The 121,896-nt window shown below is 44.8% G+C and overlaps 4 protein-coding genes across 9 annotated transcripts in view; 2 read left to right on the top strand and 2 right to left on the bottom strand.

The window, feature by feature from the left end:
* LOC146338355 (interleukin-13 receptor subunit alpha-1-like) overlaps positions 1–10,892 on the top strand; it is a 24,175-nt gene extending 13,283 nt beyond the window's left edge. The window contains exons 6-10 of one of the 3 annotated variants that reach the window (XR_014784795.1): positions 226–365; positions 6,928–7,065; positions 9,031–9,124; positions 9,662–9,746; positions 10,075–10,892. Coding sequence is in view for 2 of the 3 variants with exons in the window: in XM_084813572.1 (XP_084669698.1) it covers positions 226–365; positions 6,928–7,075; positions 9,031–9,124; positions 9,662–9,746; positions 10,075–10,155 (548 nt within the window). In the remaining variant the exon portion in view is untranslated. Of the gene's footprint in view, positions 1–225; positions 366–6,927; positions 7,076–9,030; positions 9,125–9,661; positions 9,747–10,074 lie in introns of all 3 variants that reach the window. The other 2 variants (XM_084813572.1, XM_084813573.1) reach the window with 2 other exon arrangements.
* A 15,770-nt stretch (positions 10,893–26,662) lies between these two features.
* STK26 (serine/threonine kinase 26) lies at positions 26,663–68,576 on the top strand. The gene is made up of 12 exons (XM_084813575.1): positions 26,663–27,249; positions 27,894–28,030; positions 48,440–48,670; positions 53,487–53,543; positions 55,644–55,752; positions 55,850–56,007; positions 56,863–57,048; positions 58,123–58,271; positions 60,791–60,884; positions 62,705–62,767; positions 62,848–62,984; positions 63,300–68,576. Exons 2-12 carry the CDS (start codon positions 27,989–27,991, stop codon positions 63,322–63,324), a joined length of 1,251 nt encoding a protein of 416 aa, XP_084669701.1. The 5' UTR covers positions 26,663–27,249; positions 27,894–27,988; the 3' UTR covers positions 63,325–68,576.
* FRMD7 (FERM domain containing 7) lies at positions 66,623–113,952 on the bottom strand. Its single transcript, XM_084813269.1, has 12 exons — positions 113,878–113,952; positions 92,383–92,487; positions 89,678–89,720; positions 85,087–85,165; positions 83,368–83,465; positions 82,732–82,846; positions 81,569–81,716; positions 77,858–77,953; positions 77,383–77,546; positions 74,369–74,437; positions 71,581–71,656; positions 66,623–68,030 (listed from the first exon to the last, which is right to left on the bottom strand). Exons 1-12 carry the CDS (start codon positions 113,950–113,952, stop codon positions 66,975–66,977), a joined length of 2,124 nt encoding a protein of 707 aa, XP_084669395.1. The 3' UTR covers positions 66,623–66,974.
* Positions 113,266–121,695, bottom strand: RAP2C (RAP2C, member of RAS oncogene family). Of its 4 annotated transcripts, none has more exons than XM_084813587.1 (4): positions 121,616–121,695; positions 120,494–121,093; positions 118,393–118,710; positions 113,266–115,921 (listed from the first exon to the last, which is right to left on the bottom strand). In XM_084813587.1, the coding sequence occupies exons 2-3, from the start codon at positions 120,764–120,766 to the stop codon at positions 118,432–118,434; spliced, it is 552 nt and encodes a 183-aa protein (XP_084669713.1). In that variant the 5' UTR covers positions 120,767–121,093; positions 121,616–121,695; the 3' UTR covers positions 113,266–115,921; positions 118,393–118,431. The 4 variants fall into 4 exon arrangements, with proteins under 4 accessions (XP_084669713.1, XP_084669711.1, XP_084669712.1 ...); XM_084813585.1 differs by having other exon boundaries at positions 120,494–121,432; XM_084813586.1 differs by having other exon boundaries at positions 113,266–116,845; positions 120,494–121,432.
* Positions 121,696–121,896: the final 201 nt, after the last annotated feature.

Genomic DNA, 121,896 nt, shown 5'->3' on the forward strand with positions numbered 1-121,896 from the left:
TTCTGTCTTGCTTTGCCCATCAATCTGTTGAGAGCAGCAAGCCTTCCCTCCTCTGGCTGACAGGGTATAGTCAGCAGGATGACCCTCGAAGGGGCCGTCCTGCTGGGGTAGGGGGCGTCTGTCCCCTTGCTGCCTGGCTGGATCTGGTCATACAGATATGTCACCATCATGTTAATGTTGGATTTGTTAGAATTGTGGGGGATTTATTTATTTATTTTCCTTTAGGTTTACCACTAAAACTTGATCCTCCATCAATTAAAAACATCACAAAGAGCAGTGATGGAATATCTCTAACATGGACTCCTAGCAGATTGAAGAGCATATGCTATGAAGTAGAAATGAATAACACCAAATCATATAAAACGGTACGTTGTTCTCTTAACTTACAACAGAACTTCTGTTTTCATAAACACAGTTTCCTTTATTTATTAGGAGAGTAATCCTGTGGTCCCAGGAGAGCATCCCAGGGACCATAGGATTCTTCATAGCCCCCCCTCCAAGGCCATAGACACTGCTACGACCTCAGAAGCGGCCTCTGGCATCCAGTCCCTCTCCTCACCCCTGAAGCTGATACAGAAAGAACCACAATGGCAGCTTTCCAAGGTCACAAAAGTGGTCTCGGAGAGGTCAGAAAGGGGGTGTGCTGAGGGGAGAGGTGAGGCCCAGATTCAAAGAATCCTATGGTCTCTCCAGCCCCAGTCCCACCCCCGCCAGCACACCTTCTCTAGATGGGCTCAGAGGCCCATCTAGAGGAAAAAGGAAAACAACAGAGGGCATAGAGGCAAAAATCACCTCCTTCGTTCTTGCCTTTGTGGCAGCAGCCTGGCAGGGCATTGGCCACTCAGCTGCCTCCAGATTGGAGACGTCTTTCTTATGAGTGTGCAGTCCATAGGACACTGCCCTAAGCGTATTTCTTATCCATCTTCCAAGGCAGTTGTCTTCCCTGATATATAAAACAATATATTACAGTGTAAAACAGTAAATATTAAATGATAGAAGTACAATGTTAAAATAATCCAGTTAAATAAAATACAATTTCAAATATCTAAGAGTAGCAAGTACCATTAAATGTTTCAGTTAAAAGACAGAGAGAACAAATGTGTCTTTAAAAGCATCCACCAATGGAGGCAGATGTTTTTCTCTCAGGAGGAATTTGCTCACAGTAGGGGCAATGGCTGAGAAGGCCCTGTTACTGCCCTTCAACCTTACTGATCTTAGCGGCAGGTCAGTAAGTAAGGCCTCTGGAGGTGGTCATAAAGCAAGGGCAGGTTCATACGGGTGTAGGCTGTCCTTCAAATAACGTGAACCCATACCATTTAGTACTTTAAAGGTCAACACCAACACTTTGAATTGGGCCTGGAGATGCACTGGCAACCAGTGCTGCTTGTACAGAATTGGTGGAATATATTCTGCCCATTCAGCCCCAGCAAGGATGCAATTGGCTGCATTCTCTACCAGTTGAAATTTCCGAATTGTCTTCAAAGGCATCCCCCCCTTAGAGCGCCGTACAGTAATAAAATCTGGATTTAACTAAGGCGTGCATAACACTCTAATTCTGCTTCCTTAGATAGGGACACAGCTGACATTCCAACCAAAGCTGGTATGTCAGGTGTGAACATATCCTGGCTATTGCCTCCACCTGTGCTTCTACAGTCAGCGATGAGTCTAGAAGGACCCCTAACTTATGGACTTGTTTGTTCAGGGGGAGTGCAGCCGCATCCAAAACCAGTACAACACCTCTATCCAGGTCAGAAGATTTCTCTACCCAAATACTTGTATCTTGTTTACTCTGAGCTTCAGCTGGTTCACCCTCATCCATCCCAAAACTCTGTCCAGACACCTATTCAGGACTTCTACAGCTGCTTTAGATTAGTAGGTGGAAAACAAAGGTGGAGCTGTGTGTCATCTGCATATTGCTAAGTTTGCAGCCCAGATCTCCAAATGACTCCTCCCACTGGCTTCATGTAGATGTTAATTAGCATGGGGGGACAAGATGGAACAGGCCATGTAGGATCAGCGCCACCATAACATCATGCTGCCTAAACCGGACCCAGCCAGGCAATCTAGAAAGATACCACACTCGATGGTATTGAAAGCTACTCCGAGTTCCAGGAAAACTAATATGGTCACACGCCCCCCGTCTATTCCCAGGTAAGCCATCCATCAGGATGACCAGGGCTGTTTCCCTTCTTGAAATTCCTTTATTCTTTTCAGTGTGTCTTCCAATAATTGCTCTTAGCCCTTATTAGGGCTTTAAATAGATTTAATTGCCCAAGCAACATACCTGTTCGCCTTTGATTTCAGAGTAAAAATTCTGGGAATGGGATAATGTTGTCCAGGCACTCGCTGCTCAGAGATGTTTCCTTGGCTCCTAGGAATTTACAGACTCTGGAGCTGTTTTTAGATCTTGGCTCTCCTCTGCCAGCTCCAGTACCCTTAACAGCTTTAACCAGTGGGGGAGAATAATCCTCGGGTGGGGGAGAGCCTACAAAACAAATTGAAACCACAATAAATGGAGTCTCGATCCAGGAATTTTTTGACAGATCTTATAAACCATCTTTATAAACCTATTTGCAAAAACAGACAATGGCTGGGTTCACAAAGCATGCCAACCCACACTCAGTGGTTGAGTGTGGGTTGTTGTTGAACTGTGGGTTATTGTATTGTCTGAATGCAGCCTGTTTTCTGCAGGGTGGCTTGTTAACCATGCAGGGTGGCTTGTTAACCACCCTGAACAATCCAACAACAAACCATGGGTTCTCAAGGTGGGGTGGTTGAGAAAAATAAGCCACACTGCATGGTTCACAAGCCATCCTGTAGAAAAAACACTATGTTCAGACAACACGATAAACCATGGTACATCAACAACCCAGAGTTCAACAGCAACCCATGCTCAACCACTGAGTGTGGGTTAATGTGTTGTGTGAACCCAACCAATGCCAAACTCCTGAGATACCTGATCAAGTTTTTATTTATTTATTTATTTATTTCATTTCTATACCGCCCAATAGCCGAAGCTCTCTGGGCGGTTCACAAAAACTAAAACCAAACAACACACAATAAAACAATTTAAAATATATAGAACATTAAAACCACAATATAACATTAAAACCACAATAAATTAATAAATTAATTTATTAATTTATTAACCACAATAAATTAAAACCACAACATTAAAACCACAATATAACTTCTGAAGTTCCATTCAGAAGGCACAAAAGGGATGGATGGCCTGTCATTCCCCTTGCCCAAAGGGACTGCTTTTTGTATTGACTCCATTGCAAATAATCTCAAGGTTCTATGGGTAGTTAATACAAAAACAAATTGTGACGAGCTCCAAAAGGGTCTCTCCAAACTGGGAGAATGGGCATCTAAATGGCAAATGCGGTTCAACGTAAGCAAGTGTAAAGTGATGCACGTTGGGGCAAAAAATCCCAACTTCAAGTATAACCTGATGGGAGCTGAGCTGACAGTGACCAAGAAAGAGATCTTGGGGTTGTTGTGGACAGCTCGATGAAAATGTCAACCCAGTGTGCGGCCACTGTAAAGAAGGCAATTAGAAAAGGAATTGAGAATAAAACTGCCAATATCATACTGCTCTTATACAAATCTATGGTGTAACCACACGTGGAATACTGTGTACAGTTCTGGTCACCACACCTAAAAGAAGGTATTGTAGAGTTGGAAAAAGTGCAGAAAAGGACAACTAAAATGATCAAGGAGCTGGAGCAACTCCTCTATAAGAGAAGATTACAACAGCTGGGATTGTTTAGCTTGGGAAAAATGAGGGTAAGGGGAGACATGATAGAGGTGTACAAAATTATGCCATGCTGTGGAGAATATGGATAGGGAGACATTTTTCTCCCTCTCTCAAAGTATTAGAACCCAGGGTCATCCTATGAAGCTGATTGGTGGAGATTCAGGACAGATAAAAGGAAATACTTCTTCACACAGCACATAGTTAAACTATGGAATTCGCTACCAAAGGATGTAGTAATAGCCACCAATTTGGATGGCTTTAAACGGGGGTTAGCCATAGTCCTGGAGGAAAAGGCTATCAATGGCTATCAATAGCTACTAGTCTTGATGGCTATGTGCTTTCTCCAGTACCAGAGGCTTGCTGGGGAACATAGGTGGGAAGGTCCTGTTGCGCTCATGTCCTGCTTGTGGGTTTCCTGTTGACAGCTGGTTGGCCACTGTGTGAACAGAATTCTGGACTAGATGGACCCTTGGTCTGATCCAGCAGGGCTCTTCTTATGTTCTTATGCAAAGCTTGCCTACAGTGATCAAAAGTGATATGCGTAATACTACATTAGTCATGCAGGCCGTGATTCTCAGAGTTGATTTCCATACTGCCCCCCTGGCGACTTCCACCTTAACAAGTTTAGTTGAATCAGGGTCTGCTGTACCATCTGGATCTGGGATGGCTGACTCCGACCGCCTGAGGACTGAATGGCGTGAGCTTCTAGCTCATGGCTATCATATGGAAGTAGTGGGTACCTTGTTGGCCTCCAGACAACCTTCAACAAGTAGGAAATCTGAGGTTGCTTAGAAAGCCTTCCATCACTGGTGCAGGAGGAGGAAGGTTCACACTTCTAGTCCCAGGAACTATACTCATCATCCGTTTTATCCCAAGCCTACTTATCCCAAAGAATAGCAGGGCCATATGCTGGATATGCATAGGGCACTGTGCATCTATCTCAGGAGGATAGCACAAGTGAGGAGATCAGGCTTGCTCTTTGTGGCCTTTCAGCTATCCATCTGGGGAAAAAAGGTTTCTTTGTCTGCTCTTGGCAAGTGGATTTGATGGTGTTTATGTATAGCCTACCAGACGCAATGCTTACTTAGTTCCTAAGGGCCTAGCTATCCCGATCCATTGCGACTTCTGCCACTAAGAGGAAGTGATGGCCCACGCCAGAGGGAGCCTGCTGGGCCGAGGACTGTGGAGTCAATTGGATACTGTGGCAAGGCCAGGACTCCGGACAAGGACCAGGGTGCTGATTCAAAGTACAGTAGGTTCAGGACCATAGTTATCATTCAAACAGATGGGAGGAGCAACCTGTCAACACTGATCTGGAGTAAGTGCCACAGCTCTGTTGTCTGATTGTGCTACATCTAGCTGGTTAATGGGTAGGTGTCTTTTCATGCAGCTCTTGGCTTCTGGGCATGGGAGTTTCAGGTTGCGTGGACCTCTTTGTGAGAAGGGATGGTTGGCCTGTCATTCCCCTTGCCCAAAGGGACTGCTTTTTGTATTGACTCCATTGTAAGTAATCTCAAGGTTCTATGGGTAGTTAATACAAAAACAGATTGTGAAGAGCTCCAAAAGGGTCTCTCCAAACTGGGGGAATGGACATCTAAATGGCAAATGCGATTCAACGTAAGACCTCAGGTCTTTCTTGGTCCTCTGAGGAAACCGAGGTCTAGACATTCGAGGTGGCAGAGATGCAGCCTTGGGTTCAGGGGATGAGGTATGCCCTCCAGTGCCAGCAAATCCATTCAGGAAAGACCAGGGTGTTGATTCATCTCCTTGGAGCTACTATTGCATGAGGGCTTTGCATCCAAAGACTCCTTATTTGGAGCGATGACAACAACAACTCATTCAGGAAGAGGGGATACGACTTCAGTGGACTTAGATAGCGGACTGGGAAAAATGTGTCAGGCAGTGCAAGATCAGTCTTTTTGCATCAGCTACCACCTTTGGAAGGTGGATTTTGCAACAGGCTGTGTAATCTTGTTTGGAGGCAGGTTCCCATCCAGAATGCAGGGCAGGGAGACACTGCTTTTATACACCTTTCTGCAGAATGTTCTTCTTACTCTAACAGAGAACAGACCATTGGACTGACTTGGAGTGTTCCTTCTACATGGAGATGGGAAGGCACCCTGCTTTCACCCAATGAAAGGGCTGCCAGGGATGATACTTTGAATCTTTTTGTATGAATGTGTCTGAGATTCATTCAAGATTGCCTCTGTCCTTGTTCTCATTTCTAACTTTTCCAGTGTTACATGCTGTTTCCTGAGCCCATGTGCATTTGGGTATTTTTTACTCCGTTACTTGCCTTGTTTTTTTCAGTGGCTTTAATAGATAATATGGATCCCCTCAAACTTGGAGGGGTTTCTCCCCACTGGTGGAGACAAGAAATTTATTTTAGCCCAGTCTCCAGAGACTGATGTTTGGATTAATCCTTTGTAGGATGTCCTCCCATCTCAGAGAAGAAGGAACATTCAAGTCCAATGTTCCATTTTCAAGAACTGAAGGCCTCATTTTCAAGCAGTTTGCCTGCTCATATGCAAGTGTGTTCCGTTTACTGGGCAGGAATCCTGTCTCTCACAAGAGAGCCAGAGTGTGGATTTGCTGTAACATAAGCAGGCAAAGGTTTTTTTCTTCCTTGTTATACTGTGTATTTTTCTCTTCTCCTGTTTATTATTATTATTATTATTAAATTTATTAATTGCCCATCTGGCTGGTCACCCAGCCACTCTGGGCGATGTACAACATACAATAAAACAGTTTAAAACAATAAAATTCTACAGTAAAAACATTTTCTAAAATACCCTAACCCACCCCAAATGCCTGCCTGAACAACCACGTTTTTAATGCACGACGGAAGCTCATTAAAGAGGGGGCATGGCGGAGTTCCCTAGGGAGGGAGTTCCACAGAGTGGGGGCCACCACAGAAAAGGCCCTCTCCCTCGTCCCCACCAGTCTAGCTGTCCTGGCTGATGGGACAGAGAGAAGGCCATCCGAGGCTGATCTTGTTAAGCGGCCTGTCTGGTGCTGCTGGAGGTGCTCCTTAAGATATGTTTAAACATTTCATATGAAAAATCCTTTTCAATAAAACCAATATTTTAAATGCTCTAGTTAATATGTTTTAAACCTATAGAATGTTGGTAGATTATGAAAATGGTCTGTTTGTTTTCTCTTTTAAGCGTTACGAGGATCGTACCAGCGTAACCATTAGTCTCAGGCATAATGCGTACCACGCTTTCCGGGTGAGAGCCATTCAAGGCGATGTCAGCAGCCGCTGTACGAAGACATGGGGCCTTTGGAGTGATTGGAGCAACAAGGTGGTTTGGGGTGAGAAGCATCTTTGTAATGAATGAGCCGTTTGCCTGATTTGATCCTGCTGAGCCACATACTGAATTAATTGCCTGAATTGATCTTATATTGAAATAGTTGATTTGAGCTGATTGCATTTATTCTTTGAATTAACTCCTTGGAATCATTCTGTTTTATATTGATGATTTGTCTTATCTAATTATAGAAAATAATTAAATTCTATTTTGAAGGACTATTTGTATGATATATTTACTTGAATAATTATGATGGGCTAGGTCAGATTTACTAGGTACCTAATTTATACTGGCTTTGCTATGTGCTCTTGGTTTATGTGGTTCCTTGTAGAATATTTTATGGAGGTACAAGATCATTAGGTTAAAATTACAGCGTTTTGTCCTGTGCTGAGCATGAGTGGGAGTCCACACGACACCACAGACACCTGAGGGTGGCTTATTCAGGGTGGAGTTGCAGGACCTTGGATAGCTCTGAGCAGACAGGTTGCTCCAATGGTTAGGAACTCAGCAGAGGCCTTTCATCGCTCTTGGGCCAGAATACCTCTCCCAGGCTCTGCTCCCCTCCGGATGAATGGAGAGCCTAAAAGGGTTAGTTCTGTGGCATGGAGCCTTCATTTGATCCCCAATGTGTTAGTTCCTGCCTTGTGCGTTGCCTGTGCTGGCAAGCAGGCACTAGGGAGCATGAAGTCCCTAGTGTAAAGGGGGCTGGTTCCCCGAGCAAACCTGGCTCGGGGGTGGGTGGGTTGTGGCCCACTTTGGGGGTCTCTGGCTAGGGTTTGTGGCTGACAGGCTTGGTGTCGAAGCCTGATTCAGCACCTCTGCAGCTTGTGCTTGTGGTCTCCCTGAGCCAGCTGGTTTCTCCTCCTCTTTGACCTGACTGCTAGGCAGGGTCATGACTTATAAAGGAAAAATAGTACCAAAAAATTAAGGGCCAAGGATCTTTGGAAGAGGATGAAGGAATTAATAATATGGTACCACTTATACTCTATCAAGAGCCTTTTTCTAGAGAACAGAAACTTTTTGAGAAGTTTCAGGCACAGGAAGAAAAAGCTAAAAGGTTTGAGACATAAATAATCAATATTTTTTTGGAGGACAAATTAGTGACAAATCTGTATAAAAGTTTAGAAGAAAGGGGCCAGAAACTTGGGGCGGGGGGAACGACTTAAAAACGTTTCTGAAAACAAGAAAGTCAAGAAAGTCTGGATGAAAAAAGAAAGGTTTTGTATTTAAAACCTTCAGATCAAGATCTTAGGAAAGGTATAAGAGAAACAAAAGCCATGATCTGGAATTAATTCTGGAATTAAAGTTTAGTAAAATTTGGGAGATATTTGAAGAAATTACACATGAACTCCATAAAAACATCAACATTTAAGAGGGCTTTCAAAACATTGGAAAAAGGCAGCAGCGGGCTGTGTGTGTGTGTGTGTTTGGAAACCACCCTGGCAAATACTTACAATTGGGCAAATTGTATGGAGGAATAGAATCTGCTTGCAGAATTGGCTCAGCTCTGTCATGTAGGTCCAAGCACCCTATGAATGTATTGGTTAAATTCATTATTTTGGGGTGGAACGAGGCTGTAACTTACACATATTGGGTTAACAATTGATAATAGAAGAGCATTAAATAGAAGTAGTAACAGATTTCCACCATTCTAGCAAAACAAGGAGAGTTTAAGAAATATATAGCCTTTGGGGGAGCCTGTGTGAGGAGCCTAACTTGGATGGTCTCTTAGCAGGGATGCACATTATCTGTGCCAGAAATCTGAACTCTGTGCCTCAATAGTCCACATTTTGCACCAAGAAAAGCTGAGAACTTCAGCCATCTTCCCTCAGTTTCCAATATGCGACTTAAAGACATGATGGGGGAAAGCAGCTCTGGGCTATTCTGTCATCATTATGGTTTTTTGATTCCTAAACTGGAGTTGGGTCCCTGACTACCTGTTGTTCGTTGCTTTTTCAGATGAGACAGACAACGCATTTAACATTCTTTTATTAATTCTCATTCCTTTATGTGTGACAGTCCTGACTATCATTGTGCTAGTTTACCTGAAGAGGTAAGAGACTGATCTTCTGCCTTTTGTATACCATATGTATATTTTTCAAGAGTAGTTCCCCTTCTGTTTAATCTTCCTATAAACTGTAGAGCTGATAGGCATTTGTGGTTAAGGTGGAGAGCTTGAGAATTATTATACATGACTAGCTATCTAGCTAGCTGTCTACATATTCATACCTACAATATTCATTCATTCTAGTTTGCAAGCTTGAGAGGGGGAGTTATCCTTACCTGTTCTTGCTTCTAGAAGCTCTGTTCCGAGAAGAAATCCAAATTAGGTTAAGCTTCTGGATTGAGATGTAGCAAGAGCTCAAATGTTTGAGGAAAGCAGGATCAAACTGTGCTTTGCTTTCACTGTAATTTTACATGCTATATGGAGCATGTTGTGGAGTGTGAAATGAGGGATGTGATAATCCTGGTGTGCTGCGGTTCTATGTAAATAATCTTCAAGTACAGCCTTGAAATACTATTTAGTCAGTTAAACAATGTCTGCTATCTAGAACTCCTTAATTATTTCTTTCTTTTTTGCATTCTGAAGGATTAAGCTGCTGATTCTTCCAACAATTCCTGATCCTGGAAAGTTTCTGAGACGAGCGTTTGAAGAGCAAAGTGAAGATCTTCAAGTGAGTACCAGCCAGCTGAGCTTCCACCTGATCTCACAAAAGTCAACCTAATGAGTAGCTTAAAGAAACACAGTCTCAAAATAACCCATTGTTTTGAGACGGTGAGGAAGACCGTTTTGGTTTATCTTTGAAAGAACTTAATCAAAGTTGTCCGTAAGGGTTAATAGTACTTGAAATGTGCTGGGCAATAATGATCTTCCATGCCCCTTTGAAGTCTTCTCCCTTCTCATTCCTTCCATTTGGTGCTTTTCCTTTCCTTCCTAAGAAAGAGCAATCATATGATGCATTACATTGTTTCAAGAGACGTTTATTTCTCTTTTGTCCCTAGAAACCATCCACAGAAGAGCCAGTCAGGGATGAGCAAACCCATGTGTTGATATTCATAAAGCCTGCTAGGAACGAGAACTGAGGAACAAAGTTGCTCTCTTTACATCAGATGACTTCTGAATGTAAACTAGATGTCTCGGGGACAAGGACTGGGGCTCCCAGCTGCTGGACGATCTTCTTGGAGATGCATTATTACACACAGCATTCTTGCCCTGGCATCTGTTTGCTAAAAGTATCTTGTTGGACCAAGCAGGCCACAGAAATAATTTAAATGGCCTCCTTCACCTGATGTGTTGTCAAACACACCCACCCCAATTTGTCATCTGTGTACATCCCGCCAAAAATGTGAACATCAGGTCCTGTGTTAGCTTCTGTGAAGCAGCATTTGCTCTGGAGGACTACCAGTTTCTGTCATTTTTGCGACTTGAACTGCAGGAATGTTCACAACAGATCTGGCAAGGCTTGGCTTTCCATCTAGTCCTTCTTAAACCATGTTCCAGGGGGATTCTCCAAGATCAGCCAGAAACTGCTTAAGCCTCTTTTGAGTGCCTAAGAGAAAACTGAGTTGAATGGCTAAGCTGGTGCGTGCTTGCTGTCTTTCCCAGCTCAGGGTATGATGTCTCACTCCTGGATTCTTGGCCTAACTGTCTTGTTTGTCACAAGGACGTGACTGTAGAAACCCTGGAAGGGTTTCTGCATACCCTAATCACATACCTATGACTTTAGATGTGGGAATGGCAAGTGGGAGCACTTTATTTGCTTCGTGTGTTTTTTAACAGCTGATGTGTTATTTTGTATAAAGAATGTTTTTTAATAGAAGACTATCTCTTTTGGTTTTTTGGTGTCCTTTCCACTCTTGCATTTAAAATGGCCCAGATTCCTTTCTCCCTGCTGGTTTGTGGGCTTTTACTTTTATTGACTCTTTACTGATGTTTAGCTGGCGTTTACAAACTCTGCTTCAAAGACCAACGCTATGGGCTTCTGAATCATTAGATTCATCCTCAGAGTACTTCACCGAAGTCTTCTGGGTAACTGTGCACAGGAGGAGGCGTAGCTATGCAGATGGTGCAGAGTCTCCCCTCAAAAAAAAGGCAATGTGAGGAGACTGTTCACATTTGCCTGTAGGTCCAGGGCAGGCAAGTTGCAACCCTCCAGGTGTTTTGGACTACAACTCCCATCAGGCCTAGCCAGAAACACTAAGGGATGATGGGAGTTGTAGACCATAACATGGAGGTGGGGAAGGCACAGTTTGCCTACCCCATCAGTTGGTGGTAAAGTGTACCAGGCTACATGGCTTTCCCATGCTACAATCCCAGGCACAAAGGACAGCTTAATATCAGACTAACGACTTTAAATAGCTCTAGATCAGTTGGCCGTGGTCTCATGTCTTTCTCAGGATGGATGTGCAAGTATGTGTGCCGAGTGCCACATTGGCCACAGTCGAATCAGGCATGATTTCATCTGTCTAGCCAGTTCATCTCCCTGATTTTTCATCCTGTTTCAGTCTAGCAAATATGGTAACAGGGCAGCCAGCTGCACCCTGGCACGATTTGGGGCAGTGAGATAAACTCTCAATCCCCAGACAACAGATACATTTGAAATTTTGCCAGTATCCTGAGATCCCTCAGAGATGTTTATGCCTCGCCATATGAGTGGGAGTATTTCACAGTGCAGTTTACACTTTCAGATGTGCTGGTCTTAATTTCAAAAAAATGCAGCCACATGTAGCGTTTCAAAGAGTAAAGGACCATGGGAGCAGATAACAAAAAAACCACAGAGTCACTTAAAAAGAAATCCAACCTGCAACATGCCCTGTGAATAGTGGTTGGCCCTCATCAGTAACGTTTACTGTCCCAGTGGAAAAGAATCATTATGTTTCATGAACTGAGACACATCACTTTCCTTCCTTATCATGCTTTTCTTTCCTTATAATGTAGAGATTAGCCGCTAGGGGGCAGAAGAGGCACATCAAAATTCTTGTGGGCCTCGTCTGCCCCCAGGCTACTAATCTCTACACAAGAAGAGAAAGTAACATACTTTCTTCTATCCCGAAATACAGTAATTAAGGTTTCCTGATGTAATGTTACACTGTGCTTTTCTTGTATTTTTCCTGTGTTGCTGTGATGCCAATATTACTGGCATATATTTCCCCATAGAACAGAAAAGGCAGCATACAGACCTCAACAAAGAATTTTCATCAGAGACATCTCTGCAGACTTTTCTCTTACTTTGTCAGCTTTGGGGGCCCATAAACTGCCCTTCCAGACAGCAATACTGTGTTGCTTTTTGTTCAGGGAGGCATCAGCAGGCAGAAACATTGTAAAACCTGCCTGACTGGCAAAAGGTTAAAAGAGAGAGTAAGTTCAACTATATACTTACTTAGTAGGCATGGGCAATAAATTTGTTTGGTTCATATTTCAGTGAGAACTTACCAGATTCACACTTCCCAAAGCTGAACACAAAAAATATGTACATTTGAAAGGGTGTTAAAAATACATATATTTTGAAAAAAGGTACACAAAACGCTGTATTTAATGGAAATTTAATGGCGCTTGCAAAAATGAGTGTTTGAAAAATATGTACAAAAAAGCATGTGCATGAAAATATGTATGAATGTTCATACAAACTATTTAGAAAATCCACCATCTGATGCGGAAAGAGGATGGAATTAATTTAAAAGTGGAAAAACTTGAGTGAGCTTGAGCTTGACAGAGTCACACATCCCTAATGTCTTCTCAGAAATAAGTCCCACTGAGTTCCGTGGGGCTTACTCCCCAGGTAAGTGCATATAGGACTGCAACTTCAGTTACTAAGGGTGGAACCCTAGGCATGTTCAAACAGAAAGAAGTCCTCCAATTCCCAGGATTCCCTAGCCATAGAATGGCACCCTAAGCCAACTTAATACCAGGTTTATGGCATGTTCAGACTAAGCCTTTGGAGGATGTCCAGCATGGAACAATACCGTGCACAACTTGTACCCCACAAGTTCAGGGAGCCAATTACAGCCCATGCTGACAGTCACAGATCATGACAGATCAACCCAGTATCTCCTTGCTGGAGATAATTTGCCTTCTTTTCCGGTGTGGCGAATGTAAAGAGGACTGCAGCTTCAGCTGTGTCTGAAGGAGTTGGCACAGACCAGATTGTGAGATGCAGATGAGACTACAGAGATGTGACACGGATTGTTCTCTGGTGTATTATTATAGGCAACTTAATGCTCTCTCCATTTCACAAAACCCCATATCAAATTTGCCATTTGTGGACAAGGTGCTAGAGTGTGTAGCAGCCTTACAGCTCCAAGCAGTGTTGGATGTTACTGATTATTTAGATCCATTCCAATCAGATTTCAGACCTGGTTATGAGACGGAAACAGCCTTGGTCTCCCTGGTTGCTGACTTAACACCAGGGAATGAGTGGGCGAGTGCAACCCTTTCAGTTCTTCTGGACCTCTCAGTGGCTTTCAAGACCATCAACTATCATGTCTTTCTGGATCGTTTATTTGGATTGTGCTTGGGAGGCACGGTTTTAAAGTGGTTCTGGTCGTTCCTGGAGGGAGCCGTCTCAGAAGGTGGCACTGGGGGACTTTTGTTCCAGCCCATGGCTGTTAGCCTGTGGGGTGCTGCAAGTTTCTGTTCTGTCCCTCATGCTTTTTAATATCTACATGAAACGGCTGAGGGAAGTCATCAGGAGGTTTGGGCTGAAGTGTCAAAAGTAGGAGGATGATATCCAGCTCTACCTCTTGTTTCCGTGTACCCATGGAGGCTATCGAACTTGTGAACCAGTTTCTGGAGGCTGTTTGGGGGTTCATGAGGGTAAATGAGCTGAAACTTAATCCAGACAAGATGGAGGTACTGTGGGCGGGGAAACCAACTACTTTGGATGGAGGTTTACAACTGGTCTTGGGGTTGCACACCCCCTAAAATACCAAGTGTGTAGTCTGGACTCTGAGGTAACTGGGGAGGGCCAGGTGGCTGCAGTGTCCAGGAGTGCATTTTGCTAGCTTAGGCTGGTATGCCAGCTGCAGCCTTATCTGGAGACTACAGACCTTGCCTCAGTTATCCATGCACTAGTGACATCCAGGCTGGACTAATGTAATGTGCTGTACGTGGGGCTGCCTTTGAAGACAGTTCACACACTTCAGGATGTGCAGAATGCAGCCACCTAAGTGTTGGTGGAGGCAAGCCAATTTGATCATATAACACCTATGCTGCAGCATATACCTGTGCTGCACTGGTTACTAGTGTGTTTCCAAGCCCAATTTAAAGTGCTGATTTTGACCTTTAAGGCCTTAAATGGTTTGGGACCAAATTACTTGAAGGACTGCTTTCACCCATATCAGCCTGCCCACACTTTAAGATCAGCAAGAGAGGCCCTCCTCATTAGTCCACCTGTGAGATCACTTAGGCGGCTGACTACACGTGAGAAGGCCTTCTCTGCAGTGGCCCCACGCCTATGGAATAAGTTACCATTGTAGGCCCACCATGTTTGATCATTACAAGCTTTTAAGAAAGCCTTGAAAACATATTTTACTCTGGCTTTCTCCTGATATGACTGCTGTCATTGCTGTTTTTATAGCTGTTTTTGTTGTCGTTTTATTGCTGCTTTTATTGTGTACTTAGTGTTTTTAATTGTGTTTTTATTGTTCTTAATATTGTATTAGTTTTATGTGTTTTACTGTTGTATGCTGCCTTGGGAGGAGATAGATAGTCTCCCTTAATAGCTACACTGGATCTGATAAAAACCCCTCAGATTCTGCCCTGATCATTTTTAATGTATTCTTTATTATTATTTTCGCAAATACAAGGTATAACCAAAAAAAGAAAAAAAAAGACACTTATAACATTTCAGACATTAGGCCTTGAACCACCCATGAATTTCAAATTCCAATACATTACAAAAAGTGACCAGTTCTGAATAAATTTGTTTACATAACCTTGTTCTTTATATCTTCTTAATTAAGTCAATTTTATCATGTAAACAGTGTCCTAGACCTTCTGGAACCAATCTTTATTAGACAGAATATTGGTCTTCTTCCAAAAGCAGCTATCAGTAACTGCCCCAATCATTTTTTGACCCACAAAAAAGCATTTTATTTCTGAAAGCCATAGATGTCCATTCTGGAAGGACTGGAATCACCTGCTTTCTGGCCCAGATAGGAAACAAAGGGAAGCACACTTGACAAACATCTGGCTTCTCTCTGGGGGTTTGTGATTTTATTACATCTCATTTGTCAGTCTTCAAACCCATCCATACAGCTGGCATGCATCAAGTACTAGCATTCAACAAGCAGCTATAGACAGGGATGCTTATCTTCCAAGCCCAATATAGGTTATTGCCACGGGCAAACCTTTAAGGGCTCCTGATCCAATCACAGCTGGTTTTAGCTTTCATGCCATACACAGAGAAAGGCACGCAACCATCAGCACCTCTGATCTTCTAGCTCTTCCTGGTGGCAGAGGGAGGAGTATTCTTAACTTCCATTAGCCACATAAATTTTGGAGCTCTTATCCAGCCTGCCATCTGCCCTCCAGCTCCCTGCAAATCAGCCTATGCCACTTAAGTCACAGTTAGGGCTGTATTTCATATCGGACATATAAGCACACCTGCCAGCTTCGTCATGTTCCCAGTAAACCATGAGATTCCAGTACAAATTCAGAAAATGCTATTGGTAGATCTGATTAATTGATCTGATCTTGTTTCTGACATTGAGAATGGATCAATCACATTTACCAGTTGCATCTTCTATTACCACTGGTTAGTCCTGCAGCTCCCTACGACAGCAGTAAATCTGGCGCATGCGATATACATGAAGATGGAAGTCCAAATACATTCCCTGACAGGGAAGTACAGAACTGGGAAAACTTAAGAATGGGAATTTGTTTTTCCAAAGACCAAGTTGCAAATAAGGAGTGAGAGAAAAGCAAAAGAAAGCCAGAGCAGCCCTGTTACCTGTCAGAGCTCATGAAGCCTGAAGACTAAGGAACAGCAATTGATCTTTCTCATAGTGTGGAGAACCACCACCACCTTGAACTCGGGGAGTATAAGGGACCCAAAGCTTGTGTCAAGATTATACTTAGGAGGTGCCTCTTCCTGCTATGCTACTTAAGGAGGCCAGTGTAAAATGTTTGCTAGAGTGAGTCAGAAACGCAGCTAAAGGACAGAAGACTAGAAGAGAGTTATGCTTTTGTGAAAGGGAAGTGGGGAAAGCTGGTTTCTGAGGCAGGAAGTCCTGTGCAACTAAACCTGTGTCTTGCACATACACAGTGATATGTCAGGATCTCATTGACCTCACGCTAGGAAAAAACAGACCATTAAAGCAGGGAGTTCTTTAAATTTCTGCAGAATTTCTGCCTGTGTTGCAGCAGAAAAGCCACACAAAAGTGTGTTGAGGAGGGGCCTGCACCCTGTAAGTTTCCTCCAGAAGTACATTCCACTGAGTTGAAGAGAGCTTGCTTCCTGGTATATGTGTTTAGGATTGGAGCCCTTGTTTTCAAATACAAAGGCAGCCTAGTTAATTCCCTCTGCCTCCAATTTATGAGCATAGTTTTGAAAAGATCTCCTCTCTGAAATTATATCTAGTTGTGAGATTGGGGTAAGGGGTGGGGAAAGATGTACTAGAGGAGGATACCCACAGGAGGATGCTGTAGATTCTCTTCATTTTTAAGGCAAACTGAGTCTTTGTGCAAACAAAATAGTTCTTCTGATATGTCAGGTATTTAAAGCATGTCCACACACTGTGCTTTCTTAAGTACATTTTACATGGTTATTTGCAGAATGCTGACTTGCTTGTGGGCCTTGATGCCCAATTCTCCCACCCTTATGGGGGGAAACGCTGCTCTAGCCAACCTATTTGCTTCCCTGTTTCTTTTGTTGCATCCTCCTCTTGGGTTCCAGTCGCCATCTTTGTATCTAGGTTCCTGTGAGCGTCCTTTTGATAATGCAGGAGCATGCTTTTTACTGTGGTCTGTTGCGGCAAAGTTTAAAAGGGTGTATTTCTTAACAGCTTTGCAATTAGTACCTTTACTTCTATTCCTTGGCCAAAGTTTTTTCCTCTTGGCTGTCCTGTTAAAAACTCACTGAGTGCAGAAAAGCTACTTTGTCTCTGTTTGTATCAGGTACCAATGCCTGGTGTTTGCCAAGCAGCCACTTGGAGTTCTGCCTTTGCTGTTGCTTCTTTCTTTCTTTTCTTTTCTGTAAGCACTGTTGCTGAGATACGGCGCATACAGCAATTCTTTTTTTCAATGGCAACGGCCTGTCTTGCTTCTCAGCAGTTTTCTTAGGCTGCAAGCATGTGTGAATGCTACTTTTGAAGCGAGAGGGCACAGCTGTAGCCCAAGAGGCAGGAATTACCATTGCAGCCAATGCAAAGATGAAGTGAGAGTGAATGGAACATGCAGCAAATTTCATGCTTTTAATTCGTTAGCATCTAAAGGGTTAGTCACAACTGCACCTAGAATAGGTGCAGGTGTAAAGGAGAACTGGCTCCTAGGCCTTTGCCAGCTATGTAGAGGAAGGCATTTCTGGACAAGTACCTTTTGATATGGAGGGCGCAATCCTATGGGGATGGTCGGCCACCTCTAAACTTGGAGGCAATCAACTATCCAATGCAGGGCGGGTGGACTGTAGCGAGGATCTTCTCCTCCATGCTCCGGCCGCCCTGCATTTGCAGGTAGATGGCCGATTTCGGCGGTCTACCCAGGCGGCTCAGAGCGGGGGGGGGGGGGGCAGGGGCCAGATGGCACATATGGAGCGTCGCAACAGCTCTTCCATCAGCCCTGCCCCCGGAATGCCCCCTCCCCCTGCGGCTCTTCCGAGCGCGGAGCTGGGGATGAACTGCGCCTTGCACGAGGCAGTGGGGGAAGGGTCAGTGAGGCAGTTTTCTGGGAACCGACTTCAGAGCACTGGCTCTGAGGTTGGTTCCCCCAAACCGAAAAATCCTATGGCCGTCTAGCCACTGTCCAGCAGCCATAGGATTGCGCCCTTATTCATTTTCCAAAATTGTCTCTTCTACTTTACTATGACAGGCACAGGAGCCTGTCCTCTTTTGCATCTTCTCATACTAATCTGACTTGTCATTTGCTTAAAAAAAATGAGAACTTCTGAAAACTTGGGCTTTGTTTCATTGAAAGCTGAATTGCCTTGAAGGGAAATTTTGGTACACAAGCCTAGAACATAATTTTGTGGTTCATGTTCAAAAACGAGTTCAGCCCCTCCTCCATTTTCAAACAGGGGAGGAAAATGGAAATGTAATCTCATAGGTTTCATGAAGACTGAGATACTGGAATGACAGCTGATTGGTTGGAGGTCCATTTTGATACCTAGTTGAGAACTGGCATATTTCATTGATTATACAATGTTTAGCCTGAGGTAAAAGGTCCAATAGAAAATATCATCTGCTTCCTTTTGATTAGAACTGGAGTAGGTGCTCTTAGAGGTAAAAATTATTCCATAGCACTTTTGAAATGCAATGTCACCATTTGTGAGGAGAGCTGAAATTTTCATCAAGAGTTATTTTCACACCTTGTTTTTAAATGGGCATTTGAAAAATAAAACTCCTGTTTAAGAATAGCTATTTTATTTATTTACTGTACTTTTAAACTGCCTAATAATCAAACTTTTCTGGGCAGCGTACAATATATTAAAAACATATAGTACAAACATTAAAACAAAACCAAAAAAAGCAGCACAGAATAAAACCAAGATAAAACCAGCAGCGAAGAATAAAAACATTACATCATAAAATCAACTTGAAACCAACAGCAGAATAGAGCACTAAACCCACTAAAAACAGTTAAGATGCTTGGGAAAAAAACTCTTCACCTGGTGGCAGAAAGATCTTAACATAGGTGCTAGGCAAGACTCTCTGGGAAGAGCATTCAACAAATAGGGTGCCACCACTGAAAAGGCCCTCTTTCTTATAGCTACGCACTTTGGCTCATTTGGCAGGGACACCTGGAGGAGGGCCTCAGATCATGATCTTAATGACTGGGAGTATTAATATGAGAGATGTTACAAGTATTACTCCTTGTAATTTCCCTTTATGCAAAACATGTGTGTTTGAGCACAGGTGTCATCCTGGCCTCAGAGAGAATCACTAAGTTCAAATTATGTCCCACTGTAGTTGAACCATCATGTTGGTAACAGTGGCAAGCTTTTAAGTCACATACAACTTTTGCCTGAAGAATTCTGTGAAGCACATAAGCTTGTTATGCTTTCCAGTGTTAAGTGACCCAGTAAAATATATCATCAGAACCATTTAGATCATTTCGTCTTATGTAAACCCACTCCAGTACAGGCCTCTTGGCATGTCACATGGTGGCATTTTGGAGCTATCAGGAACAAGTACATTGAAATGAGATTCCGTATCTCTGAAGTTTTTTTTCGCCAACTAACATAGATTAAATGGTTATCAATCTGTTCTGTTTGGAGTGGGTGTGTGAATAGTTCATTGTCTAAATCATGATTGCACAAAGCAGTCTCATTCTACCAAGGCTTTGAACAAAAGTCAGAATCGACTATTAATAGCTTGCCTTCATGCCTCAAGATTATCTACAATCTGACCCTTTTGTACAAACTTCCATCTGCTGAAGGCTGGCTCACTTAAGAGGTTCTGGAACAAAAATGTATAATTTATTATTGTAAAGATACTTCGAAAGGATGCTGAAAATGTATTTTTTTAATTTCCTGGCCAGGTATTCTGGCTTCTTAGTCACTGTGGTGAATCATCATGATGTAGTTATGTCCACCCTCTTTATCACTAATAATTAGATGCAATTAGTTTTAGGTTTGGAGTAACTGAACAGAGAGTTTAAAGGATAATCTAGTCTAACTTCCTTGACAGACGTTCTTGGGCTTAAGTGATCCTTGACAGATGAAAATTCTGGGCTGTATACACAGTTGGTCATCCCAGATAACAACCCCTGAACTCTACAATAGAGTGAGGTTAAGGTGGGTTGAGAGTCAACAATATCTGACCATATCAGGGACTCTTGATTCTCCTCTTTCGTCCCCAAATAAATTATCACTGATCAAATGAAGTGAGGCCTTTGATTTAATTTGCCCACTAGGCACTGTTTGTAAATGTCTTTGCAATGCAAGAATACCATACAACACTGAGACATCAGAATGAAGTTTGGTTCAAGTGTCCAAGACACATTCTATGATTTAAACTGAAATAGTAGCTTGGCCCCCAACCCATGTTTTCAAAGTGGGGAGAAAAGTACAAACTTTATGTTGCAATGTCACATACATCATGAAGACTGAGATACTGTAATAACAGCTGATGTAAACATGCATAGCACTGATTTTTCTTTATTTTTTAATTAGAAATATTTATATCCTGCCCTTTCACTGCATTTGCAGTGCTCAGGATGGCATACAAGTTAAAAACACACACAAAAGAACAAACTCCAACTGAAGTTAAACAAAAATAAACAGTAATAACAACAGAGACAGGTACAGCAATTAAACCCAATCTTAAAAAAATAAAAAAAAGAGCAGTTACCACAAAAGAATCCTCAAACTGGCACGTCAATACCCTGCCAGAATTTTTTTTTTTTAAGTCTTGTCCAGGAATTCGAGAGCAAGGAGAATGGGGCCAAACTGACCTCCTGAGGCAAGGTGTTCCACAATTTAGGAGCCTTACAAGGGTCCCTCTTCCACATCCCAGACAGCCATGCCTCAGCTATGGATGAGACAAAAGGAAGAGCCTCAATAGCAGATCTTAGGGTAGCACACAGGCTAGTGTGAGAGAAGGAGTCAGTCCCTTACAAAATATTTCAAGTCTGAACCTAAGCTTGACCCCCAAGGGCCAGGAAAGATGTAAATCATCTTCCAACTTGAAGACTGAGCTATCACAAAATGATGTGACCTGGTGTGTTCATTTATAGCACAATTATCATCTTCAACACCGGCTCGATCCCACTTGTTTTTAAGGTTGGGGGAAGATAAAAGATGCAAAATACAATGCAATGTAATATCTAAAGTGAGGCTTCTGAAACTGTGTTTCATAAGTATAAACTCTTATGCCTAAAGTGTTGTGTGTAAGCTCTTGCCCATTCTTCCCCTGCTCCTCTTCCACAGTGCTTCTAAGGCCAATAAGTTCTCATTTCCAATAGTCACTACTGCAGAGGGGAAAGGGGAGAGAACAAAGACCATAGCCCCACCAACATTCCTGCTGTTGGGCACGAGTTCCTTCTTTCGTCTACTAAGATTTTTAAAGTGTCAACATTCCTGTTGGGGGAAAAGAATCCTGTCTAAGAACAATGAAGAGTCTTGTGGCACCTTAAAGACTAAGGGCACAATCCTATGCATGTTTAGACAGAAAAAAAGTCCTACAACTCCCAGCATTCTCTAGATAGCCCTGCTGGCTGAGGAATGCTGGGAGTTGTAGGACTTTCTTCTGTCTAAGCATGCATAGGATTGCCCCCTAAAAAACTTATTCTGGCTTACACTTTTGTGGACAGTGTCTAACTGGCTAACAAGGCTACCCCTCTGGAAACTGCTTAAGAACATAAGAATCCTGCTGCTTCAGACCAAAGGTCCATCTGGTTCAGGAATAGGCAACTTGGTGCTCTCCAGACGCTTGACTGATTGATTGATAATACTTGTATGCAGCTTAATACAATAAAATCTCTAAGTAGTTCACATATAGATATTAAAAATCATATTTAAATACACTATTAGAAACAATTTCAGCTACAGTAACAATACAAATCACATTTAAAATACACTATTAAAACAATTCCAACTACAATGACAATTAAAAACAATGCAAGGTACAGTAAGACGGAACAGCGTATGATTAATTGCAATTAATTACAAGCTGGAGAAAGCCTTTTCAGGAGATGTGTGAAACATACCAGTTTTGGACTACAACTCCCATGAGCCTCAGCCAGCATGGCCATTTATTGAAGTATTTTCATCCTGCTCCTCAGAGCAGCTTACATATATTCAGTAAAAGACAAAAAGTAAAATCCAAATGGCCAGGAATTATGGGAATTGTAGTCCAAAACATCCGGTGGGCACTGGGCTACCTACCCCTGATGTAGTTTAACATCCTGTTTCCAGCAATGGCCAGCCAAATGCTTCCGGGAAGCACACAGGCAGGGCATGAAGGCACCCACCCACTTGTTGTTTACCACTCCTCTCCCCAAGTGCTATTCAGAGCTATGCTGCCTTTGAACATGGAGGTTCCATTAGGTATCTTGCAAGGCCCATCCTCAAATCTGTCTCATCCTGTTACCCTTAGCTTCTCAGTCTAGGTGCCAGCACAGCTTGCCACTACATCCACATCAGTGTAACACAAAATCCTCACTTTTCAGTTGCATTTTTCAGTTATATTTGGCTATCCCTTGCTAAACCAAAATGGATGGTATTTAGGCTATTTTAGTCCATGGGTCCAGGAAGCCAGCAGGAAACTCTGCAATGAGCACCATTGCTAAATGGGTACTGAATAACATCAGAAGAATACTGAATAAGCAGGTTGAAGATGTCACCACTGTCGTTCCAAATGTTGGACCCACCCACCCCCCTGAAAAATTCAGACCGCTGAAATATGGGATTAGATTAGAAGCAATACAGGGTTGTTCAGTAGCTCAATGGAGATTCAGAAACCCAATGAATGGGTACTTTTGCATTTCCCCAAATGTTTCAGACTGCAATTAAGGTTGGGTTCCATTTTAAAAATATACCAGTTTTCAATGACTTCATTGTTTTACTTTAAAAGTGTAAATACTGAATGCAGTCTGAGTTCTCAAAAGCATTAATCACATTTACTTCGGAAAGTTGAACAAGGACCAGGTTGCCAGACAGCTAAGAAATACTATAACGCTTTCAGTTCAGACTTAAAAAATATATGTTTTTAAGGGATGAGATGGGAACAACATAATTTAAGTGAAAGTTTAACACTACTGAGAAATCAGAAAAATCCACTTACTGGTAGTGTGTAGGCTTAACTGATCATTGTGGGGTATTTAAAAACTGTTTATATTTTAAGCCAGATGGAATTGAAAACAGAATTCTGACTTTCTTCCTATTTGCTATAGCCTTCTTCTTAAAGGATGAACAGATAGGTATTGTGATACTCTCCAAGTTCACAGCTGGCATGCCACTGTAGACCAGCTGTTGGGGAATTGCCTTGTTAATGTCTTCAGGCTCTGGTGGTGGTATTACAGGGGAAATCAGGTTGGCCCCTGGGGAGAGCAGAATGCTGGACCCACCTTGGTCTGATTCAACAAGGCTCTTTTTATTTTTTCATAATACACCCTTTAGGGTGCAATCTTAAGCACATTTAGAGAGGAAAAAGTCCTACAATTCCCAGCATTCCCCAGCCAGCTGTGGTACGGAATGCTGAGAGTTGTAGGACTTTTACCTGTCTAAACATGCATAGGATTTCACATTTAATTACTTAATTTATATTGGTGAAAAAATATACAAGCTTTTGAGTTATGCAGAAATGTTGCCAGCTCAAGAAGGAAAGGTTCTCATCAATATTTTCAGATTACTTAGGACAGTTTCTGAGAGATGAGCCTTAGGCTGCAATCCTATGCATACTTACTTGGGAGTAAGTGCCATTTAAATCAAGAGTTACTTCTGAGTAAATATGGATAGGATTGGGCTGTAAAGCATGTTGTGCCAGCAAGTAATGATGGAGTATTCAACGGAATGGAGGGGTGTGATAAAAGTGGGCTTTGGAAATTTGTACTGCTGCAAAAGTAGCAGCCCTACTTTTACTGAGAAATGGAGTGGAAAAGACAGATCCTTTTCACCATTACCCAACTCCTGCTTCTTTCTCAGGTCCATCTATGTTTAAATCCTCACTCAGACATGAAGCTCCATGTGAGACCTTGTGCCAATCACTCTCTTTCAGCCTAGCCTACTGCACAGGGTTGTTGTAGGGATAAGAGGGAGGGGAGAAGCATGTTCACTACACAAGCAGTGTGGGGCATCAAAATATAATGTACTGAACCATGTTTGGGGGTTTTGTTTGAAGGAGTGTGGGGAGACTGCCTGATGTATACAGTGTTAAGGTAAGGGAGGAGCTGGGGATAGTGGTGGGAATTTCCATCACTCTTTAAAAAAAATTCAACAAATATAAATGCACAAATGTGTGATTATCCTTCACACATGTAAAATCACATATCCTGAAGCTCAGTTCTCCCCTCCAGTACCACTCAAAGGCAAATGCTGGCCCCCTTCATAACCCCCCAATATTATGTGAATTGTTTGCTCCCACTACAATTCAGTTTCAGTTCTTCCTTGCTCATCCCTTACTTTTCCACTTCTCTCTCAGCCCCCCCCCCCCCCCCGTGGCTCCCAATTCTTCCCACCCCATTCTGGCCTTCATTATCCTTATTAGCCCTCAAATCTCTATCAGCTTCCTTTGACTCACCCCTTATTCCTCTCCCAGGTCCCTTCTTAAAAATCCCTCTTCAAAACCCACCTTTTTGGCAGGGCCTTTGCCCCTTCATTCCCATTTCCAAATGCTCCATGCATATGAAACAGCATTTGTTCTTATCTTGTCTCTACCATCTTCCCTATTTTGTCTGTATTATTCTGTAAGCTCCTTGGATACAGGGGCCTGTCTGTGTTGCCGATCACTCTGTAAGGCGCCCATGAACACTGATGGTTTGTAATTATCACTGTAATAAAATATTCCCCCTCTGCTCTCTCCGCTTCCTAGTGAACTCGTTTCTTCCTCAGGTGTCCCCCCACTTTCATAAAAAAATAAGAAGAGCCCTGCTGGATCAGACCAAGGGTCCATCTAGTCCAACGTTCTGTTCACACAGTGGCCAACCAGCTGCCCACAGGAAACCCACAAGCAGGAAAAACCCACAAGCACCACCCTCCTGCCTGTGTTCCCTGGAAACTGGTATACATAGGCATACAGCCCCCCGATACTGGAGGTAGCATATAGCCATCAGGACTAGTAGCCATTGATAGCCTTCTCCTCCAGGAATTTGTCTAACCCCCCCTTTAAAGCCATCCAAATTGGTGGCCAGGACTACATCTTGTGGGAGCGAATTCGATAGTTTAACTATGTGCTGTGTGAAGAAGTATTTCCTTTTATCTGTCCTGAATCTCCACCAATCAGCCTCATAGGATGACCCCAAGTTCTAATATTTTGAGAAGGAGAAATATGTCTCTCTGTCCACATTCTCCACAGAATGGCATAATTTTGTACACCTCTATCATGTCTCCCCTTACCCTCATTTTTCCCAAGCTAAACAATCCCAGCGGTTGTAACCTTCTCTCATAGGGCAGTTGCTTCAGCCCCTTGATCATTTTCGTTGCCCTTTTCTGCACCTTTTCCAGCTCTACAATACCTTTTTTAGATGTGGTGACCAGAACTGTGCACAGTATTCCCAATGTGGTTGCACCATAGATTTGTATAAGGGGAGTATGATATTAGCAGTTTTATTCTCAATTTCTTTTCTAATTATGTCTAACATAAATTTGCCGTTTTTACAGTGGCCACACACTGGGTTGACATTTTCATTGAGCTGTCCACCACAATCCCAAGATCTCTTTCTTGGCAGATCACCAATAGCTCAGATCTCACCAGGCAATACTTGAAGATGGGATTTTTTGCTGCAACACGTATTACTTTACACTTGCTTACACTGCATTTGCACTACATTTGCCATTTGGGTGCCCATTCTCTCAGTTTGGAGAGATTCTTTTGGACTCCTCACAATCCTTTTAACTACCCTAAATAATTTGGTGTCATGGGCAAACTTGGCCACTTCACTGTTCACTCCTAACTCCAGATCGGTTATGAAGAAAATGAAAACAAGTTTCCCTTCTCTTACCACCCCCCCCAATCACTTTCTGCTCCCATCCTTCACTTTTTCCTTAATTCCCAGTGTGTGCACTCATTTTAGGCTCCCATTTCTTCTGCCCCCTGAGCTCCACCAGTGTACCCCACTTCAGCTCCCCATTTCCCCCCTCAGCTCTACTTACCCCTCATAATCCCATCTTCCTCAGCTCCACCTGTGTACTTCCACCTCACAATTCCCCCACCTCAACCGCCATAGTTTTCCTTGAGCCCCTGGTTCCCTTCGCTCCCCCACCTCATCCTCCCATCCCCCCATCGGCCCTACTTACCCTCTGCAATCCCTCATCTTCCTCAGCTCCCCCTGTGCACCCCACATTAGCCCCCCATTCCCCTTTAGGTCTAGCTGCCCCTCCCTCGAATTTCCCTCCATGCCCCCCTCACCTCCACATGTGCACCTCCACCTCACAATTCCCCCACCTCAAGACCCACAGCTTTTCTTGAGCCCCTCAGCCCCCCTCCCCCCACAATCTCCCCCCGCCGCCCCCTCCCCCCACAATCTCCCCCCTCAGCCCCCACAATCTCCCCCCTCAGCCCCCACAATCTCCCCCCTCAGCCCCCCTCCCCCGCAATCTCCCCCCTCAGCCCCCGCAATCTCCCCCCGCCGCCCCCCATCACCAGCTCTACTTATCCCCCCCTCTTCGCTCATGGCTCCCGGCCCCTCGCCGTGCCCCGCTGTCGCCCTCAGCTTCCCCGCTCGTTCCCCTCCGCATTTCCCCTCCGCCCCCACCGCGGGTGTCCCCACCCCGTAGGCGGGCGGAGGGTGACGCTGCTGAGGCGGAGGCCGCGCCTCAGTCTCGTCTCTGCCGCCCGCCGCCGCCGCCGCCGCCCTCCACCCCGCTGGGCCGGAGGAAGAGAGAAGCAGGCCGGGGCGACCCGCGCCGCGCAAACGAGGCGCAGGCGGCAAGGGCCGGGCCCGCGGACTGAGGCGGCGGGGGCCCGTCGCTGGCGCGGCCGCTTCGCCCTTCCTCGTCTGCACAACATGGCCGCGGAGTCCTCCTGAGGCGATTCCGCGCAGCGCCCGCCGGGCCTCCCTCCTTCCTTCCCTCCCTCCCTCCTTCCTTCCTTCGCCGCCTCTTTGCCCTCCGGCCGTCCCGCCGCCGCCGCCGGGCCTCTCCTTCTCGGCCTGCTCCCCCCTGGAGGGAGCGGGTCATGGGCTGCTGCGCCGGCAGAGGAGCCGCGGACGAAGCCGGGCAGGCCGCGCCGACCTCGACGACGACGCTCGCAGCCGCCGCAGCCCCGCCGCCGGCTCCCGGGCGCCGCTAGCGTGCGCCAGCCCGCGAGGGAGCGACGACGGACGAGAGCCGCCCCGCCGCCTGGCCGGAGCGAGAGAGTTCCGAGGTGGGCTGCGAAGGGGGCCAGCGCTCCCCCCGCGCCCACCTCGAGCGGGGCGCTTTGGGCAGAGGGCGTGCGTGTGGGGATCGGTCGTGGGGGAGGCGTGTGGGGGGCGAGAAGTGGGGGGCGAGGGGGTTGCGCCTGATGGAGGTGCTGGGGAGGGGGGCACGCGGGATGATACGGTCGGGCTGGTGTGTGAAGAATGTGAGGAGTGAGGGGCTGAGGAGGGCTAATGGGGGGCTGGGGTGGTGGGTTACTCCCCCCTCCCCCCCGACACAATAGGCCAGGGGATGAGGTGATGGGTGGGCTGTGTGGGGGTGGCAGGCGGATAGGCATGAACAGGGAAAGTGGGCAGAAGACGGGGTGGGGGGTGGGGGGAGTGGCCGAGAGAGAGGAGGGAGGTTAAAGGGGGGGGGTCGTTCCCACCCAGGAGTCTAGGATGAGGAAAACACAACTGGGGCGGGGGGCGTATAATAGGCGCAGTAGTGAGAAGACTGGGGTTTAAGTAAAAGGGGGAATGAGGTCTGGGGAAGCAGATATAACGCTAGGTGCTTGATCCCCCCCCGCCCACACACACACACACGACTAAGGTGAAGTTGAAATGTTTGATGCAGTATTTCCTTCCCCTCTTTCTCCCCCCACATATGTAGGCCCCGTTGCAGCTGAAGCCATAGTAGCAGCGTCTGCTTCCCTGCAGCAGGAGGCCGCAGGGTGGAGAGAGAGCAAAGGGAGGACTGAGGTCGCCATGGCCCACTCCCCGGTCGCGGTACAGGTGCCTGGTATGCAGGTGAGAGACGTCTCTCCCCCCCCCATGGAAAGCGCATTGTGGGGGCACTGGGATGGTTACATTCGGGGTAGATGCTACATCTCGGCTTCTAGCTTGCTTTCATGAGTGTAAATTAGAATGAGCACTTTCTTGCATTGGCATCTATTAAATGCTTGCAGCGTGAGGATTTGTCTCTCAGTCTGAGATCTCAGTGTAGTGGCACGCAACTCCACAAGGATAGGAGTGACATAGCAAAAATTGGGGTTGCTGCTTGTATATTACTGAGGGCAACTTTGGCGAAAGGTTCAAATGGGGATGTTCTGCCAGTCCAGGAGCACTTGAGAGATGGTGCCAGTCATACCTACATTGTGGTGGCTAAAGGTAATTGTTGAAGTGAGTGGAGCTTTTGGGTATGAATAGGGAACTGTTTCTTTTTTGTTATATGTTCTTTGTTTCATGCTTTGTCGGATGTACATTTTGTAAAATACCCATGTCTACCTGAGGAGCTCTCCTTGGTTGTGGAATATCTGTATCAAAGCAGCTAAAGCTGTTACTATTAAAATGCAGGCAGCATTCCCATCAAATTCATCCTTAAGTGTATTTACACCAAGCACTGGTTAGTCTTAGAATGTGTTAATACAGTTCTTTGTTGCTTATCCTACAGCAACTAACCCCATCTTGTCCTTTGACTGAAACCTCCCCCAATACAGGAAGAACACCTGTGGTGGGTTTTTTGCTTGTTTTGTTTGTTTTTTTTAAAGGACGTGCCATACTTTGTTGGGAGCCCTGAAATAGGCTGCAAGATGGTGCCAATTTTCCTGATAATGAAGTAGGATTTATTTGGGTGGTTCATTGTGGTATACAACCTCTGAACATGGAAATATTTCTATTATTAAAATGCTTGACAGTGTTACTTTAACATTAAGCATGTGCTTCAATCTCCGTTGCTAGATGGGACTCCTAGATCAGGGGTCGGGAATTTGGGGTTGGGGCTAACATGGAGTTCTAGAACTGTGCACACCATAATGGGAACCCATAATGGGAACCCATAATGGGAACATTTGGACCAACCCATAGCTCTCGGTGGTTGCATAGATTTAAATAAAGGAATTGCTTTTTGTCATTTTGCTGTCACAGACTAACACAACTAGTCTGGAACCAATTTGTGTGTGCGGGGGGGGGCTGATACTTTCCCCTCTAGTGATTGTCTAATCTGTTTGACGTGTGTATAATGGCACTAAGCCTATCAAAAGGCCCTGTGTTTTAAAAAAGAAAGCAAAGGCCCTCTAGCAGGCTGAGCATGTTTTACTGATTGGGGTCCCCCCTCTGTTGGTCAGTTTTATCTCGAGCCCTGTTTATGGATCAAAAGGTTCTGATTCCTTTGGGCTTGTTTGTCTTCCAAATCTAGTATCTCTCAAAAGGTCAGCAAACCCCCCAATTACTTTCATTTTTCTCTAATTCCATCATCTGAATCAAGGAGCTAGTCACCAGAAATTAATGTAGAAGTATTCACATGAGCTCCTTGGAAGGTGGTTACAGCCAGTAACACAGCTCAGCAGTCTTCCCTTTGAGTTTGGTATTTTTTCAAGGCAAGTGGTTGCTGATCTTCCATAGAATTTATTACCATTCAGACATACCAACGTTTCCACAAAGCATAATTTCAGAACGTCAGTACTGAATATTGTTTTAACTATTTAATATTTCATTCCAATTTTGTCATGCTCTGTTAAATCCAACTTGCTTTGATTGTGTTATTTTAAATCATGATATGTGTATGTGCAGGGCAGGAGTGGGAAATTTTTTGTTCCTGCATAAATCTTGTGTGTTGCCCAATAATAAACTGCACAGCTACAACTATAACTATTTATGATAATACGGAAAAAGAAAAAGGGGTTTTTTTGTACTGGAGGATGGGTGTATTACAGAGTTTAGGTAGCATCTCACTTGTGATTTGGGACTTTAGATTGCACATTAAGGGTGCAATCTTATGCATGTTTAGATAGAAAAACGTCCTACAGCTCCCGGGAATGCTGTCTTAACATGCATAGGATTGCACCCTGAGCCTGCAGTCCTGTACCAGTTTCCTGAGAGTATGTCCTATTGAACTCAATGGGATTTGCTTTTGAGTAGACACACATAGGGTTGCATTACAAGTTTTATGTTAGAAAGATGATCAGTAAGTAATTCTGGAGTGTAAGAAATGTTTGAAAGTTTGCCAGGTAAAGCATATTTGATAGAGTTGCATGAAGCTTTCTTGAGATTGGGGTTTATTAATGTAAATGTTATCATATATTTTAGTAGTCTCCGGTTAAATATTCAACCTGGTTTGGCCTATTTCAGATTTCCTTACTCTAATCCCTATGTCAAGGATTAGAGTGAGATACAGCAGGCTAGTTCATAGGTCATACTAAATGATAGTTTGACATTCAGGTCTCAGGGACACATATTCATTCTTTCCCTTTTTCTCCTCCCCTTGTGTATTCCAATTCACTTCCTCATTTAATACTTTCCCATTTTACCCAATTCAGCAAAGTTTTCTTCTAAATCAGAACTGGAAACCATGGTTTGAAGAGCAAATGCATACCAATTTGCTGGTTTGGATGTAGTGACAAACTCTGGTTTGCTGTAAAACAGGAAGTGAGTGAATGGGAGCGCATGAGATGAGGAGGAAGTGCACAAGGCTGAGTGTGGTTTGGTATTACATGTGAACTGGTTCAGTGCTCCTGTATCAACTTTTAATCCTGACAGCCATCATGTCAGGGGGGTTGGACTCGATGGTCTTATAGGCCCCTTCCAACCCTACTACACTATTCTATGTGAGGTACATTTGGCTGAGGTAGTGACTTGCCCAGGGTCCATGGAATGAGCAAAGATCTGACCTTGGGTGTCCCACTATCCAAATTCAGATGTGTCTGTCGTTGGGGTTCTTAAAATTACTTCGAAGAAAAAGGTTAACAGAACATACTGGATGTCAGGGTATTAAAAAGAAAAAGATAAAGCTCCTGCCCTGCCTTCCTAGTGAATGGGGATAACTATTTGCTGCACTCTGTTATCCAAAACATACCTTTATTTAATGTATACCATCCAAGCTCTGTCCCAAAAGCAGACTTATTCGTTTCAGCCATGTTTCTTGGTACTGTTTGCTTCTCACAAATTTTTTATTGCAACACTTCCATGAAGGATAGAGCTATATAACTCACCTCCATTTATTGGATACAGGGTACAATAAAAGCCAAAGGCACAGAAAATGCCAGTTGATATTCTATGCTGACAATGAGCATCCTCAAAACTACCATTTGCAAGATATTGGCACACTCTGTGTTCAGAGGATAGGTCTGCTTCAGTTCTGTGAATGCCTAGTACTCAGAGATCATGAATGGTAGAAATGCATGAAATGCCTTAAGTGACACAGGAATTTGGTGGCACATACAGGAAGATAATCTGCTTTCCTGGAAGGCATACAGGAATCAATCAGCCATTGAAACAAAGACGTTTTCTTTTTGTTGCTGCCTTATTTTATTTATTAGGTATTCATTTGATCTGTACTCTGCCTTTCTACCAAAAAATTGCACTCTAGGGTGCCTTCTGATTGAACATTAAAGATATTAGTTATAAGGGGCACAGAAATACTTCATGGACCAAGTTTATGTTGTGATTATATTTATTTACATGTTTTTACTTCTAGAGTGGTTTGCTCATGTTGGACAAGTTGGTCTCTGATATTATTCCACCCATATCATTAAGGCTAATCCTAGTTGTAAACGTTGAGTTTTCATACAGTTTGGTTTGCCCTCTTCCCCCACTCTAGGAAGATAGGAGAAATGGAGATTGATTTAAAGCTTTGAATGGGATCAGAAGTGCTTCAATAAGGGCTGGTGGTCAAGGACTACAGGCTAGGGCCACTAAGGAATTTTTGGCACTGGTAGCCTTACTTAGCTATTCAGTACTTTCTGAGACTGTAATAGTAGGCATCCTGCAACTTTTTCAAGTTAACGTCTACCACAGGCAGGGTTAAAAGCTAATTTGCTTGTTGTATTGCACAGAATACATACTTCTTACCCATCTTCTTCCCATCTCCGCTAACTCTTGCAGAAACAATTCTCCTGACTCCCATTAGCTCTAGGATATTTTTTATTACAAAAAATAATAATAACCTGCATTCAGGACCTAAAACTAGCTCTGCAAAGCAGCTTATAAAAATTCCGATTAAAATACAACTCAAGATGTCAAGGTAGGATTAAAACCAGTCAGGACAAAAACTAAAACCAAAGGTAATATTTCTTCTCTATGCTCGCCATAAATAATATTCCTCCAGTAGCCTTCCCCAGTTCCTCAGAATTCACTACTTTTAGAGGAATTTTGTGTGTAGAATTTCTCAGTAATTTCTCAGCAATAAGAAAATATATATTCTTAACATAGATGCACTCTTACTTAGATGTTTCCCTTATGTCGAATTTTAGATTGTAAGGTCTTCTAGGCAGGGACCTGTCCCCTTATGTTGGCACACTATAAATAAATAAAGTCTCTTTTCTAAATTGTGCAGATATTGGAAGTTAGCTAAGAGAGCAAACTTATGGTCCCTGAGCAAGTGTCCCAGGAATCATAGGATGGCTCAGGAAACCTCTTCAAGGTCAGAGACAGCACTCCAGCCTTGTAAGGGGAGTTGGAGATCTGACCCCAGAACCCTCCCCCTTGTGAAGGCAGTGTGGAAAGAACTGCACTGGCTGCTTCTCCAAGGTTGGAAAAGTGACCTTGGAGGAGGAGGAAAGGGGGCATTCTGGTGGGCAGGGAGAGGCCAGGATACGAGTTATTCTGGGCTGCCTTCCCTCCTCCTCTGAAGCACCCTTGCTAGATGTGCTAAAAGGCCCACCTAGTCAAAATACAAGAGATCAGAGCACAGGGAGGCAAAGATCGCCTCTGCTGCTCTTCCTGCCCTGTCGGCTTCAGCCCAGCAGGGCATAGGAATCTTGGAAGCCCCCAAGTGGTGAGGGTGCAGTCCATAGGACTGTGCCCTATATAGCTAGGCTTGTCTAAGCAATATATGTGTAACTGAGTGTGTGGTCTTGAGATGGGGAATGTTACTTAGGCAGTGCTTAAAACAGCCTTCCCTAACCTGGTGCTCTCCAGATGTGTTGGACTACATCTCCGAGAATCCTCCAGCCAGCTATGCTAGTCAATACATCTAGAGGGCACCAGGTTGGAGAGGGCTGGATTAAAAGCAGCCCTCACCGTTTTTTCCTCCTTTTCTCCCCCCACCCCCCAACGGTTTCTCCTGTTCATAAAAGCTTCCTCACATGTTTAACAGGAAACAATCCACAGGTGAGTTAATGAGTAACTATAAATATGTTGAAAGTAAATTTTCCATTTTCAAATCTTAAAATGTTGCTTCTCCATTTTTCACAAAGTCTTCTTCCCTTTTAAGTTATTATTCTTGGGCTATGCTGAATTCCGGGAACAACTTTGTGGAGTCTCTTAAAGCAGCATGTTCTACTGTTAAGACAATAAACTTTATATAATAGCACACTTCCTTTCACTTCATTGTTGTTGTTAGCTTAACCTAGATCCCTTAATTTATACATGTAGAGTTAATATCTTTCTCTATTTCAGGTTTATATAGCTGCAGAGCATAAAGAGTTTCCCTTGGATAGTTTTTTTTAAGTGAAGGCAGATAGCATAAAACCAAACATTCCTTGAAGTCTTATTTCACAGACTTTTTTTTTTTCTTCAAACTCCTATTAAAGAAAGTGGCTCTTATGTGATTAAAAATAGGAATGGATTTGTCCACTTCTAATTATCACCATTATTGAAGCCAGCTTAGTTATTGTAAGAGTATTACTTTGTTCTCGATGGTGTTGAAGCACATGTGGCTTGACTTCAGGAAGTGTAAACAGATCTGAGGTTGAACATATTCCAATAGTTATGTTGAAATTAGCACTGTGGGAAAGATTTGCATGTGTGGACACTCATACTTTCAATTTGTACCATGTAACGTTGGACTTGTTTAAAGGAACCTGAAGCAGAATTGATGATGAAACAAGTTTACATTTTGTGAAGACTGTTAGTTGTATTAAAAGGTCTAGGCTTTGTCTTCTATGTTGTTAACACCCCAGGTAATTTCAGAAAACAAGAACCCATAGTGGCCCAGTTTGGACATCACGTCATGAATGAACACGCATGCTAGTGCATGCTCTCAATTGCTCCTGCTTGACTCTACTACCAGCGGGATAGGGTGAACAAGCCAGGGTCTCTCCATCTGTAGTTTGGTTAGTGTGACATCCAAACAGGGAACTCTGGCTTGTTACTCCTCAAGAGCTGGAATCATAAATCAAGAACAAATCCTGGCTTAGAACTCTGGCTTGTTAGGAGAGGAACAAGTAAGTGTTCCCAGTTCGGACATCACACTAAGCAGAGATTCTCCCACTTATTTAGCTGCTCCTGCCAGGAGGACCATTGGTCCATCTAGTATTGTGACACTGACTGGCAGCAGTGGCTCTCCAAGGTTTCAGGGATGAATTGTTTCCAATCCAACCTGGAGATGCCAGGGGTCAAACCTGGAACTTTCTGCATACAAAACGTGCTCTACCACTGACCTACAGCCCCTCCCAAGGGTAAGAGGAGCAAAGTACATGCTGCTTGATTGCTCCCAACAGCACACTTGCTCAACAGCACATTTCAGTAAGCCAGAATTTTTTAAAAAGCTGGTTTACTGTGATGTCCGAACATGGGTAGTGTTTCTATTATGTTTTTTATGAACATAAGCAGATCCCTGCTGGATCCTGTTTCCCACAACGGCCAGGAAGCCCACAGCAAGACATGAAGTCAGCAGCTCCCTCCTGTTGTCTCAGAACGTATGTGTTTTGCTTGTGTTCTACTTAAGCATCATTAACAACTGTTGATTGATAAAATGCCATGAATTTGTGTAATCCCCTTTAAAGACTTCAGAGTCAACAGCCAAAAATGTGTCTTATTGACCAACTCCTAGATATCTATACTGACTGAAGCAACCCTGAGATTACCCAAGAAATCCTTATGCTTCCATTCTGTGTAGATGAGATCAGTACATTAGACGTCAGGTTTATAAAAACCATGTTTGCACCAACCATTCATGCTTCTGTACTAATTTGGTACAAAAGAAGAAAACTAATTTCTACTTACATTTCTGTAACTTTAAATGAAATGTCAATTAGGCTTAAACCAGACCAGCCTGAGACCTATCATGGCTTTCTTCAGAGAACCATGGGAACTGTAGTTTGAGAGTTCTTGATAAGAGGTTGTGCCACTTCTCTTACATACGTCAGTTCCCAGTGTTCATTGGGACAGGCCACAACAGTATAGTGTGTGCACGTGTACAGTGTGTAAGACATTGAGAAGAACGACAATATGTATGTACTTTGTAGGGGTGAAATAGGGATCTCTTTCCCTTGTTTTGTTTTATTTTTTACTCCTCTGGTTATCCACAAGAACTTGTGTGTGCAAATTACTTCCATTCCATGTAGATGAAAGGTATAGTACCTGTTTTATTGCTGGTGTGTAACAAATTTGGTATCTAATTCTGCAGCATACCTGTCCTCTAGGCTATCTTGGATGGTGCAATCTGGTTTACGTTGCCTTGGAACTGGGTTTGACAACTCTGCTGAAATTTACTGAATTGTAAACTACTTTTGTATTTTAGCAGCGAGATGCTGATTGAAAATCAAAATGCACTCATATAAGTATAAACGTGATTTCTAGGCTAAAGGGAAATGAAAGTTTTAATGTTAATATTTCAAAGGCCTTTGGAAGGGCATGCAGCCAGACATCCTAGAAGTGGCTGGTAGACTAACCACACTATACATGCTTTCCTTTTCCAAATGTTAGAGTTTGGATGGGTGTTTGTTTATTACCCCCCTTTCTGCCCTATCGGTGACAACTAACAAATTCAAAGCAGGAACAATAAAGTACGATTAAAAATTCCATAAAAGATGCAGCACAGCAGATAAAACAGTAAATCAGAGCCAACCATAAAGAGGGAGAAGAAATACCAGTTGTTATCCACACTGGAGGCTTTTGGAACAGTGTGTGGTGGTGGTGGTATTTTTCCACCTGGCATTTTAAATCCCATCAGGAAGGGGGCCAGACAAACCTCCCAAGGTAGAAAGTTCCATAGTCTGGGCACCTAGACTGAAAAGGCCCAGTCCTGTGTACCCACCAGCCATACCTCTGGAAGTGAGACAGAGCAGGGCCATCATTGAAGGCATTGTTGAGTAGGTAGGGTCGTATAAGAGGACTCCTGGAAGAAGGATTTGTCCTCTAGAAGAATTAGAATTCCCACTTCACCCATAGATATCTGTTTAAAAACTTAGCAAGGCCTGCTCTGGATATGTAGAAATTCAAACATAGAGCTTTTGAAACTAGAGGGGATAGTAATAACTATGAGGGGACACTTGTCTGGATTAAAGTGGCTTTGATTAAAGCAAATTTAACAAAATAGCATTCCTAGGATTATGTATTGCATTGTTCACTGATAAATGAGCGAATAACACTCTACTTACAGGTGCAGCTTCATCTTTAAGAATTGTAACAAACTTCAGTCAGGCAAATATACTTCGCATTGTGTGAATAAAATTCCCTGTACAATATATTCCACATGGACTTATTTGTAGGAGAAATGACTGCCAACAGTGATTATCTTCACATGATTTTTTAACTCTGACTGTTGGTATTCCACTAGATCATGTCAGGGAAGCCTCTGTGGAATCTTCCCCTTGTGTAATTATTTTGATGACAGGATCTTTCAGAGCAGTGAGGAGATACCAAGATTCCAGTGTTATTGATGCCATCATGGAGGTGGACAGAAATTTCTAGAGAAAAAGTAGCAGCTTCACTATACACCCGTTTCACACTAGTGCTCTTTCTCGATGAAACCGAAATGTTAAATCTGACCTTTAATCTTTATTGAGACTCATTGTAAATTTGGTCCTGTTTAACTTCACAACCTACACTGAATGAGAGTTTCAAATTCAAATCATATTGTTGGCATATCTACACAAAGCCTAGAACTTAACCAGCAATCCTGTTCATTGCAAGGGGTGGGATAGAATTTACAGCTTGCTGTCAGCATGTATTGGTTCTTCAGGTTTGACTGGAGTTTAATGTGGCCAAACAATCATGTTCTTGGCTGATGGGAATTTAGAGGTGAATCTTGACACTGAAGAACAGGTCAGTGGAGTACTATTTTTAAAGTCATTGCTCTAGTTGTCAAGAAATGTTCAAACAGTATAGTCAGAACATTAACCACTTGCTTGCACACTCCTTTGGTATGCATACTCCAAAGCAGGAGTGGGGAACCTGGTGCCTTCCAGATGTTTTGGACTGCCAAATCCCATAATCCCTGTCCATTGGCCACGAAGGCTGGGGCTTAACAGAGTTGTAGTCCAATGTCCTTGAGGACACTAGGGGTGCAATCCTATGCATGTTTAGACAGAAAAAAGTCCTACAACTCCCAGCTATGCTGGCTGAGGAAAAGCTGGGAGTTGTAGGACTTCTTTCTGTCTAAACATGCATAGGATTGCACCCTAGGTTTTCTACCCCTGCTCCAAAGGATACTCCTTTGGTAACAATAACATTAAATTCATATGAAGTTTAACAAATACACATGTACTGGCATTATTTTGGTTTAGTGTATTTGGGGAAGTGGTAATACGAAACTTCTTAAATGAAATGTCCAATTCTTGCTTGCTTATGACTCTAGAATCCTGTGGAATCTCAAGGAACCTTTAAAAAATCATTGAATATTGCAACATTCCAAATGAGTTACAAATAAGGATCACTGCTTCTACAGTATCTTCTCCCATTTATGTAGGACTCTACATCTATAGAGAAGTTAACTGTAGTTTAAAGGTAACAAAAATAACTTTGAATATTTTATTTATTTATTTATTAGATTGATTAGCCGCCCATCTGGCCGGCTACCCAGCCTGTCTAGGCGGCGTACAATACAATAACACAAAATACAACAAATTTACATGATCAACTAAACAAAACATTGTTCTAAAAAACCCTAATCCATCCCAAGCCCACCTGAACAGCCAGGTTTTCAAAGCCCAGCAGAAGCTCATCAAAGCGGGGGATGGCAGAGGTCACTAGGGAGGGAATTCTACAGAGTAGGAGCCACCACAGAAAAGTCCCTCTCCCTAGTCCTCACCAGCCTAGCTGCCCTTGCTGATGGGACAGACAGAAGGCCATCTGAGGCTGATCTTGTTGAGCAGCTTATCTGGTGTTGCTGGAGGCGCTCCTTGAGATAGGCTGGGCCGGAACTGTATAGGGTTTTTAAGGTCAAAACCAACACCTTGAATTGGGCCCATAAAACAACTAGTAACTAGTGCAACTCCTTCAGCACTGGAGTGATGTGGTCTCACCAGTAGCTGCCTTTCATCAGGTGAGCCGCTGCGTTCTGCACCAGCTGCAGCTTCCAAACCATCTTCAAGGGTAACCCCACATAGAGCGCATTACAGTAGTCTAGGCAAGAGGAGACCAGGGCATGAACTACTGATGGGAGCAGATGGTTAGGGAGCTGGGGCGCAGCTGCTGTATCAGGTAGAGTTGATACAGCAGCTCACGGCTGACACCTGAGCCTCCATGGATAGCTGGGAGTATAAAATGACCCCCAGACTGCAGACCTGGTCCTTCAGAGGCAGCTGTACCCCATTCAACACCAAGTTAACATCCCCCAATCTCCCCTTGTCTCCCACCAAAAGTATTTTGGTTTTGTCGTGGTTCAGTTTCAGCTTATTCTTATAGCTATAAAAAGATAAAACTAAGAGTGGTTTGTATGGGATCTCTTGTCCCACCACCAGCACAATGAGAACTTAATGCTGTAATTCTAAGAATGCATACTTGGAAGTAACTCCTATTAAAATCAGTAGGACTTTCTTCAACATAAACCTGTTTAGAATTGGAATATTCTAAATGTTAGAATATTCTAACATATTAACAGTACAGGGCAGACTAGAGATTAGAGAACTTTAATTGAGAGAGAAATCCTTATTCAGTTGAACTTGCAGCTATGTGCTTTGTTTTAATGAAGGGTAATGATTTGTTCTACATTTTATAAAAGTAAGGTGTTTCTTGTTAACGATAATGTTCTTCTTGATATTCCTGCTCTGTTGTCATCTTGATCAAGCTTTGAACTCTGCTTTGTCAGGAGAAAAAGAGCACTTCTTTCCTCTTGAGTTCCAGTTTATTTTGCATTTATAGTAGGGAGGATCAAACGGTGTTGACTGAAGTGGGTGTTCACAAAAGATATAGACTGGTAGAAACATAAAAGTATTGTTCTTAATTTGCAGTTTCAGGCAACCCACTCTGGAAGGCAGCCCCATGTTCCAATCTGACCTCTGAAGCAGCCAGACAGATGTTACATTTTGATTGATGTTTCTGTGATGTTGAGACCTGTTAACTTGTTAGACTTGAGAGCACAAATTAGTTTTGCATAGGCTGCTCAGTATCAGCCAGAGATGGCTAACAACACTCCTGTTTTGTGGCTGATGTAAGAGTTCATGTACATGTTGAACTTCTGCTTTTCGCAGAAAAGGACAGATGCAATTTTGAGTGTGAAAGACCTAAAACATCAGTGACTTACTGAGCTTGTTCAGTGGCTTTGCTTAGAAGTGCAGTTAAAGGCAAGCTACGTTATTTCTGAAACCTTTAAGCTTAAGTATCTCATGGACTGCTCATGTGTACCAAAGCACATATTGTCAATAAAAAACAATTACACAGGTATGTAGCTCCTTACATTTGACGTTTTACACATATGTGCTATATGAGTAGGGTGCCAAAGTTAAAAGAAAACAAGGCTTCCCTGCTCCTAGCAACACAGCAGAAGTGCCCTTACCTGGCTTCCGCTGCCCTGTTGGCAAATGGTATAGCTGTCTCTAGAACAGCACCAGCTGCTGTGTTGTGCCTGGCATCTGCCACTTCTTTGGAGTTAGACCCTTGCATAATGGCCCAGGTTCTCTGGCAGTGTTAAGTCATTAATCCTTGCTTAGTTGCTTTAAGTTTTCCTGCCTCTATCCTATGTTTCTGGAGTGGCTTCACAAGATTCACAAATCTATATTGTTAACATAAACAAAAAAGCCCAGTCAGAGTGACCCTTGGTTGTTGGTAGTGTCCGAACATCAGCCTTAAAAAAAACCATTGTGTTGTATTTGGGAAATGCTAAGGTGTTAGCAGGCCTCTCAGGAGATGCCATTGAACATTATTAAACAGAGAAAGGCTTGGTAAATATCTTCATGTAGAATTTAACTCCCTGGAAAAGACCCTGATGCTGGGAAAGACTGAAGGCCAAAGCAGAAGGGGACGGCAGAGGATGAGATGGCTAGATAGCATCACGGATGCAACGAATATGAACTTGAGCACGCTCCGGGAGAGAGCGCAGGACAGGAAGGCCTGGCGTGCTATGGTCCATGGGGTCACGAAGAGTCGGACACGACTGAACGACTGAACAACAACAAGAATTTAATTCAGTGTTGAAAGGTGTTTCTGACCCAAATCAAAGAAGGAAGTAAAATAGCAAAATATAACATACAAAGATTGGAGAGAGATTTCCTGGTTGCAAGTCATAGCACTCCATGCTTCATTTCCTCACCTATGTGGTAATAGTTCATCTTCCTTATCTACTCATTGTTTGAGGAAGGGGCTGCCTACTGTAGTTTGTGTTCCATTCTTGGCATGACTGAGCTCATGTCTCTGATACAGGTATTACTGTAAGAAAAACAATTAACAAAAGGCTACTTGTACTGGCCTCTTTGAGTGACAAAGAACCTGTACTAGGCTGCTTCACCAAAACTAGTTGGCAAGTTAAGCTTTCTGCAGCTCATTAAAGTAGAATGTGGGAGTGCCGCAAGCAGACAATAGAATATCAACTAATAAAGGGGGTGTGAAATCCCAGACTAGAATCACCAGGTTATTGGGCAGTGGTTCATCTCACAAATATTCCAGTGAAGGTACTGACATACAATTATTCTTGAACCCTTGGCAAATATTTGTTATGTTAAGGGTTCACTGAACACAATAGATATGATTCCTTCTCTAGCTTACAAAATAACTGCTGTGTTTTTCATCGTAATAGAGATACTATGTAGACCAGGAGTGCAGCACCACTTTCAGCCCAGGGGCCAAATTCCATTTTGGATAAGCTTTGGGGGCTGCATTCCAGTAGTGGGCAGGCCTGAAAGCAAAAGGGGCAGGGCCAAAATATCAAAAATACCAGCATATTTTAAGTTAAAGCTCTTATGCCACTAAGCTTTAGGAGAGGCCTTCCAGCATTTTAAAATTGGGAAAAACTGCATAAGAGCCAGAAAACCACCAAAGGATGTTTGGGGGGAAAGGGGGTCAGACCATCTGGGGAACCTTGGAGGGCCAGATTTCTCTAGGAAACTAATGTGTGGAAGTAAATGGATGGGTGTAAGGCAGTTGTGCTATAGAAGTCAAATCCCTTGTAGTCCTGTCATGTAACGATGCTTCTCTGCCTTTAGTTTGATATGAATTTGGTCTACAGGTCTTTTAGATTTTTAGTAAAATTTAGCCTTTATCTAGCACTTTCAAGTGTTCAGAGTTCTTCACATAGACATTCTTGTTACAGTCCTTACAACAACCCTGGAAGGTAGGTCAGCATTATCATTGCAGAATGGAATCTGAGGCTGAAAGAATGTGGCTTGTGTAAAGCCATTCTAGTGAGTTCGTGTGTTCTCCTGAGATCTATATTATAAGCAGCCCCCCCCCCCCCCGCCCCATCTATAGCTTCCTTTCTGCTGCCCTGTTTGGATACACTCTTGGTATAAACATGATTTTAATCTTAAGAACATAAGAGGAGCCCTGCTGGATCAGACGAAGGGTCCATCCAATCCAGCATTCTGCTCACACAGTGGCCAACCAGCTGTCGACCAGGAACCCACAAGCAGGGCATGAGTGCAACAGCACCCTCCTGCCCATGTTCCCCAGCAACTGGTGTACACAGGCTCACTGCCTGTGATACTGGAGGTAGCATGTAGCCATCAAGACTAGTAGCCATTGATAGCCTTTTCCTCCAGGAATTTGTTCAGCCCCTTTTTAAAGCCATCCAAATTGGTGGCCATCACTACATCCTGTGGTAGCAAATTCCTGAGTTGAATGATGTGCTATGTGAAGAAGTCCTTCCTTTTATCTGCCCTGAATCTCCCACCCTTCAACTTCATGGGATGACCCCACTGGGTTCTAGCATTTTGAGAGAGGGAGAAAAATGTCTCCCTATCCACTTTCTCCACACCATGCATTATTTTGTAGGCTTCTATCATGTCTCCCCTCACCCTCCTTATCTTCTGAAGAAAGATTCTTTGAGGCCTCTTTGTGACCCCAGAATAGTGTAGAATAATTTGTTCTGTAAGTACAAAATTAAGAATAACTGTCCTACTCCTGTTACAGTTCATAACAGAGCCTTTAAGTTAAGACTGTTATCCTAAATTAAGCCACAAATTGAAGAGAGAAATGGGACGGTGGGGTTCTGTACTACTTGTTGCCATGGTTTTTTAATGTACCAACTCACCTATACCCTTAGGGGAGGATGTGTGCCTCCTGAAGTGGAGGCTTGGTTTCTTTAATTTAGCTCCTTTTGAGGAGGTCTATCTTGTTTTTAATTTTCTAAAATATGCCCAGTCATAAAGCCACTGATAAAAACCTAAAATCCCAAACGTTGCGAAGTACAGAGATCCAGTCCCTCTGAGCTTGAAAAGAACAGTCTGGTATTGTCCAGAGCACACTGATGGAGCAGGAAAGCTCAAAATCCCAAAGACATAGTCCCTTTTCACAGAGGGTCCCCTTTCATTGAGTCTCCAAAGGCAGGATCCTGGTAGTGATGGAGGGGGAACGTAGCTGTATAACAGCAATGTGGTCTTTGGAGTGGGGTTCCCCTGGCTATTGTGGTTTCTGTCTGTGGAGGGAGGAGGAGCATTAGCAGCAGTGATGTAGCGGGAGACTGAAGCTCCTGCTCTTGGAGAGAAGGAGAGATGTACTGCATGTTGAATTGGGAACTGTCAGCAGCATGTATTGTGTCTTCATTCTCTCCCTACCATAAAGATGTTGGCACATGGCTGTTGTTGGGCTTAGGGGCATCTTATTTCTGCTGCCATATTCTTTATTTATAAATTTTCCCATATCACTTTGGCCTCTGTTGTTGTTTTTTTTAAATAACACCAATACCGCCCAGTTACCTATCTATATACAAATGACAGAATGGTGAACACCCAGAACATGGGGGGGGGGGCCCTCAAGGCAAGGGCAGGGTGCAATCCACAAGCTCCCCCCAACCAGCCTGTGGTCTCTTCTTGCCCATCCCCAGCAGCAATTAAACTTTCCATTGGCACCAATTAGAAGCTTTTTTAGGGCATAAATTGCTGCACCGGGGGAAATTTGTGAGGTCGCAGCTGAGAAGAGAAGGATTAACTCACCCCATTTGTGGAGCCCCCCCCCCCCCAATCTCCACATCCTACAATTAGGCTTGGGAAAAAAGCCTTTCAAAGAACCTCATTGCAGTGCAGGGGGAGGGGGTGGGGAATCTTTGTGTGGGTGTGTGAATGAATGGGTGTGTGAGGGTGGGTGTGCACACACGTGCAGTGGACCCACTCACTTTAGCTTTGACCCGGCCTGCTTATCCTGGGCCCCAGCCACCTTTAGCCACAAGGGAACGTGCCCCTTGGGCCCAAAATGTTTCCTCACCCCTACCCTAGAAAATATGAATCACACAGGTTTATGCTATATAGAACATGACAACGCCTTCTAGCTTTAACTCATGGCTGCTGAGAGTTATTGACTTGAGTTCACACATAGTTGAAGGTAACATATGGAGCTGGAATAGCTGAGTGTTAGGGCACACCTGCGTTGGTGCTCGTCTGAGCTTTCCTTGCTCTTGTTTCACTGAAAAGGTTTCATACTAAAGCTGCTCCTGCCTGTGTACAAACTGCCCGCTGCACCACCATTTCCATGGAGTCTTTCAAGGTGACAGTTTAGGTTGCTCCTTAGCAGAAGCATTGTGCCAGCCAGCACGAGATTATTTGACTTCATTTTGCAGGGTTCTCATTTGCTTCTTAACAGTTTTGTATAAGAGTTGCTGAAATGTCAGACCATGCCATTGATAAAAAATATTGGTTGTTGTGGAATGTGTGGTTTTTGTGCTGTTCAGTCACTTCACTTGGAGTCTTTATCCCCCATAGTGCATTGGATGGCAGAGAGCGTCAAGGGATAGATTTTATAATGGCACAGAATGTTATGTTTTGGCTGGTTTATGTAAATCGTTGAAGGAGCAAATTACTGAATTTGGTTATGTTTCCATTTTTCTTTTAACTGAGGTGATGTTTGCATACAGGCTACTGCCAGTCTTTAAATTAGTTTCTGAAACAGGATAAAAATAAACCCAGTTCTGGGGGGAAAACAGCCTTATTTCCCAATGTCTGGAACATTGACACATGTTTATTTATAAACTTAAAAAGAAAAAAATCTCAAAGTAACCTGCTTGTTTCTTTAACTTTGAGGTGATTTTTACAAACATCGTAGTATTCCTCTTGCAGCAAAACCCTTGCCTTTGTGTGGTAGTATCTAGACCTTGGGGTGGGTGAGAGCTGGAGAGGAGCATTTAGAAGTGGAAAATTCCATGAGGATATTGAACGTTTTTAGCATCAAAGGAAACAGTCTGTGTAATTATCAGCTGGTTTCTAAAGAAGAACAATTAGGCAAGCTGGGAATGTTGCACAATTCTTGCTGGTTGTACTCAAGAAGTACAAATTGGAACGTGCTCTAGGATAGGGGCCTTGTTGTTCGTACATCAGTCCCTTGGGCATCTGCAGTTCTGTATCCACAGAGGCATTGCAGAATTCTTGGAGAAGATAACCCCTGGGTTGGAGAATGTCAAGGCCTAGCATCCACTAACCAGTGTGGTAGAGTGGTTAGTGTGTTAGATCCAAGACTAGGGAGACCTAGGTTCAAATCTGTACTCAGTCATGAAGCTTATTGGGTGGCCTTAAGTTAGTCACTCACTCTCAACCTAACCTATCCCACGGGGTTGTTGTGAGTTCAAAATAGGTTGGGGAGAGAAATTAGTGCTAGTGTTAGTATTTGTTTACAGCCTTTATACCTCATCCTTTAGCCAAAAAGACTCCCAGAGTGGCTTATCGAAATAAGCATGACAGTTCCTGCCCTCAGGCTTGCAGTTTAACAAATAATATTATGCCATTCTGAGTACCTTGAAGGAAGGGTAAGATATGTGTAATAGTATAAATGTAATAAATACATAGCTGCCTCTACTCTTCAGAGGACTTAACAGTTTAAACATCACAAGTTTACCATTAGTAATTAGTAAACATCACAAGTTTACCATTAGTAATCTCAGGACTGGATTACTGCAATGTGCTCTATGTGGGGCTGCCCTTAAGCCTGGTCCGGAAGCTCAAGCTAGTGCAGAATGCAGCAGCTCTGCTGTTGTCAGAAGCTGCCCCTTTTCAGCATGCAACTCCTTTGCTGAGGGAACTGCACCAGCTGCCTTTTCACTACCAGGCCAGGTTTGAGGTTTTGGCACTGGTATACAAAGCCCTAAACAACTTGGGACCAGGTTACCTGAGAGAGTGCCTTCTCCTTTACCAACTGCTTGGTCACTGAGGTCATCAGAATGCATGTTCCTGGTGGTTCCACATGGACCTATGACCCAGTTGGAGTCCACCAGGGAAAGAGCCTTCAGTGTGGTGACCCCCTTCCTATGAAATTCCCTACCTTTGGAGGTCAGGTAGGCACCTCCTGAAAACATTGTTATTAATTATTTTAACATGGTGTTTTTATCCTGTCTGCTATTCACTGTTCCAAGATCTTTGGATGTGGAGCAGTATACAAATATTGTAAATAAATAAATAATACAATAAATAAACAGTTTCAGGGGCAGGAGGTGTTTTCTACTATTTGCATTATTTTTCCTTCAGTGCCTTGTCCATTTCTTCCCGGATAGGGAGCGTGCAGCATAATGCCAGAGTATGTAACCTGCGTGGTTTAAGGACTGTAGTTCAACCTATTACATCTCGGGTTAAGGGATCTTGGATAGCAGGGCTGGGAAACACCTCTACCTTAATTGTGAGGGCTACATACAAGATACACACTGCAGACATTACTTTGCTTTGTTTTTGGTATGTGTTCTATGGTGCAGGGTTGACAGCAATCACTGAGTTCACCTGTCCTGTGCACTTTGAATTACAATGATGATCCTTTATCCCAAAGATGTTTTTTCTATGTTTTTCAGCTCAACCCTGAGCATGTTTACACAGATGTACGCCCCATATTGCTTAGTATTGCAGCCTTAGACTTCTTATTAAGATTATACTAAATAGAATTCTTGTTGGCTTAACTGGAAATTGCATTAATTGTTACAGCTCTCTTTTCTTTCATTTTTAGACATTCGCAAAGACATGAAGAATGACTTTTCCATTAGTATCTTATGTTAGTGTGTGCTTGTACTTTGTGGTAATCTATTTATAGCTCTCAGACAGAATTTTTATAAATGCCTGGTTTTGCAGACAGTGATCATATGCCCCCAGTTAATGGGTACATTATTGCTGCTATGACAATCTGAAGGTTTTCTTTACATTGTTTTACCTCTCTTCTGAATTGTTCTTGAGGTTTCTTACAGTCTTCTCTCCCAAGTTACAGTGGTTCTGCTCATATTTGGACAGCTGTTTCCAGAAGGTGGTGCTGGGGGATTTTTGCTTGATCCTTTGGCATTTTCACTTTAGGGTCCCACAAGTTTCCATCTTGTCACCCATGCTGTTTAACATGTACATGAAACTGATGATTGAGGTCATAGAGTTTGATATCATCAGTTTCTCTTCTTCACTGGACTCAGGTGAAGTGGTGGAAGTACTTAATCAGTCTCTGGCCATGATAATGGTCTGAATGAGGGCTATTAAATTGAGGCATAATCCAGATAAGACAAAAGTGCTGTTGGTGAGTGGTTCTTCCATTCAGGGTAGTGGTGCTCAACCGGTTCTGGATGGGGTTGCGCTGTTCCTAAAGGATCAGATTTGTAGTTTGGGGGTGCTTGGAGATCCATCTTTGTCACATGAGGCACAAATGTCTTCAGTAGTGCAAAACGCCTTTTGCCAGTTTAGGCTGGTATGTCCACTACAACAGCGCCTGGATGGTGAAAGTGATCCATGCGCTGATAATTTCGTGCCTGGGTTAATATAATACACTGTTGGTGGGGCTGCCTTTGAAGACAGTCCGGAAATTTCTGTTAGTACAGAATATGGTGGCAGCAGTACTAACTGGAGCCAGGTGCTGTGATCATATTATTCCAGTGTTGTATCATCTCCACTGGCTTCTGGTTTGTTTCTGGTTGCAGTTCAAAGTGCTTATCTTAACCTACAAAACCCTGATTGTTATCTGAGGCTGTGTTCTGAGTACCCCTGCATATTGAGATTCCACAGATGGCTACTTGTGACTGGGACTTTTTCTGTGGTGGCCCCCAAATTGTGGAATGGCCTCCCTAGAGGGGTCTGCCTGCCGCTGACTTTGTTGACTTTCCAGCACCAAAGAAAGACCTTTTTTATTCTCTTGCTCCTTGTTTTACTCCTATAGATAGGTTTTAAAGCTGCATTTTAAAATTGTACTTCTCTGTGCTACCTTATCTTCCACATTTAAAATGTAGTTGCTGCTGCTTTCAGTTTCTTTAGTTTTAAGTCATGCTGTTGGTTTTGTTGTGTTTGTTTTTATTATTATGTAAGTCTACCTGAGAGCCTTGTTATAAGGCAACTCATAAATGAAATAAATACTCTATTTTGTTGCTGTTTTCCCTTGAGCATAGTTTAACAGTGGCACTGGTTGACCATAACTAGAAATGCTATCTAGAGCAGCCTTCCCCAACCTGGTGCCTTCTAGATGTCTTGGACTACTATTCGCATCATCCCATGCTAGCAGAGCCATTGCTCATGCTGGCTTGGGTGATGGGAGTTGTAGTCCTAATACATCTGGAGGGTACTAGGCTGGGGAAGGCTAATAATGGAGTTTCAGAAATCTATGTCACCTAATATCAGAGATTGGAATATGAACAAAGGGGACCAGTAAATTGTGCAGAATTTTGGCTTTGTAAAAACTAAAAAGTAGGGGCTTTTTATTCGCATCGTCAGAGAAATAAGTAAAAAGCATTTCTTACCATCAACTTGGGATCCTGCCCTTCATTGTCCCAATTTCAAGAATGTGGGATATCTTAGGTGCAGAATTTCAGGATGGAACCCCTACTGCCAGCATATATTCTCCCCTCTGTTGTTGTGTTTCCTTTGATGTGAAATTGAAATCTGTAATCTGATCTGAATCTTAAATAAAAATCAAGACAGAAATGGAGCTAATTATTGTGTTTGTGTCTCCCCACCCCACCCCCATTTTCTTCAGAACCATAGAGCAGACCCTGAAGAACTTTTCACAAAACTAGAACGCATTGGGAAAGGCTCATTTGGAGAAGTCTTTAAAGGAATTGATAATCGGACACAACAAGTGGTTGCAATAAAAATCATAGACCTTGAGGAGGCAGAAGATGAAATAGAAGACATCCAGCAGGAGATAACTGTTCTAAGCCAGTGTGACAGCCCATACGTAACAAAATACTATGGCTCCTATTTAAAGGTAATGTATACATTTGCTCCATGTTTACTGGGGAAATGCGGTCTTGTCTTTGATGGCTTTTGAAAGCAGCAAAATTCACATCTTGAGATGTAGAATGTTGTCAGGGTTTTTTTGTCTTTGTCAAAATAGCACATTTTGCAGGTCAGGGATAGAATTTGAGTTTAGTTTGTTGTTTGTATTGTGTTTTTGATACTCATGCTCAAAATTTTTGGAGTGAGTAGAAATACTAAAGGCATTTCAACTTCGAGACCCTCCACTTGTTTGCCTGTCTGTCTGTTCCTTGTTTGTAATTTCTGTTGACTTTATAATACATAGAACTGAGTTGTACATAACGCTAAACCTAAGGGTGGGTGGAATTCCTTCACCAGACCATTTGTCCCCCACAAAGGTGGGGGAAAGCATATTGGGGCTCTCAGGACAAGGGGAAGGGATAAACGTTTTAAGAGTTTTAGGTTATACTGCCTTTGAAAACAGTTTGGAAGCTTCAGTGGGTCCAAAATAGGGCAGCGAGTTCATTTACAGGGATTGGTCAATATGAACATATTATGCCGGTGCTTTGTGATCTGTGCTGGCTTCCAGTCCATTTCTGAGACCAATTAAGTGCTAGTATTACCTTTCAAAGACTTAAAGGACTTGGGGTCAGTTTTCCTGAAGGACCATGGCCTCCAATATACTCCTGCCTGGACTCCAAGATCGTCCTCAGAGGCCCTTCTCTGGGAGCCCCCTCCATATGAAGTGAGGCAGCTGGCTACTAAGGAGAGGTCCTTTTCAGTTTTGGAATGCCCTCCCCAGAGAGGTTCACCTGGTGCTTATGTTGTGGTCTTCTCGTCACTAGGTGAAGTCCTTTTTATTTTCCCAGTTTTTATTGTTCTTGACACCGCTGCAGGTTTTTATTTTAGTTTTATACTGTGGTTTTAAACTTTTAAAAGTTTTATATTATGTTATTGCATAAATGAATAAGACTACATTTTTATTTCCCCTTTCCACTGCTTGAGCATCCATTCTGAGAAAAAGGTGTGCACATCTCAAAAGCTTGCATACTTCACTGTGGAATAGTCTGCAGGAGTTACAATGTAAAAGATTTTTATTTATCACTTAAATTATGTGATCGCTGGGTGACTTTGGGCCAGTCACAGACTCTCAGCCCAACCCACCTCACAGGGTTGTTGTTGTGAGGATAAAATGGAGAGGAGGAGGAGGATAATGTAAGCCGCCTTGGGTTCCTTGCAAGAGGAAGAAAGGCGGGGTATAAATGCAATAAATAAATAAATAAATGTCATGCTCCACACAACCAGAATTGCGTCTGCCTCATGCTAGGGATTCAAGAATGTGACGGCGTCCTCTATGCTGCACACAGTATATTTTCTTGGCCTGTAGCAACTAGTGAGGAGTGTCCTTGGATGCCTAGGCAAATACTATACACACCCAGTTACACTTTGTAGGAGCGATTTCTTTAAGGCATGATTGGAAAAACACAGTACTTTATTCTTTTCTGCTGTGTAGGCCTTTCCAAATCACACTCTAACCATCCAAAGGTATCTGTGTGACCACACTGTTTGCCCGAAAATGAGTGCCTATTGCAGGTTTTTCTTCCTGGCACAGTTGGGCTTTGTGAAAGGCGCTAAAAGTAGCAAATGCCTTTCGTCCTGATTTTTGACCATTGGAACAAACCCTCATGGTATAAATGCAGTCTGTAATCTTTCATGGTTCTCAACAAAGTATTCTCTGTTCAGTGCCTGGACTTGGAGCATGGATATCCTGCACTTTGATTTGCTTGTTCAGTTGTGCTCAGATTCCAGTCTGTGTTCAAAAAATGTCATCGGTTTAAAACTCAGCCTTAGGTGGGGACCTTGATCTGAAAATTGCTGACAAACCTTTATTTGGAATTACCAACTGGGTGCAGAGAGCAAGCAGTACCAAGTGTAGAATTTTCTGTTAGACCAATGTCCCCACTATAAGAGTAATCACGCTTTCACATGACATGGATCTCTTCATCTGGAAAGAGAAATCTGAAAGCTGACAGTCCCTCAGCTATATAAACATTACAGTTGGCTTAGATGCAAATATCTTGAGTGATAAAACTGTTGTGATCAGAGCACTGTTTGAAGAGATTAAAGTACCTTTTTGTTAGGATCAGTTAGTATTCACAGTGAAGTATGCAAGCTTTTGAGATGTGCAGACCTTTTTCTCAGGCTGGATGCTCAAGCAGTGGGAAGGGGAAATAAAAATGTAGCTCTTATTCATTTATGTATATATTCCATAACAGCAGCAAAGGTAAAAGATGATATGCATTAAAACTGGCAGCAATAAAACCACATGTTAAAAGCCTATTAAAATAAAAGTGGCTTTATTTTCTGGCAAAAGAGACAGAAGGAGGAGCCTGACAAATTTCAGTTGGCAGAGCATTCCAAAGTAGTGGTACCACCACAGGAAAGATCCTACATTGCGCTCATTTGCCAGATCTCCTGAAATCGCACCAAGAGCAAAGCCTCTGAAATTAATTCCTGGGCAGACCTGTATGGGAGGCTTTAAAGGTTAGAACTAGCACTTTGAATTGAGCTCAGAAGCAAATAGGAAGCCAGTGGAACTGACATAAGATCAGAATTATATGTTCTGACCTGTGAATGCCAAACAAAAGTCTGGCCTCTGCATTTTGAAGCATTTGAAATTCCCGGACTGTCTTCAAAGGCAGCCCATGTAGAGTGCATTATAGTAATCCAGTCAGGAGATAACCGAAACATGGATGACTGAAGCCAAGCAACCACCACCACCTGAGCATCCAGGGAATGCAATGGATCTAGGAAAACCTCCACTGTTTCCAAAGGGGAATCCTTGTGTTAAGGACTTGTATCATGAACAACTTTGCTGGGACAAAGTTTCAGCCTAACTAAATCAGCAAAAGAGCCTCTTCATTACCACCACACTAGGCACTTCATTCATCATCATCATCATGATACTGACAATAATAATAAAAACACCTCCATAGTTCTAAAAGAATTTGCAGGCAAGGGCTTAAGGCGATCTCCTCACTCAGAAGTAATATTCTTTGTAATGTAACAGCTTGTATGCTGTGAACAACAGATATTGTTCCAGTAATCTTATAGCTATAATCTTATAACTTATAAATAAATATTCTACTAACCACATAGCTATTTTCTTTTAGTCGCTGTCTGGACTGCAGGCTGTGGTCTTTTCCAAAATTGATTTTTTAAACTGTTCCTTAAAATTGTCTTCATAATGGCTTCAGTAAATGATTGTTCGCTTTTCCCAGAATGTGAACAATGCTTTGGGAAAACTGCTTTTGGTGAAACCATTGCAAACATGACTGTCAGTATTATGAAATAAATCAACATCCTAATGTCAGAAATCTTATTTAATATGTGTAAAATGGATGGCTTTGTTACAACACCAAAGGCTGTTAGTGATTTAAATGCTTGGCTTATTTTTAGCCTGAAAAAATAAAATTGACTTGAATAGCCTTCACTGTCCTGAGTAGATGTGATCTATTCAATCTGCTTACATATCGTAGGTTTTGACTTTCTTAGTTAGGGAGTATGATGGGATGTGGATTTGTCCTTATGCCCATTTGTTGAGGTTGGGTTTTTGATTCCTTCCTAGGAATGAAAGGAGTTTTCCTGGGACACAGGCATATAATGACACCCTTGACAGGGGGAGGATCTATGTGTGTACGGAGGAAACAGTTGCTGTGATCCTTAAGTGAAGTGTTCATTACATTATTATTGTGATGATAGTAATTCACACATTCAGGAGGATGAAACATAATGAAGTGCTAGCATCAGTCATCATCCGTCTTTGGATCGTGTCACCTCAGGCAAACATTCCAAACAGGGCACGGGCTTGGAGGTGCTTGAAGGCAATACGAACAGTCTGAATGTGTGAATTTGCCCATTAGGCTACGAAGCCAATAGCCTTAACCTGGCATGGACGATATCCATTTAAGGAGAGACAATTCTCTCTATCTGTCGTGATGGTAGTTTTTTTTCCCTACCAGGCAATGGGAAGATAATTAACAATTGATGGAAAGCCTGAAGGAAAGTTTTTCTCCCCTCCCACACAATTATCCTGCCCAGGTCTCTTCTGTCTCCAAATACCTCTTGCACACTACCCCCGCTTCTTTGCTACTTTAGCTTGGTCCCCCTCTTAAGGGTATTTCACAATGGACATGACTTAAGCCACTCTGGAAGGCCCTTTGGGGACTGAAGAACAGGGTACCAAGTACACTAATTGAACTTGTGCAACAGGAACTAGCACTATGACTCCATCTCTGTCTGCATCTCCTCCTGCCCAACTCGCACCTACCAAGTGTGGGGTGTGAGTTTTGCTTGCCTGTGGACTTGGTGATAAGATGGGTTGATCCAAAGGGTGGGTTTGTACGATCATGGAAGGAAAATACACCATAGTGAGTTATTTTCCTTCCCTGCGCAAGCTGGTGATGAGTCGCATGATTAGCATAGTTACTCTCACCAGGCACAGGTTGTTGTCATATCCAGACCCAGCAAGGGTGGCTGGATAGGGTTGTTTACAAACCACCCTGAAACCCTAGAACAAGCCATGGGTTTTAGGACGATTTGTAAACCACCCGAACCACCCACCCTGACCGGGTTTGGACAACACGAAAACCTGTGCCTGGTGAGAGTAATTATGTGTCTGGCACCTGCGGGGAGGGAAGATAAACCACCGTGGCTTATTTTCCCTCCATGATTATGTGAACCCAGTCAAAGAGTTGTCTGTCCTGTTAGGGAAGAGTACATTGACTTCTTGAAAAGTCTAACACTTGATCTGTATTCACTTTTAGGGCACAAAATTATGGATAATAATGGAATACTTAGGTGGGGGATCAGCACTGGATCTAGTAAGTATTCTAATTATTTATGGCTTTTTTGTTTTCTAATGTTAGCTTACCCATTTTTACTGCTGGGAGAGCAATTTCATTTCTTAACAAATCATGAGTTGCTATTTATCTCAGTTGCTGCTTTTTGTAGCTTTTTAAGTAAGCATACTCCTATCTTCAAGAAGTGTAAGTATCCATGTCTGGAAAAGGGTGTAGGTTCCAGGCATTCTTTACACTAGAAGTCTACATCTGAGTTTAATTATCTGCTCACAGAATACTGAAATCTGGACTCTGGAGACTGCTGATTGTCTTAATACACTATTATAGGTTTTTATAGCACATTAGTGTTCAGAGTGTTATGTATGTTTTTCTAGAATCTATCTAGAGATTTTAATTTGCAAGTTCCTCTGGGGGAGGGAGCTGTCATTTTGTTACTACTTTGTAAATTAATATCCATAATAAATTTAATATACATATTCTCTCACTTCTCTTCGCAAGAATTCTCTTTGCAAGAATCATGTCAGTTGGGCAACTATTGCTTCCATTTGTAGATGGGTAACAGGCTTAGAGGTTGCAATTTTGACTGAGATTCCCAAGCGAGTCAGTGCCTGGGCAGAGATCAGAAGTCCTTCGTCCAAGTCAAGCATGCATTCTGCTGGTGCAATCTGACTCTTGTCACACAGCACTTCTGTTGATGCTGTGACTACAGTGTACCTTACGTCTAGTTGTAGACATGAGCTTGGTTGCAGGTTTTTTGCCTTGTGCCTTAAAAAATGGCATACTAGAATAAAGTGTACAATACCTTCTGCTTTTTAGTGTTGCCATCAAAAAAAGGTACCGTTAATAAAATGAAAGGTGGGATGTTTAATCAGCTTTATATACGCAAAAATGTTTCTCTTGGAAACAGTTCCTGGGAGTATACTGTGGAACTAAAGCACAGTTACTATTCAGTGTTAAAACTGACCTGGCTTTTCCATTTTTGGCAGTTTGAATTTAAACCATGAAAGGGCCCATTGCTTATGACAAATGCAGTGTTCATGAAGCAGCATAGGAGGGACTAAAAAAGCAAATAGCTTTGGGTGGTGATGTGTGGTTTTCCCCTATCCCCCAGTCCAGCTCCACCACAATCCTGTACAGGAGACCCACCCTTTTCCTGTAAGATAATATTGCTCAGTGTTTACGCTTATGAGATCCTAAAATATTATTAGCGCTGAGCTTTATTACCTTTTTGCAAGCTTCATAGCAAACTGTGGCTTCGTCCCACTAGAATTTCAGCACCTGCTTATGAGTAGTCTCCTCTGTGCACAGGTCTTTCACACAACTACCATTCAGTCCAGACCTTCTGCTCCTCTCAGAATGGAATCTAGAAAGGCAAAAAATGACTAGCTGCTCTTAAGTAGTAACTTGTGCTGCAGTTTTCAGTTGTGGCTACAGAAGCAGATTTCAAGAGAGCTGGGGTACATTCACACGTGTGTATATATTGCTCTAACTGCAGCGCCAAACATGATATGTTTTAAAAGGCCAGTGTTCATTAGGCATCACAGATTACATCACTTCAAACAATACTTTGCAGCGTTATTGGCACGTGTGTTCTGCTGCAGGTTCACAAGTGATGTGTTGCCCAGTGATCTAAGTATATGTGCAAATCGGTCCTTGTTGGTGATAGAAGGGACCTGCAGGTGACAAGCTGCTGTGAACACCAACCTAGATCCTCGTAGCCTGGTTGTCTGTAAGGAGTGGCAGTGTATGCTAGTGCTAATGGAGGGCATGGCGCATACGTAATGTGCTGGGTTATTCCCACATTGAATGATAGGTGCTCTCACTGATCTCACTAAATCTTGCTCTAGTGCAGGGGTGGGGAACCTGCGGCCCTCTAAACACCATTGGACTCCCAACTCCCATCACCCCAGACCATGGGCCATGCTGGCTGGGGCTGATGATGGAAGTTGGAGTCCAACAACATGTGGATGGTCACAGGTTCCCCATGCTGTAGTGGATGTTTTCTTGGTAATAAATTATATTTGACATTTGTTAAGGCACAATTTGGCAAATGTGTCTTAACAAATGGTGAAGGCCAGAATTTAACAAAAATCTTATGAAATATGCTTACTTTCTCTAAAGCTCCGTGCCGGCCCTTTTGATGAGTTCCAGATTGCTACAATGCTAAAGGAAATCTTGAAAGGTCTTGATTATCTCCATTCAGAGAAGAAAATCCACAGAGATATAAAAGGTGTGTATACATTTAAACAAGGGTGAGGGCAGGACCCCTTAAAGCACTTCAGCCCCTTCTTTTTAAAAATTGTTTTCAACTTTCTCCTCCCTTCAAGCTGCCAACGTGTTGTTGTCAGAGCAAGGAGATGTTAAGCTTGCAGATTTTGGAGTTGCAGGGCAACTGACGGATACGCAGATTAAGAGGAACACCTTTGTAGGCACACCGTTTTGGATGGCCCCTGAAGTCATTCAGCAATCAGCCTATGACTCAAAAGTAAGACCCTTGTAATTGGTTTGTGCCTGGGAGTGATTTGTTCACCTTTGTGTGGTTTGACCAGAATTGTACCACAGAGTGTATAACATGGCCCCAAATGCAGACTCTGATAGCTATATGTCAACTTGGCAATGTGAGCTTTTGTGCATCTGTTTAATCTTCAAGAGTAAGTTTCTAGCCCTGATTATTGTAGATGAAAAGCCCAGAATTGTGTGGAGTGTGAAAACCAGCGGGGGTCTTCATGTGAGTTTAAGCACTAACAGAGCCCTGGCACATGTTCCTGCTTGCTTCTGGCTTTTGTCCTCCTATGCTCAGTGAGCTTCAGCTTCTCTCCTTTCCATGCCCAAAAGCATATAAACAAAGAATGCTATGCTATCCTCCAAAAAGCTCAAGCAATCTGTAACCAGAAGGATCATGTGCAAACTTGCATACATGGTTGTTGGGTTGCAGAAGCTACAGACTTTCCTCTTCCTTCACTTCAGAGCTATAATAGTTTCTTTTCTTGGCTTCCTGTTGGGCTCTGTTTCACACAGCATAATCACACCCATCTGTTTTTTTCCTGAGCGAGCACTTCCACAATTTGTCATAAGCATGACCGCAAAGGATATCAAGCTGAAGACAGTTTGTCAGTAACTGGGCTTAAAGTTGCTACTGAAAGAGTACACCCAGCATCATACAGACAAGCACTTCTCCGTGTGTGCCAGTACCCTCAGAGCACAAAGACCCTGTTTTCTGTGTGGTGTGTGCACCATTTCATTTCAATTTAAAACCTGCAGCCTGTGATTGAAAAATCATTGTTCTTGTTACCACTTTGCTATTCAAAAAAGCTGGCACTTCTCTTTCCTTTGCCCACAGGCTGATATTTGGTCATTGGGAATCACTGCTATCGAACTGGCCAAAGGAGAGCCTCCCAACTCGGACATGCATCCAATGAGAGTTCTCTTTCTCATTCCCAAAAACAACCCTCCAACCCTAATAGGAGACTTCAGCAAACCCTTTAAAGAGTTTATTGACGCATGTCTGAATAAGGACCCAACTTTTGTGAGTGTTACTCTTAACTACCTCAGAGTTTAGAAATCTGGATGCTTTTAGTGTTGTCCGTTCTGCATAACAAAAAGCAAGAATGAGTGAAATGAATTACTTTAGATCATCTGTGGGATTTTGAGGCATTCGATACCCCTCAGTAAGAAGCGAGGGAGGTATTCAGAGAATACACAAAATGCAGCAGGATGGAATAAGTCTGTGCATTTTGATGTTTTGCTATTTGATCTGGGGTACTGTGAGAACAAAGGGGATGGTTGGAGCATGCTCTATTGATTTAACGAATGCATAGATCTGGATGGGACCAGAGGGTCATCCAAGCTTAAACTCCCTGCAGCCCTTGCACCAGTTTTGTTCAGATGACTCTGTTCCCAGATGAAACTTGTAATAAAGGCTTCACAGTGACTTGTGTTGGGTTTATATTTATTCCTGCTTTGGGTTTAATGTAGGCAGTTGTTACAGCAAACAAGATAACTTTTATTGGCCTAATGTATGTTGGTATAAGAATATGCAAGGGTTTGGGGGTTACTCAGAGCTCCTGGAGCGGCAGAGTGGAAAGAAGCTTATTCATTTTATTACAAACATTTATATCCTACCCTTCTACTGCATCTATGTTGCTCAGGGCACCTTGCAACAGATTAAAAAACAATAAAATCCAACAAATTAATTAAACAATGATAACAAAAATAGACAGCAATAAAAACAAATAAAACCAGCCTAAAAATCAGCAGGCCAGCCACTAAAGAATCCTCAAACTGGCAGGTCAGAGGCCTGCTGGAATTTTTTAAAAGTCCAGGCATTCGAAAACACAGAAAGGGGGGCCAAATAGATCTCCCAAGATAGGCAGTTCCATAATATAGGAGCAGACTTGTGGCCTGCTCCCACATACAAAGCAGCCATACTTTGGCCGACATTGAGACAGAAAGAAGAGCCTCACCAGCAGATCTTAGGGCTAGCTGGTGTGGAAGGAGATGGTCCCTTGGGTATCCTGGGTTCAAGCCATTTAGGAATGTAAAAGTAATGACCACTTTAAATTGTGCGTGAAAACAAATAGACACTTTGTGGCTCTTACAGCGTCCGACAGCAAAAGAACTCCTAAAGCACAAATTCATTCTGAAAAATGCCAAGAAGACGTCTTACCTGACAGAGCTTATTGATAGATTTAAGAGATGGAAAGCAGAAGGACACAGTAGTGATGAAACAGATTCTGATGGTTCCGATTCGTAAGTTTTATTTTGGATTGTTTGCCGGGGGAGGAGTTGAAGGACTCGGCTTGTGTGATTTTGTGGCTAGGGTAGAGTTCAGCTCTTGTAATCTTCTTTTGGAATGGGCACCAGCGGTCTACAATTTTTGGCTGCTTTGCTAAACAAGCCAAAAATTGTGGCCACCAGAATCCTCCACCCTGCCAGCTTGATGGAGACAAATGCCTCCACCCAACAGGCAAGGAAGGTGCCCACCCTGACCCCCCATTTTTCCTGTGGGAAAGAGAGGCAGGGAGCCTATGACCAATGCTCTGAGGAGAAGCTTGGCGCCGTTCTGCCAAGCAATGGCTGATGAAGTAGGCACCACGACTCTCCTGCCGGAAAAGAGGTGAGGACTGCGCAGGCTTCAGTGCCTGCTTATTAGTGGGACTCAGAGCACCAGCCAGGAATCCCCCCTTCCTTTCCCAGAGCAGGAAAAGTTAGGGCGTGTGTGTGCTGGTTTGGCCCTGCATGGTCAAGGCACTCTAGGTGACTTGTCCACACAGCTGCCAAACCATGCTCCAGGCTTGCTTCTGACCTTGGAGCTGGGGAAGGGGCAGGGATTGTTGCCCTGCCCCCATCACCACCAAAGGAAGAGGTCCAGGGATCACTGCACAGATGCCAAGGCAATCCCTGCCGCCCTCTGCAGCTTTGACGTTGAAAGGAAGGCTTGTTGCTTGTCATGCTCAGCAGAGGGCAGTGCCACATTTGCCATGGCAAGTGCAATTGCCGACACCTGGCACTGTAACATGAGCAGCACTCTTGATTCTAAATGCTTCTTGGAGGCAAACTAAAAAGTCATGTGAAGAGACCAATTTGCAGCCATTGAAATTCTGGAAGTTTAAATTCTAGATTTCAGCTGTATGTTTAAATGTCATAATGACTTGAGCAATGGACTGTTAATGTCCTCATCCTAGGCTCTAGTGGACTGTGTGTCATTATTGTAAGGCATTTTGAACGGTTTGTGAACAGCAGAGAATATAGCATATAAATATTTAAATATTGTGTGTTGTACAAATAAGCATTTGTACAACACACATGGGCGTTTGTGGATCCTGGATCTTACTTCATTTTTAACTTCCATGTGTTCATTCCCATAGGAAGGTGGGGTAGGATTCGGTTGAGAGGGAGAGATTTTGTTCATCACCTTCTGAATTTCTTAAGTGAACCTGTGTCTCTCACTTATCCCACAGCTCCACATTGATTGTGGGGGGTTTGTGACATACTTGTATGGTTGTGTCCCATTCATTTCTGCATTCTGCCTTGATCTGAAATACTTCCAGGTTCCTACATAATTCTGTTTTTCTTATATATTAGATGCATCATTTGGGGATTGTATGCCTACAAGAAAAGCAGTCACTCACCTGCAAAATGATCTGTGTGACTTTTGCCATTGACCTCATGGGGCTATGAATGGCATCCTGCATTTTCTTTAATGTTGTGCTGCCCCTCCCACTACAGATGGAAGAGGCCCCAGATGCTGCTGTAAACTAGTTAATGCATTTATGATAAGTCGAAAGGAACCTGGAAGTGGCTGATGATAGTACATGTGGCATTTGATTGTGCCTTTTAAAATACATAGTCTAAAATTGGGGGTAGGGGGAGTGAGGTTTGGAAATAGTATTTCTTTCTTGTCCTGTATATTTCAATGTCTCTTTTAGCAAGACACAAACCATGTAGGATTTGCACTGTATAGGCCAGGGGGCCCCAGTGTGGCACCCAGGGGCAGCTCCAATGGTACCCGCAAAGCTTTTCACTCAGTGCCCCATTGAAAAAAAAAAACATTGAAAAATGTTAAGGTGCCAGGTTCTGCTTCCTGTTCCTGAACTTGCCGCTGTTCAGTGGTCAGAAAAGAGAAAGCAAGGCAAAGGGGACGGAGGCAGAGGGGAGAGAAAGAGTGAGGCCAGGAGTAGGGGGAAACAGCGAGGTAAAGAGGTGGTGGTGGAGGGGAGAAAAAGCGAGGCTAGAGCCTGGGAGTGGAAAGAGACTGGGAGTGAAGAGAAAAAGAGTTGAGTGGAAGAGAAAGAGCAAGGCTAAGAAGGGAGAGAAAGAAGGCTAGGAACAGGGAAGGAAGAGAAATAGTGAGGAAAGGAGTTGGGGGAAAGAAATGGTGAGGCTAGAGCCTGGAAGTGGAGAGACAGAGAGTAAGCAAAGGTTTATGTGGATGGAAGAAGATTGGGCAGGCCAGGAAGCAACTCCTTCCATTTCCCCCTCCCTCGCAGCCTCTAGCCTTGCTGTTTCTCTCCCCCTACCATCTCTTGACTAGCCAGGCCCCCACAGCAGCCATTCTGTCACTAGCCACATCCTCCATGGGAGCCATTTTTGGGTTGTGCCCACAGCAGTTTCTCAAATGTGCCCATGGGTCCAAAAAGGTTGGTGACCCCTGGTATAGGCCTTTTTAGTTAACATGTATGATACTGAAGGGTTTTAACTTGGGCAGCCCATGGTGTAGAAGCAGAGTTCTCTAAAACTTTGGTCATTTTTTTCCCCTTGCCCATTAGCGAGTCTAGCAACAAGGAGAACAATTCTCACCCAGAGTGGAGTTTTACTACAGTTCGGAAGAAGCCAGATGCCAAGAAACTGCAGAACGGAACAGTACGTCCAGCCAGAATCTCTTTATATTCTCAACTCCTTGGAAACTGTTTCAGGCAGACCGCTAACCCTTGGTGCTTGTGAAGCAGAGTCAAATGTCCCTTTCCCCCTCATTATAGCTGTCTGGTAGTACTGACTATAGATCAGGGCGGGCAAACTGTTCCATGGGAAACATTAGCCATCCCATATTCACACTTAACCTGTGCAATTATGAGAATTAAGGTTTAGCATTAATATTATTATTGAAGGCTGGGGTTCTCAGGATTCCAGTTTGTTGATTGCAGTGAAGAATTACTGGGGTTCATGTCGCACATGTTCACTAACCCTGCTCTGAAAGTCACTGACTGCTGTCTTTTGATCACTTTAGTTATTGGGGTTGTGTACGCCACGATTGGCGCAAAAGGAGTTGGGTCTTTGCTTCATAGTGACCTGGTTTGCACGTAATGGCAATTCCTGGGTTGTTCAACCCATGAACTGCCAGAGTATAGTAGGAGCGAGTGAGCACACCGCCTCCCATGTGCTCATCGCACCCACTTTACATCTGGCTTTGCAAACAACCCTGGAATGCCCCATTCCTGGGTTGCTGTCATGATGTACAAACCTGGCACTCTGGGTTGTTCAGGGTTAAACAACTCAGAGTCACGGCACATCACGACAGCAAGCGATCCCGCAAAACCAGAAGTAAAGCGGAAGCGCCAAGCGCACAGGTGGTACCTCGCTCACTCTGGTGCTGCCACGGCTGACTATGGGTTATTTAACCCATAGTTCTGGCTCATGAAGCAAGTCATTTTGTAATCTTATATTTAGTGTTTTGTTTTATTGGCTTCATGTTGTCAGCCACTTTGGAGCTTATTTTGATAAAGAGAATCAGGATATACATTATTAAAATAAATAATGCAGAGGTGTCCTTCAGTGAGCGGAAGAGCTTCTTTGCATTTAGTCCTCTCATCTGGATCCAAGCACACGTTCCAGCTTGCATGAAGAAGTACTGGCTGAATTTACCTCTAGGTAGTTGCAAGCCTGCTATGAAGTTGTGGCTACTGGCAACCCAATAAAGGCAACAAAGTCTATTGTGCACCCAGAGATTGCGTTGTCATGCAGTCTCCTGACAGGCAGTTGCCTCTCTGGGTGTGTGCCAGAGAGTTGCCCTCTCTGGGTCCTATTGTAAAAATTATTGAGAGGAGGATACATTGATAGAGTTGTCTCAAATAGGTTTGGCCACGTTTCCCTGATTTGGAGATAATCTTGAGTAGTTTACAACACGATACTTGTTTGGTTGGGCTTCTGTTTCATTATTGTATGGCTACTGTTAACTTGCTTAGCATACATTTCCACACCGTATGGCAGTCCTCCCTGCAAACCTGGTGTCCTCCCAGATGTGTTGGGAGTTGTAATTCAAGACATCTGGAGGGAATCAGGCTGGGGAAGACTGCTGTATAGAGTTCATTAATATGGTTTAGATGCTGCCTTATGCATACATGATGTACTATGCTTTTTTGAAGTGCCCATGGTCAGATCAGCCATGCCCCCTCTACAGTCACAGGCAGTCCTGCAATTGCTTGAGAGTACACTAGTGTGAACGGGGTAGTTATGCAAATAGAGTTATGGCTCTACTCAAGATTGCACCAGCTAGAAAAAGTGTTGTTGCAGTCACTGATATCTTCTTACTGGCATTTCCCCACAAATTTGCAGGCACTGATGAGAACCCGGAGGAGAGCCCCTTGGCATAGGAGAGTCTTGTCTGTGAACTGTTCCTGGATTCACAGTGATATTTCGGTGTATTTGTCAGCACATGTTTGAATATGATATTTTTTAACTTCCAGGACCAAGATCTCATGAAAACCCTGAGCTGTTTAACAATGATAATCACACCTGTATTCACTGAGGTGAGTATATGATCTCATGCCTATCCAAAAGATGTGCGGTAAGGCTGCAAAATCTTGACAATATGTTGTCCGTCTCTCAGCTTAAGCAGCAAGACACCAATAATGCTAGCAGGAAGAAAGCAATTGAAGAACTTGAAAAAAGCATCAATATGGCAGAAGCAACATGTCCAGGGATCACAGATAAGATGGTGAAGAAACTTATGGAGAAATTTCAGAAGTAAGCATGTGGGTTTCGTTTCTTAATTTGTGGTAATCCTTAGGGTGCCTCTGGGCTGCCACTTACCTCACATCCTCTTTGCTATGCAAGTCTGGGAGAGGTAGTGAAAATAGCTCAGTAGCAGTCTGACGGAGGGTGGTGGGTGCAAGTGGAATTGGATTGAATCAGGTTGGGAGGGTTAACATACGGATGGAGGGGAAAATGTAAGGAACAGATGGATTGGTGGGCGGTCAGACAAGTTCTAAAAAATTATTTACAAGACTGCTCATCTGGGATATGATGACTGAACACTTTCTCCTTGTGTCTTTTCTCTAGGTTTTCTGTTAATGACTCCTCCTAAAAAACTTTCTATCAGTGATGCTGTTCCACACGGACCCAGTATAGCCCACCAAAACCTACTATAAGCTTGGCAGTGCTTTGTTCATGAGCTCCTTGTGCCTTTTTGGATCATTGCAACATATTTGATGATCGGGGATTTGAAAGGACTTAACTCCACTATTTTGTGATGGGTATACATGCTTTTTTGTATTTCCAGGACATTCTTTTTTGTAAAGAGCAACTTTTAATATTGTAGTTTTCACCTGTTTAATCCAGTTAAAAACAACAAAACAGTGAGACGCAGTTTTGCTTCTAGAGATAATGCGGGGCGACCAGTTGCCAGTTTCCACATGCAGAGTCTGGGGTGTCCAGAGATCGGTGGACTCGCACCCCTTTACTTGAGTTCATAGAAAGTACGTGTGCTCTGTGATTCAACATTTTGTTACTCTCCAAGGAAGACTGGTTGTCTTCTTGGGTTTTTTTAATGTCCGCATAAGTTATAGCTCTTCTAAGTCACTAAAACTAGGCTTCAGAAAAGCCTTCCACAATAATATATGTGAGAGCACCTCAGCCTGTAGGATGTTGCTACAGCACCTGCTTAAACACCATACTCTTTATTTAGGCCCCTGTAAGTGTAACAAACCTGCAACAATATCAACTATTTTGAAAATTGGTACAGTATTTTAGGCAGCTCTGTGATCACCTACATTTGAGAGCAATATGTCAATAGCTTTGCAAGTTAACATGTAGCGACTGAAGATAGCTTAGTGTACAGTTTGTATGTATTACCTTTTAGAGCAGGATTTCAAGTAGTCGTTCATCATGGTAGGAAATTTTAAAGCAATACCGTTGAAGGGCAGGGGGGCTTCTGGCAATAATGGACTCAATCTGGCTTAATTTAATTATTTGTTCTTTTTTTTTTCAGTAAAATGGGGGGAAAGAGTAGCTCATTCTGTGTTTGGGGTGGGGAACCTGGGAGAATACCGTGGCATGCGATAAATACCTCACGAGCAGGTATAAGTGTGTGACACCAGCGTTTTGTGTGGTGGTGTTTTTTCCTGTAAGATATTTATACACTTATGTTCTTAAAGTACATTACATACAGTGCATCACCATATGTTTAATTTCCCCAATCTCAAAGTGTATTTTAAATATGTATTTACCAGTTAATATGCAAATAACTGAGTTATAGATATTCTTTCACAAAAAAGATAGTACTGTGCAGTACGGAGTGATTTTTTCATAAAAGGTAGATAAAATCATAAACTTGCTTTCAGTTATATATTTATGGTACTGTTTAGATGGGGTAATATCTTTTTTTTTTTCCTTTTCAACCCAGTATGTATATTATGCTGAAGTTTGAAGTGGGGTTGTATTTCAGTCCTTCGCTGTGGAACTGTTGGTGTAAATTTATTTTTGATAAAAAGTCTGGATGTGTTTAATTTTATAGTTTGGATCTGCACATTTTTTGTTTTTGCACAAAAGTCATTTTAAAGGGTTTGAAATATCTGCCAAATACTGAGAAGAGTTAATGGAGTGCAAGCAAATATTGAATTTTTTAGTTAAAAGTTGCCATTACATCCTTTTTTAAAAAGAAAAAAAGTTATAAAGACACTGGCGAGAGATGGTGGTTAGAAATGCCAAGGGCAATTATTTTCAATGGTGCCTACACTGTAAAAAAAATTACTTTTAACTCCTTTGTTTTAATTTTAAAGAAAAGTTTGTTAAAAAAATCTTTCATCGCTATATAACTGAAACACAATTAGAATTTATATCTGAGGAAAAAAGTCTGGACATAGTTTTTGAAAACAATAATGTTATGGATTAAATAAAATATTTTTATAAATGTAAAAGCAGCAAAGTTGTAAATACTGTTGATCTGAAGCTTTACAAAATAACTGCATCACCGATACAGAACTGTAGTGCTCTTCCCTGTAGCTGTTAGTCCTGTAAATCTGTTTATAGATGAAGCTTCTTTCAGTGTTTTTGGGGGGAGGGGAGCAGCAGGCAAGGGGCAGCAGAAGGTTGAATGGTTTAAAAAAATAAATATTTAAGTTCTGTAATTTCTTGTGGTCCTCATTTGTATGAAGCTGTACTTTAAAAAAAATTGTATGATTAAGGGGTAATGGCAGATGTCCTGCTTTTTATGATATTCAGTCTGTATTAAAGGTGCAGAATATCTTTCAGCTCAGGCTGAATTCCAGTTTGGAGAAATTCTTGGGGGCTGTATTCCAGTGGTGGTTTGGGCCAAGAGCAAAAGGGGCAATACCAGATACCAAAAATACCAGCATAATTTCGCTTAGAGCTCTTACTGTCAGCAACAAAGTCTTTGGAGAGGCATTTCAACCTTTTAGAATGGGAGGAAAAATACACTGAAGCTAGAAACCACCGATTGGTGGCTGGGGAAAAGGGGCATGGAGATCAGGACCCCAGAAGGGCCAGATTTGCACCCTGGGCTGCAGGTTCCCCGCTCCTGGTATCTATAAAGGGGATTAGTTCTCCACATTTATTAACCTACTAAATCACATGTCCAAAAGTCTTGCAATACAATTGTGGGTGGACTGTTTCTAGCAGCAGGTGATGACTAGGGCAGGGACACCCATTATAAATGAATTCTACCATATGTCAGGCTAGAGGAGGTGGACAGTAAGTTATTAACAGACTATTCAGAAAAGAGTGATATCGTCTGCAAAACATTTAGCCCTTGAAATTCTTTAATATGCACCCCTTTACTTTTTTTCCTTGTTCCCCCCGCCCCTCACTCCAGTAGGAGAAGTGTACTCCTCATGGAATGTACTCTGAGGCCAGCTGTTAATTGGAAAGAAGGACAAGAACAGGAGAGGTGTGCTGAAAACCTATCCAGCTGACAGCTTCCTGGGAATTTTGAGTAGTTGCTGTAGTAGGACAGAACTTTGTAGTGTTTCCCAGAGAAAAGCAGGTGTCTCCTCCCTCCAAGCTACTGCTGTCTTCCCTGCTTAGATTACAGAGCTAATGAGAGCTACCTCCTGGCAGATCTCGGCATCTTTCTTGTGTTTCTTCCAAGCAAACTCCAAAATGGCAGTCCATTGTCATCATGACACATTAGGCGTTTGTAGCAACACTCACCACTTATAATTGGTGGCTTAAGAAATTACACACATCCTATTCTAGCCTGGGATCCTTGTAAGGAGGAAGGGAATGCTTATATTGAATGAGTGCTCAAACTGAACCCCTGTTCCTCACTTCAGATGCTTCTGGCTATTTCCTCCTACAATAAACTACCCCCCCCCCTTTTTGTGTATGCGCGCATCTCTAAAAGAGATTTGTCACACTGATAAGCTGCTTGGTGTTCAGCTATCTATTTGGGAAGATGAAACATTGAAACATTCCCATAAATCTGATACAAGACTAAAATGCCAAACTAGAATTATATCATGTTACTTCTAAAAATATGGATTGAGTTGGGGGAATGTAAGCTTTCCCTCCTTTGCTTTTTTAAATATAGTGATACATCATAACAGCTGATTTACTTTCTCTTGCAGATCAGTCTTTGGCAAATTTCTCTGTTACCACATTCCAGAGTTTAAATCATACCTGCAAAAACAGTAATAGGCCTTGTACCCAGGGGGCCCTCCTTTTTGCCCAGTGGCATTGATTGACAAAGATCAACTTGGCTAGACTCAGTCCTGTTGTTTAAGTGAAATAATTGGAAGCACCTTGTGAAGTTCTGTTGTCAATGCTGGCAGTAGCCAGGCCAACTTCCTCATCCTCTCCCTCGAGCTGGAGGCTCCCTGAAGACAGACGGACCCTTGCCCTGGGTGCTTTGACCACTCTGCCGTAGAGAGAGTAGTAATCTGGCAATAGGTCTGAATCAGAGTCACTGGACTCTGTCCCACTGCCTGCATAGCGTTCAGGGGTTTGCTGGGCTCTGGGAGGTTCTGGAAAGCCTTGCTGGGCCAGCACATACTTCAGAATGTCAGCTTTCCTGCTACTCAAGACAGGACATGGCCCTAGAGGTCGGAACTCTGAGCCATAGGGGAACCTGATGGTTTTTATGTCTGACTGGCTCCAGGATCTCTTGGGGACCTGCTCCTGAGCACCATAGTCAAAGACGCCCCCGTCCTCCTCCTGCTCCACGCTAACACTGGTAAGGTAGGTAGTTCGGGGCAGGGCGTCTGGCTCAGTCGCCCTCATTCTGGTCACGCCTGGGCTTCTCCTTTGAGGCTTCATGGGGGCCGTGCCAAGTATGCTCATGCCACTTGCAGTTTGCTCCTCAAGGGCCATAGTTGTGTGCCTTGGAAACTGAGGGGGCCTGTCCACGTAGAAGACGACATGGGGAGAAGCCACGTCCAGTTGTTGGTTGGCAGGGGCTCTGTAGGGCACCTCAGTGTAAGTCAGCTGTTGCCTAGGGGTCACCTCCCGCATATTGCCCACTGAGGTGCTTTTGCTGTTCCCAGCAAGCTTGTAGCCAGGCTGGAAGGAGGTCAGCGGGGTCCTTTGCCCATAGATGTCAGCTTGCTCCCAGTCATGCTCCAGCTCCGCATAGACGAGTGGGAACACAGAGCTGCTTTGGGAATGGGGCAGCAGCGTTGGATCAGCTTCGGGCTTGGACCGCTCCAGTTCATCAGCAAAGATCACTTCCACTGCAGAGTTCCTCCGCCGACTGTCCAGCATGGGCTCAGAGGTGTGGACTCCATTTGCACCATGGTAGCCCCCCATAGTGCCATAAACCAGCCGCAGGTCTTCCATCTGGAGGAGGAGAACAGACTTTCAAGCCACTGTGCTAGAGTGACATCTTTCACTTTTGTCACAGGCAAACCTTAGAACAACTTGCTTGATGTGCTGTTCTGCAACTGTTTTCACTCAGGGCTTTCTAGTGCAATCTCGGAATGACACACAAGGTTGTCATTCTAGTGTACACAAGGTTCTGCCTCTGAGCTATCGCTGTTCCTTCCTCAGCTCTTATGCCAGGCGTAGGAAACCGTTTTTGGCCCGAGAACCAAACTGGCTCTGGGCAAGCATGCCAGGGACAGGCACATGCCAACAATAGGACCGGCCACCACCAAAGTTGCCAGCCTCCCCACCCTGCTGGCATATGGCCCCTAATGTGCTTACTGGAGGGAGACTGCCTGTGGGCCAGATGGGAGACTGCATACTCCCCATCCCCAAGTTAAGGCGACGACATTTCCTAAGCCGCAGGTGGAAGAACTGCATTTTTTCTCTAAAAATTACAACTGCTGTCACATTTCAATTTCCGGCACAGAAAAGTATATCTTAAGACTATGTACAAGTGAATCCTGAAAAAAAAAGCTGCATTTTTGCAAATCTTGCCAAAAAAAATGTTCCACCCCCTAGCAGTGCTCTTGTTCAGAACTCCAGCGTAGAACAGGATAGCTCGTCTCAGGCCTCTCGGGGGGGGGGGGGTGGACCTCCTCCACGCTGAGGCCTCGACATGTGGTGCTGTGCACTAGAGGGTTTGAATGCGGGGCTGGCTGCCAGTTCTGAACTTGGCATTACAGAGTTGGAAGGGACCCTGGAAATCACCTAATCCAACCCCGTGCTCAGTGCAGCTATAGCGTCCATGACTGACAGGTGCCCAGCCTCTGCCGAAACTCCTTCAAGCAAACGAAGCCTCCCACTTCCCACGGCAGCACGTGTGTTCCATGCCATTAGGAATTTTTTCCTAGAGTTGAAATCTGCTTCCCTGCAATTTCCACCCACCATTTGTTCTAGTCCTACAGCTCTAAAGCAACAAAGAACATGTCTGCTCCAACTTCTGTCTAACAGACCTTCAAATATTTGAAGACCACTATCAGATCACCTCTTAATCCTCTCTTCTCCAGGCTAGCTGTACCCAGCAGTTTCAACTGTTCCTCAAAGGACTTGGTTTCTAGACTTCCCACCATCTTAGTCATCCTTCTCTGGACACATTGTGGTTTGTGTCCTCCTTAAAATGTAGCACCCCAAACCAGATAGTACTCTGGTTGTCAATCCTGAATAGCCTCTATTCAGGCCCCTCTAGCCTGAACAGCCCAGAATAGAGTGGAACTATGACTTCCTGTGCTTCTGTTAACACAGCCTAAGATTGCATTAGCTTTTTTAGCATCTGCATCACAGTGTTGGCTCATATCCAGATTGTTATCCACTAAGACACCCGAATCCCTTTTCATATGCTAAACCAGGCTTCCAGATGTTTTGGCCTACAGCTCCCATCAGCCCTAGCCAGCATAGCCAATGGCAAGGGATTGTGGGAGTTATAGGCCAAAACATCTGGAGGGCTACAAATTGCCCATCCTTGATTATTAGGAGTTGGAGTAGGCCAAATCCCTCCTCCCCACATCCACCCTCCAGATTCTCTTCTAAGATGACACCTCAACATTCTGTACGGCCTGGAAATTCACACAGGTGCTTGTAAAGCAGTCGGGCTTTTAAAAATCTTTTACAGTTTACCAACACAAATACTTCCACATATCTAGGGAATCCCCCAAGAAGGCAGAAACCACTCTTCCTTTTTGGAGGTGGTCCCATTTTGCTTCCAAACTTACAGGCACTCGACCATCTGAGCTCATTATTATAGAGGATTATAAGGTAAGATCAACTCATCCTCCAAAGAGAACCACCTATTCTGTTTCTATGCGAGTCACTGTTCTGGACATGCCTCTTCTGAGGTCAAATCATTCCTCTGTGTCTCTGGAGCAGGCAAAATGGAAAAAGGATGCAATTGCATCCAACACAAGGGCATCTCTACATCAGCCTGAAATCCTGCATCTCAAACGGGGCTTTCTGCTTCTGTTTTAAATGCAGGATCACAACTGACCCCCTTTACATGCCCTTCCTTTCCCCATCCCCTTTCCACCTCCTCCCCATATCTGAGTCTTCCATATCTTTAATTGATGCCACTCCTCTTCTTGCCACTTTTCCTCTTTTTGCTCAAGCAGAACACAACAGGGTAATTTGATAGCTCATTATCTGCGATCTATTTAAAAATGGAACAAAGGGCATTTAGTGCAGGAGACGCCACCCTGGAGGGTCACGGTGTCATGTAAAGAGCCTACCGAGAGAGCAGGATAAAAGCTCTGTGTGAAGAAGTCCCAAGAGTTGCAGGAGAATGAGCAGACCCAAACAGAGGCTAATGGAAAGCAGGGGAAGCCAGAATCCTGAAGAGATCCTTCAGGGCCCCTTGTTCTGATGTGGCTGAGTACTTTGGGATTATAGGATCCTTTGCTTTTTAAACTGATCGGCTTCCTGCCATGCACAAGTAGTTCTCCCGTGGCTCACAGTTTGGGGAATTTCTGGCTTATCCCCCTAAATATGCAATACAAAAGCAATTCTTATCCCTCCCAAGAAGGTTTGATGTGTTTCCTCTGGAGTAAATTGCCTCACCTACTGGCCTGATCTTCATTAAGCAGATAAGAAAATAAAAGCCAGCACAGGAAGCAACATGCCAACCTCTCTTTAGGGATTTGGTGCATTGAAAATAGGTCTGTCACCCAATTAAAGAAATCCTAGCCAGTTAATTCCATGAGGCTGAGTTGGCTGATGGTTTTCAATCTGTATAAGCCTGTATTTGAGGGAACGGAACAGTTCCAAAGGAAAAAAAGGGACAGATTCTCTGTTTTTAGATGATGGTTCCGTGTGTTGCAAGGAGAATTCTCTCATAAAGAACCATCCCCTCTTCTCCCACACACCTTTCTGAAAATAAGTGTATCTTGAGTTGGACTGCAACTCCCATTATTCCCAGCAAGCATGGCCATTGCACACTGGAAATGATAGGAGTTGCAGTTCAACTCATCTGGAGGGCACCTGGCTGAGAAAGGCCGATCTAACCAGTTACTCAGCTAAATGGTGCAGGGCTAACTGAAAGCACAGAGCTAGACCTGGTTTGCAAAATCAAGCTCATTCGCCATGGTGGGATGCCGTGCCCGTGGATGCCATGTTGCTGATCCAAGCCCCTACCGTTGCGGCTTCTCATAACTACAACACGCCACGGGTTCTGGATGCGTTGTTAACCACTCCAACAAGCCATCTTTGCTGGGTTCAGACAACACGAGAAGCCATGGAAAGCAAGGCAATTATGCAAATCAGCTGGCATGCAACTGGCACACGCAGGGTGGTTAACGGAGCTAGTTTACCACCCTGTGATTGTGCAAACCAGGCCCTAGTCTTGAAGGACAGCCCCCGTAGATGTGGCCAGAGGCAGAACTGGATCTTGCCTAAACAGTCTGTTGGTTGGGATAAGATTTGAAATGGCCATTTATATAATTCCTGCCCAGTCACCACCCCCGGCCAAGTCACATACTTGCTTGGAGACATCTGTGAGAAGGTCCGGGGATGATCGGCATTGTCTGTCATGGTACAGTGAGGGGTAATGCTTCCTGAAATGAAAAACAACAGCAGCACATTTCTTTAAGAAATATAAATCCCTTCCATTAACAAGGAAACCCATCTCACCAAACTTAAAACATGCAATTTATTTATTTATTTCATTTCTATACCGCCCAACAGCCGAAGCTCTCTGTGTTTGGATCCCTGCAGTTCATTATCAGCAGGTGCTGGCAGTATAATGCTAACTGGCCAAAGTAAAATTTAAAAGGGCACTCATCAGTTTAGCACAGTCAACCAGAGGCCCAATTCAGCCAAGGCGAAAAGTGCTTTAATTAAAATTTCAAAGGTGGGGGTTAGGGAGCCCTTGTTTAAATCTCTCCCCTTGACATCAATGGAACTTCAAAGCAATTAACTTTGGTTGGAGGGAGGCAGATGATTATTTTGCCACTAACAAAACAGCCAGACTAATCAACAAACCAATTAATTGGCTAATTAAAATATGGAGCATTTTAGCACTGGTTCTTTTTGTGTGTGAGAGAAGATAATTGAGTTTGGATACATAATAGAAGGAATTTATTGTTTGGAAACAGCATTGGCAAGTTCAAACTGTGTGCATGCCTGGATATTATCTATTCCCACAGACCAGGGCTGTAGAACCTCCAGTCCAGGAGCCAAATCTGGCTCTTCTGGGGTCCAGATCTGGCCCTCCAGGGTTTAGCTAAGCTGTAGTTCAGGCCAGAGATGTAAGCAGGAGTCTCTGCATTATGTATATCATTTGTTGGATTAGGAGGCACATGTATAAATCAGATGCATTTCCAGCGGGATGCACATTTGAATATACATCCTCAGACATGTTCTGGCAGAACTAGTCATTCATAAATACCTTATTAAAGCATAATGCTAGATCAGGGTCTGTAGTCGGTCCATTCCTTGAGCCAGGCAAGGATTTTTGAATGCCCTGGATTAAGCACAGATAATCCATCCCAGGATTTATATTACATTGGCAAGGCAAAGGCCAGTCTGCCGGTGGCTGTATGCAAGGAAGGAACACTAAAATAAAGTATTCATCTCCCACACTGGAGGCATTCAAGATGAAACAGGACAGCCATCTGTCAGGGATGCTCTGATTTGTATTCCTGCATTGAGCAAGGGGTTGGACTTGATGGTCTTACAGGCCCCTTCCAACCCTACTATCCTATGATTCTATGGTCTCCTGAGTTGTGTGTGAAACTAGATTCTTACTTCCAAGGGTCCCAAGCCCCTGGGACACAACAGTGTAATTGTGCACAACATTGTCACAGAGCAGTTACAGGGGACTCATTTGATTAAGCTCCCAACATTCAGTTTAACATTTCAATGAATCATTTAGTCTCCGATCCCAAGAACTAATAAGCATGTACGTCATGATAGACCCATGCAAACTGCTAGAGCTGGCATCAATCCTGCAGCCACAGCAGTTCACCTTGACCAAAGAGACAATCCAGAGAGACAGTGGCTAGCCTCTTTGGCACTGGGAACTGCTACAGCTCCAACACTGCAGCAATGTTGAAGCTGTACGCCTGACCCTACCCCATGCATGTGTATTGTAGCTTTGACCAATTAAGGGAGCAATCTTATGGCCGCTAGTCAGCGGCTAGACAGCCATAGGATACGTTGGTTTCCAGGAACCGACCCTGGAGCCCGCACTCCGAGGTCGGTTCCCTGAGAACTGACCTTGCCTCCCTCCTGTGCTGCCTTGCAGGCAGCTCAGAACTGTCCCATGCTCCGCACTTGGAAGAGCAGCATGGAGCGGCAAAAACAAGGCATTCCTGGGGGTGTTCCGGGGCGGGGAAGGCGGAAATGCCAGTACGACAAATCCTATGTGTCATCCGGCAACTGCTTCCCCCACTCCGCCTTCCCATGGCTAGACAGCCAAACTTGGCTGTCTAGCCACAAATGCAGGGCGGCTGAAGCATGGAGGGGACAATCCCCTCTGCGCTTCTCCTGCCCTGCGTTGGACAGGCGGTCGCCTCCGAGTTTGGAGGCGGCTGCCTATCCTGGTAGGACTGCTCTCTCCGGGAGCAACCCTATACGTGTTTAGACAGGAAAAAAGTCCTACAATTCCCAGCATCCCCCAACCTGCATGGCTGTGAGTTGTAGGACTTTTTTCAGTCTAAAAATGCATAGGGTTGTGCCTTTAGAGCTTAAATGTTCGGAGTTCGGAGGCGGCCACCTACCCCGATAGGATTGCGCCCTAATTGTACTAATTCTAAAGTGCATTGCTTGCTGTTCCCTCTTCCTTAATTCCTAGAATCATAGAATAGGAGGGCTGGAAGGGGCCCACAAGACCATCGAGTCCCACCCCCTGCTCAGTGCAGGAGTCCAGGTCAGAGCATCCCTGACAGGCAGTTACTCACTGCTCTTCGCTATGAGTGCTTCCTGCTCCATCCAGGTGAGCATTGTGCTTTGAAGGTGCATTTCTCCACTGCCCTGCAGCCCATTTCCTGCTGCAGCAGCAGTTGCTCTGGCGAAAGATTGCCTTGTTCAGCGCTCGGCACTCACTTGGCCTGGGGTTTAGGTATTTGGCACTTCAGTCAGTTACCACAGCAGTGCAGCTGTTCGCTCTGGATAAAACGTTTAACAGGTTTCCTTCTAGCAATGTCACTTGAGACAGCTCGGCTCTTGGGAACTTCACCATGCGGTCTTTATTTGAGGGGGCTGGGGGCAGGGGCGGGGGGCTGCCTAATGAATGGGTGGGGGGTTCTATTGTGAAAAGATCATACCTCTCGAATGGCAAGCTCTTCAGTTTCCCCTTTGACCTGTGTTGCAGCAGCTGTCTTTGCGTTCTTCCACTGCCATTTTAAGGACAGGAAAATATATGAGGACAGTTTAGGGATGTCAGAGAATTCCGCCACGGATCTCGGTGAGGCCGAATGCCAGTGCATTTGGCCCCCCGAACTCCGTGGTGGAATGGCCTGCCCCCCCGCCCCCCCCGCGGATCCCCCCCGGTACGAGACTTACCTGGGGCGGATGTTCCAGACGGCGGCGGCTCCAGTGGCCGCCGCCGCCATTTGCAGTCTGTTTCCCCCCCCATTCGTGATAGGCTACGTAAAGACTTACATAGCCTATCACGTCTGGGTTTAAAAAAAAAAAAGTGTACGCAAATGGCGGTGGCTACAGCTGCCACCATTTGCGTTCCCCTTTATTTTCGGCCATCTAAGACTGCCGTCTTATTTTCAGCCATCTTAGTCTATGTAAATATTTACGTAGAGTAAGACGGGGAAAATAAAGGGGAACGCAAATGGCAGCGTCCGTAGCTTTTTTTTTTTTAACCCAGACGTGATAGGCTACGTAAGTCTTTATGTAGCCTATCACGGTTGAATTTAGGGATGCAAACGGCGGTGGCTATGGCCGCCACCATTTGCGTCCCTGCTAGCCAGCGGCTGGATGTCCAGCTGCTGGCGGAGCCGGCCGGTGGCTCCGCAGAATCCCCGCGGAGCAGAGCTGGCCGGCCAGGATTCCAGGGGGAGGGACAGAGCACCTCCCCCCCCAGCGGAACCCGGCGGAGCCAGGTAAGTGGAGTTTCGTACATCCCTAGGACAGTTGTGTCTGCCAAACCCCCACGCTACCACCACCCGCATCCACACTACAAGCAGCATAACGTGCGCCCCCATAAATAGTGAAAATTGTCATGTCTATCATTTATCTAGCGCCATCAATGTGCTTGGGGCTTTACCAAGTGCAAGAGGAGATTGCAGTTTAAAATCTGACACAGGAGCAAACCAAAAGGGGGTGGAAATAGAGGGGGCGGGAAGAAAAAAGGAAATATGCATTCATTTCAGTTGTGCGTACTTAGGTTTGATTGCAGTATGGTAGGGGTGGGCAACATGCAGGCTATGCCACCCACCCCTCCCTGCCCCGGAATTCGGCAGCAGCGGAAAAAAGTGTTGGGGGTTTGGGGGGGGATTGTGCTTTTAGTGCTACGGAGTGCTAAAAAGGTCAAACTTGGCTTGTTTGCAAGCTAAATTTGACTGTTCTACTGATCCATAGCCACTATGGAGTACTAAGACAAGCTGAATTAATTAAACCCTTGGAGTGCTATGGAGTGGCTTGGAAAAAAATTGAGGTGCCCCGTGGAGTGAAGCACATGGGGAGGCCCTAGGAGGCAAAAATGGTCCCCAGACATCCCAGAGTTGCCCACCTCTGCAGAGAGGTATGAAGACTAATGGGCCAAAGGCTTCAGGGACAAAGTGAATGTGGAGGAGAGTTGAGAAAATATTTGCAAAAGTCTTGGAACAGTCTGAGAGGGTGCCCAGATCAACCAACAAGAATACAGGGGTTGGAATATCAAGGCATCCAACATCGTCAGTTTTATTTAAGAACTTTGATTATCCCACCTGCACATGTTGTTCCTGAGTGTCTCCAAGGGCATACAAGATCAGAGGCAAAGATGGTCCAAGGTCAAAAACCCTTTCTGCCTAATGGTAGGACCAGCCCTGTGCAAAGGAATGTCACACGTATGGCCCCCAGGAAGTGCTTGCTCTGTCCATGTAGACGCTGGCTCATATGCTGGACATCCCCTGTCCAACTGCATCCCCAAGAAGACTCAGGGTTCGTCACAAAATTGACCATGCAAACTGACCTGCAGTTTCTACTCATACCCGGACTGGGTAGAGAGGTGCAGAAGAATGAGGGAGCAGAGGAAAGCGCTCCCATCTCTCTGCTCCCCTGAAAGCAGGGCTCTGGCTGTGGCTGGTACTGCTCCCATTGCAGCAGTGGTGTGGGGGACCCAGGGCTCATAGGGACACAGCACTGGTGTTTTTTGATTAGCAGAGATGTTGACATCATCTGCCACTAGGGATGTATGGGTTGTGCAAAATGCATTCCACCTGTGTCATGGATTATCAGGCGCCTTTCATTCTGTCGTCCATGCATTGGCGGAATCTGATTTTTTTTGTTTCCGAATGTGCGCAAACGTACATTTGTGCAAATTTCCACAAAAAGCATGATTTCAGCTTTAGCCTATTGGGGAAATGAGCCTTTTGGGCCAGTTCTTTAGTTTTGCCTATTTTTCTACAAGAAAATTTGTGCAAAATTCCGGAAAGTTAGAAAAAACATTCTGCAAGCCTGCGGAATCCACCTGACAGGGGGAAGGGCAATTAGCTGCAAAATCCATGGGCCAGATTACAGAAAATTCAGACTCATTTGGTTCCATTGTAGATTTCTCTGACCTCCCTATCTGTCACTCCACTCAGAATTCCCTGTTCCCTCTGAGCTTAGCTGCAAAATTCACAGTAGCTGGGAAGAAATGGGTTTTCCCAGCAACAATATATTATTCCCTGTTGTAATGCAAAGTACTTTGGTTGGCTTGGTGCTGAATGGGCAATTATGACCCATTTGCTCGGCAAAAGACCTGCTCCTAGCAAATGAAAGTGGTTTGTTGATATGGGGCAACTGCTTGCCATTTTGGACTATCCTTGGGGGCGTGGCTATGGCGACTGTCATGATGAGCGCTTGAGCTCCAACGTTTTTCACTACATTACTGCATTGTAGTGGCCTTCCGTGGAAGATGGGCACAGGGATTTAGCCAGAGAGAGTAAGGAAGAGGTGAAGTGCACCCCTATGCAGGACACCCTGGTGAGGCCAGCCCAAACTATTTCAAACATGTCTCTGCAAAGAATCCTAAACAAAGCCTTTATAGTACTGCTCCCCAAATGCTGCATACTATGAAATACCAAGAAATGCTCCCCACCCCCAACCTGCCACCACTGCTTTTAATTTTGGGGATTTTTTTTACCTGTATCGGAAACTAGAGCCCTTGCTGCATAGGAATGCTTTGGGCTTTGACTTTGGTTCTTCAGAGAGTCGGAAGAAAGCGTGGTATTCCACACAGGTCTTCCAGAAGGCTTTGCATGTGTCTCGGCTTGCCATGGTGAACTCCAGTGTATCTTTGCACAAAGCCTGAGGTGGAGAAGGGATGGGACAGCGGAAAATGGTGGAAAATGGGCCCTGTTAGGAACAGTTTTTTAAAAGTAATTATTTAGTTGTTATACTCATATCCTGCCTTTCATCCCAGGAACTCAAGGCAGCGTACATGGTTCTCTTCCCCTCCTTGATTCTTAGTAGACATGGGAGGCAATGTCCACGCTGACTGGGAATGATGGGAGTTGTAGTCCCACACATCTGGTGGGCACTAAGTAGCAGAAGGCTAGTTTAAGGCAAGGTGTGTGCTTTTACACAAAACGCCTTGAATGAAGCGATGCAGCACTTACTGAAACGTTGGCATGGAGTTTGATCAGGAAATGCTTCCGCTTGAAACTCAGTTTGCGGATTTTGGACCAGTTAAAGGTGTTAATCTTTGTATTTCCCTACAAACAAACAAACAAACAAACAAACAGGCACTCTGTGTAAGTTACAAAAGAGGAAGGCATGGTGAGCTAGGAAGCCTGGACGCTGCAATATGGCAGCCGTTCTCAAGCTGCCATTCAATTGGTGTCATGGGAAACAGCTCATCTTCTGTGTTCGACAGCGCAAAATAGGTACACTTGGGTTACCATTAAGCAAAAAAGCAATTTACAGTATGGTAAGGATCATTCTGAATGGGTGAGCCAGTTCTTTGAGGGGTACTAGTTCCCCATTACTCCAGAGAATGTTTGAAATATTAACCTGTAAATATTTATGGGGTTGAATTCAGACTTGATCATACTTGGAGTAGACCAATTGAAATGAATGGGACTTAAGTTAGTCATGACTAAAGTCCCATTGACTTCAATGGGTCTACTCTAAGCTTGACTACGTATGGAAACTTTTTTCTCCCTCACGTTGGGGCAAAAAATCCCAACTTCAAGCATAGCCTGATGGGATCTGAGCTAGTGGTGACGGACCAGGAAAGAGATCTTGGGGTTGTGGTGGACAGTTCAATGAAGATGTCAGCCCAGTGTGTGGCCGCTGTAAAAAAAGGCAAATTCCATGTTAGGCATAATTAGAAAAGGAACTGAGAATAAAACTGCCAATATCATACTGCCCTTATACAAATCTATAGTGCGACCACACTTGGAATACTGTGTACAGTTCTGGTCACCACACCTAAAAAAAGATATTGTAGAGCTGGAAAAATTGCAGAAAAGGGCAACTAAAATGATCAAGGGGCTGGAGCATCTCCCCTATGAGGGAAGGTGACAACAGCTGGGATTGTTTAGCGTGGAAAAAAGGAGGGTAAGTGGAGACATGATAGAGGTCTACAAAGTTATGCATGGTGTGGAGAATGTGGGTAGGGAGACATTTTTCTCCCTCTCTCAAAACACTAGAACCCGGCGTTATCCTGTGAAGCTGATTCATAGGAGATTCAGGACAGATCAGAGGAAGGACTTCTTTACACAGCACATAGTTAAACTATGGAATTCACTACCACAGGATGTAGTGATGGCCACCAATTTGGATGGCTTTAAAGGGGGTTGGACAAATTCCTGGAGGAGAAGGCTATCAGTGGCTACTAGTCTTGATGGCTATGTGCTACCTCCAGAACCAGAGGCAGTGAGTCTATGTACACCAACTGCTGGGGAACACATGTGGGAGGGTGCTGTTGCACTCGTGTCCTGCTTGTGGGTTCCTGGTCGAAAGCTGGCTGGCCACTGTGTGAACAGAATGCTGGATTAGATGAAACCTTGGTCTGATCCAGCAGGACTCTTCTTATGGAAAAAAAGTCCATTGACTTGCTGGATCAAAAGAAAGATTGACTAACATTCATGCTGCTGCCTGATCAGAGTCAGTTCCAAGTTTTGGATTTCAACTCCCACAATCTATTACCATTCGCCATACTGGCTGGGGCTGACAGGAGCTGTAGTCAAAAACATCTGGAGAGCAGCAGATTGCTCACCCTTGGTTTAAGTATGACAGAGTGTGAGAAAACCCTGATCCCTGCTAAATGTTTAACACCGGGTGCATCATCGTAGTTTTTATTCTATTTTTGTTTCTTCCCCATTGGAGGCGAGGCTGTCTGGGACTTGTAGCGCCCACATCACCCTGCAAACACCAACCAAACTATGTGTTTGCTCTGCAAATATGCCATAGAGTTGCAGTACCATGTAATTGCCCCAAAATTAGGTGGCTATTTTTGGCAGAAGATTATACGGTCAAGAGATGTGTAGCTACCATGTAACACCATGTTCTGACATTGCAGCGTTTTGGTTTACCAGGGGAAGACAGAAGTGGAAGAGCCCACATCAAAGCGTGCTAGAGAAATAGACTGGCTCCTCCTTTAAACTGCACCGGCAGGAGGGCTGAGCCCAAAGTGGTGAGAACTCTGAAGCACTCGCTGTCTAAGATCCATCACTGATCAGCAGGAAGCAATACAAAGGGCTGAACCGGCAAGCAGGAAGAACTTTTGATTAACCTTGGAAGGGGCCTTTGCTGAACAGGACTGACTTCTGAGTACACGTTATAGAACAGCCTTCCCTAACCTGGTGCCCTCCAAATGTTGTGGACTACACCTCCCAGAATTCCTGACCATCAAGCTGGGTTTCGAAGAGGCAGAGGAACTAGAGATCAAATTGCCAACTTTTGCTGGATCATGGAGAAAGCAAGAGAATTCCAGAAAAACGTCTATTTCTGCTTCATTGACTACGCTAAAGCCTTTGATTGTGTGGATCACAACAAACTGTGGCAAATTCTGAAAGAGATGGGGGTACCAGACCACCTTACCTGTCTCCTGAGAAACCTGTACGAGGGTCAAGAAGCAACAGTAAGAACCAGACATGGAACAACCGAGTGGTTCAAAATTGGGAAAGGAGTACGACAAGGCTGCATATTGTCACCCTGCTTATTTAACTTATATTCAGAGTACATCATGAGAAACGCCGGGTTGGATGAATCACAGGTCGGAATTAAGATTGCTGGGAGAATTATCAACAACCTCAGATACGCAGACGATACCACCCTAATGGCAGAAAGCAAAGAGGATCTAAAGAGCCTCTTGTTGAGGGTGAAAGTGGAGAGTGCAAAAGCTGGTTTGAAACTCAACATTAACAAAACTAAGATCATGGCATCTGGGCCCATCACTTCCTGGCATATAGAAGGGGACGAAATGGAAGCAGTGATAGATTTTACTTTCTTGGGCTCCAAGATCACTGCAGACGGTGACTGTAGCCATGAAATTAAAAGACGCTTGCTCCTTGGGAGGAAAGCTATGGCAAACCTAGACAGCATAGTAAGAAGCAGAGACATCACCTTGCCGACAAAGGTCCATCTAGTCAAAGCTATGGTTTTCCCAGTAGTAACATATGACTGTGAGAGCTGGAGTATGAGGAAGGCTGAGTGCCGAAGAAGCGATGCTTTCGAACTGTGGTGCTGGAGAAGACTCTTATGAGTCCCCTGGACTGCAAGGAGGTCCAATCAGTCAATCCTAAAGGAAATCAACCCTGAGTGCTCATTGGAAGGACAGATATGGAAGCTGAAGCTCAAATATTTTGGCCACCTAATGCAAAGAGAAAACTCCCTGGAAAAGACCCTGATGCTGGGAAAGACTGAAGGCAAAAGGAGAAGGGGATGGCAGAGGATGAGATGGCTAGATAGCATCACCAATGTAATGAATATGAACTTGAGCATGCTCCGGGAGAGAGCGCAGGACAGGAAGGCCTGGCGTGCTATGGTCCATGGGGTCACGAAGAGTCGGACACGACTGAACGACTGATCAACAACAAGCTATACAGGCTGGGACTGATGGGAGTTGAATTCCGAAGCCCTTGCAGGGCACCAGGTTGGGGAAGGCTGTTATAGAAGGATGTGGGCCATGGGAGAGAGGGCAGAAAGGGCAGGATAATACAGTAGGAAATTAAGCGCTGTGTGGAACCCTGCTTGTAATTCAGTGTGTAGCAGATTGCAGAAAAGCCTCTGCAAGATGGAACAGCTCTGGTACAGAAGGTGTCACAGTTCATCACAGCAGCAACTTTATATTTACTTCCCGGGAATAAAACTTTTCTCCTTACCCGCAAAACCAGCACGCCCATGTGTGTGACAGCTAAGGTTATCTGGGTCCCTTCCCCGTCACTGGCAGGGTGGGGCCTGATCCCATACATTTCTAGCTTCCTAGCAATGTCCAAGAGGTGCACGTCGGATTCTGCGGGGGTTTTGCCTCTAGAAAGAAACGGAGACGAATATTTCAGTTGTGGGCAGAAGCTCTGTCCCAGTGAGAAGCAGACTTTTTTAAAAAATGAGTTTTTGGGGAAGTTTCCTGCTTGTACTCTCCACTAAGCCTTCCCCAACTTAGCACCCTCTGGATGTGTTGGACTACAACTCCCAGCATGTCCCAGCCAGCATGGCCAATGTTCAGGAATGCTGGAAGGTGCAGTCCAAAGCATCTGGAGGGCAACAAGTTGGGGAAAGCTTGGTAGGGAGTACAAGCAGGCAACTTCCCAAGAAACTCATTTTTTAAAAAGTCTCTAGACTGCAGATAAATGCTTGGAGGCATACGAACAATGGGCATCTCTACACCAGCCTAAGATCCTGCATTTAAACGGGGCTTTCTGCTTCCATTTTAAATGCAGGATCACAACTACTCCCTTTTTCACGTGCTTCTTTTCCCCCCTCCCCTCCCCTCCCCTTCCCCCTCCTTCTCTTTGTATCTGAGTCTTCCATTCTCTTTCATTGATCTCGCTCCTCTTCTTGCCGCTTTAACTCTTTTCATGGAGGAAACGGAAGAGGACAGGGTAATTTGATAGCTCATTATCTGTGTTCTATTTAAAAGTGGAACAAAGGGCATTTAGTGCAGGAGACCCCCTGAAGGGTCACGGCATCATGTAAAGAGCCTGCAAACTTCCGTGAAGGAGCAATCTCAATTACAGGATAAAAGCTCTGTGTGAAGAAAGCCAGTGACTGCTGAGTTATCAGAAGCCAGAGATGGCTGAATATGTTGGGGGGGGGGAGGTGGAAATTCAGCACCCAGCATATCTTTTTATCTCCAGAAACATAAACCGTGTAAATAAAATAAATTATGCACGTTTTCGTAATTTGCCTAATTTATACGAGTTGCAGAATTCAGATTGCCTCTGTGCAGAACTTTTAATAACTTCAAGCACAGAACAAAGCACCCATAGCATTGCTTCCTAGTTGTGTATCGGTGAAGACAAAAGTGGCAAAAGCGAAAACTCACATGTGCTTCTTGTGGTAATGCATGATCTTGTTCGCCAAATATTCTTGATTCAGCAAATATTTGTGCATCTCCAGGTGCTTCCGATCCATTTCTTCATGAAAATCCCCCAGTGCAGCTGCAGTGAGAAACCAAACAAACTAAGAACCCCTTTGGAAGACTGTAAGTCAGGGCTGGGGCTGGGGGGATACTTCTAGCTTGTGCGATCTATTTCCTTTTTTTTACTTCAACCCCCACGGTTCACCAACTGGAGCTATGAGCAAAACAGAGGCTCAGGGGGAGCCAGACTCGAAATGGCGGCTCCAGGGAGGAGCCAATTACATACTGCACTGCATGACTGGAATCATTTGCAAATACAGATAGACATCTGAGTTACTGTAGATCAAAGATTCTATCTCAAAACTTCAAAACTGGCCAGAAGAGCTGCAGAAAGACCTGGCCAAAGGCAACCAGCCACTACTCCTGTTTTACAGAAACACAGACCAAACAGGTTTAACAAAATCCGTACATCCCTACCAATAGCCACGGATAGCTTTTTCCTCCATGAATTTGTCTAATCTCCTTTTAAGGCCATCCACATTGGCGGCCATCACCGTATCCTGTGGAAGTGAACTCCATAGTTTAACGACGCTGACGTACACTGCAAAAGATGTGATACCATCAGAGCTGAACTGTTATCGCTGCAGGGAAGTCTTCCACATGCCAGATCCTTCTTGATTTGGAGGGTGAACAGGTATCTAAAAACCATTGCAGAGATGTTACTGATGCAAAGTCCTTCCCAAAATTTTCCCCACCATGCCCCACATGAGATATGGGGTAGTAACAGACCCTCATGTTGTCCTATTCTCCTTTTCCACTGGGCATTTGTATGCTGCAATACACGCATGTACGCACACACAACAGCCCATGTTTGCCACCTATTCCCAGGGCATTTAATCTCCCATGACCAGTTTCATGCATATCTGTAATTCAACGTACATCATGAGATACCATGCAACACTAATACCTGGAGCAGAATCTGGATTCCTGAGAACAGCAGATTTATTTATTTATTTATTTATTTATTTTAAAAGGAAGTTTCTAGTCCTCTTGGTTCTGTATATATCAAGCTAATCAACTTGCGCTTTCAGTTCATCAGCAGAACCATGGGGGCCAGTTTACAGACCTTCAGAAATAAGGGCAAAGTCTAATTTGTTTTATTCATTTATTTAAATTACAAGGAAGGGTGGGATAGATAGATAGATAGATAGATAGATAGAAGAATGTACACTTAACAAAGGAATGTACCAAAGTGGGGTACAGTACAAAAACACAATTACAACCACAATACAATATAAACATAGTAAAATGTTATTTTATTTAACAGACCCTTGGCTTAGGCTCTTGTGCAAGATGAAAAGCAGGACTTTCACATAAATTATGCATATTAAGTAAATGCGCCTGAATTTGTTTATTGTGAATAGTTTTATCTGCTTTTGCTAATCATGCAGAAGAACAGCCAAGAAGTTATCCAAGGCACTGAGGACCGAATGACTGGAAGAATCGTGCTGAATCGCCTCCCCTTTCCTCCCACTCCCTTCTGCAATGTCATCAGTCATTGTCCAGACACTTTAAAGTCTGTTCACAATCTTAAGGACTAGACACTTGTGTGACTGAGATCTGTCTGTCTGTCTGTCTGTCTGTCTGTCTGTCTATGAGAGAAAGCTGAGATTCTTTCAGGATGCTGAACCTGGTGTCCGGTACCAATTTCTGCCCTTCTTCCTGTGCTGCTGTGGAACACAAATACAGCTTTGCTTCTGCGTAGAGATTTGGATCACTGTGTTTCTATTCCTCTCTTGATTTTTATTGTATCATTTGCTAAGTTTATATATATTTGGGGGGCGCACATGTCCCCATGGCTCTCTGGGAGCAAAACCCATTTGAAAGGCATTTTAAATAAAACCGTGATAGCAATCACAATACAATGGATGCAGTCCACCGAAGGCTTCTCTTGCAGAAGCTGTTTCAAAAACAGATAGAAATTGTGACACTGAGAAAAAATTCCCATTGTAGTAATTGTAGTAGCAGTAATAATAGTAATAAAAGTAATAAATAATAATAAAAACAACCACAACCATAATTTCCTCACCTCAAATGCAGCAATACCTAAATATGTAAGCACTTGTGCTTTATTTACCTAACTTTTTTTTTTTAACCAATTACACAGAAAGTTAAGGAAAGAAATATTTAATCTTTTGGGGCTGAAGTTGTTGAATTGTTTATGCATGTAAAGAAATTTGTATCAGAAAACTGGCAGGGAAGCAATTTCTGAGTGAAACAACGACAGCAAGGAAAAACAACCAGTGCAAAGAACGGTACCTCGTCAGCTCTTCTCTCAGATGGCCCGGATCCACTGGGAAAAATTTCACCATAAATTTGAAAAGAATCTCCTTAGGATCTTAAAACACAACATCTTCATAAGTTTGGTTTCAAGAGTCTGTCGGGAACATTTACACATCTCTTCATTCGTACAGCTTATGGCATCAAGCGTTTCTGAAGACTCTAGCCAAGTGGGAACTCCTAACTGTCCCAGTGCCCTGCACCAATCCTGTGTGGTTCTAATTGCTACTCCCGCCAGCGAGTTGCTGCCATTGTATTACTTCTTTATAGCCTGTCATCCTTCTCCATTTCCAGCAATGAAGTATGGAAAAATGAATGATCTATTCTAAGGGAATATCTTACACGGAAAGCCAATCAGTTCTCAGCTTGGGAAGCAACTAGAGGTGATTTGGAGAGCCAGTGTGGTGTAATGGTTAGAGTGTCGGACTGGGACTGGGGAGATCCGGGTTCAAATCCCCACTTGGCCATGGAGGTCACGGGATGATTTGAGCCAGTCACTGACTCTCAGCCTAGCCTACCTCACAGGGGTGTTGTGAGGATAAAATGGAGAGGAGGAGGACCATGTAAGGCACCTTGGGCTCTTTGCAAGATGGATAAATGAATAAATGTGGGTGGGAGATGCAAGATTTGGATTCCCCACAATTTTTAAAGAGTTTGGCAGGGGTCCCCAATTGGGTTTAGGGCAACAGCGCTGGAAGGAGGGAATCTATCTGTGGAATCTGTTTCCCCAATTGTAATCACTTCCTCTCCCATGCCATTTTGTGGCCTGCGACAAAGGACAAAACGAAACCTGCTTCCCAGCCCATGCACAGAAGCTGACTGGACTGTCGGTTGAAACTTACATCCAAACTGGTGATAGGATAGTGCCCTCTACTACAACCTGAGGAAGGCTAGTTTAGGGGCCCCAGGACAGGCTGTGATATGTCCAGTGGATGTGCCTGTGCCCAGTGACAGAGGGGCAGTGAATCGGCTCTGGGTTTCAGTCAGAACCAGTCAGAACTCTAAAGGAGCTCTCCAAGATCCACACCTTGGACAGCTCCTGTAGAGTTTTGACTTGTTCTGACTCAAACGCGAAGCAGATTCCCCGCTCCACTGACATCAGAGCCACCAGCCTCCACTGGATACGTCACACACAGCGCTGTCCTCCAACAGACGGGAACTGCTGGAGAATCTATGGAACACAGCCGGGAGGCTGCTCTTGCCGCCCCCGCAATCTGCCGCCTGATGCAGTTGCCGCATTCTGCCGAACGGCAGGGATGGAACTGCAGCCCCTGGGGCCATTTCCCTGCAGGGCAGACATTCAGATAGCGTAGGGTCCAAATGCACTGGGTGGTCTTCAGAAAATAAATTACGATCTCTCCAAGCTTCTCGAAGCCCACCACTCTCATTCTTCTGGAGTGGCGTTGCCAGGTGCTTGCCTGGAGACGCTGCCGGTCTCTTTAAGACCCCAGCAGCAGCAAGGAGTCATGGGGCATCTCTGAACTGGACTGCTCCTCGGGTACTTTTCGCCCATCATTCCCTCCTGCCTGCTACATGTGCTTTGGGTCAGAGATCTGTATTATGTGCCCTAAGAACCTGAGAAGAACCTAAGAAGAACCTGCAAACAGGACAAATGTCCATCTAGAAGAGGGGTGTGGAACCCAAGGTCTGCAGACCAAATCTGGCCCACCTGAGGTCCCAGTCCAATGCTCCTGGTTTCTGGAGACAGCCATGCACCCTTCTCCTGGCACCATCCCTTTCTCCCAGGCTGCCACTCATTTGGAGGTTCCCAGCCTTTTCACAGTTTCCCCCTGTTCTAAATGGCTGAAATGCTTCTCCTAAGGCTTCGTTAACAGCAGGGGTTAATTAATTAATTAGTTAACGGCAAGAAGACATTCAAGCTAAAACATGCTGGCATTTTTGCTCATCTTGGCCCCGCCCACCTCTGGAATGCACTCCCCCCCCCCCCGCAAGAGTTTCTCAGAAATTGAATTCAGCCCCTGGACCGAAAGACGTTTGACGCCGCAGCATCCCATTTCCCACAGTGGCCAACCAGACGCCCACGCTAGGAAGCCCAGAAGCAGGGCATGAAGGCAATCGCCCGGGGCTCCCCAACCCATTTGGCCCCATGGGCACATCTGGGAATTTGAGAAACACCACAAAATGGCTCCGATGAAGGATGTGGCTAGTCCTGGAATGGCTGCTGTGGGGGCCTGGCTAGTCAAGAAGTGGGAGGGTGGGGTGGAGAGAGAAACAGCAAGGCTAGAGGCTGGGAGGGACAATGGGAAGGAGGGAAATGGAAGGAGTTGCTTCCTGGCCTGCCCAATCTTCTTCCATCCACACAAATCTTTGTGTGCGCTCTCTCTTCTCCGAGCCTCTAGTCTTTAGATTGGGGTATTTCTCTCCCCAAACCCCAATCCTCTTCTTTCCCTCCCTCCCTTCCTAGCCCCTAGCCTTGGTATTTCTCTCCCATTCACCCCTTTACCTCACTGTTTCTCCCCGCTCCTAGCCTCTAGCCTTGGTATTTCTCTCCCCAAACCCCAATCCTCGCTATTTCTCTCCCCCAACCCCATTCCTTGCTATTTCTCACCCTTCCCCATCCTTAGCCCTCTTCTCTCTCTCCTACTCACCCCTTTACCTCACTGTTTTTCCCCCCTTCCTAGTCTTGCTCTTTTTCTCCCACTCATGCTTTTATTTTGCTGTTTCTCCCCCCCCCAGGCTCCAGCCTCACTCTTTCTCTCCCCTCTGCCCCTTTGCCTTGCTTCCACTTCCTGCCTGCTGAACAGCTGATCAGCAGAAGGTTCAAAACAAAGAAGGAGACCCTGGAGCCCTAACTTTTCTCATTATTATTACTATTATTATTATTATTATTAATTTTTTAAGGGGGCAGGGAACGAAGAGCTTTGCAGGCACCATGTTGGGGATCCCTGCAATAGCCCCATATGTCCCTAGCTTAATACTCAGAGATATACTTCCTCTGTATATGGAGGTTCCATTTTGAATGATCATGGTTGATAAAAGCACCAGAAGAGCCGTCCTGGGCCATCTAGATGAGCAAAGGCTCGCCTAATCCAGTACCCCATTTCCCCACCGTGGCCGACCTTTGGGAAGCCCAGGCGCAGGACACATTCTTCCCCAGGAGCGGTGCACAGAGGCAGGCTGCTTCTGATGCTGGTGGCAGCGCAAAGCCATCATGACCGGCAGCCCCCGGGCCGCTAGGGGCAGCAGCCTTGGAAAGTACCAGCAATGCTGCTTCAGCGAAGAGTGAAATAACATTAACTGTGCTGACATTAATAGCTGCAGTTGGGCAACAAAGATGGGCAAATGGGCCACTGATGCAGTGTTCCACCTAGGGCGGCCACTCAGTGCCTCAACCCAAAAAAGAACTGCATCCCATTTGCGTTTGTTAATTTATAGGTATCAATGCAAATTCAGAAGTAATGGCTACCATTTCAGCGGAAGCACCGTGCATCTCACCACAGTGGGGAAGACAGATCTGCCCTGCCTGCTCAGTCCACCGTCCAGGTGGGAGACTTCAGGGCCCGTTAGCTCTTCTTCCTGGCGCGCGCTGGGGCAAAAAATCCCACGTGCAGAATTATGCGTGGCGGGCAGAATGTAGATACGGAGGCCTTTTTCTCCCTCTCTCAAAATACGAGAACCCAGTGGAGTCCTCCCATGAAGCTGATGGGTGGGAGATTCAGGACAGGTCAAAGGAAGGGCTCCTGCACACAGCGCAGAGTTAAACCACGGGATTTGCTACCACAGGAGGTAGTGATGGCCCCAATTTGGATGGCTTTAAAAGGGGGCTAGACAAACTCTTGGAGGAGAAGGCTATCGATGGCTACTAGTCCTGATGGCTATGGGCTACCTCCAGTACCAGAGGCAGTGAGCCTATGTACACCAGTTGCCGGGGAACATGGGTGGGGGGTGCTGTTGCACTCATGCCCTGCTTGTGGGTTCCTGGTCGACGGCTGGTTGGCCACCGTGTGAACAGTATGCTGGACTAGATGGACCCTTGGTCTGGTCCAGCAGGGCTCTTCTGATGTTCTTATGATGGTTCTTTATCTTCAGACCTGACTGTCCTTTAAACAGAGGACACCTTCAACCAGAGGACTGTCCTGGGACAGCCCTCCAAATAGGATTCACGACCACCTTAGTTCCACCTCCCTACCCTCAACTAGGTATTGCTTTACACTCCTTTATAAAAGTGTGTGTGTTTGTCTTCAAAAAACAATTATCTAAAGGCACAGTCCTATGCATGTTTACACAGAAAAAAGTCCTACAACTCTCAGCATTCCCCAGTGCTGGCTGGGGAATGCTGGGAGTTGTAGGACTTTCTTCTATCTAAACATGCATAGGACTGCGCCCTAAATAAATGTGTCAGAACATGGGAAGCTGCCGTATATTGGGTCAGGCCATTGTTCCATCTAGCCCAGTATTGTCAACACTGACTGGCAGCAAGGGCTCTGCAGGCTTACAGGCAGGATCCTTTTCTGACCCTACCTGGAGAAACTGGGGATTGAACCTGGGACCTGCTGCATGCAAAGCAGGGCTCTACCACTGAGCTATGGTCCCTCTCCAGTTTACTTACTTTTAATCTGCTTTGTTATAGGCTTGAGAAGTTCCAGCCAGGCCTGTAAGGACACAAGAAGAAGCTGATGAAACATATCATAGCATCAGGGGGAAAGGCCTAGCTTTGCCAGTTCCTGCCATGCTAGTTGTCCATTTGCAGGGAGGTATATTTTTAACACAGGAGAATATTTAAAAAATTGCAGTCTCCCCACTTGCCTTCCTGAAGTGGTATAGCCATTCTACCACCTCATTCTGCTGCATGCATCGACCCTGCCTATGGCAGCCAAACAAGGCACCCAGGCTAATCTGCGTACTGATGTATGTATCGTGGAATGATGTGCCTTGAATGGTTTTCTGGGGAAGAAAACCAGCCTTTGAGCAGATGGTCAAAGATTCACTGCTTTCGTTCTTTATAAATACAGAGCCCTCCTTTTACTCCACTGCACTCCAGCAAGTTAATGAAGCAGACAGAACTCAATAGTCCCCACTGTTGCTTTTATGATGTAGAACCGGACCACTGATGCTCTATGCCATTTAGATTTCTCCCCACCTGGATTTCCCTGCTGGAGAGAGAGGTCTGTCTGGATGTGATAAGGGGCACTTCCAGACTGAGGGCTCCTAGTTCTAACGCTCAAAAGCTCTTGTGCAGCTATTCCACCGTTTCTTCCTTGATTTTTCTTCTGGTAAGAGAAAAGATGGAAGAGGCTACGGGAGAAGATAGGGGGGCTACAAATTGACTGGGCACGCACACCCCCCGTAAAATTCTGTGAATGGGGCAGAGCGATTGCACAGTTAAAGCCTTGTTTGGAAGCTCCCAGAGTTTTCACCAGAGAAAAAGAAAAGGACGGCAAAAATAACACAGCCCTGACTCTGTGTGTGTCTTAGCAGCAGGGAGGAACTATTTACAATAGAATATAAATAGCTCTGCTTAGAGGCCAAGTTGCTAACAGCCTGCAGGGAATGCTCCCAATCTACAATGGTCATTATACCTTCTGCATCTATCTAAAAAAAGGTGACCCTTTACGAAGGCTAACAGAAAGCTTGTTTATTTGTGCCTGTTTTTAAAATTATATTAAATTATATCCTTTTTTGCAAAACCCAAAGCCACTAACAAAATAGTAAACACACCAAAAACAGTCAAAAACATCAGTAAGAAAACAAACACAAAATGCAGAAACTGCAGCAAAGACACAAAACAAAATCATATTAGACATTCAGCAAAACACACACCAGGTTCTACACCCAAGTGAAGCAGCAAAGCAAAACCACAACACAGCCCAAACAGCCTCTCCCAGGAGACTGAACTTATAGTGACACTAAATTAAGGAATGGTCCTGGTGAGCTTCCCTGGGGAGGGCATTGGAAAATATTGGTGCCATGCCTGAAAAGGCCCTGCCCCTCACGCTCACCCATTAGAAGTGGTGGGAGAACCTGAAGCAGGGCCTCTGATGTTGATTGGAGCACATGCGGGGGGGGGGGAGCATACAGGAGACAGTGGCCCTTGCGAAGTTGTCCTGAGCAATCGTGGCAGACACAATGTTGGCCATAGGCACCTAAGGGCTTGTCCAGAAGGGGAGGTGGGACTATGCAAATGAGGTAAACATGAACTGCAGGTGATCTAGACAGGAAATACAGTTCTGCTTGCTTACCACTAGGTGGCAAGACCAAAAGAAGTCCAACAGGACTACACACGTATCCGGAAAATTAATTCACCTTCCTTCTAAGGTCACGTTTGCACATTCACATCTGTGTTCATCATTCAGCGTTGTGGCCCCAAATATAACTATAGCTGGGCTCTGTTTCTTCCACAAAGGTGGAGAGGTAGCCCAGAATTTGGTCACATTTGCAGGATTCAGCATCTTGAGAATTAAGGCTTTCACCTTAGGATGAGTATAAAGGGAGCATGAAAGAGTTTTGAAACATCTTTCATTCTTCTTATGAAATTTAATATGTCATTTGGTTAAAAGGTCCTTGAGGTGGCTTTAGAAGTCTTTGGGGTGGCCTTTAAGCCAAGGGAGGCAGGTGTGTGGGGGATGGGTTTCCAGTTACCAGGCAATACTGACAGGCACAGGTACTTCCCTTCCACATGACTAACAGAAGCAGAAGAAATTATGCAAGATAAAGAGAAACACATTTGCTTAACATGCCTCCTTTATGCAGCTTTCAGAATCCAGCTGTTCTGGGTGTAGAATTTCAAGCTAACAAAACCATGGTCTATAAGACTTCCCCAACCTGGTGCCCTCCAGATGTTTTGGACTTCAACTCCCATCAGTTTCAGCCAGCATGGCCAATGGTCAGCAATGCTGGGAGTTGTCGTCCAAAACATCTGGAGGGCACCAGGTTGGGGAGGGCTGCTCTACGACCTGATAATATTCACTAACTGCAGATGACGTGCTAAACCTGTGTATACGCTGTAGCATTTCAAATTGCAGGGAGGGGGGTTTCGCATCTTCTATTCATCTAAAAATTCCCTGTGCATAGAAAACTAGCGTGTCACGGGGGAGGGCTCTAGTTTATCCTTCTCCCTGATATGCTAGATTTCTATGTGCAGGGATTTTATTATTATTTTTAATGGAGGAGTATTCCACCTTGTGAGTACCACTACATCTTCATCAGCAGTCCAAAGTGGTTCAGGTCAGAGAGACAGGTTGACCATCTCTGCCTTCGTTGACACTTCTAGGGATTGACTGGAAATGCTTCAGGGGATATACAGTCTCCACTTACAGTATGCCCCGCAGAACTCCAAAACTCCAATCCAAAATATTCCTTTTCTGTGAGGTTCAAGTGGCTGCAGCTCAAGTTGAACAATGTCTTACCGGATGATTTTTGCTATTAGAAGAAAAGTGGGAGAGAAGGAAGGAAGAAAAGAGGGCAGGCAGACAACACCCAGGAGAAGTGGATGGAACATATCATTTTATATCACTGCAAGTAGAACAGAAACTTCTAAATCTTAAAATCTTTTCATTCTTAAAAAAATATTTGTAAAAAATATAAATAATTTTTTGATACATGCAATGCTGGCTGCAGTTTTTTAAGGCCCTTGGGCAAGACACCCTCAATGTTCCCCCTCCCTCAGTGAGTCTACCTTCACACCGCCACTGTCACTGTCAGCTCTCGCTCCTCCTCCTCCTCTTTCCCATCCTTGCTCCCACTTGCTGGCTTGACAGGCAGAGAGCAGGGGCAAGCAGGCCGCGGCACCTCCTGCTCCTTCTCACCATCGCCACTGTCTGGGCCTGAACAGCAGGCAGGTGAACAAACAGGCTGCCTTGGTGAAGAGGAGCCGCGCCAGGGGGCGCTTGTCGGTGGGCCCCTGGCGGGCTGTGGGTCCTCGGCCGGTGCCCAACCCCGCCTGCCCTTGATGCCAGTTCTGCATACATACTTTGTTCTGGGGCTCAGCTGGAGCACCAGATCACTGTTGGACCCCTGTAGGCACGATCCACAGCTCCACAAGGTTCCAGATGCAGTTCGGTAATTCTAGACTCTAGAGTAAATGGTCTGAATGGGAGGGGGCTCTTTTAAAATAGTAATATGTATTATTTTGCTTCTTTCAAAATGTGGTAAGCCAGCGGTGCTGCAGTTGAGGGCTCTCTTGCTCATCCTTCAGTGTGGAGGCCTGGACCTCTGCCTCGAAGTCCTACCGCTGGATTTGGTACACATGAGAAGATGCCCCTGTTCTCAAATGGGAGAGAAAACTCTGCTCACGTGAAGTTCTTGGATCCTCTTTGCAAACCCACCAGATTTTGTCAACAAACCTTAATCCCCCGGCATAAAGAGCTTTTCTACACAAGGCTACTATCCACTTTCGGTCTTGTCACAGAACTGAAATCTGAGCAGTACACAAAGAGATTTTTCCTTTCCTGCTTTTCCACTACATAACCTTTAAGTGGTGTTGTGCTACAGCAGAATACTGCAATTTCACAAGGAGGAAAATACCTTTTCTTTCCTAATAATAATACTCCATTTCCCCCCACTCTAAAAAAACAACTACAAAAGTGCTCTTAGAAACAGAAACGGAACTGGAGGATGACAACATTATCTAAAGAGCCTGTAAACAACCGTGAGTAAGGAACCACGAGTACACAATAAATGCCTCGTGTAGGAAAGTTCAAAGCCATGGCTGGCTGGGGATGCTAGGAGTTGTAGTCTAGCACATCTGGAGGGCATCAGGTGGTGAAAGGCCTATTGAGACAGGATCCCAAATGGAACAATTTTGCTCAGGGAAGCGTTCACCCTCATCTCACGGTGCAAGAAGTTCACAGCTGCAATCCAAAGCACCTTGGAATTCGTTTAATGAGCCCAAGAAGCCAAGCGTACCGCTCACAGGCACCGCTTTAACCTGTTTGACTCAACGGAATGTGTCCCCGGAGACCTTTCTTGGTGCCCGCCAAGCTGCCCTAAGCCCTCCCACTTCTCTTTTTTTAATTAACACATGCTCTTATCGGCAGCTGGGATTGCTGCGAAATAGGTTTCTGTTGGGTGCTGAAAACTGGGTTCAAATGAGGGTGTTGTGGAGGTTTTTTTTAGTGTGTGTATGTGTATGTGGCAGGGGCTCAGAACCCACCTCTGCCTTGTACTCAGTCTTTTGGGCAGGTTACTTGTCCTTTGCCATGCCTCCCATAACAGCCACAATGTCTCTTTAATAAGGGCTTGTCTAATTTGCAATGCAATGCAGCTAATGCCTGTTTTAAACATATGTTTTGGCAATGTCCTGTAGTTGCTTCTTTTTGGGAGGAGGCTACACAGATACCTTTTGTACTGGAACGGTCTTTAATATTCACTGACGTCCTCGCTCTTTTAAATTATTTACCTGCTTCATGGAAATCAACAAATGCTCAGCGTAAATGAGTTCTCTGCCCCCTTTTGACAGCTGAAAGACTGACATTACAACATCGGAAGGATAAACGCTCCCCTCCTATAATGCAATGGATTGAGGACCTTATAACGCTTTCAGCACTTGAAGATGTGCTGAAAAGTTTAATCGATACTTATTTGGATATCTGGTCCACTTCTGTTGAAGCCTATGTATAACTGCTAGAGAGCTGTATTCTCATATATATGCATTCCATATGTAGTCACTGCTATGGATATATACAAATTCATGCATGTCTATTAAAAGAAACAGAAACAAAAGTACTTTTGTGACGATGCCCAGCACACTTTCTCAAATTGCCAAGGGTGCCCACTGCCCCAAAATTTTGCCCACTCCTGGGTTATGGTGTGCATTTCCCTAGGGTGGCCAGGAGTCCTCTTTTACAGAGGGCAGTCCTCTATTTGAAGGCATCTCCTATTGGAAAGGCTGTCCAACTCAGTCCACATCTGGCTTGAAGAACAGCAGACCGAACAGGGAGGCACACGGGTCACCTGGTCACAGTCTGCTGCACTGTGCTGAGACGCGCTGTAGTTCTATTTAAATTATAGTATTTATGTCTACATTTGCACATATACATATAAACCAGCATATGCACAGTGAATAAAAAGCTATCTCCTCTTTTGTCCTCCTTTTTGGCAATATGTAAGTTGCTACAGTATTTCCAGCTCTCCAGATTAAGGCAATGACTTTCCCAGGTCAACTAAAAGACCACTAAAAATGTGCAATCTTTTGAGATAGCTGTTTAATTCAGGGCTCCCCAACCTGTTTGCACCCATGGGTACATTTGGGAATTTGAGAAACTAAGGTGGACACCTCCACAAAATGGCTCCCATGGGGGCCTGGTTGGTCAAAAGTGAGCTAAAGACGTGTGTGTGTGTGTGTGTGTGTGTGTGTGAGAGAGAGAGAGAGAGAGAGAGAAGGGGGCAGACAGAAATAGTGAGGCTAGAGGCTGGGGGGGGAATAGCAAGGCAAAGGGAGAGAAAGAGCAAGGCTAGGGGATGGAAGCAGGGAGAAACAGTGAGATGAAGAGGTGGTGAGAGAAATAGCAAAGCTAGAGGCTGAGAGGGAGGGGGAAAGAGCAAGGCAAAGGGGTTGAGAAAGAGCACGGCTAGGAGGGAGAGAAAGAAGGTTAGGGATGGGGAAGGGAGAGAAAGAGCAAGGACAGAGGCTGGGGTAAAGAAAGAGCAAGGCTAGAGACTGGGAGTCAGGAGAGAGAGAGAATGAGAGAGAGCGCAAAGGGGAAAGGCCTGTGTGGGTGGAAGCCTGGGCTGGCCGAGAAAGCAACTCCTTCCTTCTCTGCCTGCCCGCCAGCAGCTGATTGGCAGCAGGTGCAGGAGCAGGAAGGAGAACCTGTTGCGGTGTTTTTCAAGGTTTTAATTAAAGCATTTCTTTTGAAGGGGGCGTGGAGGGCGTGGAGAGCTTTCTGGGTTGGGGAATTAAACCCTGGTTTAATTCAATACCACCCCTGCAGTGCCCCCATTCATCCACAAAGAATAACAAATAATTTTATGCCCCATAGGGTCACTGCTCATGATGCACTGAGCCCAGCCTGGATTGGATGGCCTTTCTTTTTTCAGCTGATCACAATAAATCAAAAAGCAACTGTTGGTTAAACGCTGTATTTATTTAAAAAACATAATGGGTTGGTTCCAGAGGCATCCATAGAAGAGATCACATTCAGACAGAAGCTATCTGATTGAGTTTTAAGCCTCACTGAGGCCATTTTGGGGCAAAAGCTGGGGGTAGACATTTTACAAATTTTACAAATCAATAAATATTTGTTAACATTAAAGAAAACACTTCTAAGTCCGTCACAATGCGCACGGTGCTGATCTCTTGCCTATGGGAAAGCTTCTGCCGTGTGCCAATTGCTGTTGCTGAGGGCGCCAATGCAATTTGCACATATTAATTAAGCTGCATGATCCTTGACGAGCGGGGGTAATTAAGCATCATTAAGCTTGAAGAACAGGGCTGTTAAAAACCTGATTGCTAGGAAATCTTTAGCAATTTTAATGGCAAGGATGGGAACAGCACTCGACTTTCCTGTCTTCAGTGTGCAAATGGACAGGTGCCATGCATTAAATCTTGGGTGCTTCTAGGAAAAGAAAAGAAAGACGTCTGCATGGATACCGGGGGGAAACATGCAACCACGCCCCAAAACAACAGGGTGCAATCATAACCTAATAGAATTATTTATTAAGTTTAAATTATACCGGTGGAGGCTGGGGCTCCGATGTCAGCGGGGCAGACCTTGGAGAGCTCCTTTGGAGTTCTGACTGGTTCTGACTGAAACCCGGAGCGGATTCACTGCCCCACTGACACTGGAGCCCCCAGCTTCCACTGAATTGTACCTTACTTTATTTGCCTATTGCATTTTTCCAGCATCCAGCCAATAACTAAAATGGGAGTTTTGGTACAAGCACTAAGGGGCAGTAGTTGATAAACCCTAGTTCACGTCAAACCCTGGAACCATCGCTTGGGGAAGAGGGGACACAGTGGTGAAGGGCCTGAGAGCACTGCACCTTCCTCAGCTCCACAGAGCCTCTGGCTGGCCCTCTTGCTAGGAAAATTGCTGCTGGCATGCATCCGGGCGCACCTGTCATTGTGACTTTGGCTCCCAAGAAAATTGAGGGGTTGCTTACACACCGTACATTGTGCTCAGCATGAAGAGTACATGCTAACATTTTACAGATAAGCCCTTGTTGCACTCAACGAGCTGAAAATTACTATCCCTGAGCAAGAAAGCAGCTGGGAAAGTGACAGGGTAATAATAGTCTTCTCTTGAGGGCTGTCCCAATTTCCTTCCAAACGGCTGGATCGCAACGGTAATTAAAACAATTATCGTTGTTTATTCCTTCTGCACTAGAATATTTGGGCACTGATTCACAGAGGAGAAGAGTTAGAGATCAGCACGAGCAGCTTCCTCACAAGGAAATAACTTGCTGGGTTCTAATTGGGATGCATCAGGCCGCCTGACGTGTGTTTCTCATGGAAGGAGCTCATCTCTCATGGAAGGGAACAGGAACCCTTGGCGCATGTGGGTGCAAAGCTTGTCTCAGACACGAGACCAGGCATTCAAAATTCTTGCGCCAAGGAAAGCAGCCCCAGATCTCTGCCAGTTCCTCGCTTTTCCCATAGGGTTTTGCATGCAACTTGGAGCCATAGCTGTACTGCATTCGGGCACAGTGAATTAACTGCAGGGGTACGTAGGTTTGCCTTAGTCTAGGACAAAGGTGGGAAACATGTGCCTCCCCGTCCTAGTTTGCACCCCCCCATCAATGTTGTGCTGCAGACAGCTTGCACCTTGTTTTAATGCAACATTGCACTTCCCCAGGGCTTCCAGGAGTGCAATTATACATTAAAACAAGGTGCCTGACCCCTATGCACCTTGTTTTAAAGCAAAAATGAAGTGTTTTTCTTCCTGCAGAATTACCATTGAAATTTGGCAGCAATTTAGTGTCAGTGGGTGCTGCCCTCCAGGTGTTTCCAGGGGGCAGGAATGGGCCCACAGGCCCTCCAAAGTTGCCCCTCTTGGTCTAGGAAAAACCCTGCTGCACCCCTGCATTAGAAGCCCTGCCACAGAGCTGTATATAACCCTAACAAGCCGGAGACATTATCAGCATTGCTGTAGAGCCTGCAGCAGTAGTCTAAGTTCAGCAGACAAAACAGTACCCGTCTTTTGTGCGTGTGCAATAAGTGCACAGTTGTTACTAATTTATTGTGAAGGATCCACAAGGCAGAGCTGCTGTTATCAGGAGATCTAATTTGCCTGGGACTCAAATAAGATTGTTTTATCCCTGGGAAAATGCACTTCCCTGCTTTCTCCCAGCTTGCACATCCATTGTGAATACGAGCTGTAAAATGTAGGCAGCACAAGCATCATCAAGACCTGTTGCACAGCACCTGTGACATCATTACCGATGTGCAACACGAGTAACCTTCCCTGTTTGCCTATATCATTTGAAAATTATTTTCAGGGGGTGGGGTTGCTTTCAAAGCTTCTTTAGAGGAGCACAACACTACTGCATAAGCAACCAACAATCTCTTTCATAAAGAAAACAAATAAGTGGGGACAAACAAACTTCTCCCCAAACCTCTGTAAAGCTACTGGAACTCAACAGTGCCAGTAAGAAACATTCTGCTGTCAAGCCTGGTGAAAAAATGCTGTGAGAGATTATATCCTATGCATCAACACAAAGAGATATTCACTCTACAGCAATTCTTTAAGGAAGCTGCTGATTTATTATCCTTGTAGTTGTTCAGTCATTCAGTCGTGTCCGACTCTTCGTGACCCCATGGACCATAGCACGCCAGGCCTTCCTGTCCTGCGCTCTCTCCCGGAGCGTGCTCAAATTCATATTCATTGCATCCGTGATGCTATCTAGCCATCTCATCCTCTGCCATCCCCTTCTCCTTTTGCCTTCAGTCTTTCCCACCATCAGGGTCTTTTCCAGAGAGTTTTCTCTTTGCATTAGGTGGCCAAAATATTGGAGCTTCAGCTTCAGTATCTGTCCTTCCAATGAGCACTCAGGGTTGATTTCCTTTAGGATTGACTGATTGGACCTCCTTGCAGTCCAGGGGACTCGTAAGAGTCTTCTCCAGCACCACAGTTCGAAAGCATCCATTCTTCGGCGCTCAGCCTTCCTTATAGTCCAGCTCTCACAGCCATACGTTACTACTGGGAAAACCATAGCTTTGATTAGACGAACCTTTGTCGGCAAGGTGATGTCTCTGCTTCTTACTATGCTGTCTAGGTTTGCCATAGCTTTCCTCCCAAGGAGCAAGCGTCTTTTAATTTCATGGCTACAGTCACCGTCTGCGGTGATCTTGGAGCCCAAGAAAGTAAAATCTGTCACTGCTTCCATTTCTTCCCCTTCTATATGCCAGGAAGTGATGGGCCCAGATGCCATGATCTTAGTTTTGTTAATGTTGAGTTTCAAACCAGCTTTTGCACTCTCCTCTTTCACCCTCAACAAGAGGCTCTTTAGATCCTCTTTGCTTTCTGCCATTAGGGTGGTATCGTCTGCGTATCTGAGGTTGTTGATAATTCTCCCAGCAATCTTAATTCCGACCTGTGATTCATCCAACCCGGCATTTTTCATGATGTACTCTGCATATAAGTTAAATAAGCAGGGTGACAATATGCAGCCTTGTCGTACTCCTTTCCCAATTTTGAACCACTCGGTTGTTCCATGTCTGGTTCTTACTGTTGCTTCTTGACCCTCGTACAGGTTTCTCAGGAGACAGGTAAGGTGGTCTGGTACTCCCATCACTTTAAGAATTTGCCAGAGTTTGTTGTGATCCACACAATCAAAGGCTTTAGCGTAGTCAGTGAAGCAGAAATAGACGTTTTTCTGGAATTCTCTTGCTTTCTCCATGATCCAGCAAAAGTTGGCGATTTGATCTCTAGTTCCTCTGCCTCTTTGAAACCCAGCTTGTACTTCCGGTAGTTCTCGGTTTGCATACTGCTGAAGCCTAGCTTGTAGGATTTTGAGCATCACCTTGCTGGCATGTGAAATGAGCGCAATTGTGCGGTAGTTTGAACACTCTTTGGCGTTGCCCTTCTTTGGAATTGGAATGTAAACTGACCTTTTCCAGTCTTGCGGCCATTGTTGAGCGTTCCAAATGTGTTGGCATATTGAATGCAGCACTTTAACAGCAGCATCTTTTAGGATTTTAAATAGCTCAGCTGGAATACTGTCATCTCCACTAGCTTTGTTGTTACTAATGCTTCCTAAGGCCCACTTGACTTCACTCTCTAGGATGTCCGGCTCAAGTTCAGTGACCGCACCATCATGGCTATCAGGGACATTCAGATCTTTCCTGTAGAGTTCTTCTGTGTATTCTTTCCACCTCTTCTTAATCTCATCTGCTTCTGTTAGGTCCCTGCCTTCTTTGTCCTTTATCATGCCTGTCTTTGCACAAAACGTTCCCTTGAGATCTCCAATTTTCTTGAAGAGATCTCTAGTCTTTCCCATTCTGTTGTTTTCCTGGATTTCTTTGCATTGTTCATTTAAGAAGGCCTTCTTGTCTCTCCTTGCTATTCTCTGGAACTCTGCATTCCGTTGGATATATCTTCCCTTTCTCCCTTGCTTTTCACTTCCCATCTTTCCTCAGCTACTTGTAAAGCCTCATCAGACAGCCACTTGGCTTTCTTGCATTTCTTTTTCTTTGGGATGGATTTCGTTGCTGCCTCCTGAACAATGTTACGGACCTCCGTCCATAGTTCCTCAGGCACTCTGTCTATCAGGTCTAATCCCTCAAATCTATTCCTCACCTCCACTGTATATTCATAAGGGATATGATTTAGGTCATACCTGAATAGTTTAGTGGTTTTTCCTACGTTCTTCAATTGAAGCCGAAATTTTGCAACAAGAAGCTCATGATCTGAGCCACAGTTAGCTCCAGGTCTTTTTTTTACTGACTGTATAAAGCTTCTCCATCTTTGGCTGCAAAGGTCATAATCAATCTGATTTCGATATTGTCCATCTGGTGATGTCCATGTGTAGAGTCGTCTCTTGTGCTGTTGGAAAAGAGTGTTTGCTATGATCAGCGTGTTCTCTTGGCAAAACTCTATTAGCTTTTGTCCTGCTTCATTTTGTACACCAAGGCCATGCCTGCCTGTTATCCCAGTGATTTCTTGACTTCCTACTTTAGCATTCCAATCCCCTATGATGAAGAGGACATCTTTTTTTGGTGTTAGTTCTAGAAGGTGTTGTAGGTCTTCATAGAACCGATCTACCTCAGCTTCTTCGGCATCAGTGGTTGGGGCATAGACTTGAATTACTGTGATGTTGAATGGTTTGCCTTGGATTCGTACTGAGATCATTCTATCATTTTTAAGATTGTACCCCAGTACTGCTTTTCCCACCCTTTTGTTGACTATGAGTGCTACTCCATTTCTTCTGAGGGATTCTTGCCCACAATAGTAGATATGATGGTCACCTGAATTAAATTCGCCCATGCCCGTCCATTTTAGTTCGCTGATTCCCAAGATGTCAATGTTCAATCTTACCATCTCATGTTTGACCACCTCCAGCTTACCTTGATTCATTGATCTGACATTCCAGGTTCCTAAACAATATTGTTCTTTACAGCATCGGATTTTCTTTTCACCACCAGACACATCCACAGCTGAGTGTCCTTTCGGGTTTGGCCCAGCCGCTTCACTCTCTCTGGCGCTACTTGGAAATACCCTCTGCTCTTCCCCAGTAGTATACTGGACACCTTCCAACCTGAGGGTCTCATCTTCCGGCGTCATATCTTTTAGCCTTGTGATACGTTCCATGGGGTTTTCTTGGCAAGAATACTGGAGTGGGTTGCCATTTCCTTCTCCAGTGGACCACATTTTGTCAGAACTCTCTGCCATGACCTGTCCATCTTGGGTGGCCCTGCACGGCATAGCTTATGGCTTCACTGAGTTACGCAAGCCCCTTCGCCACAACAAGGCAGTGATCCTATGGGGCCCAATTATGCCATAAAGAATTGCGTAGTCTAAGGCACTGTCCCTTAAACTTTGGAATAATTCCCTGCCCCCTCTAGGACTGCTTATGATAAAGTGGGCTACAGAAGTTAACGGTGGAATTTTTATTTAATGAATTTATACACCTCCTTTGAATAAATATTTCCAGAACCAATTCACATACACAGAGATATGAAACAATAAATACATAATAAAACAACTATCAATAAAGAGCAGAATCCCTCATGGATTGCCAACAAATCCACATTTGCCATCGCTCCCTTCACATATTATAGGTGGGCAGTGAGGCCCCATTGCTGCCCCTGCCTCTAACATTGCACAGTGCCCCGCCCTGAGGCATCTACAGTTTGCGCATGGATATCTGAAGAAGGGAAGCCTATGGGTGTAGACCTCTAAGTGCACAGACCTCCATATGAGCTGCCCTCTGCTTCCCTTCTTCAGACGTCCAGGACCCATGGGTGCTTGTACTCACAGAGATGCCTTTCACGTGATTAATACATGAAGGGGACAAGGGCTGGTATTGAATCTGCTTTTGCCAATCCTGGAGTAGTTGTGGATTAAGTTGCACACTGGGCCCCGCCACTACAGAGTTCTTTAAAGAGCCACACAACCCACATTCTCAGCATGTCATTTTGATCCTATTTATTGACCCTGGAATTCCCCCCCCCTGCCCCCACATGTTCAATCATAGGTTCCTGAGCTCACAAGAGCCACAATCCAAATTGCATGAAAGATCTGTTGGAAATGTTTCCTGAGGCAGCCTTTTTATTCCAGCAGACTCGCTAATTCAGGTCCTCATTTATTGTAACCATTTGGCATCAAATGCATCATATGCCTACGAGGGGTTTAGGAGGTTTTAAAAGGAGACATTCAAGACGGGGCCTTAATGGAACCTGTTTGTTAAAATATCATGTCATGCTGAGCTAAAGTGCTGCAGATGTCTTGAGCTAATAGGGATGGCAAGATGGAAAGCAGAGATGCCTTCACTTGCATGATAATTGGTCGAAATTTGGTACATTTTCAAATGATAACAAGAAAACAGGATTGCACTACTGCAATCTTGTTTCAATTCCTTTGCAATTTGTGTTCAAGCACTTCTTAATAATAACAGAGATCTTTTAAAACTCTGCAGCAACACCATTCTACCAAGATATAAACTAAATACCATCTTTAAAAAGCAAATATTTTGAAGCGCTGATGTCACACTCCGGTAACTCTCCAGAAGTAAAGCCATACAAATTATTTTCCTATTGCTCTGGATTACAGGCTATATTTCCTCTTCTTAAAAACAAAACAACACACACACATATGTACACCTGAGAGGTCACAACTTTTCATAGGCTACAGAAGAAAAAAACAGGCACAAAATGTTTTGAGGATGTCATAATATCATTTGTACACATCATCTTTAATGAAACAAGACAATCACCCTATGGAAGTAATTGGGTTTTGAAATGAATACATTTTATCCTGCTGATATACAGTCTTTCTTTTAAAGAAAGCTTTCTGAAATACCTCCCTTCAAATGAGATCTTGGGTAACCAAGACTTTTAAACTGTTTAAGATGAGGTTTGAAAATGTTGGCGGAGGAAATAAGAATGATAAAATACTTTGTTCACTTAAAGGGATGTATTAACAACAAAACCTTAGCTGGCATGCAAATAAATGATCTCTGTGGTTTGTGTGATTTTAGCAGTAAATATTATAAAGCAAGCTATACTTCTTCCAAAAAGCAATTTAAGAAAATATTTGCTTTTTAAAGAACAAGATTTCCTAACCGGCATTACTGCTGGTGTTCAGACAACAGAGGCAAACCTTTCCAATCAGATAAAACATTACTTCCTTAAAAAGTCAATTCTTCTGTATTATTCAATAAACACTTTGAAACAGCAAAGTCTTGAGTGTTAGCTAGCAACCTCTCAACACATGGGGAGATATCACCATCTAACTGCAATTCCTGTTTTTAAAAGAGCCGAAACGCAGAAATGGCCATAGAGCCAGGGAAAGTCAGGGAGACCCCAGGAGTCATGATAACACACTAATAACAAAGAGAGAATCCACTTACATCAACAACAAAGATCTTCTGGGAGTCATCCAGAAATTGGACTTTCAGATGCAGCATCCTTAAACATGCAGCTGAGCAACTGGCAAGATCTTGAGGCTCTGGGATGTGAGCAGGGAAGAGTGTGCCTTCTGATTCATACAGAATTTCAGTCTCTGCTGGATGATAAGGATTGGAGTCTGGAGCACAGACTTTTGCAAAGGAGCATAAGTGGAAAAGGGCAGATGCTGGAGACAGACATGACAGACCAACAGAAAAGACGACTAAAAGGTTTTCTTTTGTTCACAGCTTTCCCCAACTTCCTTCAAGGCTAAAAGACTAATATTATGCTAAGCACAAAGCCATGAAGGTTGCATTTAATTGGGGCTGCTCTGGTTTAAACCAAGAACCAGATTCTATCCAGAGTTGTTCTTCATTGCTCCATATACCACTGAAGATGGAAATGGGATTACTTAAGCAGTAACACCACAAGCAACCATCTCTCTGCTACTAAAGGTCAGGATTTGTCTGGCTCAGCATTTCTGAGATTTCAGCACATGCTGCCTGAACCAATATAAACTACACTATTACTTCCCCCCCCCAAAAAAAACCCATGAGGACTACAGACTTAAAAAAAGAAAGACATTTGATCCTAGTGGTTTGGCCAATGTTTGGTTGAGTGGGAAAGGACTGCAGAGGTCATATATGTATCTCCATGGGAGAATGAACAGTGTTTATTGATACTGGTTATTTTAAAGAGAGGAGTAATATATTTGTAAGGGGGACATGTGATAGCCTGCTTCTTTTCTCATCCTACTCTTTTCTCTTTTGGTGGAGCAAATACCTGGCAGAGCCATCCGCACACTGCTTTTGAACAGAATAGCCATTTGAAGTGATTCAATCTGCACCAGTTAATCTTTAATCACCTCAATGATTCCAATATTTTCTCAAGGCACACAGGAAATTTTCGCTTTTCAGTGGACATGAGCTCATTCTAATGGCATGCTTGCCTCCCTTGGTTAGACCAATCTTATCCCTCCCCGCCAGAGAAACAGGACACTTGGGTTTTGCCCTCAGATGTCCCACAGAAGGGCTGGGCCAGGTGTGGATACAAGAGTTAAAAGACACAAGGAATTCTTGTGAATCTACTCTTTGTAACTTAAATGTTACCTGCACATTACAATGCTTTTAAAAGGAATCTTGGGTCTTACGCATGCCCAGTTTCTTTCTGTTGTGCAAATATACCCTTAACATTTGGACATCTTTAGTCGGTGGTCCTTAAGCATTTTAATACAAATTATGTTTTTATGAAGGTGCGCGCACGTGTGTTTTATGTATTTACTAGTAAATGCATCCAGCTTCACACAGGTGGGAATAGCCCTTATGCTGACACAGCAAAGGCTGCAAGCAGACTTATAGAGTTGTCACAGTTGGGCAAATTGTGTCCCCCCTTCTGAACAAACCCAAGCCCAGTATCACCCCTAGGCCCCTACTGGGGGCACCCTTGTAGCCCCTTAAGGGAAGGGTCTGTCTACTCGATTCCCCTGAGGGGGGCTGCCCCACAGCAAGGGGGGGGGGCGCAAGCATATAACTGTGTCCCTTGGCCTGCTAATCTCCCCTGGCCTCAATCAGAATTGACTACAAAACTATGCTGGTTAGGGACACACACACGCCATTTTGGTGTGGAGCTCTTGGCCATGCTGAATTCCCATACCAGGTGGAATTTATGGGGCAGCAGCCAAGGAGACCATTGGGGTGGGGCACTTCCCTGAAATGGGTGTAGTCTGGAACTGGTGGGGGGAGGGAGGGTTTATTCCTTCCTCAATAGCATCACCACTGCAGATAACTGACATTTTCTCATGGAATCCTTCCCCCTTCCTGGTAGAAGATGCAATCCATTCATGCATGAAAGGGACAGCAATTATTTGCTTTATGAGAGCACCACCTCCTGGTTATTTTGAAACACTGATGTATGATTTTACATTTATATTTGTATGCACTGAAGGAAATCCTGCACCTGATTGGGCTTGCGCTGCTATAACTGGGTTAACACAACACGCTAACCCGCACTTAGTGGTTGAGTATGAGTTGTTAAACTGTGGGTTGTTGTTAAACTGTGGGTTGTGTTGTCTGAACACAGCACATTTTCTGCAGGCTGGCTTGTCAACCATGCAGTGTGGCTTATTTTTCTCGAACAAGCCACCTTGAAAACCCATGGTTTGTTGCTGGGTTGTTCAAGGTGGTTAAAAAGCCACACTGCATGGTTAACAAGGCACCCTGCAGGAAGCACGCTGCATTCAGCCAACACAATGATCCAGCCTGGGTGTCCAGTCATCATACTCCTGTTAACAGGTGCCAAGCTGTACAGGAATCTTATCGTTTACACAGCTGTGGGCCAATTCATGCTATGAAGGGGGCAATTCACCTCACTTAAAGCATTCGGTGCTCTTAATTTTTAAATAAAGAAACTCTCCCACCTTCAATTATTAATATATCACCACCAATACGCATGATACCGAACGAAGAACAAGAGGACAAATCCTTGCCCAGAAATACCTGCAATCTAAAATTCAACACTAGAGAGACAACAGAGAATAGGAGGGAGATGAAGGAAGGGCCAGGAGGGGGAAGCACATGCATTCATCTGTTATTTTATTACATTTATATGCAACCTTTCTTCTAATGGCATACATGATTCTCGAGCCCCCAATTAATCTTCACAACAACCCTGTGAGGTAGGTTAGGCTGAGAGAGAGCAACTGGACAAAGCTCACTCAGGTAATTACTGAGTGAGGATTTGAACCTGGGTCTACCTAGTCCAAATAAATATCAACCTACCAAGTAGTTCCCCTTCATGGATCACTGCCTTGTTGTGGCGAAGGGGCTTGTGTAACTCAGTGGAGCCATAAGCTATGCCGTGCAGGGCCACCCAAGACGGACAGGTCATGGCAGAGAGTTCTGACAAAATTTGGGCCACTGGAGAAGGAAATGGCAACCCACTCCAGTATTCTTGCCAAGAAAACCCCATGGAACGTATCACAAGGCTGAAAGATATGACGCCGGAAGATGAGCCCCTCAGGTCGGAAGGTGTCCAATATACTACTGGGGAAGAGCAGAAGGTATTTCCAAGTAGCGCCAGAAAGAATGAAGCGGCTGGGCCAAAGCCGAAAGGACACTCAGCTGTGGATGTGTCTGGTGGTGAAAAGAAAGTCCGATGCTGTAAAGAACAATATTGTTTAGGAACTTAGAATGTCAGATCAATGAATCAAGGTAAGCTGGAGGTGGTCAAACATGAGATGGCAAGACTGAACATCGACATCTTGGGAATCAGCGAACTAAAATGGACGGGCATGGGCGAATTTAATTCAGGTGACCATCATATGTACTACTGTGGGCAAGAATCCCTCAGAAGAAATGGAGTAGCACTCATAGTCAATAAAAGGGTGGGAAAAGCAGTACTGGGGTACAATCTCAAAAACGATAGAATGACCTCAGTACGAATCCAAGGCAAACCATTCAACATCACAGTAATTCAAGTCTGTGCCCCAACCACTGAGGCCGAAGAAGCTGAGGTTGATCGGTTCTATGAAGACCTACAACACCTTCTAGAACTCACACCAAAAAAAGATGTCCTTTTCATCATAGGGGATTTGAATGCTAAAGTAGGAAGTCAAGAAATCACTGGGATAACAGGCAAGCATGGCCTTGGTGTATGAAATGAAGCAGGACAAAGGCTAATAGAGTTTTGCCAAGAGAACACACTGATCATAGCAAACACGCTTTTCCAACAGCACAAGAGGCGACTGTACACATGGACATCACCAGATGGTCAATATCGAAATCAGATTGATTATGTCCTTTGCAGCCAAAGATGGAGAAGCTCTATACAGTCAGTAAAAACAAGACCTGGAGCTGACTGTGACTCAGATCATGAGCTTCTTGTTGCAAAATTTCAGCTTAAATTGAAGAACGTAGGGAAAACCACTAAACCATTCAGGTATGACCTAAATCATATCCCTTATGAATATACAGTGGAGGTGAGGAATAGATTTGAGGGATTAGACCTGATAGACAGAGTGCCTGAGGAACTATGGACGGAGGTCCGTAACATTGTTCAGGAGGCAGCAACGAAATCCATCCCAAAGAAAAAGAAATGCAAGAAAGCCAAGTGGCTGTCTGATGAGGCTTTAGAAGTAGCTGAGGAAAGAAGGGAAGCGAAAAGCAAGGGAGAAAGGGAAGATATATCCAACGGAATGCAGAGTTCCAGAGAACAGCAAGGAGAGACAAGAAGGCCTTCTTAAATGAACAGTGCAAAGAAATCGAGGAAAACAACAGAATGGGAAAGGCTAGAGATCTCTTCAAGAAAATTGGAGATCTCAAGGGAACGTTTTGTGCAAAGACGGGCATGATAAAGGACAAAGAAGGCAGGGACCTAACAGAAGCAGATGAGATTAAGAAGAGGTGGAAAGAATACACAGAAGAACTCTACAGGAAAGATCTGAATGTCCCTGATAGCCATGATAGTACGGTCACTGAACTTGAGCCGGACATCCTAGAGAGTGAAGTCAAGTGGGCCTTAGGAAGCATTAGTAACAACAAAGCTAGCGGAGATGACAGTATTCCAGCTGAGCTATTTAAAATTCTAAAAGATGCTGCTGTTAAAGTGCTGCACTCAATATGCCAACAAATTTGGAACACTCAATAGTGGCAACAAGACTGGAAAAGGTCAGTTTACATCCCAATTCCAAAGAAGGGCAACGCCAAAGAGTGTTCAAACTACCGTACAATTGTGCTCATTTCACATGCCAGCAAGGTGATGCTCAAAATCCTACAAGCTAGGCTTCAGCAGTATGTGAACCGAGAACTACTGGAAGTACAAGCTGGGTTTCGAAGAGGCAGAGGAACTAGAGATCAAATTGCCAACTTTCGCTGGATCATGGAGAAAGCAAGAGAATTCCAGAAAAATGTCTATTTCTGCTTCACTGACTACACTAAAGCCTTTGATTGTGTGGATCACAACAAACTCTGGCAAATTCTGAAAGAGACAGTGGTACCAGACTACCTTACCTGTCTCCTGAGAAACCTGTACGAGGGTCAAGAAGCAACAGTAAGAACCAGACATGGAACAACCGAGTGGTTCAAAATTGAGAAAGGAGTATGACAAGGCTGTATATTGTCACCCTGCTTATTTAATTTATATGCAGAGTACATCATGAGAAACGCCAGGTTGGATGAATCACAGGTCGGAATTAAGATTGCTGGGAGAATTATCAACAACCTCCGATACGCAGACGATACCACCCTAATGGCAGAAAGCAAAGAGGATCTCAAGAGCCTCTTGTTGAGGGTGAAAGAGGAGAGTGCAAAAGCTGGTTTGAAACTCAACATTAACAAAACTAAGATCATGGCATCTGGGCCCATCACTTCCTGGCATATAGAAGGAGAAGAAATGGAAGCAGTGACAGATTTTACTTTCTTGGGCTCCAAGATCACTGCAGACGGTGACTGTAGCCATGAAATTAAAAGACGCTTGCTCCTTGGGAGGAAAGCTATGGCAAACCTAGGCAGCATAGTAAGAAGCAGAGACATCACCTTGCCGACAAAGGTCTGTCTAATCAAAGCTATGGTTTTCCCAGTAGTAACGTATGGCTGTGAGAGCTAGACTATAAGGAAGGCTGAGCGCCAAAGAATGGATGCTTTCGAACTGTGGTGCTGGAGAAGACTCTTACGAGTCCCCTGGACTGCAAGGAGGTCCAATCAGTCAATCCTAAAGGAAATCAACCCTGAGTGCTCATTGGAAGGACAGATACTGAAGGTGAACCTCACATATTTTGGCCACCTAATGCGAAGAGGAAACTCTCTGGAAAAGACCCTGATGCTGGGAAAGACTGAAGGCAAAAGGAGAAGGGGACGGCAGAGGATGAGATGGCTAGATAGCATCACCGATGCAATGAATATGAACTTGAGCATGCTCCGGGAGAGAGCGCAGGATAGGAAGGCCTGGCGTGCTATGGTCCATGGGGTCACGAAGAGTCGGACACGACTGAACGACTGAACAACAACAACCAAGTAGTTACATGGAACTGGCGGTAAGCTACCAGTTGCTGTATGATTGTGTTTGCCCCGCTGGCCATGTCTTTTCAAGAGGGCAGGAAGAGTGACAAATGCTTTAAAGGGAAGGAGCCTGGGGAAGGAGGACCAGCCAGCAGCTGCACCGGGTGATCCTGAGCCTGAGCCTGCTTCTGCCCCCGCCCACAGGTACTTAAGGTGGGGCTGCCAGAGGCAGCGCCTCGGCGTCGCACCAAGTGCGACGCTAAGTGCGCACTTAGCGTCGCACTTGGAGTTGCGTAGGATCTGAGGACCCACCCACCTGCCTCTCCAGAGACACCAGCAGCCACAACACCAGCAGCAAATAACAGCAGCGGAGGGCAGCAGCTTTAAAGACAAGGGGAAAGGGGCAAACGTGGACTTTATCTGCTCCTTCTTAGCTGCTGTTCTCTTTTATCTCATCTATTTTTTTAAACTGTTGAGCATTTTATAACATTTCAATATGTGCCTGGGGGGACTATTGGGCAACTCAGGGGGTCGGGGAGGTGCCACCATAACTGTGGTCACGGGCAGGGGGAGATATGGCGTTGGGGGATTAACTGGCCAGCTGAGAAGGAGAGGGGCTAGACACCTTACAGCTGTCCCCTCTTCTGGTTCTTCCCCCAACCTGATGGTTCCTGGCAGCCTTACCAGTCTGCCCTCGGGTCTGCTGGTGCTGCTGCTGAATGCCAGGTCGGCCCAAAATAAAATCTCCCTCATCCATGATCTGATTGTGGATGAGGGGGCTGACCTGGCATGTATTACTGAGACCTGGGTGGGGGAACTGGGAGGGGTCACTCTCTCCCAGCTGTGCCCTCCTGGGTACTCGGTGCAGCACCAACACCGACTTGAGGGCCGGGGAGGGGGGGTTGCCGTGGTCTATAGGAATTCAATCTCCCTCTCCAGGCTTCCTGCTCATTCGAGTGCAGATCTTGAGTGTTTGTACCTTGTGTTGGGTACCTGGGACAGATTAGGGATTCTGTTGGTGTACTGCCCACCCCACTGCCCATCAGACTCCCTGCCTGAGCTGACAGAGGTGGTCTCGGACTTGGTGTTGAGGACCCCTAGGATGATGGTCCTGGGGGATCTCAACTTCCATGCCGAGGCCGCTGTATTCGGGGCGGCTCAGGACTTCATGGCTGCCATGACAACCATGGGGCTGTCCCAACATGTTATTGGCCCAACGCATATAAAAGGACACACGCTTGATCTGGTTTTCTCGACTGGGCAGGAGGATGGTGATCTGAAAGTGGAGGAATTAACATCTGTCCCTTTGTCATGGTCAGATCACTTCCTGCTGAGGTTTAGACTCCTGGCGGCCTTCCCCCTCTGCAAGGGTGGGGGACCTATTAAAATGGTCCGCCCCCGGAGATTAATGGATTCTGATGGATTCCAGAGGGCTTTCGGGGATTTTCCTGCTAGTATGGCTGGTGCTCCTGTCGAAGCCCAGGTCACCCTGTGGAATGCAGAGGTGACTCGGGCGGTTGACACGATCGCGCCCAAGCGCCCTCTCCCTCTGAGCAGAGCCCGGCCAGCTCCTTGGTATACACCTGAGCTGAGGGCAATGAAGCAAGAGGGGAGACGGCTAGGACGCAGGTGGAGGAAAACTCATGCTGAATCTGACCGAACACAGGTAAGAGCCCACTATCGAGCCTACTCTGTAGCGGTGAGGGTGGCAAAGAGGCAGTTCTTTTCCACCAGCACTGCATCTTCTCAGTGTCGTCCAGTGGAGCTTTTCCGAGTGGTTCGTGGCCTGTTACATTCTGGGCCAGGGAGAGAGACGGTGGAACCGTCGGTAGCACGCTGTGACAAGTTTGCGCGGCACTTTGAGGATAAAGTCGCTCAGATTCGTCATGAATTGGACACCACCATTAATGCAGTTCCATCGGTAGAGGCGTTCAGAGCACCGTCTGGTCCAGTTTTATTGAATGAGTTTCAGTTACTGAGGCCTGAGGATGCGGACAAGGTGCTTGGCCAAGTCCGATCGACCACTTGTGTGCTTGACCCTTGCCCTTCATGGCTTATTAAATCAAACAAGGAGGGGTTGTCCGGCTGGGTCCAGGAGGTTGTAAATTCCTCCTTGAGAGAGGGAGTGGTGCCTGCCGCTTTAAAAGAGGCAGTAATTAGACCACTCCTGAAAAAGCCTAACCTGGACCCAGAGGATGTTAACAATTATAGGCCAGTGGCCAACATCCCCTTCCTGGGCAAGGTGCTTGAGCGCGTGGTTGTAGGACAGCTCCAGGCACTGTTGAATGAAACAGATTATCTAGATCCATTTCAATCGGGCTTCAGGCCTGGTTTTGGAACGGAAACTGCCTTGGTCACCCTGTGGGATGACCTCTGCCGGGAGAGGGACAGGGGGAGTGCGACCCTGTTGATTCTCCTGGACCTCTCAGCGGCTTTTGATACCATCAACCATGGTATCCTTCTGGATAGGTTGTCTGGGTTGGGAGTAGGAGGCACTGCACTACAGTGGTTCCGCTCCTACTTGGATGGCCGATTCCAGAAGGTGGTGCTGGGGGATTACTGCTCTGTGCCATGGCAATTGTGCCATGGGGTTCCACAGGGCTCTATTTTATCCCCCATGCTGTTTAACATCTACATGAAACCGCTGGGGGAGGTTATCCGGAGGTGTGGGCTGAGGTGCCATCAATATGCAGATGACACCCAGCTCTATCTCTGTTTCTCATCAATAACCAGACCATGGTTATCCATGTTTATCTGTCATAGCTGTCTTAGGGCACCTTCAAGACTATTGTATTAAGTGGACTAGTGCAAACTCAAATCTGTTTGCTTTTACAAGGTGCTAGAGGGCACCGGTGTCCATGAAGCAATATACATTTGTGCTACAGAACTGACACCCACCAGATATCATGGGTTAACCACAGGCATTTCATATTCTCCATGACAAAGGTTAAGTTGCCACATGAAGGTAATCCATAATCTGTGCTCAGAATCCCCCTTGGCCCCTGCAGAATGACAACGCACACACACCAAGCACACACACTATAGAACTATATGCATACATTAGGCACACAGTACACAGTGGCTACGACATTCTGGAGCAAAGTTCATGAAGCCATCTTATTCGCAGAGCTGTATCAGCAAACACAACAGTGACACAGCTTTGGTAATACAGGTATCTATTTTATTAAAAAAGTTACAAACAGGTGGACTGTAGGGTTGTCTTACAAAATTAAGAATGAATGAAATCAGGTGGGGGAGAGGGAGGTGGTTTTTAAGTTTACAAAGCAGTAAATCATTCTAGTTTTGCATTTGCTAGTTTTCCAGATTATGCTTTTCACCAGTAAAGGGTACAGTACATTGGATACACGTAGGTTTAATTTTAGGGACTTTTCAGGCATATTAGGGCTGTTAGCGGTGTCCATGCAGAAGATTACATTTCCACTCCTGGAAAGTATTTCTCTCTCAATAAACAGCTGTGTTCATGTGCCCTGTGCAATTGTTCGGGGGGGGGGGGAGCAAGGCCTCCCACTGTGCAACAAGGAGAAAGGGGCATCTGAATAAGAGACAATTCTTCTAGAACCATATTTCTCTCCCCTACTTCCATTCAATAAGGGAATGAATATGCTGGGATGATCTGGAAGATACCTGAAAATGGTCATTGTTTGAAGAGCCCCATGCTGCAGTGATTTGAACAGCTCACAGCTGTCAGGAGGATGCCCACCGATCAGCTTTCCCCTCATCAAGCCCTGCTGAAATCAGGAGGGAACTTACAGAACGACCTGATTCATTCTGAGGCACAGTGGCCAGGAGAGAGACCTGGGTGTGCTGTGCGAAGAGGAGCCGCATTCGCTTCTAACTGCACTCCTCGCGACCCATGAGGAAGTCTCCACTGAACATTGGTCCCTCATTCCAGCTGCACTGAAGAAACCCAAAATGGATACAAGTTTTGCCTTTCCTGTTAATATGCCAACCACAGACACCAATTAAAGTAGAGGAATTTTAACGAAATTTAGGTAAGAGGTCAATTAATAGCAGAGTTTAATCGCAATGCAACACTTCTGCCTGCTTCACCTAGGAAATAAGATACAGTACAATTTGAATTCTATGTTCCCTTGGCACATCTACTGACACGTTGCCATGAAAATATACTGTGAAAACAGCCTTTAGTTTGAAGTCTATTAAAGTGCAAACCTAACTTTAATTTCAGGTTACTCCATTGCAAATTTGGGAACTTGGAGATTAAAAGAGTTTAATTCCTCTTGGTAGGGTTCAAATGAGAGTAAAGATGTAATATGCTGGTGCCTCTCTTTAAGTTTAAGTTATACAGTTGCTTCACTTCAGATTAGTACTTAACTATGAGAGCACATTGTGAATAAATTCTTAGTTACTACAGGACAAGTCCATATTGATTAGAAGTGTGTTCAAATGACTTAAGCTGGGCTCTTAAAACCAATACCTTTGGTACAGCTAAACGAGCTGCAGTTATTGAAACGGAGGAACAGAGAGAGAGACTTTCTCAAATCACTGCTAGAATTCGCCCCTTCCCCCAATGTACGCAACAGGTGAGTTAATAAACTCAAAACATTCCAACTATTCATATACTCTTCATTCTGCTCAATACCTGTGTTGTTGTTCAAAGATTCAAGTACCCAGACAAAATCGTTTACATCTGCAGAACGCACAGCTGAGTAATGCATTTGCACATGGAGTTACTGCTTACGCTATCGCCCTGTTATACCAACTAATGCTCAGTTCAGCGGAAACCGAAAAAAGCAAACAAAAACAAAGAGCAGTGCATCAAGACACCAAACGAAGCTAACAGATATTGCTTCAAAATATTAGGACAGAAACAATTTTTAAGAACTAGAAAATGTAAAGTCATTTTTATTTGCATTTGATTAACATGTGCAGATGTCCACCAGATGTCATCTTAAATCCTGCCAGGCAGAACCAAGCTAGCTTTTGCTCTGGAATATAAACCCTGTGGGGGACACAGTATCCCTTTCCAAGAAAAAGTGTATCAGAAATTGGAAGCTGAACACAGTAAGGAGCTGTACTGGCGATTTTCAACACAATCAGTTAAAAAACACACACAACCCAAATTCTGAATGCCATGGAGTAACAGAACACACAAAAGACTTCCTGGATGGCTCCAGTCCCTGTCCAATAACTTTCTATCTTCACATCAGGCCAATCACATTTCCACAACAGCTGCTGTGAAAAGGGATGTTATATCCCTACAACGCAAGATGACTCTGAAGTATCTTTCTATGACACCATCACACGTAAACAGAACATTTCAAAGTTTCAACCAATGACATTTTGGAGGAGAGGAACTTTTTCTTTTCCTTTTTTGCAAATCAAGCAAAGATGTGAGGTAATATACAGAAGTAACCATTTGTTTAAGGCTCACTTTTATTCTCCATTAAAATTTTCTCTTAAAAAGGCATTGAGTAGGTAATACTGAGTTTAAAGTTTAATAAATACAAGTTTTGGAAATCAATTAAAAGAAATCAAAATATTAAAAAACGAACTCTTGCATATTAGCCATTAATAGGAACTTAGAAAGCTATTAAAAAACCAAGAGAGGACCAAAAGATAAAGAACAGATTCCAAAACGTATGGTAAACATGCTAAGCATTTCTGTTGCAGGCCTACGGATCTCCAGTCGCTGCTGAGCTTTTTTTTTTTTTTTGCACTCGATGCCTGGAAAGTGCTCTAAAGAGAGACAGGATTTAGCAAGGCTCAGTTCTGCAGCCTGGGCTGAAAAGGGTTCTCCAGAGCAGCATCTGTGCAAATTTCCTCTGAGTTTTATCTGCAGTTAAGACAAAGAGTCAGTCAAATGCAGGTTTAGGTTCTTGAGGGATACAAACATTTGACCAGCGGTCACCCCTACTGTAAGCAGCAGCAATAGGCTCAATTGCATTGTCTCACCAATCCCAGGTTATGGCTTCCTGGCACCCCTACAACCTTAAGGTAGCCCTTTTGTTTTGGCCACTGTAGTCCTTTCCAGCATACAAGGTACATTTAAATTCACTTTTCTCTTGCATTGTTTGAGTGTGCACAAATTGCCCCAACCCACACAGTCACGAAGTTGGCCGAGGCAGGATTATGTGACAGCGTGAGTAGAGCATAGTAGCCAGGCAGTGGTGGTTTTGAAAAAGCGTTAAGTCCGGCAGAACCTGGTCCGTCAAGAAAAAAAGGCATTTGTCGGCAGGGCAGGGCATTTCCGCTGCAAACTGGCTTAATAGGAAAGAACAGAGGTCACCCCTATTTCTGTCGTAGCAAACTGCTATGGAAAGGGGGTTGTTTTTCAGCAAGACCTGCTACTGTGATGCTCAAGTTCGTGGCTGCAGGACATTCTTCTCCACTCCTGTGAAATTAGAAAGGTAGCCTCTTCAGCCTGCACACCCAAAAAGGGTGACTATGAGTGGAAAATGCCACATATCTTTCACAGCTGAAGTGGAAGCTACCCAAGGATCTCACAAGAGGGGAAGTTTTAGACAAGGGCAAAAAACCTCCCCTCCATAATGCCACTGCTTCAGTTTTATTCCATTTAAAGCAACGGATGTGGGTTTCAACACAAATTCTTACACCGAAGCATTGCCATCAGCAGTCACGCTGGAATATACATCAACATTCTCGTAACCTCTCACCTCTTTCGAGCCCGCAGACTGCCTCGTGTAATGGAGAAGGACGGTCGGCAGCAACAGTGCCTTTTTCTCTTCTTCAAATGGTTCTATTATTAAAGTGATTTGCATGATGGAGAATATGTTTAGAACAGCTTGGGCGGGGACTTTGCTGTCATGGGTTGCTCAGCATCTGCTCTTAAGCAGGCAGTGTGGCGTATGGTACAGCAGGCCAAGTCACGTTCATTCCAGACAGCCACTTTATAATAATTATGCCAACACGCTTAATTCTCTTGGAGGAGAGCTCTAATAGAAAGCTTTGTCTAATAGACAATCTTTGGTCAGATTGTCAGAGGAGGACAACCAGAACAAGCAAGTTGGGAAGAATACCTCATGTTGCCCAAGGTGCACAGAGCTAAATCAGGGAGATCACTTGCCACCGAGAGCTTCTACCTCGCATGGCTTCTCTCACAGAAGATGAGCTGGCACCCCTCTGTCGAGCTCATCAGGCCCGGGAAGGAGAAAGGAGGCCAGTAGTGGCCCGGGTGCCTGGCCAATGCAGTGGCTAGGAACTGGGACATGTAACTCCAGGACTGTGTGGCTGTTCCGGGCTTGTTTGCATCTCACCAAGTACTGCAGATACTTTGTTACACCTTTTGGGTAGGGAGTGTTATTTGCTGAGCCCTCCCTCCCTCCCTCACTCTCTGAGGGGAAGCATAGCCTGTACGATCACACTGAAGTAGAACACAGGGGTCTACTCTACTATTATCCCATGTAAGCATTTTCACTTTAGGGTCCAAGCCACTGGCATCCCAGTAAAAGCCAGCGGTACATTTCAGGGCTAGCCAGTGGAGATGCTACTGTGCACCCGGAGAACGCCGTTCCATCAGGAGAAGTGAACCACTTTTTCTGGCCAAACCTGGGAGGAACAATACCTTCTGGACACAGGAAGGGCCAGGTTCAACCCTTGGCATCACCAGCTGAAAGAAGACCTGGTAACAGGACTGGGAAAGGCCCTTCCCTGCCTAAGACTGTAGACTGGCCTAGGGGTCCAACACAGGGCAAGGCAGCTTTAAGCATTCATACTACTATTTACTGTGAGAGCCCATGGCCCCCACTGAGTGCAGCCTTTGCATGCAGAAGGTCCCAAGTTCAGCCCAGGTGGCTGGTGTAAAGAACTGGAGAGCTGCTGCCAGTCAGTACAGACTGCACTGGGCTACATGGGCCAAGGGTTCAACTCAACACAAGGCCGGATTTTACACAGGCCGCTTGTCAGATGCACTGCTGAAACCCCCTGCAGCACCATTTCGAGCTAGCAAGAATGCTGGTGAACGGTGTTTCTGTGCTCATCCGCATCCACTGCCCAGCAAGAGCCAATCAGATCGCACAGCTAGAACGCTCGCCCCGGAAAGCCCAAGCCTACATCCTGGCTCAGCAGTGAACTCCACGGGGCACCCAGAGGCAAGTCTCCCACAGCCCTGCCCTTGACAAATGGGCTGCCTCTTCTCTCCAACGACCTCCGCCATGAGGCTGCTGCAAGACGAACACTGAAGCAAGCCTTGCATACGAAGAAAGACCCCATGAGCCAACTGAAGCCTAACAATGTTTCTGGGGGGTAGGGTGGCAGCATTCTGCTAGCTAGGAATATTCTACCAACCTGCTCTGTATGGCCATGATTGAGGTTTCGCTTTCTCTCTCACTGGACAACGCAAGTTGTACAACACTGGTCTTGCTTTTCAGGCAGGGATGCATAGTTCATTTGCCTCACGATCTCTGCAAACAGTTCGTCCACCATGGTCTTGCTCTTGGCAGACGTCTCCATGAAAGGGCAGCCCCACTCCTGAGCCAGCGCCCGGCCTTCTGATGACAAAACCTCCCGCTCTGATTCCAGGTCAACTTTATTCCCCACTAGGATGAGAGGAACCTTTTCATATCTCTTCACACGGACAATTTGGTCCCTCATTGGCTTGATGTCCTGAGGAAGAAATCAAACCTGTTAAAGCCCTCATGGTTGCAGTAACTGCCGAACAGCAAACCTGTCTGGTTTCTGCAATAGCTAGTAGAACCAAATGTTTATGTTTCACCTATACAGAAGAAGGCAGAGCTGGCTACACTGGGTAGGCACCAAGTGACAGTTTTCATTTAGGGGACAGGAATATACTAGCAGCAGTTGCAAGTTAAGGAAGTGGGAAATGATTCTGTGCCTTCAGAGATTCACTTATTTATTACTTAAAATAATCTACTATTAAACAAATAATCTACCTAAAGTTCCTGCCCAAAGGCTCACAATGTAGGCAATGAGAAGACACACGGAAATACAGAGGGCAGACAGAAAGAAGAAATTACTGTGGTCTGCTAGGGCCATGAGAAGCTTCCTAGATGTGCTCCCAGCCTGGGAACGCAACCACAGGGGGACAGTCAACCTGGCAGGGTGCAATCCATGGGTGGTGGGTCTATAGAGGCCTGCACTAGAGCCTCCAGAATAAGAAAATGACATAGCTTTTCTATGCCATACACATGGAGTGTTACTATAAATAAGCCACACAAGATCTTCAGCATCTTGCACAGCTCTAAGACACAGAAGCAATTACACACTGAAAGCTACAATTATTAATGCAGGCACATTGGAAGGCTTACGCCTACTCCCTTTGGATTAGTAAAGCTGAAAAAGCCCCCCAAGCAACTGAAATACAAGAGTGCACCACTGGCCCACTTGAGAGAGAGAAGAGGCGTTCAATACAGGCCCAAGATCTTGAGGGATTATTAAGCTGTCTTTCTGCTGGAACGTGCAAGATATTGTGAGCAGGGATGAGACACAGCCAAATGCGATAGAAAAAGAATGCCAAGGAAAAGGGGCTGGGATTGAGATAGCGTTTATCTAGCTATGCATCCATCTATATGCTCAGCTTTCTGCCTCTCTGTGTGGGTGTAATAGGCTCTGCCAAGAAGTTGGAAGTCTGCTCAACATGTTAGCTGGTGTCAGGAGGAAGACTTGCATGTCCTTCAAGAGAGGCCTGCTTCTGCTCTCTCCCATGTGCTCCTTGCCACTACAGATTACAATAACAACAACTCCTTTGTAATTGGCAGATTACATATCTGTGTGCTTGAGCTACACACAAGAAGCATGTTTCAATAGCAGACCCTTCCTCCTCCTGAGCAAGTCAATCCTAGAAACTGAAACTGTTAGAAGATACATTTAAGATAGTTCGGCAGGAAATAAAGTTTATGAGCACAGTGCACCGATTTGAAACTAGCCTGATCTTTAGCATAAGCTATTCAGAGATAAAACCAAGGCAAGCAACTTAGAAGGGGCTACCGAAGACCAAGTGGATTTAAGTTTGTGGATAGCACATATTAGAATACCTGTATGTTATGTAAACCAGCTGCAACACAAAACTATTTCCCCTTTAAAAAAGGAGCAACAGAAATTCACATATCCTGACGCTGCTCATGTTAACAATAGCTTTTAATAACCAAATTAGTTATCATTCTTTCTGTTCAAAACTGTCTCTGCAATACAAGCTATGGGTTCATAGCTTTAAAATATGTTTTATGAATATATATTAGGAAACATGGAGCTTGGATAAAAAGTACTCTTCAAAAATGCAGTACTGCTGCAGGTATAGTCATAGATATCTGTTTCTTATATGGTGGTGGCATTTCTAATCTTTCAGTCGCTCAAGATCCTTTTGCCAGTTAAAATGGATCAAAGAAGAGTTTGCAAAGAACAAAACCAAAAACACAGCTGTGTTTATTACCTGGAAAGACTGTTGGTTTACCAAGCTGTAAACTAGGATGAAGCCTTGGCCATTTTTAATGTAGAGATCTCGCATGGAAGCAAACTGTTCCGTCCCTGCGGTATCCAAGATTTCAAGTACTGATGGGGAACAGTCCACTTCGATCTCCTTGCGATAGAAGTCTTCGATGGTGGGATCGTACTTCTCGATGAATGTCCCAGTGACAAACTGCACGGTCAAGGCTGACTTACCCACCCCCCCACTCCCTAAAACCACAACTTTGTACTCCCTCATGGGCGCTGTCTTCCCTTCTGCACAGCATAAAACAGGAATGCTGCAAACTGGGGGGTGGGGGGCAGCTGGCAGGTGTGGGGAGGGACAATACAACACAGCAGACTAGAGGAAGAGGAGAAACAGAGTCACCCCCCTTTTGCAGGAAGTTTGCTTTGTGGATTAAATGCAAGCTGCAAGTGGGGAGAGGTGGGGAGCAGAGAGCGACATATGCCTCCTGCAGGGAAAAAAACCTCTTCGGCAGATTTGCTGCCAACCTCAAGGGAGGGGGAAGAACTCTCTCGTGCTTTTCGAGCGGTGTGGGCTCAGGAGCTGGCTGCAGACGCTGCCCTGGAGAAACCGAGGCACAGAAAAATAAGCTGGGGGGGAGGAGAGAGAGGCCAGTCGGGAGCGGGGCTGCGGGGCGAGGGGGGCGCGTCGGCCGGGGGCGCGGGGAGGGGGGCGCGGCCTCACGGCGGCGCGACGGAGGCGCGTCTCGGGGGGAGCGGAAGCAGCCGGGCTCTGCGGGGCCCCTCCGCAAGGGCGGGCGCGTGCATCAGCGGGGCGGGGGCGCGGGGCCCGGGCTTTCCGGCGGGGGCGCGCCGAGGAGGGGGCGAGGCCCCGCGCAGAGGCTGCTGGGGACGTCCGGGCAGGGCCCGCTCCTGTCGGCGCGCGGCGGCTCCGTCCTGCCTGGAGGGAAGACGACAGAAAGAGCCCGTGAGGAGCGAGCGGCTGAGAGGAGCCGCCGCCGCCCCGGCCAGGCCCCGCATCCCTTCCGCCCGCCCTGCCCTGCCCTGCCCTGCCCTGCCCTGCCCTGCCCTGCCCTGCCCGCCGCGCTCCTGCTCCTGCCCCCGCCTCCGGCCCGCCGCTCACCTGCCCCAGGCCCCAGCCGCCGCCTCACTCCATGGCCGGCCGCAGCGCTCTGCTCGGGGTGGGGAACCGCCCGCCTACCCGGAACACTTACGTAGCAGCACCGTTACACGACTTCCGGGAAGAAGGGGGGCTTTGAATACCGTGACACCCAAGCAGGCGGCAAGCAGTGCGCATGCGCACTTTCTCCCGGGCTGGGCATGGTTTACAAGAGTGGAGGGTTTGAGTTTAAAAAAAATGTAACTCTGACACAGGGCGGAACGCTAATAATGTAGAACCGCCAG

The sequence above is a fragment of the Heloderma suspectum genome, chromosome 9 (assembly GCF_057233095.1).
Source record: "Heloderma suspectum isolate Gila_16-S chromosome 9, 16-S_ref, whole genome shotgun sequence".
In the NCBI taxonomy this organism is placed as follows: domain Eukaryota; kingdom Metazoa; phylum Chordata; class Lepidosauria; order Squamata; family Helodermatidae; genus Heloderma; species Heloderma suspectum.

Coding starts and splice junctions, on each gene's coding strand:
- RAP2C (XM_084813587.1), bottom strand. CDS start 120,766: ATGAGGGAGTACAAAGTTGTGGTTTTAGGGAGTGGGGGGGTGGGTAAG. Junction 118,711..120,493: donor TAAACCAACAGTCTTTCCAG/GTAATAAACACA, acceptor TTTCTTCCTCAG/GACATCAAGCCAATGAGGGA.
- FRMD7 (XM_084813269.1), bottom strand. CDS start 113,952: ATGCGGCTCCTCTTCGCACAGCACACCCAGGTCTCTCTCCTGGCCACT. Junction 82,847..83,367: donor GGTATCACATCTTTTGCAGT/GTACGTCAGCGT, acceptor TTCTCACTGCAG/CTGCACTGGGGGATTTTCAT. Junction 81,717..82,731: donor CATTACCACAAGAAGCACAT/GTGAGTTTTCGC, acceptor GTTTCTTTCTAG/AGGCAAAACCCCCGCAGAAT.
- STK26 (XM_084813575.1), top strand. CDS start 27,989: ATGGCCCACTCCCCGGTCGCGGTACAGGTGCCTGGTATGCAG. Junction 60,885..62,704: donor AGAAACTGCAGAACGGAACA/GTACGTCCAGCC, acceptor TTTAACTTCCAG/GACCAAGATCTCATGAAAAC. Junction 62,768..62,847: donor TCACACCTGTATTCACTGAG/GTGAGTATATGA, acceptor TCCGTCTCTCAG/CTTAAGCAGCAAGACACCAA.